Source organism: Oncorhynchus kisutch, linkage group LG26 (genome assembly GCF_002021735.2).
Source record: "Oncorhynchus kisutch isolate 150728-3 linkage group LG26, Okis_V2, whole genome shotgun sequence".
Taxonomy (NCBI): Eukaryota; Metazoa; Chordata; class Actinopteri; order Salmoniformes; family Salmonidae; genus Oncorhynchus; species Oncorhynchus kisutch.
Window position 1 is genome coordinate 16,139,896 of NC_034199.2, and position 144,179 is coordinate 16,284,074.

The 144,179-nt window shown below is 41.5% G+C and overlaps 4 protein-coding genes across 7 annotated transcripts; all 4 read left to right on the plus strand.

Moving 5' to 3' along the window:
- The first annotated feature begins 14,800 nt into the window (after positions 1–14,800).
- LOC109871359 (uncharacterized) lies at positions 14,801–50,068 on the plus strand. Its single transcript, XM_031806030.1, has 15 exons — positions 14,801–15,073; positions 15,450–15,559; positions 17,579–17,699; positions 20,162–20,319; positions 20,547–20,695; positions 20,830–20,989; positions 21,074–21,201; positions 21,506–22,405; positions 27,879–27,906; positions 44,777–44,900; positions 45,749–45,924; positions 46,183–46,346; positions 47,155–47,314; positions 47,488–47,603; positions 49,617–50,068. Exons 2-15 carry the CDS (start codon positions 15,511–15,513, stop codon positions 49,641–49,643), a joined length of 2,460 nt encoding a protein of 819 aa, XP_031661890.1. The 5' UTR covers positions 14,801–15,073; positions 15,450–15,510; the 3' UTR covers positions 49,644–50,068.
- A 121-nt stretch (positions 50,069–50,189) lies between these two features.
- LOC109871254 (interleukin-10 receptor subunit beta) lies at positions 50,190–65,399 on the plus strand. 2 transcript variants are annotated; one of them, XM_020462064.2, is made up of 7 exons: positions 50,190–50,385; positions 51,007–51,130; positions 57,134–57,303; positions 57,503–57,657; positions 63,226–63,373; positions 63,552–63,697; positions 63,835–65,399. In XM_020462064.2, exons 1-7 carry the CDS (start codon positions 50,322–50,324, stop codon positions 63,931–63,933), a joined length of 906 nt encoding a protein of 301 aa, XP_020317653.1. In that variant the 5' UTR covers positions 50,190–50,321; the 3' UTR covers positions 63,934–65,399. The 2 variants fall into 2 exon arrangements, with proteins under 2 accessions (XP_020317653.1, XP_020317654.1); XM_020462065.2 differs by having other exon boundaries at positions 50,191–50,385; positions 63,832–65,399.
- A 19,208-nt stretch (positions 65,400–84,607) lies between these two features.
- Positions 84,608–109,348, plus strand: LOC109870916 (interferon alpha/beta receptor 1a). 2 transcript variants are annotated; one of them, XM_031805707.1, is made up of 8 exons: positions 84,608–84,783; positions 94,046–94,178; positions 94,552–94,736; positions 99,868–100,028; positions 101,992–102,145; positions 102,339–102,493; positions 103,883–104,293; positions 104,380–109,348. In XM_031805707.1, the coding sequence occupies exons 1-7, from the start codon at positions 84,732–84,734 to the stop codon at positions 104,249–104,251; spliced, it is 1,209 nt and encodes a 402-aa protein (XP_031661567.1). In that variant the 5' UTR covers positions 84,608–84,731; the 3' UTR covers positions 104,252–104,293; positions 104,380–109,348. The 2 variants fall into 2 exon arrangements, with proteins under 2 accessions (XP_031661567.1, XP_020317207.1); XM_020461618.2 differs by having other exon boundaries at positions 103,883–109,348.
- A 125-nt stretch (positions 109,349–109,473) lies between these two features.
- On the plus strand, positions 109,474–115,711 carry LOC109870663 (interferon alpha/beta receptor 1a). 2 transcript variants are annotated; one of them, XM_020461256.2, is made up of 6 exons: positions 109,474–109,758; positions 110,328–110,454; positions 110,604–110,785; positions 111,206–111,363; positions 114,671–114,815; positions 114,936–115,711. In XM_020461256.2, exons 1-6 carry the CDS (start codon positions 109,710–109,712, stop codon positions 115,346–115,348), a joined length of 1,074 nt encoding a protein of 357 aa, XP_020316845.1. In that variant the 5' UTR covers positions 109,474–109,709; the 3' UTR covers positions 115,349–115,711. The 2 variants fall into 2 exon arrangements, with proteins under 2 accessions (XP_020316845.1, XP_031661568.1); XM_031805708.1 differs by lacking the exon at positions 109,474–109,758 and adding an exon at positions 109,811–110,089.
- The last annotated feature ends 28,468 nt before the right edge of the window (positions 115,712–144,179 follow it).

Below are 144,179 nucleotides of genomic sequence, written 5' to 3' on the forward strand. Positions count from 1 at the left end.
AGCTTGTAGCGTCATACCCAAGAAGACTTGAGGCTGTAATCGCTGCCAAAGGTGCTTCAACAAAGTACTTAGTAAAGGGTCTGAATACCTCTATTACCTTTTTTTTGCTATGTCATTATGGGGTATAGTGTGCAGATTGATGAGGGAAAAACGATTTAATCCATTTTAGAACAAGGCTGTAAAATAACAAAATGTGGAAAAGTCAAGGGGTTTGAATACTTGAATGCTCTGTACATGCATAGGTGTGTGCATATTATTTTCTCATCTACATATTGTAACCCTATGGGCCCTGGTCAAAAGTAGGGCACTATATAGGGAATAGGGTGCCATTTGGGACGTGGGCACTCACTAATGACTGTTGATGTTGGAATCTGTATTTCCGCTATAATCTCTCAAGCACAGGCTCACTCTGTACAGCCAGAAATCTGGCATTAGTCTTTCCCATCTGGGGAATGTATGAATAGACACCTCTGAAAACTATTACCTGTGGATTAAACATTCAGGCTAGGTCATCAAAAATGTGTTGCTCCTTGCTCTAACCCTCTGCCTCTTACGGAAAAACCACATGATTTCACATGTGCCAAACATATGGAAATGTCACATGTGAAATCATGGGATTTTCCACGTAACATTTCCATATGTTCGGCACATGTGAAATCATGTGTTTTTGGAACACTTCACGTTATGTGGATTTTCACATGTGAAATCATGTGTTTTTGGAACACTTCACGTTATGTGGATTTTCACATGTGAAATCATGTGTTTTTGGAACACTTCACGTTATGTGGATTTTCACATGTGAAACCATGTGTTTTTGGAACACTTCACGTTATGTGGATTTTCACATGTGAAACCATGTGTTTTTGGAACACTTCACATTATGTGGATTTTCACATGTGAAACCATGTGTTTTTGGAACACTTCACGTTATGTGGATTTTCACATGTGAAACCATGTGTTTTTGGAACACTTCACGTTATGTGGATTTTCACATGTGAAACCATGTGTTTTTGGAACACTTCACGTTATGTGGATTTTCACATGTGAAACCATGTGTTTTTGGAACACTTCACGTTATGTGGATTTTCACATGTGAAATCATGTGTTTTTGGAACACTTCACGTTATGTGGATTTTCACATGTGAAACCATGTGTTTTTGGAACACTTCACGTTATGTGGATTTTCACATGTGAAACCATGTGTTTTTGGAACACTTCACGTTATGTGGATTTTCACATGTGAAACCATGTGTTTTTGGAACACTTCACGTTATGTGGATTTTCACATGTGAAACCATGTGTTTTTGGAACACTTCACGTTATGTGGATTTTCACATGTGAAACCATGGGATTTATATGTGATAATTTTTCACGTTGTGGATCAACATTTTCAAATGAGATTTCATAGATGATGCCCTACAAACAAAAATAAGTTGTTATGATACACATTGTGTTTTCAACGTACATATTTCACAAACATGACTACACTAGCTAGGTTTCCATCCAATTGGCAACACATTTTAATGTGAATATTCTAAAATCCGCATGAAAACAAGATGTGTTTCCATCAAATTGACTTGATGCAGATAAAAGTGATGATGCAGTGCACATAAAAATAAATTTTGCAGTTAAATTCCCATATACCGAATAAAAAATACAAGTTAAGTGTTTCCAGGACATTTTTTCAACTGATGAAAATGTTTGCATTATATAGCGTGTTCCCACTCTGGTATTGGCACATGGAGCCAACAGCTCACAGATACAGTGCAGTATTAGCCTACACAAGTGGTTTCCAACCTTTTTCGGTTACTGTACCACCAACTAAATGTTGCTCTGCCCAGAATACCCCTGAAGTACCTCCTCGTGCATTTTACCATTTTACCTGTAGGCCTATGGTCTCATGCGTCTTCTCATGTACCCGTCAAGCTCATCACCTTGCACATTCACCACCCTGTGAAGTTCATCGTAACTTATTTCATCTGTAGACCAAAAAACTGCATCCCGACAAGTCCTAGTGGGAGGACCACACAACATGTCATTACGTGACTCCAAGTTTACTACAATATGATTATTCTTTTTATTTCCTCATATATTCCATCAACATTTCTTGTCTAATTCATTTCACAGACACAAATAGATCCCACCTTGTCTAGTGTATTTTGTTTGGTCGATATTTGGAAAGTTTACCAGCAGGTCCGTCATGGCATTTTTTTATCCGCCATGAACTTTACACACATAAAAAGGTTGGACATAAACCTGGTTTAAGAGGGTACATTTATTTATACGGTCTTTATTATTCAACATGTTCTTACCTGGGATTTGAAATCACAGCCTCTTGGTTCACGGCATTCCGATCTTCCTGCTACACCACCATGTCTGTGTCAGTAACTGATTTCACTTGTATTCCTACACTTTGGACTTCAAAGTAAATCTCAGCTTTGTTAAAAATACAACTCAAGAAAAAGTCATATATTTATATTAATGATTCAGGAGTAACATTAACTCAGAATAACATGCCCCACCAACATTAGACAACTATACAGAAAACCCTCAAATTGCTGAAATAAGTAACTGAAATCCATGATGAGAGAAGTCAGAATAACTGATAACTAAAATAGCAGTGCACTTGGCACTCTTTTGCTAAGCACTGAGATGTATTATAGGTAATGAATGTTTAGGGGAATGCTATTGACTTTGTGGCGCAGCAGAAATACAGTATCAGTGTATTCCAATTCCAGAGGTTGTGAATTCAAATCCCAGATGGTATTATAATTAAGCTGAACAGCGATAACGCATGGAATTGCACATTTGAAAATCTGATCACATGTGAAGTGTTTCAAAAACATGTTTTCACATGTGAAATGCCTAGTGCTGACATTTGTTATTTTTTGTTTTTTTAAACCACTAATTGATGTCGGTTCAATTATTTGAATTCCATTTAGTTTATTATTCTGTGAGCTCAATGCGCATATTGCTCAGTTTCTCATAAATCGGACAAAGCCCGAACTGTGCGATGTAGTAGGGAGTTGTAGTTTCCAACAGGCAAATATTCTACATAGTTTACCACAGAACATTTGGTAATTTACTACAATGCCCATAATCCATTGCGCACCTACTTGTCCAGTCGGTGTTTCTTTTACGCCTGCTATGTATAAGAGACAGAAGAATGCACAATCAAGAGAGTTATCTCTACCTGAAAATACATGCTCTAAGAAATTGATAGTTGGTATTCAGCAGTCATAAAAGTATGATGAAGGCGATTCATACTTGTCCCTTCAATAAATCTGATTTATGTAGCAACAAAGTGTTCCTTTTTCTTCATTCTCCCAGATAGTCACCAGTTGAAGTATCCTGGGGTAAGGAATGTTTTTGGAGTCATAAAAGTATGCTTTACTTACATTGAAAAACTACCAAAATTGTTTTTGTTTTTTCAGACAGCATCTGACTCTATAGAGATGAGATGATGACTAGGAATGAAATAAAGTCATCAAATAAAGCAAATGTAATATACACAACAAATATTTTATTAAAGTGAAGTAATGTGAATAAACAATGGTTCATAAGTGATGCAGTAATGGGCAGTCACTACCATCATGGGACTTGTATTAATTGTTTTATGCTGTGTAGTTACTTCATTCAAGTCACACAATGCATAATGCATTTAATGTTTAGAAATGCAGTATCAGTATTTTCCACATGTGAAAATATGAAACTACACTGTTAACCATTGCTGTTAATTTTATGGTAAATTATAGTCATTTTACAGTACATTTATACAGTAATAGGATACTGTATTAGTGTTTCACTATATTATTACTGTCAATCGCAATGCACTTGGGTGCTTTTTGGCCCGTCCTGCAAATCAACTTGGCATGCCTCACTTGCAATTTCATTTAAACTCATAGGATAGCCTTCTTTTGAAGCACTTATGGCAAGAACTGTAAAAATCAGCTACTTCAAGAGACAGAAGCAAATAAAAAGTTGGTGGTTGTATTTGATTAACATTTTATGGAAAATGTATGGATATCAGCAAACAAAGAAAGTCACGCAACTACCGAGGACAAACATAAGTACAAGGTAGGCATTTAATGATTACATTTTTTTTGGTCAAGTATTGACCTTGGACGAATCAATGTAGTGACAGCTAGATTCCACAAAGCCCGGTCTCTGCTTCACTCTGTTGGTGAAGTTCATCATCAACTTCCTTTACCATGGAGTGGAGTTTCGTTCCCTAGGTATAGGACGACAGGTAGCCTAGCAATTAGAGCATTCGGCCAGTAACCAAAAGGTTGTCTGTGCCCTTGAACAAGGCACTTCACCCTAATTTGCTCCAGGGGTGCCGTACTACTATGATTGACATTGTAAAACAACACATTTCACTGCACCTATCCGGTGTATGAGACAAATATTTTGGGGATCATTTGTGGATTTGACAGCTCTAACACAGTTCCACCTCAGACACCGCCAAAATAACTGCTATGTGGGTGTATAACAGTGTTGCTTCTGTCCCTCTCCTCGCCCCAACCTGGGCTCAAACCAAGGACCCTGTGAACACATTGACAACATACACCCCCAAAGCATTGTTACCCATCACTCCACAAAAGCCATGGCCCTTGTAGAACAATGGGAAACAACTACTTCAAGGTCTCAGAGCAAGTGACGACACCAATTGAACAACTACTAGCGCTCGCCCGCTAACTAGCTAGCCATTTCACACCAGTTACACAGGTGTCCACTCGCATGGATCTGATATAATCTAGCACTAAGTGTGCATAACTACTCTGAGGACTTGAACTTGCAATCTTATGGTCTGAGTGTATTAATGTCTCAGCAGTGCCACCAGCTGGTTATTTGTTACCAAGAACATACAGTATATGCACACACTCTCAAAAATAAGAGTATGTTTATGGTACAGTGTTGTTCCCTGGTGTACAAAAAGGCCAAAGGAAAACATAAGATGCCTTCTAAGGTACACATAGGAACTCACATGGTACTTGTTGGTACCTTTTAGGGTACATGTGCGGGCAATCTATAATAATGGTACATTTTTCTACCCAAAATATTACATTTAAAGCTGCGTTCGTACCATGTGGGAGGTGGGAATTTACTAGTTGTGAAGTTGTAAATACCAGTTGGAATCATTGATGTGCTTTCAAATTGTTGGGAAACACCAATTGGCTAATGGCCAACAAGCTGCGTCAACCATAAATGAAAAGTACAGCTATCAGGTTGGTAAGCAAATTATAGAGTTCAAAAACGATATTAACATATTGGTTTTTCTAAATTATGTTTTGTTACATTTGACTGCCGAAAATGCTGTTATCAAGGTCATTTCCTTAGTAGTAATAATAATAATAATAATTTTTTACGTGTAAAGTGCTTTTCAAGAATAATCTCAAAGTGCATAAATAGAGCATAAATAGTCTTTTTTTTTTACCAGGTAAGTTGACTGAGAACACATTCTCATTTACAGCAACGACCTGGGGAATAGTTACAGGGGATGAATGAGCCAATTGTAAGCTGGAGATGATTAGGTGACCGTGATGTTATGAGGGACAGCTTGGGAATTTAGCCAGGACACCAGGGTTAACACCCCTACTCTTACGATAACTGCCATGGGATCTTTAATGACCTCAGAGAGTCAGGACACCCATTTAACGTCCCATCCAAAAGTGAGCACCCTACACAGGTCTGTATCCACAATCACTGACCTGGGGAATTGGGATAGTTTTTAGACCAGAGGAAAGAGTGCCTCCTACTGGCCCTCAAACACCACTTCCAGCAGCATCTGGTCTCCCATCCAGGGACTGACCAGTACCAACCCTGCTTAGCTTCAGAAGCAAGCCAGCAGTGGGATGCCAGGTGATACACTACTGGCAAGGTGACATCATAGGTCAGCATGTGGGAGAAGTCAGAGCTCAGGGATGATAGATGCGTTTCCCACTAGTAATTACCAGTTGGAAGGCCGTTCATGTGGATTTTTCCCAGTCGTATGTGGTAAAATCCAACATCCCATGTGATCATGAATGCAGCCTCTATCACCAAGGTGGCATAGCAGTTCAGACGTCTTTTGTCCTCGTCTTGTCGTGTCCTGTATATATATATATATTTACAACTTTTTCACATACATTTTATTTTTATTTTCCATCAACTCATCTTCAAAACACTCTCCTGCAACCCGCCTCACCAATGTATATTTATAAAAAAGTATTATTTACCTCAGATCTGTAATCCTCCAAGAAGCTAGCCAGAAACTCCAAGAAGCTAGCCTGAAACTAGCCAGAAGCTAATCCAGAAGCTAGTTCAGAAGCTAGTTAGCTCCTTTACTGGCAAATCGTTAGTATTCAGCTAACCACGGTTTGTGGTCATCAGCTATCCTTTAGCTCGAAAATCTATCGCCAGTTCTGTACGGCGCAGCGCGGCTCGGAACGGAACATACCGGACCAATTTTTCTCTCCATGTCCCTGGATTTCGACTGCTCTCTGGACATTCATACCCGGATCTCACAGCTAGCTAGCTGCTATCCGTGTGACTATCGGCCTTCGTCGATTCCGGAGCAAACATCAATTATTCCGGAGCTAGCAAGCTCCGTCAATCACTCCTGAGTTCCATCAATCACACCTGGGCTGCAGTCACCTATCCGGACCCGTTTTACTGCCTTCGCGGAGCCCCACCGGGCCTTCACAACTGGACTGCCGACGTTATCTACCCGAAGGAGTTATTCGGCTGGCTTCTCCGTCGCGACGTTACCTGAACGCCCATCTGCGGCCTGCTAACCGTTAGCTGTCTTACCGGCTTTAAAAAAATATATATATATATATTTTTTTTAATATTATTATTATTATGTTTTCTTCTTGGGCCTCTATAACTATATCTATTGTTTTTATTTTTGTTGTTGTTGTGTGATTTGGATTAATCCCCTCTACCACACGGAACCCCACTAATCTACTGACGGAACGCAAGAGGTAGCTAACAACAGACCTCCATCCTATGCTAGCTTGCTACCGATGCCCTGGCTAGCTGTCTAAATCACCAACCAACCTCTCCACTCACCGGACCCTTTTGATCACTCGACTAAGCATGCCTCTCCTTAATGTCAATATGTCTTGTCCATTTCTGTTCTGGTTAGTGTTTATTGGCTTATTTCACTGTAGAGCCTCTAGTCCTGCTCACTATACCTTATCCAACCTATTAGTTCCACCACCCACACATGCAATGACATCTCCTGGTTTCAACGATGTTTCTAGAGACAATATCTCTCTCTTCATCACTCAATACCTAGGTTTACCTCCACTGTATTCACATCCTACCATACATTTGTCTGTACATTATACCTTGATGCTATTTTATCGCCCCCAGAAACCTCCTTTTACTCTATGTTCCAGACGTTCTAGACGACCAATTCTCATAGCTTTTAGCCGTACCCTTATTCTACTCCTCCTATGTTCCTCTGGCGATGTAGAGGTGAATCCAGGCCCTGCAGTGCCTGGCTCCACTCCTATTCCCCAGGCGCTCTCTTTTGACGACTTCTGTAACCGTAATAGCCTTGGTTTCATGCATGTTAACATTAGAAGCCTCCTCCCTAAGTTTGTTCTATTCACTGCTTTAGCACACTCTGCCAACCCGGATGTTCTAGCTGTGTCTGAATCCTGGCTTAGGAAGACCACCAAAAACTCAGACATTTTAATTCCAAACTACAACATTTTCAGACAAGATAGAACTGCCAAAGGGGGCGGTGTTGCAATCTACTGCAAAGATAGCCTGCAGAGTTCTGTCCTACTATCCAGGTCTGTACCCAAACAATTTGAACTTCTACTTTTAAAAATCCACCTCTCTAAAAACAAGTCTCTCACCGTTGCCGCCTGCTATAGACCACCCTCTGCCCCCAGCTGCGCTCTGGACACCATATGTGAACTGATTGCCCCCCATCTATCTTCAGAGTTCGTGCTGCTAGGCGACCTAAACTGGAACATGCTTAACACCCCAGCCATCCTACAATCTAAACTTGACGCCCTCAATCTCACACAAATTATCAATGAACCTACCAGGTACCTCCCCAAAACCTTAAACACGGGCACCCTCATAGATATCATCCTAACCAACTTCCCCTCTAAATACACCTCGGCTGTCTTCAACCAAGATCTCAGCGATCACTGCCTCATTGCCTGCATCCGTAATGGGTCAGCGGTCAAACGACCTCCACTCATCACTGTAAAACGCTCCCTGAAACACTTCAGCGAGCAGGCCTTTCTAATCGACCTGGCCGGGGTATCCTGGAAGGATATTGATCTCATCCCGTCAGTAGAGGATGCCTGGATATTTTTTTTAAATGCCTTCCTAACCATCCTAAATAAACATGCCCCATTCAAGAAATTTAGAACCAGGAACAGATATAGCCCTTGGTTCTCCCCAGACCTGACTGCCCTTAACCAACACAAAAACATCCTATGGCGTTCTGCATTAGCATCGAACAGCCCCCGTGATATGCAGCTGTTCAGGGAAGCTAGAAATCATTATACACAGGCAGTTAGAAAAGCCAAGGCTAGCTTTTTCAAGCAGAAATTTGCTTCCTGCAACACTAACTCAAAAAAGTTCTGGGACACTATAAAGTCCATGGAGAATAAGAACACCTCCTCCCAGCTGCCCACTGCACTGAAGATAGGAAACACTGTCACCACTGATAAATCCACCATAATTGAGAATTTCAATAAGCATTTTTCTACGGCTGGCCTTGCTTTCCACCTGGCTACTCCTACCCCGGACAACAGCACTGCACCCCCAACAGCAACTCGCCCAAGCCTTCCCCATTTCTCCTTCTCCCAAATCCATTCAGCTGATGTTCTGAAAGAGCTGCAAAATCTGGACCCCTACAAATCAGCCGGGCTAGACAATCTGGACCCTTTCTTTCTAAAATTATCTGCCGAAATTGTTGCCACCCCTATTACTAGCCTGTTCAACCTCTCTTTCGTGTCGTCTGAGATTCCCAAAGATTGGAAAGCAGCTGCGGTCATCCCCCTCTTCAAAGGGGGGGACACTCTTGACCCAAACTGCTACAGACCTATATCTATCCTACCGTGCCTTTCTAAGGTCTTCGAAAGCCAAGTCAACAAACAGATTACCGACCATTTCGAATCTCACCATACCTTCTCTGCTATGCAATCTGGTTTCAGAGCTGGTCATGGGTGCACCTCAGCCACGCTCAAGGTCCTAAACGATATCTTAACCGCCATCGATAAGAAACATTACTGTGCAGCCGTATTCATTGATCTGGCCAAGGCTTTCGACTCTGTCAATCACCATATCCTCATCGGCAGACTCGACAGCCTTGGTTTCTCAAATGATTGCCTCGCCTGGTTCACCAACTACTTCTCTGATAGAGTTCAGTGTGTCAAATCGGAGGGTCTGCTGTCCGGACCTCTGGCAGTCTCTATGGGGGTGCCACAGGGTTCAATTCTTGGACCGACTCTCTTCTCTGTATACATCAATGAGGTCGCTCTTGCTGCTGGTGAGTCCCTGATCCACCTCTACGCAGACGACACCATTCTGTATACTTCCGGCCCTTCTTTGGACACTGTGTTAACAACCCTCCAGGCAAGCTTCAATGCCATACAACTCTCCTTCCGTGGCCTCCAATTGCTCTTAAATACAAGTAAAACTAAATGCATGCTCTTCAACCGATCGCTACCTGCACCTACCCGCCTGTCCAACATCACTACTCTGGACGGCTCTGACTTAGAATACGTGGACAACTACAAATACTTAGGTGTCTGGTTAGATTGTAAACTCTCCTTCCAGACCCATATCAAACATCTCCAATCCAAAGTTAAATCTAGAATTGGCTTCCTATTTCGCAACAAAGCATCCTTCACTCATGCTGCCAAACATACCCTTGTAAAACTGACCATCCTACCAATCCTCGACTTTGGCGATGTCATTTACAAAATAGCCTCCAATACCTACTCAACAAATTGGATGCAGTCTATCACAGTGCAATCCGTTTTATCACCAAAGCCCCATATACTACCCACCATTGCGACCTGTACGCTCTCGTTGGCTGGCCCTCGCTTCATACTCGTCGCCAAACCCACTGGCTCCATGTCATCTACAAGACCCTGCTAGGTAAAGTCCCCCCTTATCTCAGCTCGCTGGTCACCATAGCATCTCCCACCTGTAGCACACGCTCCAGCAGGTATATCTCTCTAGTCACCCCCAAAACCAATTCTTTCTTTGGCCGCCTCTCCTTCCAGTTCTCTGCTGCCAATGACTGGAACGAACTACAAAAATCTCTGAAACTGGAAACACTTATCTCCCTCACTAGCTTTAAGCACCAACTGTCAGAGCAGCTCACAGATTACTGCACCTGTACATAGCCCACCTATAATTTAGCCCAAACAACTACCTCTTTCCCAACTGTATTTAATTTTAATTTATTTATTTATTTTGCTCCTTTGCACCCCATTATTTTTTATTTCTACTTTGCTCATTCTTCCATTGCTAAACTACCATTCCAGTATTTTACTTGCTATATTGTATTTACTTTGCCATCATGGCCTTTTTTGCCTTTACCTCCCTTCTCACCTCATTTGCTCACATTGTATATAGACTTGTTTATACTGCATTATTGACTGTATGTTTGTTTTTACTCCATGTGTAACTCTGTGTCGTTTTATCTGTCGAACTGCTTTGCTTTATCTTGGCCAGGTCGCAATTGTAAATGAGAACTTGTTCTCAACTTGCCTACCTGGTTAAATAAAGGTAAAATAAATAAATAAATAAAAAATTAAATACACTGATTACTGGACTTTAAAATGTAGGTGGGGCAAATGTATTCGGGAGCATCTCTTTAGCTATTGTCAGTTTTGCAATCTTTGTAAGACCTTGTGGCAATCAAGACCTGCACTGTTAAAAGGTTACTATGCGGTTTCCAGGAGCTTAACGGCAGCTGGTTCACAGCAAGTTGATGTTTAATTTTCAAATCTTACTGTCAACTAGTTACAAGTGGGTTATTGAAAATTTACTGTAACTTAGTACAGCTAATTCTTCACACCCACTGACCTGATGGTCTGGTTTAAATAATTAAAATTACTATCTATAAATTAAATATCGTATGGTACTTTAGTGTCGCTTCTTATAAGCTGCCTGTTTCCATCGATCACATTAACCTATTCTTTCCTATGCGAAGACTCAATGGCGATTTGAAGCCAAATGAAGTCAGTAATTTTAACAGGTGTCCACATACTTGTGTGTAGTGTATGACTACACAACCTGTGAGCTTACGTTAACTAGCTGCCTAGCTCACTAAAGAATAAAAAGGTCACAACAGCCATTATGCTTGCCTGTGCTGGTGTTCTTTTCACTTGTAAGGTAGGTAACGTTAACGTGCATTGTACACACAACTACAGTCGGTGGTTATCTAGCTCATTTTCATAAACACCTAGCTAACCACAGATCTTTGACCTAACCAAAATAGTTTGTCAGCAGCTAGCCTCTCGATTACAGAGGTCGGAAAACAATCAAATTCACCTATGCTTATTGGAGTAGTGGTTACAATCCAGTACATAGCACTGAACCATCCTTGCTTCTGATCGACAGAGAGACCTAAGGTTAGCTAGCTAGTTAGCTACAAAAGGCAGGGATATTCAATAATTCTAGACACAAAAAGCTAATATAGGTAATTGGAAAGATGCTATCCCACAATACACACGATAAATACACAATATCAATTATTTAAATGAGAAACTACAAAAAGGTTATAATATCTACTATTTATTCTATTTGATTTCACCTGCTAGGTTCCTTGCTGCTGAGCATTTGCGTGGAGTAATTTAGAGTTTTTCAATCGCTGCAACACTGCCTTGAGTGATGACGTCAAAGCATGTGACAGGATGTGCAATTCTGCAGTGGTGTAAAGTACTTACAGTTGAAGTCGGAAGTTTACATACGGTATACTTAGGTTGGAGTCATTAAAACTTGTTTTTCAACCACTCCACTAATGTCTTGTTAACAAACTATAATTTTGGCAAGTCAGTTAGGACATCTACTTTGTGCATGACACAAGTAATTATTCCAACAATTGTTTACAGACAGATTATTTCACTTATCACAATTCCAGTGGGTTAGAAGTTCACATACACTAAATTGACTGTGCCTTTAAACAGCTTGGAAAATTCCAGAAAATTATGTCATGGCTTTAGAAGCTTCTGATAGGCTAATTGACATCATTTGAGTCAATTGGAGGTGTACCTGTGGATGTATTTCAAGGTCTACCTTCAAACTCAGTGCCTCTTTGCTTGACATCATGGGAAAATCAAAAGAAATCAGCCATGACCTCAGAAAAAAAATTGTAGACATCCACATGTCTGGGTCATCCTTGGGAGCAATTTCCAAATACCTGACGGTACCACATGCATCTGTACAAACAATAATACGCAAGTATAAACACCATGGGACCATACAGCCATCATACCACTCAGGAAGGAGACGCATTCTGTCTCCTAGAGATGAAAGTACTTTGGTGCGAAAAGTGCAAATCAATCCCAGAACAACAGCAAAGGACCTTGTGAAGATGCTGGAGGAAACAGGTACAAAAATATCTATATCCATAGTAAAAAGAGTCCTATATCGACCTAACACTAACGCACTCTGGAAGGTAGAAGCCACTACTCCAAAATCGCCATAAAGAAGCCAGACTACGGTTTGCAACTACACATAGGGACAAAGTTCATACATTTTGGAGAAATGTCCTCTGGTCTGATGAAACAAAAATAGAACTGTTTGGCCATAATGACCATCGTTATGTTTAGAGGAAAAAGGGACGCGCTTGCAAGCCGAAGAACACCCTCCCAACCGTGAAGCAAGGGTATGGCAGCATCATGTTGTGGGGGTACTTTGCTACAGGAGGGACTGGTGCACTTCACAAAATAGATGGCATCATGAGGTAGGAAAATTACGTGGATATATTGAAGCAACATCTCAAGCCATCAGGAAGTTAAAGCTTGGTCGTAAATGGGTCTTCCAAATGGACAATCACCCCAAGCATACTTACAAAGTTGTGGCAAAATGGCTTAAGGACAACAAAGTCAAGGTATTGGACTGGCCATCCCAAAGCCCTGACCTCAATCCTATAGAAAATATGTGGGCAGAATTGAAAAAGCGTGTGCGAGCAAGGAGGCCTACAAACCTGACGCAGTTACACCAGCTCTGTTTGGAGGAATGGGACAAAATTCACCCAAATTATTATGGGAAGCTTATTATGGGAAACTTATTATGGGAAGCTTGTGGAAGGCTACCCAAAATGTTTGACCCAAGTTAAACCATTTAAAAGGCAATGCTACCAAATACTAATTGAGTGTATGCAAATGTCTGACCCACTGGGAATGTGATGAAAGAAATAGAAGCTGAAATAAATCATTCTTTCTACTATTATTCTGACATTTCACATTCTTAAAATAAAGTGGTGATCCTAACTGACCTAAGACAGGGAATTTTTACTAGGATTAAAAGTCAGGAATTGTGAAACTGACTTTAAATGTATTTGGCTATGGTGTATTCAACTGTAAGTCAAAAATACAAAAAAAGTACTAAAGTAGATTTTGGGGGTATCTGTACTTTACTTTACTATTTATATTTTTGGCAACTTTTACTTTTACTTCACCACATTCCTAAAGAAAACAATTTACTTTTTCTCCCCACATTTTCCCTGAAACCCAAAAGTACTTGTTACATCTTGAATGCTTAGCAGGACAGGAAAATGGTCTCATTCACACACTTATCAAGAAAACATTAGATGTCATCCCTACTGCCTCTGATCTGGCAGACTCACTAAACATATGCTTAATTTGTAATGATGTCTGAATATTGGAGTGTGCCCCTGACTATCCGTAAATAAATAAAAACCTAGAAAATGTAGCCATCTGCTTTGCTTAATATAAGGAACTTGAAATGATTATACTTTTACTTTTAATACTTAAGTATATTTTTGCAATTACATTTACTTTTTAAAAAGACTTTTAGACTTTAACTCAAGTAATGTTAGTATTTTACTGGTTGGCTTTTACTTTTTTCATTTTTCCATTAAGGTATCTTTACTCCTACTCTAGTATGACAATTGAGTACTTTTTCCAACACTGCAGTTCTGTATGATAGCCACATTAGCAGCTAGTTAGAATTTAATTTAGGGGGGGGGGGGGGGGGGGTAATTACAGGGAAATATATTGATAAAAGTGACCTTGTCTGAGAGTCTTTCCGGGGTATACCTACACAAAATACAGAAAATACAGACCTTATATGAAGTAGTTCTAAAATCCCTATTGAAAAATGAATGGTGGAAAAACTATTGGAACCATGTCCGGGTTTTACCGCTAGTTTATTGTGTCTTATGACTCATACTGTGGTACTCAATTGACTCCTTGAAGGACAGCTCATCTCTCCTTGTCCCAGAATCGGCCAGGATGCATCGTGCGGCCCATTAACGACACATGGGCGAAGCACACAATTGGCGTTAATACGATGCCAATGGAGTTTCCCATCAGCTCAAAATTATATCCGGGGGCGCCTCTAGGTTTAGAAACTCGGTGCTTTGGCCTGTTTCTGCGGATGAGAGTTTAATTTCCCTGCCAGAAAACAGGTGATACCGTAAAGTGTTGTGTATTCGCGCACAAATCCGGGGTGTACGGTCCAAACATGCACTCATAATTGACTGTAGCGTATATAAAGCACCCACAAGTTACCGGTGGCTGAAAACACAAATATCGCGGGATGAACGAGTGTCGAATTTCCGGTCAAGGTTGGGCCATTTAAAAATAATTCCTTCCTCACTTGCCCTGCAGGTGTATACTCGTCAGTCGTCAAGTGTCCACTTGATTTGAGGGCTGAGGGGATAGGGTGTGTTTTTGGACTGTACATCCTGAAGCGCGGATTGCTTGACTCTTTTTTTTTTGTTGCGAGTGTTGGTTCCTTCAGACCGTCTATCTATATCTAGGTTTTCACATGTATATTTTCGCTTCTGCTTTTACGAACAGGTAAACATCACTTTCATTTGAATGGAATTCCTCAAGGAACGCAAGGTCTTGAGGTACAATTATTTATTAACGTCCGCATTTGGTTCAGATCAAGAAACAGTGTAGCATGTATCATTTTATTATAGAAACACTGTGGCTTTTCATTACTACAGGTCTGTTTTTTAATATCCTAAAAATAGTTTGTTGTGTTCAATAATTTCAAGACTTGTAGAAGGCTTATAGACACCAAATACATAAATAATAGTAGCCTAGATGTAAAGTGTTGTTCTCCTGTCTCAATTTTGCAACATGCAACCTGATCTTCATGTTTGATAGGATACAAACCTCACAATAGTTATGTACAGGATCGAATCGTAGTGTCAACCTTTCCTATTGTGTGAGCAGGACACGTTTATTTTCTGTATTCGATCTTTTTTGTTTGTTTTTCAGGTCAATAACCAACCATCAGTTAGAAGACTTAGGCTATGTGATGTTTAAAAAATAAGAAGATATGAAACATTTCCTTCTGACTATTTATTTGATGGTGCAGTGTGGCTATGGTAAGTTACCAACACCAATCATTGTTAAGAACAGGTTCAACATCTGACTGTACTGTTTTTGTCACTATCATATATGTCGTTGTAGTGTGTGTTGTTATTTAAACAATAAGGCATGAGGGAGGCCAAAATACCACGGCTAAGGGCTGTTCTTAAGCACGACGCAACACAGAGTGCCTAGATACAGTCCTTAGCCATGGTATATTGTTCATATATCACAAACCCCTGAGGTGCATTATTGCTATTATGAACTGGTTGCCAACGTAATTAGAGCAGTAAAAATAAATGTTTTATCATACCCATGGTATACGGTCTGATATACCATGGCTTTCAGCCAATCAGCATTCAGAACTCAAACCACCCAGTTTATAATAAGCATTATGATCTGGGTGGTTCGATCCCTGAATGCTGATTGGCTGACAGCCATGGCATATCAGACCATATACCACGAGTATGACAAAACATTTTTACATTTTAATTTTTACTGCTCTAATTACGTTGTTGTAATAGTTTATAATAGCAATAAGGCACCTCAGGGGTTTGTGATATATGGACAATATACCATGGCTAAGGGCTGTATCCAGGCGTTGCGTCGTGCCTAAGAGCAGCCCTTAGCCATGGAATATTGGCCATATACCACACCCCCTCGGGCCTTATAGCTTAAATATTCCACCTTATATTTCTGGCAGCTGTTTTTGTACTGAACTGGAAAATAAAATATTTTAGTGGCGCAGTGGTCTAATACCCTGACTACAACGCTCGTGTCACCTGCGCAAGCGTTGAAAAATAAATGTAGGAATCTATATTATTCAATTATTGCACCCACACTGGTCTCACACGTCAATGAGCATCTGCATTGCCAAGGGCTAAAATAGAAGTCATTCCTATTTCTGACGCAGATCGCGCTGCAAGTCCTGCCTCTCCCATCTCCTCATTGGTTAATAGAAGCAGGTACCCACGTGCCATCTCCTCATTGGTTATACCCACATGGGTGATTGAAAGACGAACTGTTGCTGTTTGTTGTGGTAATACTATGAAAGTTTAGATGCCAATCACCATATAAGTTAAACATGAAAAATCCTGGAAGGAGGAGCGATGACTAGAAACGATTCGGTTGACTGTTTTTATGTGTGGATTAATTGTCGGAGTTGAGGACCTTGTGCATTTCAGGTAAAATAACAACCTAATGTTTATATCCCAGGACAAATTAGCTAGCTGCAAGCTAATGCTTTTCTGCCTTTCCCCAAATTAATGTCATTGGTTCAGAGTTTTTGATAATTCAACCTGCGTGTCAGGATCGCGTTTGGTGTAGGGGGACAAAATACATTTATGCGCGATGGCGCACGCACGCAGCTGGTTTGTGTTCCGTGTAAGGCACTGCAGTGTTTGAGGCGTCACTACAGATCCGGGTTCGATCCCGGGCTGTGTCGCAGCTGGCCGCGAGGCGGTGCACAATTGGCCCAGCGGCGCCCGGGTTAGGGAAGGGTTTGGCCGGCATGTCCTTGTCCCAGCAAGTCCTGTGGTGCGCCGGGCGCATGCACACTGACACGGTCGCCAGTTGTACTGTGTTTCCTCTGACACATTGGTGCAGCTGGCTTCCGGGTTAAACAAGCAGTGTGTCAAGAAGCAGTGCGGCTTGGCAGGGTCGTGTTTCGGAGGACGCATGGCTCTCGACCTTCGATCTGCCGAGTCCGTACGGGAGTTGCAGCGTTGGGACAAGATTGTAACTACCAATTGGATATCACGAAATTGGGGAGAAAAAGGGGTAAAAAATAATAACAAAAAGAAAACCGGTTCAATATAGCATTCCAGTTTTACTGCCAGATACCATCAGCAAGTTATGTATTTACTGCACCTGCCTACCTGGCCTCTGATAAGACACTGTGAACATTTGCTCTCACATATATATACCCACCCACAAACAGTCTGTGTCTGTGGGCAGTATAGTGGTACCATATACTGTATGTTATCTTTATGAGTATGATGGTAATGGCTCTCACTGTATTACCTTCTTCCTTTCAGCCCTGTGCTCCCTCCCTGCTCCAGTCAATGTTTCCATAGAGTCCCTCAACTTCCACCATGTTCTACGATGGAGCGCCGGTCCAGGCACACCTCCTGGGACCGTGTACAAGATCATCCGCAGGTTGTCACAATATTTTTAATGACGGTTTATTCCCACACCATTCTGTTGTTGAGGTACGCCCAAACCCAGTGCTTTTGCCTATATGCATTTAGCAGTGGTGGAAACACTGGACAGTTACTTTGAATTAAAACGGAGTATAGTGTCACCTATCGTCATGATTTTGTCTGTGTTAATCTTGTTGGATAATTCTACTACTGCATTGTGGTTACGTTATTGGACTTTAGACAAATGATGTTGATCGGATTCCCATGACACACTTGATATGACTGGGTTGTGGATTGTCTCAGAGGTTAGATGTAATAACACTATAATTACAGTAGTAAATCATTGCTTTTCAGAGTGACAGTCATTGGAAAGTTCAAACTTCAGTCAGATCATTTTGGGTTTCACTTGTGGAGAAAAGTGTTTGTTTTGGACATAAGCTATAACCTTTACCTTTAACCAACATTCGCCTATTCAGCATAATTTGCCTGTCTTACCAAGTGTGTTGTGGCTGGAAGATTTGACTGCAGTGTGAAGTGGTTTTTTTCTCAAGTATTGCTTTCACTTGACCGTAGATACAGCTTTGTGTCATCGTGGTCGTTGTTTCCACCCTCATAGTATCTGCTCTAGAGACTGTTATGCAGGTGTTTCCACTTTAAAAAGGCTGTGAATTTCAAGGAAATTCAATATAATCAACCACTTTCTCTTCTGCTGGGGGTCTGGTGAGGATGCAACAAGTCATACAGATGAGCTTACTGAAAACACAGCTTTGTTTTGTTTGAACTACAGATACAGTGGGGCAAAAAAATATTTAGTCAGCCACCAATTGTGCAAGTTCTCCCACTTAAAAAGATGAGAGAGGCCTATAATTTTCATCATAGGTACACTTCAACTATGACAGACAAAATGAGAAAAAGAATCCAGAAAATCACATTGTAGGATTTTTAATGAATTTATTTGCAAATTATGGTGGAAAATAAGTATTTGGTCACCTACAAACAAGCAAGATTTCTGGCTCTCACAGACCTGTAACTTCTTCTTTAAGAGGCTCCTCTGTCCTCCACTCGTTACCTGTATTAATGGCACCTGTTTGAACTTGTTATCAGTATAAAAGACACCTGTCGACAACCTTTAACAGTCACACTCCAAACTCCACTATGGCCAAGACCAAAGAGCTGTCAAAGGACACCAGAAACAAAATTGTAGACCTGCACCAGGCTGGGAAGGCTGAATCTGCAATAGGTGAGCAGCTTGGTTTGAAGAAATCAACTGTGGGAGCAATTATTAGGAAATGGAAGACATACAAGACCACTGATAATCTCCCTCGATCTGGGGCTCCACGCATGATCTCACCCCATGGGGTCAAAATGATCACAAGAACGGTGAGCAAAAATCCCAGAACCACACGGGGGGACCTAGTGAATGACCTGCAGAGAGCTGGGACCAAAGTAACAAAGACTACCATCAGTAACACACTACGCCGCCAGGGACTCAAATCCTGCAGTGCCAGACGTGTCCCCCTGCTTCAGCCAGTACATGTCCAGGCCCGTCTGAAGTTTGCTAGAGAGCATTTGGATGATTCAGAAGAAGATTGGAAGAATGTCATATGGTCAGATGAAACCAAAATATAACTTTTTGGTAAAAACTCGTCGTGTTTGGAGGACAAAGAATGCTGAGTTGCATCCAACTAATACCATACCTACTGTGAAGCATGGGGGTGGAAACATCATGCTTTGGGGCTGTTTTTCTGCAAAGGGACCAGGACGACTGATCCGTGTAAAGGAAAGAATGAATGGGGCCATGTATCGTGAGATATTGAGTGAAAACCTAGCCTAGCCAGTCTCCAGATCTCAACCCCATAGAAAATCTTTGGAGGGAGTTGAAAGTCCGTGTGTGCCCAGCAACAGCCCCAAAACATCACTGCTCTAGAGTGTGTGAACCTTGTGAAGACTTACAGTAAATGTTTGCCCTCTGTCATTGCCAACAAAGGGTATATAACAAAGTATTGAGATAAAATGTTGTTATTGACCAAATACTTATTTTCCAACATAATTTGCAAATAAATTCATTTAAAAAATCCTACAATGATTTTCTGATTGATTCTAATGATTATTTTTTTTCTCATTGGGTCTGTTATAGTTGAAGTGTACCTATGATGAACATTATAGGCCTCTCTCATCTTTTTAAGTGGGAGAACTTGCACAATTGGTGGCTGACTAAATACTTTTTTGCCCCACTGTAAATACTCATTATGGAACAGGGAAAATACTGAGTGATATGGGTATACAATTCTGTCTCACAACACTGCGAATGAGATATTGTTGAGGTTTGAAGACCACACAAATTAAACTTTTGAATCATTTGGAATTGAACCAAACATACTTTTTGTTAATGAAGTTATTCAACTCGCCTGCTCTTTGTTTTATTTGCTCATATTTGGCACCACACACAAATTACCCTCCTTGTTTCTGTCTCAACAGAAGAAACCACAGGCCGCAAGTTCCACATCAAACCAATGTGACAAGTCATAGGCTGGATCTAAAGTTCCCCAAAGAAGAGTATACATTCTGTGTTTCGGCCTTCCACAACCTCTCAGAGTCGCCCGTGGTCGAGACCACCTTCACCCCCTTCACACAGAGTATGTCTGCTCTCCATTTTGTCTTGCCAGTAGGAATGTTAAGATTTTTCTTTGCTAGAGATTTCGAATAGGTGTTTGTGTGAGTGCAATTATTTACATTATCCAGGTCGACATTAAATTACACAATCTAGGCATGTATTTGTGTGTGAACGTGTCTGATGTAATGTTTTTGTAATTGTTTAATCTGTGTGTGAAATGATGCTACAGTACTATTATATCTTACTTAGCTGTTATTGGCTCTCCAATATTGTCTTTGGATGGATGTGGCAACTGCCTGGAAATCAACATCACACTGCTTGAGATAGAAACTATTAAAAAGGTCTATGGGAAATCATTATCTTTTGACATCTACTGGAAGAGAGCAGGAGAGACAAAGGTAAAAAAAAACAACTAGGCCTATTCTTTCCTTGTCTTCATTGCAGTATCAAATTGTACTCTTTTTTTTATGATGTGAACTATAGAGGACCGTTTCATTGTGAATTATTACTCTTCATTCATGTTCATTTCCAGCCCCAAATGACCCAAACAACTCATTTAGCTTACATGCTGGAGAACTTGGAGGTGGGTATGGTGTACTGTGTGAGGGTCTACACAAGGATCATCACCAACCTCAACACACGGTCCTCTGGGTGGAAATGTGCTTACACCAGCATTCTGGAGCCCAACAGAGGTGAATATTGTCTATAGTTTAAGTCAATGTTTCATCCCAATTGCACAGAGCCCCAATTTGATCATGATTCTCTCTCTCTCTCAGTCCCTGCTGTTGTAGCTGGAGTGTCTGTTGTCCTCATTGTGAGTGGGGTAGGTCTGATGGTTCTCACGTTTGGCCTGTTCTACACGGGGTTCCTGTGCAAGCTGAAGACTCACCAACCCAGAGGACTGGTGAGAAATGGCTACATCTGTAACTAACTACACCTCACAATCTCACTCTTTGTCATTGTTTCAATGTTGATCTGTGGATCTGTGGATCTAGGATGTGAATTTGTGGATCTTAAGAAATGCAAAGCCAATGCAAATACAAAGCCAATGCCAATTCCTGTAGGAAAATACTGTAAGAGGAACTCTGTCACCCATGTAGTCCACATAAAGGGGTGTACACAAAACATCTATAGCCATAAGATTCAGGAATTGACGTCACTGTACCTTTCTGTGTTTAACACAGCCTCTCTCTCCTCCCCCCATGCAGACTGCCCTGGTGGAGGGCCACTTCCTCATCCCAGAGCAGACGATCCCTGACTTGGTCTCTATATCTTCTGCGACAGAGGAACAAGGGAAGGCCCGCAGATCAAAAACACACCATGACAGAGAGAACTCTAACCAAGCGGAGGAGGAGGAGGAGGAGGAGGAGGAGGATGAAGAGGAAGAGGGGGGAAACAACGGCTACATGGACCGCGCTGCGGGGCTCTCCTCTGACAGCAGCTCCAGCACCACACAGTCCCAGGATGCATCAGGGGCCAACGTAGCCCTCCTTGACACAGCAGGGCATTCTATGGGATTGAGTTCTGAGGTAGCTGCTGCTGAGGAGGAAAGGGAAGCCCCTGTGGGTGTGATGGTGCTAGGATGTCAGGCTCAGGGAGAGGTCACAGGTGAACAGGCGAGGGTCATTTCCAGCTTTGACGGAGACCGACCCAGACCTTTGGGACTTGGAGGGTTGGGTGGAGAGGAGGAGGAGGAGGAGGAGAAAGAAAGAGAGGTGGAGGAGAAGGAGACCTCTGGTAATGTCAATCTGTTCTCTGTGACTCTGGGGGCATTAAAGAGGGAAGAGGAGGGCGAGTGTGAAGAGGAGACAGACTTTCTGTTAGAATTTTTGAAACAGGAGCAGAAGCCTCAACTTCCCATCGACTCCTTACAGAGGAACTTACGACCGGGCAGCATGAGATCTCAGAGTGAGATACAGGAGGATACAGGCCTAGTACTGACACTGCCAAAGACCGTCTGCACATGGATATACTCTGAATATTCAAATAGACATGCTGACAGCAGCACAGAGACACTCTCTGGCTACCTTGTAACGCACACAGGCACTGTGCAGGCTGACAATGAGACAGAAGAGGAAGAGGAAGACTTCTCAGGGTACATGGGACATTGATTATTGTGTGTGTGGCTCTGTGTAATAGTGTTCCTTTGCTGATAACTGCACAGATATTCCACTTGGTTGGATATCCTGTCTCACATAGGCCTACATTCCTTCCCAATTATTGCCTTCTGTTGAGGATGTGAATGTGTATGTAAAATAATAATTTCCATAAAATGCCATGCACTTGTTTTTGTATGTCGGTTTTATTTATTGTAATGTAAGTGCAATTTCACGAGAGAAGAATAAGAGCTCAGATCAAATTGTTACGCCATCTTAACCGACATAATTTGGCATCAATGCGCTATTGACTCTTCCCCAATGATTGTATACACTACAAGACCAAAAGTATGTGGACACCTGCTTGTCGAACATCTCATTCCAAAATCATGTGCATTAATATGGAGTTGGTCCCCCCCTTTGCTGCTATAACAGCCTCCACTCTTCTGGGAAGGCTTTCCACTAGTTATTCAAACATTGCTGCGAGGACTTAGTGAGGTCAGGCACTGATGTTTGGTGATTAGGTCCGGCTCGCAGTCGGCATTCCAATTCCTCCAAAAGGTGTTCAATTGGGTTGAGGTCAGGGGTTCTGTGCAGGCCAGTCAAATTCATCCACACCAATCTCGACAAACGATTTCTGAATGGACCTCGTTTTGTGCACGGGGATATTGTCATGCTGAAAAGAAAAGGGCCTTCACCAAACTGTTGCCACAAATTTGGAAGCACAGAATCATCTAGAATGTCATTGTATGCTATGGCGTTAAGATATTCCCTCACTGGAACTAAGGGGCCTATCCCGAACCATTAAAAACAGCCACAGACCATTATTCCTCCTCCACTAAACTTTACAGTTTACACTATGTATTGGGCAGGTAGCGTTCTCCTGGCATCCTCCGAACCCAGATTCGTTAGTCGGAATTCCAGATGGTGAAGCGTGATTCATCACTCCAGAGAAGGCGTTTCCACTGCTCCAGAGTCCAATGACAGCGAGCTTTGCACCACTCCAGTCAACGCTTGGCATTGTACATGGTGATCTTAGGCTTGTGTGCAGCTACTCGGCAATGGAAACCCACTTCATCGTTGCTTCCAGAGGCAGTTTGGAACTCTGTAGTGAGTGTTGCAACTGAGGAAAGGCCATTTTTACACACTTCAGCACTCAGCGTTCAGTGAGCTTGTGTGGCCTACCACTTTGCGGCTGAGCTGTTGTTGTTCCTAGATGTTTGCACTTCACAATAACAGCACTTACAGTTGCCCGGGGCAGCTCTAGCAGGGCAGAAATTTGACGAACTGACTTGTTGGAAAGGTGGCATCCTATGACGGTGCCACATTGAAAGTCACTGAGCTCTTCAGTAAGGCCATTCTACTGACAATGTTTGTCTATGGAGAGTGCATGGCTGTGTGCTCAATTTTATATGCCTGTTAGCAATGGGTTTGGCTAAGAGAGCCGAATCCACTAATTTTAAAATATTTTCTTTGTAATGTCAAAATAAAACAACCCACATATCACACACTCATGAACTGTAACTATACTGTATATGTGCCTGCTCTCCAGGACATCTACAGCACCTGGTGTCACAGGAAGACCAAGAAGATAGTCAAGGACCTCATTCCTCCAAGCTACGGCCTGTTCACCCCACTACCATCTAGAAGGCGGAGACAGTACAGGTGCATTAAAGCTGCGAACGAGAGACTGAAAAACACCTTTCTCCAAGCCATCAGACTGTTAAATAGTCACCAATAGACGGCCTCCGCCCAGTACCATTCTCTGAACTTTAGTCACTGTTACTAGCCGGCAACACCTGGTACTCAACCCTGCAGCTTAGAGACTGCTGCACTATGTACATAATCACTTAAATAATATTTACATACTGTTTTACCCACTTCACATGTACACAGAACAAGAATATAAATGCAACATGCAACAATTTCAAAGATTTTACTACGTTACAATTCATAGAAGAAAAATCTGTCAATTTAAATAAATTCATTAGGCCCATATGTATTCAGACCCTTTGCTATGAGACTCGAAATTGAGGCCAGGTGCATCCTGTTTCCATTGATCAGCCTTGATTGGAGTCCACCTGTGGTAAATTCAAGTGATTGGACATGATTTGGAAAGGCACACACCTGTCTATATAAGATCCAACAGTTGACAGAGCATGTCAGAGCAAAAACCAAGCAATGGGGTCAAAGGAATTGTCCGTAGAGTTCCGAGACAGGATTGTGTCAAGGCACAGATTTGGGCAAGTGTGCTAAAATATTTCTGCAAGGTCCCCAAGAACACAGTGGCCTCCATCCTTCCTTCTTAAATATGACTTTTGGACAAGTCTCTGAACATAGCAGTGCAGCAATGCTCCCCATCCAACCTGACAGAGCTTGAGAGGATCAGCAGAGAAGAATGGGAGAAACTCCCCAAATAAAGGTGTGCCAAGCTTGTAGCGTCATACCCAAGAAGACTTGAGGTAATTGCTGCCAAAGGTGCTTCAACAAAGTACTGAGTAAAGGGTCTGAATACTTATGCAAATGTAATGTTTTTTTATTTTAATACCTTGCAAAAAAATCTACCTGTTTTTGCTTTTTTATTTTGGGATATTGTGTGTAGATTGAGAAACAACAATTTTATCAATTTTAGAAAAATACTAAAAGAGTCACATTGACTGGAGCAGGCAGTTCACACATTGCTGAGAGAGACATAATTTTATATTTGCATATTTTACCTCAGAAATACGTTAATGACTACAATGAAGCAGTAGGCCTTGTGGGAAAAGTCAAGGGGTCCGAATGCACTGTATTTTCCACAAGGCCTGCTGCTTCATTTTAGCCATTACCTTATTTCTGAGTTGAAATATACTAATATAATTATGTCTCTCAGCAATGTGTGAACTGCCTGCTCCAGTCAATGTGACTCTCTCTCCTCCAGCCATTTTGTCCATATCCTGACGTGGTATCCAGGGGTGTGTACTACCTCGTGACGGGTTGCTCTGACAGGTATGTGTTTGCTTGTGGGTGTGAGTGTTATTCTGTGATCTGTATGAGTATCTCTCTCACTCCCTAATCCCTAAATATCTAAATCAACAAGCAAAAATGGCCTTCCCTTGAGGTGTTTACTCTTTGGGAGATTCATTGCTGTAATTACACCACGTAGATGAAGAGAGACTTGTCAGAACAGGACTGGGAGTGTCTTCCTGCATTTAAGGGCAATGATACATACCCATAGTTACTACTGTAATATTTAGCCAACAAGTAAGCAGATTAAAGGTAACTGAAGTTCAAAACACTTCAGCTAGTCTTCAACTGCTCTTCCCTCTTTCTCTCTCTCTTAGTTCCTATGTTTTGTCCCTCCTGTACAGAAGGGGAAGGGTCGGACATACTTGGGAAGAGGTGGCTGATTGTGAGCATGTGCAGTCCCCTCTGGTGTGTAGCCTGACCAAAGAGTTTCTCTGCCTGAAACCCCACCTACCACAGCCAGGTGTTCGCTGTGTTGGGGAAACACATCTCACGCCCGACCCACCAAGATGGCTTTAAACTCATCAACGACAATGAGTATCAGCATTTCCTCAGGGTTAAAGTTCAAATACTTTGGAGTTGTGTTCAGTAGCACTAACAGAGCTTGCACCTATACGTTCTCCATTTTAAAAACATCTGGTCCCTTTGGAGAGACTTTCAAGATGCAGTGAGTCATGTCAGAACCTAGCATATTAATTTCTTACAAACAACAGTTACAAATTCCAATAAAACTAGGCTACATCGGTATTGAAGTTCACTTTCCTTGCTTTGTCTAACAACACTATAATGAATCTAGCAAATATGTTCTGGGTCAGAGTGCAGTATTTATTTAGTTTCATTGCAGAAATGTTTGTTAGCACGTTTCTCACACTGGCTTTATCCACAGAGGAAGCAGGCCTGCCCCAGCAAGGAGTGTTGCCTAGCAACGCGTGCCTCGGAGGGAGGAGTCTACATTGCACAACAAATGACCATGATTTAGGAATCTGTTTCGGACCCAACAGCTAGCCTGATAGCAAAAAATGGCTCTAAAAATTATATGCTTTCAGCTAATAGGGAGAAGTATCCAACAAAATAACTACACTATGGCGTTTACTAATCATAAACTATTTACATATCATATAAATGTCGGTACGTTTGTGGACAAAATTCTTACTTACTCAACCTTTAAAAGTCCAATACAGTCGTTTTTATCTTGCTATCAAATCATTTCTGAGTAACGATTAAGTACCTTTTATAGTGATTGTTTTCAATTAAAATGGTCAACAAGAAACAAAAAGCTTCCAGATCATTTTTTAAAGACTGTCTGGGAGTGTTCTGAGGGGAAACGGGAAACCAGCTGTTATTGGCAGAGGTTTGGAATGCTTTCTTACTGTTCTATTAACTAATTTACCGCCTGGTGATGTCACCAGTCAGGCCAAAACTACATCCTACCAAAACAGGCTAAAATTTCAGCCGGTCTTTTCAAACGGGTTTAACACTAAAGTGGCATTATTGTGATTTTGGCAATTTCGCAGTAATATGCCAACCTCAGTGGGCCTTTAAAAAAATAAAAGCCTGGTTGCACAGCAGTCACTAAGCTCGTTTGTCCTCGGTGTTTCCTGTAGCCCACCTGGATCTACCCTTGGTGAGTGAGAGCCTGTGACAGCACTCTGTGTGGACCTGAGGCCACATGTGGCTGGCCAACGAGATGTCTACGACAGGTTCAGCTACAAACTCCACATCAGACGCAAACCGCAACAAGGATGGCGCAACAGTAAGGACAGGAAGAGCATGATACGTACACTTAAACTTCTTTATGATGGTCCAAACCTTTGAAGACCCAAAACCTGTCCCATATGGGTCAATTTGAAATTGAGTGACACATTCAAACTCATTATAAAGCACTCACTAAATCATCAGATGTGCTTATTAATGCATTAAATGTTTTTTTTCATTGCTAAATGTCTCTTCAGTGCATTCAAGCATGATTCATGCAGGGATTTTTCTGGATCAAAATGGGACTTAGGTGGTTGGCATGGCCAATAATGTGGATGCTGATTTAAAAAATGTAGAGGCCTAGCTGTTGGTCACAGTGATACAATTTAGCTGTTTTAAAGCTAATTTGCTGCAATTCTACATGTTTTGCCACGAGGCTAAGAGAACATTTAGCAGTTTTAAAGCACATTTCCTGCAGTTCTACACATAGGGCCATGGCGTATGCTACTGTATCTGAATGTATCAAACATTATAATAAAATCAATGGGGGTCTCATGCAATAACACAAATATTCCTGAATGCATACTTTTTAAATTTTAGATTGTCCCTGACTTATTTTTGCGATTGTAATAAAGATATATACATATTCCATCCTACGTTTTTCCATCCTGAAAAATATTTACAAAATATATATTTTTTAAATTTATTTTACGGTTTTGCCCGCCCGCTACTTTTCTATGCAGAAAAAACCTGGCATGGTTTTGATGGTATGTGTTGTGTCCAGTACTTTGTGGACAAGGTGTCTCTGAAAGGTAAGACTCCCAGCAGAGAGTACTGTGTCTCCGTAAGGATCTTAGGCGGCCCAGAGAGACGCAGCAGGAACTCCTACAGCCAACCCCACTGTAGCTTCACTACTTCTAAGTACACCGCAGGCACGTGTGTGTGTGTGCGCGCATGGGTGTACACACATGAATCCATGTTAGTGGTCTTTGTGCCCTGACTCTCTATCTCTCTTCACAGACCGAGGTCTCAGTGGTTTTGTGTCTTCTTGTGATTCTGTCTGAGCTCTGTACAACCATACTGGTTCACACTGGATTCATCTGTCTGAAACGACCTCTTCCAGAAATACTGTTAAGCTATAGACTGATACAGATATTCTAGCCCTGGCTTCAATCAATCAAATGTATTTTCTAAAGCACTTTTTACATCCGCAGTTGTCACAAAGTGCTTTACAGATACCTCGCCTAAAACCCCCAAAGAGCAAGACATGCTGATGCAGAAGCGCAGTGGCTAGGCAAAACTCCCTAGATAGCAGGTTACTAAATCAGCAGGGATTTGGGACAAAGTAACACTGTCTGAAAAGTGTTGGGTAACTCATAGCATTAAGTCACATCATAAACCTTAGCTTAGGCCTTGGTAAAATGTTAACGTGAGGCTCACAGTGGAGACATAACACAGGAAAGAGCTGCAGGTGTCGCATATGCCTCCCCTCTGTTGTGTCACACACACACCACCACTGTGATACATGTGCCTGTGGTTGTGCTGTGGTCACAAAGACAGAAAGGGCAGAGTGTTTAACAGACAGCTGCATCCCCCGCCATCTGCTTCTCTCTCTTGTTTGGTTAAAGCTGTAGCTACAAAGATATTTTTTTTTTGGCTGACCTGAAAACATTCATATAGAAATGTGAGTTACAGATCTGTCATTCTCATTGAAAGCAAGTCTAAGAAGCAGTAGATCGGTTCAATGTGCGCTATGTCTATGGTTCCCGTTCTTAAGTTTAGTTTTTGCGTCTTATTATTAAAAACGTTTGGTTTTGTACACCAGTTTTAAACAGCTGAAAATACAACTTATGTTATGGAAAATATATTTCACAGCGGTTTACACTGACTGTTTTGTTTTATCACATTAACTGAAAAAAGGCGATCTTTCAAATTTTGGCAACCAGAAATGGCAAAGTGATTCCTGCATATTGCACCTTTAAAACAAACCCCTCTTCTTTGTCTCTCTAATGCAGGGGTTCCCAAACTTTTTCACTCAGGGCCCCCCCTTCCAGCATTTCTATGGGCACAAGCACTGTTCATGACAAGGGCTGCTGCAGTCACAAAATTGCGTCAGTCGGTGATTGTCAAGCAAATATCTGTCGGGCTCACGGTAATTGACCGTTAATTAACATAAGCACATTTAGCATCTCCTGGCTTCCACACAAGCCACTGATGCAGACCTTTAACATCTTCATTTGAAAAAGTCTAATAAATCCATGTAATATAGCCTACACCTTCACAGTCAATCCATTGTTTATTTTAGACAGGTGTAAAGAAACATGATATGAAGAAAATGTGGTCTATTTCAGAAGAACAGAATAGCATACACAGAGTTGTCCTTAGGACCTGATGTGGCTATGCCATATGGGTGTGGGCTACACTAGTTAATTTAGCAGACAAGATTATTATTTTATAGTATGAAAAATACAATAAAAAAAGATGAATAAAATAAAGGACATTTTCTCCAAACCATTTGAGGAAGTGCGCACATGCGGCTATTCTGTGTTGAGCGGGTAACAAAGAAATAAGTACTCCAATATGCTTAATTTAGAGTTATTAATGTAACTATATTTGTTTTACAAACATTGGACTATATGTTTAATACATTGTAAGGCTGCATGATGAGACTAATGATTTGAAAAAGTTGCTTGAAAGGCATGAGCTCTGATTTGGGGGTTTTGCGCAGACTGTACACACTTCGTCAGTCTCTCATTCACACTTTGAGAAGCACTTGATAGGCATCCCTTTGTGTGGCTATAATGCACCCTAAAAAAAAAAGCAACGCCTTTTGCAGCCCTTCTCCCTAAATACTGCCCGCTCAGAGGGCACCTCTCATCTCACTCACACCTCATCTCACTCACATTGCTCTCCATCACGTGATCTTTCTTTCTTTCGGGTCTTTCTCAGGTTACAAGTGAAGATCGACATATTGGGGACGCAACTGCGCGTGTCCTTAACCAATTCCGAGGCGCATATTGAAGATATTGGAAGAACTGTCCACGTTTACTTTTCGTCAGCCAACAAGATGAGTAAGCCTAACGAACAGCAAAAGCACTAGCCAATCTACTATATCCCATAGTACCAAAGTTGACATTCTGTGCAATAAATAAATATTCCAAACACAGTCTGGGTCATTTGTGGGATGCGATAGATCCCAAATTAAAACAACCAATAGCATCAAAAAACCTTTTGTTTGCAATGAGGCTGACACAACAGATCTGAACGTTTATCTTAAAATGTTGAGTGCAGCAATGCGCACACAGCAGTAGGTTATAAGCGTGAATGTTCCATTAGCGGGAAAACACCATTATTTCTCAAAAGTGACCGCAAATGCAATTATGCATGTAATGCTTTTATTATAAACGTGCATTTTTATGGTGAAAATTATCTTCCCCAAACTTTAACCCTGAGCTACCTTTTGAGTTTGGATCCTGCGACGCAGTTGGCAACAGTTGCTGGGACCACTGCTATAGTATCTGTCCAGGCATCCTGCTGATCAAGGGTCTGATGAGCTGCTTGGTGTAGCAGCTAGCCTAGCTCAAATCAAATCAAATTTATTTATATAGCCCTTCGTACATCAGCTGATATCTCAAAGTGCTGTACAGAAACCCAGCCTAAAACCCCAAACAGCAAGCAATGCAGGTGTAGAAGCACGGTGGCTAGGAAAAACTCCCCAGAAAGGCCAAAACCTAGGAAGAAACCTAGAGAGGAACCAGGCTATGTGGGGTGGCCAGTCCTCTTCTGGCTGTGCCGGGTGGAGATTATAACAGAACATGGCCAACATGTTCAAATGTTCATAAATGACCAGCATGGTCGAATAATAATAAGGCAGAACAGTTGAAACTGGAGCATCAGCACAGTCAGGTGGAAGTTGAAACTGGAGCAGCAGCAACTGCTGCCACTGTTAGGTGCCTATCTAGCTAGCAGGGTTTCCTTGAGGGCTTGAAGGCAGCCCGTGACGTGGTTAGCCCTAGTGGCTGGGACTGCGGATCGTTCCGGGCTTGTGACTGTATAGATCCTTGCCGTTTGTTGCTGTTTCCATCTTCCCTGCGACCTGCCCTGTCTGGAATTGCGAGGAACAACAGCATAGCCAACGTTGCTATATGACAAAGAGAAACGCCTGTGGGAGTACCATCGAGGACAGTGGTGTCTCTCCATCACAGGTGAAGGAACTTTTAAACAAACAAAACTAGTTCTACAAGCAGTTGCTACAACAATGAGAAAATAGCTTCAAGTGTTGTGTCCAAATACTGGTCGAGTCAACTCATAAAAGAATGGACAACCTGACCAAAGAGGTCCAGGACCTGAAGAAGAGTTTGTAGTTATCCCAGGGTCAGCTCAATGAGTTTAAACAGGAAAACGGTAAGATGGCAGCAGTCTTTAAGTCACTGAGGAAGGACATCAGTTCTGTATGTGAATCCATGATAACAATGACTGAGAAATCAGATTATCTCAAGGGACATTCAAGGCAGAACAACATTGTTGTGGATGGAATTGCAGAATCTCCGCATGAGATCTGGATGAAGTGATGGAAATTATCTCTGAGAAACTGAAGCTGGACCACAAGAAGAATGAGGTGGAGCGCGCACACAGGATTGAAAAACCGGCCCAGGTGACAGGCCCAGGCAGATAGTAGTGAAGTTCATGAGGTTAAAGGGCAAGGTAGCTGAACTTGAACTTGAAAGGAACGTACATCTTCCTCAACAGGGACTATCCGGAAGCTGTGTGCCACAAGAGAAAAGAACATTCCGTTCATGAAAGCTACTAGAGCGCTTGAGCCTGTAAGGGATGGGTTCGTAGCTTCAACCCTGTAGCAGACACACACAGTTGCACGTGGTTAACTGGTTAAATGGACTGCTGAATGGTTTTTTTCTCTCTTGCTTTGTTTGGTATTTTCCATATTATGTCTGTCTGAGAAGCTACCCAGGAAAGGGATGAAAATAGCCCATATTTTATAAGGTTCATGAAAACAATAACTTGCTAACATCAGATAACGTTCATATATTAGCTATTTTTGAGACTAATTTAGATGATTTCCTTGGATGATACAGTAGTAGCAATACAAGGTTTATAACATCTATAGAAGAGATAGAAATGATTATGCTGTATATATTCAGAGCCATATCCCTGTAACGCTTAGAGAAGATCTCCTGTCACGTGTTATTGAAGTGCTGTGGTTGCAGGGTCACCTGCCTCATCTAAAGCCTATTATTTTGGGGTGTTGCTGTAGGCCACCAAGTGCTAACAGTCAGTAGCTAAATAATGTGTCTGAAACACTTGGTACTGTATGTGATGTAAACCGAGAGCTCTACTTTCTTTGGGGTCCTGAATATTGACTGACTTTCATCAAGCAGTCTGCTCAAGAGGAAGCTTCTCACTGTAACCAGTGCATGGAATCTGGTTCAGGTTATTAATCAACCTACCACGGGTGTTTACAAGCACTACAGGATCAAGATAATCCACATGTTTTGATCACATTTTTTTACTAATTCTGTAGCACTTTGTTTCGAAAGCTTTGTCCAGATCCATTGATGTAGTGGTCACAATATAGAGGCTATAGCCAGGAAAACCAAAGTTTCAAAAGGTGGCCTAAAATAGTGTAGAAGAGATCATACACAATATTTTGTTGTGACTCTTATGTGAATGATGTTACAAATATTAGTTGGTCTGATGTGGTTAATGAGGAGCATCCAGCCGCTGCACTTGATGAATTTATGAAATGGCTTCTTCCAATTATTGATGAACGTGGCACCTGTTGAGAAACTGACTGTTAGAACTGTTGAAGCTCCATGGATTGATGAGGAATTGAAAAGCTGTGTGGCTGAAAGAGATGGGGCAAAAAGGAGTGGCTAATACGTTTGGTTGCACATCTGATTTACTGCAAATTGAGAAATGATGTGACTAAACTCAACAGACAGAAGAATAAAATATTATGAAGCCAAGATCAATGATACTGTATAAATAATGATGGAGTGGGAAAACACATTGGATTACTTTAAATTAAATTATGGGCAGAAAGATAAATTCATCTCCAACTTTCATCGACTCAGATGGCTTATTCATCACAACCATTTGATGTTGCCAATTATTTGAATGATTACTTCATTGGCAAAGTGGGCAAACATAGGCAGGATATGCCAACAACGAACAGTGAGCCATCATGCATAAAAAAACAGATGGTTTGTATCCCCCATATACATAACATTCTATTGGTTGCAAGAATTATGTATAATCATTTAAATTGAAAAACGTAAGTTTTGAATACAGTGTTGTTTTGTGTGTCAGTTCATAAACCATGTGCCATGGAAACATGATTGTTATTACTGTACATATGTTGTCACAAAGACGAGGTACAAGGAACCGTTAATAGCGTGGGCATGACTTATACCACATTGCTGAATTAACATAAATGTGTCAAGTAGAGGAGGGGGAGTCTAGGCTAACACGCTGCTAATAAAACCTAGGTTGTTTCCAATCTGCTCGCTATTTGATTTGTTCCATTGTGAAGCGTTGACCACAGCAATGGTTTAGTGTTGAGGGGTTTTCCCTTATGGGGGATTGTATGAGGTGACCTTAGTCACAGGCTCACACATGGTGTCAGAGGTGCAACGGTCTCTTGATTTAAGACAGTTTTTTTTATCAACATATTTCATTTTAAACACATTAACACTGTCTGACTCTTTGCAGAGATAAATACAACACCAGGAGAACCTGCTTCCGGTGTCCTATGATGAGGAACGGTTTCCCTCAGTGCATTTAGTTCCACCATCGTCACCTTCGGGAAGCAGTGGAAAGGATGGAGAGAGTATGGATGGCAGTGATCGAGACGGAGGGGAAGATAAATAGTGGTGGAGGAGGAGGGCACGAGACAAGAGGGGCCGCTGCCGATCTGTCCTCTCTCAACTCCCTCTCCTCTTCCTCCTCTTCTTTCTCTAAAACCGAGGTGCTCCTACCCCATCCAAAAACACTCTCCGGCCTATCCCACTGTCCCGTCCACAGAGCTTAAGACCACCTCTGAGACAGTGTCCAACCGCCCTCAATGTCCTCTCTTCATAACGTAAGAGCAACAACGTGAATCTCTGCTTAGACCTGACTGCCTTTCAATGTCCATATCAAACAACTGTCAACTATCTGTGACCTCACAAACCAGTCAACATCCAGAGCCAGCCATGTGTGGTTCATTGGGACAGGACTTGAGCTTCAGTCTTTTCTCAGAGAGAGAGAGACTACATGGACCATAGAGGGATTACAGCAGATGAAAGAGGAGGAGGGGAGCGGTCACGTGATGATGTGGCTTTTCATATGTCAAAATGTGTTTTTGGAACACTTTGACATTTCAAAACACTTCATATGTTCCTAAAACACGCTTTCACATGATTTCAGATGTGAAATGTCACATATTTCACATATGCTTCAACATGTGATAACATGAAACTACACTGTTAGCCATTGCTGTTTAATTTAGTGGTACATTTTATAGTCATTATACAGTAGATTTTTACAGTAATATACACTACCTGTCAAAAGTTTTAGAACACCTACTCATTCAAGTTTTTTTTATTGTTTATTACTATTTTCTACATTGTAGAGTAATAGTGAAGACATCAAAACTATGAAATAACAATTGGAATCGTGTAGTAACCAAAAAAGTGTTAAACAAATAAAAATATATTTGAGATTTGAGATTCTTCAAAGTAGCCACCCTTTGCCTTGATGACAGCTTTGCACATTGTTTCAACCAGCTTCATGAGGTAGTCACCTGCAATGCATTTTAATTAACAGGTGTGCCTTCTTAAAGTTAATTTGTGGAATTTCTTTCCTTCTTAATGCATTTGAGCCAATCAGTTGTGTTGTGACAAGGTAGGGGTGGTATACAGATAATAGCCATATTTTGTAAAAGACCGGGTCCATGTTATGGCAAGAAGAGCTCAAATAAGCAAAGTGAAAAGAAAGGCCATCATTACTTTAAGACAAGGTCAGTCAATCCGGAAAGTGCAGTCGCAAAAACCATCAAGCATTATGATTAAACTGAAGCAAGTCTCACCACAGGAAAGGAAGACTCAGAGTTACCTCTGCTACAGAGGATAAGTTCATTAGAGTTACCAGCCTCAGGAATTGCAGCCCAAATAAATGCTTCACAGAGTTCAAGTAACAAACGCATCTCACCATCAACTGTTCAGAGGAGACTGTGAATCAGGCCTTCATGGTCAAATTCCTGCAAAGAAACCACTACTAAAGGGCACCAATAAGAAGAAGAGACTTTCTTGGGCCAAGAAACACGAGCAATGTGCTTTAGACCGTTGGAAATTTGTCCTTTGGTCTGAGTCCAAATTTGGGATTTTTGGATCCAACCGCCGTGTCTTTGTGAGATGCAATGTGGGTGAACGGATGATCTCCGCATATGTATTTCCCACCGTAAAGCATGGAGGAGGAGGTGTTATGGTGTGGTAGTGTCACCAGCAAAGCACAGTCTGTGATTTTTCAGGCACACTTAACCAGCATGGCTACCAAAGCATTCTGCAGCGATACGCCATCCATCTGGTTTGTGCTTAGTGAGACTGTCCTGTTGAAAAACAATTGATAATGACCCAACACACCTCCAGGCTGTGTAAGGGCTATTTTACCAAGAATGAGAGTGATGGAGTGCTGCATCAGATGACCTGGCCTCCACAATCACCCGACCTCAACCAAATTGAGATGTTTTGGGATGAGTCTGACCGCAGAGTGAAGGGACAGCAGCCAACAAGTGCTCAGCATATGTGGGAACTCCTTCAAGACTGATGGGAAAGCATTCCAGGTGAAGCTGGTTGAGAGAATGCCAAGAGTGTGCAAAGCTGTCATCAAGGCAAAGGGTGGCTATTTGATGAAACTCAAATATAAAATATATTTTGATTTAACACTTTTTTGGTTACTACATGATTCTATGTGTTATTTCATAGTTTAGATGTCTTCACTATTATTTTACAATGTAGGGGAAAAAAAGAAAAACCGAGGTTCTGTGTTATGCACTATAGCCCGTTACCATATCATATGTGATTGAATATTATTTGCTGTTGGCTTGTGTGGGTGTATGTGTTATGCAACATAGCTGACTTGAAACATTGTTAACAGTTTCAGGGCCATGGGCCTTTCTCATGATGGAAAAATACAGAATAACATGAAGACAGGAACTGTGGGGGGGCACATTCAGAACGTAGTGTTGCGAGAACAAACCGTCTTTTGTTAGATAACAGGAGCCAGGTGCCTGATAACTGTATATTCTACACAGCTACAACGACTGACCGCTGAAGCGCTTAGGGGGCTGGGACCAGCCTCTGCGCCAACAATCAACGATAGGCTGGGTGAGTCTAAACCACGCCCAGTCTCTACTCTGACAGGCCGGCTCGGACGCAGGAACTAGCTCTGTCAGAGTATATTTATAATATCTTTGTCAGGAACAAGTCAGTTCTCTGTTTGCCCTGCGAGGTGGGACAGAGAGCCCGTATATATGAAAATTGCATTTACCACTTATTGCTTAGCTAATAAAAAATACATAGTATACAATCGGTGACTCAATGTCATATTTATCCTGATACCAGATTCGAATTGACGCAACCCTAACACTAGGTGTTCTAAAACTTTTGACCGGTAGTGTATGTATTAGTGTTCTGCTATATATTTACTGTCAAATGCAATGTGCTTGGGTACTTTTTGGCCTGTCCTGCAAAGTAACTTGGCATGCCTCACTTGCAATTGCATTTAAACCTATAGGATAGCCTTCTTTTGATGGCCTATGGCACAAACAGGATCGGTGGGTCCCCCGTCGGACTGTTGAGCTAACCTAGGCTAATGTGATTAGCATGAGGTTGTAAGTAACAATAACATTTCCCAGGACATAGACATATCTGATATTGTCAGAAAGCTTACGTTCTTGTTAATCTAACTGCACTGTCAAAATTTGAGTATCTATTACAGTGAAAGAATACAATGCTATTGTTTGAGGAGAAAGCACCGTTATGAGCTTGAAAATGTATTAATAAACCAATTAGGCACATTTGGGCAGTCTTGATACAAACATTTTTACAGAAATAGAATGGTTCATTGGATCAGTCTAAAAATTTGCACAAACACTGCTGCCAACCAGTGGCCAAAATCTAAATTGTAGCTGGGCTGGAATAATACATTATGGCCTTTCTCTTGCATTTCAAAGATGATGGTACAAATGTTTTTCTTTGTATTATCTTTTACCAGATCTATTGTGTTATATTCTCCTGCATTAGTTTAAAACTTCCACAAACTACAAAGTGTTTCCTTTGAAATGGTATCAATAATATGCATGTCCTTGCTTCAGGTCCTGAGCTACAGGCAGTTAGATTTGGGTATGTAATTTATGGCGAAAATGGAAAAAAAATGCGTATCCTTAAGTGGTTTTAAGAAAAAGTAACAGTGCTCAGGGACACTTGACATTATGTCCTAGATTAAATCAGATCAAGTGTAAACACGCAATAGCCGACACCCGCATAGCTGGTGTTTTGGCGGTGTCAGAGGTGTAGTTTCTTACTTATTAGTGACCTTAATTCATCATTCAAAGCTGCAGACACTGCCCTCCATGGAATGAGTTTGACACCTGCTGTAAAACAACACATTTCACTGAACCGATCTGGTGTATATGACAATAAAACATGGTGTATTTTTTATTCCGATAGATGCTTGTGGATTTGATAGCTCTAACTCAGTTCCACCTCCGACACCGTCATGCGGATGTTTTCTATCGTGAATCTGATGGAATCTAAGAGTGCATAAATTCTCTCGGGATTTGAACTTGCAACCTTTCGGTCTGGAGTGCATTAATGTCTCAGCAGTGCCACCAAGAACATACACTACCGTGTAGCGTTTGGGGTCACTTCGAAATGTCCTTGTTTTTGAAAGAAAAGCACATTTTTTGTCCATTGAAATAACATAAAATTGATCAGAAATACAGTGTAGACATCGTTGTGCAGTCTCGAAGGCCAGAATCCCGGAGTCGCCACTTCACTGCTGACATTGAGACTGGTGTTTTGTGGGTACAATTTAATGAAGCTGCCAGTTGAGGACTTGTGAGGTGTCTGATTTCAAACTAGAAACTCTAATGTACTTGTCCTCTTGCTCAGTTGTGCACCAGGGCCTCCCACTCCTCTTTTTATTCTGGTTAGAGACAGTTTGCGCTGTTCTGTGAAGGGAGTAGTACACAGCGTTGTACCAGATCTTCAGTTTCTTGGCAATTTCTCGCATGGAATAGCTTTAATTTCTCAGAACAAGACACGACTGACGAGTTTCAGAAGAAAGTCTTTGATTCTGGCCATTTTGAGCCTATAATTCTAAGCCACAAATGCTGATGCTCCAGATACTCAACTAGTCTAAAGAAAGCCAGTTGTAATTGCTTCTTTAATCAGAACAACAGTTTTCAGCTGTGCTAACATAATTGCAAAAGGGTTTTCTAATGATCAATTAGACTTTTTTAAATGATAAACTTGGATTAGCTAACACAACATGCCATTGTAACAGGAGTGATGGGTTGCTGATAATGGGCCTCTGTACGCCTATGTAGATATTCCATTTAAAAAATCAGCCGTTTCCAGCTAAAATAGTCATTTACAACATTAACAATGTCTACACTGTATTTCTGATGAATTTGATGTTATTTTAATGGACAACATTTTTTGCTTTTCTTTCAAAAACAGACATTTGTAAGTGACCCAAAACTTTTGAACGGTAGTGTATATTCACAAACACTAAAAAATAAGAGTACAGTTACTGTACAAGTGTTGTTACCTGGTGCACAAAAAGGTCAAAGATACATACACATAGTGTACCTTCACATAGGAACTCACATGGTAGTGGTCAGTACCTTTTTGGGTACATGTGCGGATAATAGTAGAATTGTACATTTTTCTACCCAATATATTAAATATAAAGCTGTGTTCGTAACCATGTGGGAGGTGGGAATTTTCCTGATGTGAAGTCATAAATACCATACTGGATGCCTTCACGTGCTTTGAAATGGCTGGGAATTGCCACTTGGCTAATGACCAACAAGCTGAGTCAACCATCATGCTTGTTGTGACGTGTCTGCTGGGAGTTTGGGAAACAAGTTCAGGGAGTGAATCATTTAATAAATAAATAAATGAAACATAATACAAAAAAGAAACATGAACAACACAGAGACAGGAAACTGAAACAGAAACAATAACGCCTGGGGAAGGAACCAAAGGGAGTGACATATATAGGGAAGGTAATCAGGGAGGTGATGGATTCCACGTGTGTCTGATGACGCGCTGGTGCACGTAGCGATGGTGACAGGAGTGCGCCATAACAAGCAGCCTGGTGACCTAGAGGCCAGAGAGGAAGTATACATGACAGTACCCCCTCCCTGACAAATTAATGGAAGTATGGAGGAAGTTTTGTGCCAATAAAAACAACGGGTAAAATATGTGTCCAAAAAAACAAAATTATTTTCTGAGCTTTCTTATATTCCCTACATATAGGACAGACAGTTCAAACCCCTATTCCTCATGATTTATTTACTTGATTCTGGGCAGCTTTAGCAAAATGCACAAATGCATTCATGTAGTGTTGCACCGTATACCGGTACCACGGTTATTTCACAGTACCAAAATGTCATAATACTTATGATACCAACATTTTATACAACTGTAGTACCGTTTCATATGATAATACCACATTTTTCAGCCCTGCCAATTACACTTGTTTTATAAAGTCAGTTTCCTGCGCATCTATTCCTCAATCAGTTTGAAATATAATTCAGTCATGATAGCGAGCGGGATAGTGACCCTGATGAGTCTTCTGTGTTTAGATTTTTGCATTTGATACATTAGAGCAGAGCAAGTAAAGTTAATACATTGTATAATTTCATCCCTGGTATAACCAAAAGCACAGGCCAGTCTGAGTAGGCTCTGCAAGTTTGTTGTCACGCAGCCTCTGAGTGCCAGGGAGGACAAATAAAGCACAGCTGTGCTACAGGCATGCTTGCAGCTTTACTGCAAAGGAAACATCTTGTCTTAGATCAAACGGTTAAAAAAATATGACCCAAATTAACAGAGCTGCCTTTTTTATTCCTGCGTAATTTCACACATATTTTATATAATTTCATAAACCATGTTGTGGACCATTTTAAACAAATTCCAGGTCGCTAATTATTTGTTTGATAAACAACATTTTTCAGTCATTTTACCTAGATAACAACCTGCTAACTTGAGTGTATGTCTAGGGAAATTTGATTGGTAAAGGAAATGGGTCTGCTACACTACTCATTTGTACTTATTATGGATCCCATTATTTGCTGCCTTGGCATGTGGATCCATATCAAGGCAAGTCCTACAGGTTTATAAAACTTAAGGCAGTTCTATACAATTAAAAACATTACATTGCATTTCACAACAGATTTCACAACACATTAATTGTGTGCCCTCAGGCCACTACCCTACTACCACATATCTACACACAATGTGTGTGTGTGTATGTGTGTGTGTGTGTGTGTGTGTGTGTGTGTGTGTGTGTGTGTGTGTGTTTGTCTGTGCCGGTGTGTGTGTCTCTTCACAGTCCCTGCTGTTCCATAAAGTCATGTGTACACTACACAATTTTGGCCACGGTTTAGCTATCCTAGTCAAGTTTTTGAGATTGGAGACAAAATCCCCATGTCGCTGCCTACTCGGGCGCACGGCCATCACTGACTCTCGTTTAATGTGAGCGGGTCAGAGACGCAATCTGAGGGCTACCGATCTTGTGTTTGAGTAGTCCCAGACGTCCGAACATTTTCAAAATTTTTTGATTTTATCAGCACAAATCTGCAATGCTCTTGTAGTGTGAGATGTGCAACGACACGTTTTGAGAACAGTGATCAGCAATAGCCAATGAGAGTTCGCCAGAGAAGAAGCCAGTGAGATGATGACGTTGTTTTTCATCTCCCAGAATGTGTAGACTCAACCAGGAGCTACTACTAGTATGCTTTTGTACTTGTCTTTAACCAAAGCAAAAGTGTCATTGCTACAGCTCTGAAGTTCACAAGCAATGTTATTCAATTCAAAATGTTGGCAAGATATTTCAACTCTGTATGGCAAGCGTGAATGTCTTACTGAAAACATTTGAGGCTGCTTTGAGCCACAGCTAATTATAGCTACTGTACGTTAAATCTAATCACATCATTGTTTTTGTGAGACCACATGGTATCGAGAATCATAACGACCAAGTGAAGAATCTTGCAGTGTGTGACCCCCGTCTGTGCCACATCATTTAGTGTGCGCACCACTATGTTGGCAACATAAAAATAACTACAGGAAAGAAGGTTGTTTAATGTGAGAGGCTCAGCGATGTTAGGATTTTGACAGTCGTGTAGTGTACACCTGGTTTAAGGTGTATTTTTTAATCTGTTTTCTAAATTTGATTTTACTGCTTGCATGAGTTATTTGGTGTGGAATAGAGAAGTCATGGCTCTATGTAGTATTGTACACCTCCCATAGTCTGTCCTGGACTTGGGGACTTTGAAGAGACCACTGTTGGCATGGCTAGTGGGGTATGCATGGGTGTCTGAGCTGTGTTTTTTAAAATTTTACCTTTATTTAACTAGGCAAGTCAGTTAAGAACAAATTCTTATTTTCAATGACAGCCTAGGAACAGTGGGTTAACTGCCTGTTCAGGGGCAGAACAACAGATTTTGTACCTTGTCAGCTCGGGGATTTGAACTTGCAACCTTTTGGTTACTAGTCCAATGCTCTAACCACTAGGCTACGCTGTGCTAGTAGTTTAAACAGACAGCTCGGTAGTGATGATGAAGTCAATCTCTACTTTACTTTGAGCCAGGAAGATTGACATGCGTATTATTAATGTTAGCTCTCCGTGTACATTTAAGGACCAGCCGTGCTGCCCTGTTCTGGGCCATTCATAAGTCCCTCTTTGTGGCACCTGACCACACAACTGGACAGTGGTCCATGTGCAACAAAACTAGGTCCTGTCTTGTTTATAGCGATGTTAAGAAAGTAGAGCAGTGCTTTTTTATGGACAGACCTCTCCCCATCTTAGTGACTGTTGCATGAATATGTTTTGACCATGGCAGTTTACAATCCAGGGTTACTCCAAGCAGTTTAGTCTCCTCAACTTGCTCAATTTCCACATGATTCGTTAGAAGATTTAGATGAGATTTAGGGTTTAATGAATGATTTGTCCCAAATACAGTGCTTTTAGTTATTTCTTGCCACCCATTCTGAAACTGACTGCAGCTCTTTGTGAAGTGTTGCAGTGATTTCACTTGCTATGGTAGTTGACGAGTCATCAGCATACATAGACACAGAGGCTTTATTCAGAGCCAATGGCAGGTCATTAGTAACGATTGAAGAAAGTAAGGTGCCTAGACAGCTGACCTGGGGAATGCCTGCCTCTATGTGGATTATTTTGGAAAGGCTTCCATTAAAGAGCACTCTCTGTGTTCTGTTAGACAGGTAACTCTTAATCCACAATATAGCAGGGGATGTAAAGCTATAACACATGTTTTTTCAGCAGCAGATTATGGCAAAAGCTGCACTGAAGTCTAACAAAACAGCTCCTACAATTTTGATATCAATTTCACTCAGACAATCATGAGTCATTTGTGTAAGTGCCGGACATGTTGAATAAGCTTGTTGAAAATCTGTTGTTAATTTGTTTATTGTGAAATAGCATTGTATCTGGTCAAACACAACTTTTTCCCAAAGTTTACTGAGGGCTGGTAACAGGCTGATTGGACTGCTGTTTGAGCCAGTAAAAGGTGCTTTGCTATTCTTAGGTAGCAAAATTACTTTTACTTTCCTCCAGGCCTGAGGGCACACACTTTCCTGTAGGCCTGATTGAAGAGATGGCAAATAGGAGTGGCAATATCCTTCGCTATCAAACCAGAGTCATTTACCATCCAAGTTGTCATGAGATGTGCTAAACTATATTTAAAAATATATATCTCCTTCTGGTACTCCTGAAATTCTGTTTGGTGCCTAACATTTTTAAAGTGGGGATCAGTGTGTGTACCGTATGTGTTTATGGGATGCTCATGGGCAAACGTCAAGGGAATGGTAGGTCAAGCTATATACAATACAGTATTCTGTACTTATTCACAAGTTTATGGTCAACATACTTTTCAGTGTTTATGCCAATGGGGGGAAAAAGGATACAAAATATGAATTATTAGTCATTTGACCGTTACAAATGTATAGTAGCCTTTACTTGCTTTTTGCCAAATTCTTATTTACAATGACGGCCTACTGGGGAACAGTAGGTTAACTGCCTTGTTCAGGGGCAGAACGACAGATTTTTACCTTGTCAATCCAGCAACCTTTTGATTACTGGCCCAATGCTCTAACCATTATGCTACCTACCTGCCACCCCAAACTATTCAGGAAAATATAGTCATTTTGAAGTGTGTATTATTTTATATGTATGTAATCAATGCAAAAAGAATGTTGTTTTGAGATGTAATATTTGTTAATGCCAAACTGTTAACGGTCAAATGACTATACAAACATTTTGTAATTAATCTTTTGGAGACATTTTGTATCCTTTTTTATTTGTACTTACTTAATAAAATGTCATATTTGTATATACCATCTTAACATTTGTTTTGTAGTTGTATGTTATAAACACAGTTAATAAACTGATGACAGCACTCTGTTCAGTATAACGTTATAAGCAAGCTTCATGTTCATGACAGAAATATGTATACTGTATAGCTTCCTTCAAACTTACCTCATACAGAAACACACAACGAATACAGCATAGACTTCAAACATTCACAAACACAAATATTACCATGAAATGGACAGCAAAGAAAGAGAAAATACTGTTCAATCCAGTGTTGTACGTCCCATTTTAGCATGCAGCATTCCAGTGAGTGTGGGAGTGACAGAACATGGCACATGGATATTATAAGGTGTGTGAGTGAGTTAGGGGGAACATCTCAGGGAGGGATTTCTGGGGAAATGAAACTTACACCTTTACATAATGACAGCAGCAGCTCCTTGCCTCAGCTCATTGCACTCTAACCCCGAGACACACGGCCAGGCCTGCCATCCTACACAGCTACCACTGGACTGACCTGACCCAATCTGAAAGATGGGGCCTTGGACCCTGCTGCTCCTGCACCTACCCCTGGGTAGGCTCTGTTTTTTTGAAGGGGGTCTCTGGGGGGAAATGAAGGGAAGGCAATATCTTGTCTGTTGCACAACTGAATGCATTCAACAAAATTTGGCTTCCGCATTTAACCCAGCCCCTCAATTGATTTTCGTTGATTGTTTGGGTCATGCATTTTACTTTCTGGCGAGGACTGCAGTTTTTAATGTTGGATGTTCCTCTTGCAAGTTGCAACTCTTGAAAGAGGCCTGTATAATGTATTGTATATTGACACACCGCTTCCCTTATCTACAGTATCTTATCTTCATTGTTAGAATTATTTGAGAGAGAAAAAAAAAAATTCTGTAAATGTTTGATGTGTTTTCGTTTGCATTGTCTCTGCTACTAATATTTTGCTCTGCTAAAATGTCTCTCTCTCTGGCTGTCCTGTTCTGTGTCTGTCTATCATTTTGGATGTTTTTTTTGTCTGTCTCACTCTGTCTGTCTGCCTATCTGTGTGTGTGTATCTTCCAGTGGTGTCCATGCTCCCAGCCCCTACCAACGTGTCCATTGTCTCCTTCAACCTGGAGCACACTCTGACCTGGCTGCCAGGTCCAGGGACTCCTGACAACACACATTTCACAGTTCAGAGCCTCAGGTTAGCTCACACTTACACTTCAGTCCCATGCTTTCATTTCATTTAACTTCTCCCTATACGTAGCTGCTGAATAAGCACTTTCTTTTCAGGATTGTCTTCCAGGATGATCCAATGCTTTCGTTTCGTCTGGTTAGTTGGTCAAGGCCAATACTGAATCACTGCAATTGTGCAATGTAGAGCCGTGTAGATATCTTCATCAGTGTTGCATTTCCTTAGCTTCTCCCTTCTATTTCTCTCTCTATTTCTCTCTCAAATCAATTTCAATTCATTTTCATTTGCTTTTTTTCATACATGACATAACAATGTACATATTGGCAAGGTGTACTTTGGAAATGGAATGATTCATTAATAATATCAATTAACAACATCATGAAAAATTGTCAAGATTTTCACAAACAGGACAATCAATAACAGCAATAATCTAGGGTGGGGGGGTGGGTGGAGTTGTATTAGAAATGGAAATCAGTAAGTAAATAAATGTGTGCCGGTTTGTTTGTCAGACACTGTCCCTCATTTTGGTTACATTTTAGTCATTTAGCAGATACTCTTATCCAGAGCGACTAGGATTAAATGCCTTGCGCAAGGGCACATTGACAGATTTTTCACCTAGTTGGCTCTGAGGATTCAAACCAGCAACCTTTTGATTACTGGCCTAAGGCTCTTAACTGCTCGGCTACCTGACGCCCAGCAATGGGGTCTGCTGCCAACCCACAGCTCTCTGCGTCCTCCCCCCTACAGGAAGGGTAGCCTCTTCTCATCAGAGAGGTCTTGGAAACCTTAAATTATGATTTCAGATTTGGTGAAATTAAACTCTCTAATTTCTTTACATCTCTCTCTCCCTCGTCCAGGAAGAACTCATGGCAGCTCGTGAAGGGTTGTGCTAGGTTGAAGACCCGCCAGTCATGTGACCTCACTAACACGTTCAAGGATCCCTTCTATCATTACAAAGCCCGTGTTCAAGCCATCACCACTACTCAGAGGTCCAACTGGTCCCTCTCTATGCTCTTCTACCCCTTGACTGACAGTGAGATGCTTTTACTCTACCTTTTCCCCCTCCATTTCAGTCTCCTTTTCTTTTCCTTGGAATACCGCGGCTCACTAGACAAAATGCATGTTGAGAATGGTATTTGAGTGAAACGTTAGTCTACTCTTTTTTTAAATATTAGGAAATGGACAAAATATTGTCCATTCTAGTGGTCCTCGTTACATAATTTACCTGTTTAGATGTACCTGTATATAATCATTCAGTCTTCACTGTAACCTCTGACCCCTGATGTTGCAGCATTGCTGGGCCCTCCAGTGGTGTCCGTGTCCGGCTGTGGGAACTGCCTGCTCCTGCAGGTAACTCCCCCCACATCCAGGGGCCTGCAGCGCTCCCTGTCCCCCACACAGCTCTACTACAGACAGTTCACCTGCAAGGTGCGCCGGACCAGGGATGGATCTCAGGTAGGACTTGACTTGGTCGTTCAAAATGTGACCCCCAATGGGGTAAGTTGGGGGGGGGGGACTTCTTAACATATCTCTTTAGCTGACATCTGACATCTCCTTACAGCTTTGATCTTACACTCATTCTGATACCCTGTCACGTTGGGTTTGACCTATCAGCATCATTTTGAGGTTGATGTTTTTTTTTACAGTGTAAAGATATGTGAAAGGACATATACCAAGAAAATAAAGTTGTGAGAATGTGGTCAAACCCACACACGTTATATTTGAATAGAACCTGAGAAGAACATCAGGGCATTGATGAGAAAGCAGATCAGTATCTGTTTAATATAAGAATTTAATCGTGCACATTTTTCCTCTCTAAGGGTTGTTTATCTTTCATGACTACAGATGTAGATACGTGTGGTTTTTGCCCACACCTTCCTCTCAGGAGCACACAGTCTGGTTTGTGTTCGAGGAAACTGCCTCTTGCTCTGAGAAAAAGTATGCCTACACAGATTCAGGAGGAGGGGTCTCTTCTCCTCATCTCTTTGTCAGTCATCTCATCTCCCTATCTCTAACCCACAGTTATTTGTCAATTCGGTACAGATACAGTGAATCTAATACAAGACAACAATGAATTAACAAATCATTAGTCAAGGGACTAATCTCTTAATGAGATATTGGTATTATAGCTACACACATGGCTATGAATTAGACCGTTGTGGTCAACGATCAATGTGGATTACTTATCCAAAGCATTACAGCATGGTAAACGGGTCTATAAACATTATATAAACATTGTGACAATGTCTCTGCCTTTTTGTAGTTCAGCATGTGGGTCACCTCCACTGAGAAAACTGTGATTGGCTACCTGGAGCCAGGGGCGGAGTATTGCGTGACTGTCACCCCATCTACGAGCTTTAACCCTCACTCTGTCCCCTCTGAGCCCCACTGTGCCTTCACCAGCCCTACTGCTGCCAACACAGGTACAGTACCAGGGCCTAACAGCACAGCTAAGAGACCACACAGTGTAGTACAACAAAGCAATACAGCACTGGTAAATCAGTCATACACAACAGGCACGGCCATTATTTTACATCAGTGTTTACATCTGTTAGCAATTATAGTCCGTAACCCTTGGTGTCTGTCTGTCCCCCAGTGCCTGTGGTTCTGAGTGTACTGTGTGCCTTTAGCCTCCTGGTGGTGCTCCTCTGTGGAATAGTGGTCTATAGTGGTCGCCTGCTCTGTATGCACAAACCTCTCCCCAAAACACTGGTACTATTGCCACTTCATTCAACTGCACAGCGAAATTTGATTGTTAAATTGAACACTGCAGGTGTTCAATTTCACACCTTTGAAGTGTTTAAATGAGAACCACCAGAAAGTGTTGAATTTATACATTTCAAAATTCTGCCATTTAACACTGATACTTTGCAACACCAGTGGTAAACTAACTTCGTATTAAAGTTACACTGTTATAGTGTTGACTAATATCTTGTATTTAACACTTCAGAATTCAATGTTTACACTACGTCAGTGATAAATGTATACTGTTATGGCGTTCACCTTTCCCTTTAGAGCATTTTGTTAAGTGTTAAATCAACAATTTAAAACTGTTTTGGTGTCTATATGGGTCCACACTTTTCAGTGTTAAATTAACACACTGTTTAACACACAGTCTAAAGCCTTATTTGCATATTTCCCAGAGTGCCTTGCTTTTCAAGTGAATTGTGGAGTTACGGCCCATGACTGTATTTGTTAGTGACAGAGACATTGTTGTTGCATCCATTTTCATCCATCTTCACCTAGTGAGATCCTAAGCAAATGTCTTATAATTAAAATACAATTCTTTAACACAATACAACGCATACAGTGCATTCAGACAGTATTCAGACCCCTTGACTTTTCCCACATTTTGTTACGTTACAGCCTTATTCCAAAAATTATTTAAAATATAATTATCATCAATCTACACACAATAGCCCATAATGACACAGGGAAAACAGGTTTGTAGACGTTTAGAATAATAGTGAAGACATCAAAACTATGAAATAACACATATGGAATCATGTAGTAACCAAAAAGAGTGCACAAAGCTGTCATCAAGGCAAAGGGTGGCTCCTTTGAAGAATCTCGAATATAAAATATATTTTGATTTGTTTAACACTTTTTTGGTTACTACATGATTCCATGTATTATTTAATAGTTTTGATGTCTTCACTATTATTCTACATGTAGAAAATAGTAAAAATAAAGAAAAATCCTGGAATGAGTAGGTGTGTCCAAACTTTTGACTGGTACTGTATGTAAATCATTTTCTAAACTTTTTTTTATTTCTGACACAGTTTCAAACATTTCTAAAAACCTGTTTTCCCTTTTTCATTATGGGGTATTGTGTGTAGATTGAGGATTTGTTTTATTCTATACATTTTTTAATAAGGCTGTAACGTAACAAAATGTGGAACAAGTCAAGGGGTCTGAATACTTTCCAAATGCACTGTAATTCGTAAGGCCTCATTTTGAGAGCCTAGTTTTTCCTAATACAGTTGCCTTAAAGTCATGGTTTACAGGCAAAACCAGGCCTGCAAGTCACATAATGCTGGCTGGCAAAGTGATGTAATTCCTATTGGAATCCAACCAGAGTGGGGATATCCAACATTTTGAATTTTTATTCACCCACAACCTGCATTCAGGGTTGGGAAGACTAAGATATGCGGCTACCTCAAGAATCTAAACTGGAACTTGCATTTCATCAACAGGTGCAATAAATCCATATAACGCATTGGATTACCTTAGAAAAATGCATGTTATTTATATAAGCACAAGATTAATTAATCAACACATGCAATAGGGCATGCTGGGAAATATGAAAATGATGGATGTGGTTTTGGTTATTAACACCAACATTAGGGTTATTTTACACAAATGAGTGTTAATGTAACACTTACAGAGTTAATTTAACACCTGAATCAACACTTGAAATGTTACAATGAAAAATCAACACTATGTAACACTGATTAATTTGACACCCTGCTTGAACAACAGTATTTTTTAACAGTCTGTTCATAGTAACACAAATTAACACCACATCAACACCACAACTGCTTACACCAGGATATGAACATAGATAATTTTGCTAGTGAAACTTTGCCTGACACCAATTTAAATCAATACAGATTATTATTATTGTTATTTATTCACTCAGGGGGAAAGGAAATTAAATCACCATCATTATAATGGTTTTGATATTGCCTCTTTTTGGCTCTACTCTACTCTCTCTGCCTACAGTCCTCTGTTCCTCTCTGTGGTGGTTAGATGCCCACTGATCCCTAGCCTGACCCCTTCAACCTGCTATCAGTCCTGCCAGTGGTTGGACCCCCATCACCATGACGTTGTCCCTCCCAGGCCATACACAGGGGATGATGATGCAGTTTACTCTGGGCTATGGACTGGTGGTGGTGTCCTCGAGATCAAATAAATATTTAACCCACAATTATCCAGTGATAAGATTATAACAAACCATTGTTTTATATTTATGTCTGAGTCATGACAAAGTTATATTATTATTTTCTTGTGAATAAAGCTACTTTGTGATTGATTATAACATGTAAAAAAAAGGCATAAGCAAAAACAAAATGAGAAATGTATGTAGATTTTTCTATAAATGTATTGAACTATGTCATATTCAACAAGCAGTTGAGGTTTCATTTATAGACCTGTAATAAAAGGAGGAAATTGAATACGTTTTATTGCGATTCTTTATTATTGACACTGAATAGAGCGAAGCTAGGAAAAGCCCAGGGCGTGTCATGTGTTTCGTTTGAACCGTACGTAAAGCTTCAGTATTCTTGCGCAGCGTAGTTACGCTTACCTCGCAATTCTCAGACCATTCAGAAAGTTGGCTAGACAAACTCTCATGAGCAGCCGCAAGAAAAATATAGCCAACAAAACATTTCAGTGTCGTTGGATTACATTGAAAATCTCTTGGATAATATGCTATCTACAGTTTTTACCATCTTGTTTGTCAAAGTATGTTTAACTTTACATGGAATTACAGGTCAGTATTTTGCTCTTGGTTTTACCATAGAAGGCTTAGCCAACCAACGTGCTGTCAGGCGATTGTCTATGTTTGTAGGTGAAGGTTTTAAACCTCGTTTTGTAGATATTCCTTTATAATTTCACCGTCTATTATACATTTATTTAACACTATCATACATTCCTCAATCTATTGAATTGCCAATTGTGGGAACCAATGGAAACACTTGACATTTTGTCGTCGTCATTGCTGTAAATATTAGTTTACTTCCTTCTCTGTAACGCACAGGAATGGTCTCTGTTACATTTACATACGGATGATGTAAATACACATAGGCTAAAGGTTTTATCCAGCAGCATTGCTGAATGGCAGATGTGCGCAAGAGTGTTTATCTCTATGAAGCAGGCTTAATTTCTCGAGTACCTCTTAAAATAGTCTAAGACCTGAAACAATACTATTTCCCCACACCTGCTGCATGATGTACAGCAGAGCATCCCAACCTTTTTCGGTTACTGTACCACCAACTGAATTTTGCTCTGCCTGATGTTGATGTGCCCCCTCATCTAAATTTTACTAGTAGGCCTATCACTGGTGTACAGTATATTGTCAGTATGTTCAAATGTATATCTCGGTGCTTTACAGCAGTGTTAGCCGAACTTCCAAGTCCCAGTAACATCAGGATTAACTCTGTCAACATGGGACTAGTGTTGGAGTGGGATGCACCTCAGAACCACACAGAAAACATAACCTACAGAGCAGAGTACAGGTGAGTGGAGACTGGTAATATGAAAAACAACACAATGGAGCAAAGTGAGGGTGACACATTGAAATATGAGGAACTTCCTCCTGTGGGTGCTGGGAAAGGGTAGAACTGACACACCTTCAAGTCGACTTTACCAGTAGACTCTCAATGTGTCATACATAGGCATGCTCACACTCTGGCGTGCTCTTTGTACCTACACACATTCCTACTTTTCTCATACAGTATTGCTCACACTGACACACACACAGACAGTATATTTCTAAGAAATGAGTGCAACTATTTCACTTCCACCTCAAAAAGCACATGAAAGAGGATTTTGACCCCACAATCTATTAGAAACATAATTTTGTTGATATATAATATAATCTCTGAGAAATTAAGCTAATTGGGTATTTTAATTGATAGGATTCATATTCAATACATATAGGACCTAACACCTGAGTTGGAACCCATTTTTCTAACAATGAGGATTCCAAAGAAATTGTCAAAAGCCCCCCATGGACACCAACAATGAGTATATGGTATCAGTTCTCTCTGACAAGTAGTCAGAGTATTGTTTCTTCATCCTATGCAATGCAAACCCAGTGAATTTTGGGATGTTTTTTATTCCCCTGTTCAAAGAAATGTGTCATTGAAGTTGTTAGCTTTTCATTTAATTTGTAAAACCTCAAATGTATTCAACCCCTTTGTTATGCCAAGCCTTTAATATGTTCAGGAGTAAAAATGTGCTTAACATGTCACAAAATAAGTTGCATGGATTCACTCTGGGTATGATAATAGTGTTTTCTGTACCCCACACATACAATTATCTGTAAGGTTCCTCAGTCGAGCAGTGGAGTTCAAACACAGATTCAACCACATCTACCAGTGTGGAAGGATGGGTAGATGGGTACATTTAAACAAAAAAAAAGTAGATATTTAATATCCCTTTCATCGTGGTGAAGTTATTCATTACACTTTGGATGGTGTATCCATACACCCAGTCACTACAAAGATAAAGGCATCCTTCCTAACTCGGTTGCCGGAGAAGAGTGAAACCGCTCAGGGATTTCACCAAGAAAACTGAGGATGGGTCAACAATATTGTAATTACCCTAAAATACTAACCTAAATGACAGAGTGAAAAGAAGTAAGCCTGTACAGAATACAAATGTTCCGAAACATGTATCCTGTTTGCAAAAAGGCACTAAAGTAAAACTGCTAAAAATGTGGCAAAGAAATGTACTTTATGTCCTCGGGGGCTCCCGAGTGGTGCAGCGGTCTAAGGCACTGCATCTCAGTGAAAGAGGTATCACTACAGTTCCTGGTTCAAATCCAGGCTGTATCACATCCGGCTGTGATTGAGAGTTCCATAGGATAGGACGGCTCACAATTGGCCCAGGCTTTCATTGTTCTTGACCTGTCTGGGAACCCCTCGCCAACAGCCAATGAAATTGCGGGGCACCAAATACAAATCAACAGAAATCTCATAAATCAAATTTCTCAAACATACAAGTATTAGGCAACATTTTAAAGATAAGATTATTGTTAATCCAGCCACAGTGTCTGATTTCAAAAATGCTTTACAGCATAAGCTCCACAAACGGTTATGTTAGGTCACCACCAAGCCACAGAAAAACCCAGCCATTTTTACAGCCAAAGAGAGGTGTCACAAAAAGCACAAATAGAGATAAAATTCATCACTAACCTTTGATGATCTTCATCAGATGACACTCATAGGACTTCTTTACACAATACATGTATGTTTTGTTCTATAAAGTGCATATTTATATCCAAAAATCTCATTTTACATTGGCATGTTATGTTCAGTAGTTCCAAAACATGCGGTGATATTGCAGAGAGCCACGTCAATTCACAGAAATACTCATTATAAATGTTGATGAAAATTCAAGTGTTATGCATGGAACTTTAGATAAACTTCTCCTTAATGCAACCGCTGTGTCAGATGTTTTTAAACTTCCGGAAAAAGCATAATCTGAGTACTGAGCTCAGAGCCCAAAACAGCCAAAATAAATATCCGCCATGTTGCGCAGTCAACATTAGTCAGAAATAGCATTATAAATATTCACTTACCTTTGATGATCTTCATCAGAATGCACTCCCAGGAATCCCAGTTCCACAATAAATGTTTGATTTGTTCGATGAAGTTCATCATTTATGTCCATATACCTCCTTTTTTTAGGGCATTTGATAAACAAATCGAAATGAGCGTACAACTTCCAGCAGAAAGGTCGGACGAAAATTCCAAAAAGTTATATTACTGATCGTTGAAACATATCAAACTATGTATAGAATCAATCTTTAGGATGTTTTTATCATAAATGTTCAATAATGTTCCAACCGGAGAATTCCATTGTCTGTAGAAAAGCAATGGAACAAGAGCTACCTCTCATGTAAATACGTGTGACTTTGATCGAGGCTGCTGGCAGACCTCTGACTCATTCCCCTCTCATTTGGCCCCACTTCACAGTAGAAGCCTCAAACAAGTTTCTAAAGACGGTTGACATCTAGTGGAAGCCTTAGGAAGTGCAACAACCAATATCCCACTGTAACCTCAATAGGGGCTGAGTTTAAAAACTACAAACCTCAGATTTCCCACTTCCGGTTTGGATTGTTTTCTCGGGTTTTTGCCTGCCATATGAGTTCTGTTATACTCACAGACATCATTCAAACAGTTTTAGAAACTTCGGAGTGTTTTCTATCCAATACTAACAGTAATATGCATATATTAGCATCTGGGACTGAGTAGGAGGCAGTTTACTCTGGGCATGCTTTTCATCCAAAAGTGAAAATGCTGCCCCCTATCCCAAAAAAGTTAACTGACTTGCCTAGTTAAATAAAGGTTAAATAAATAAAAATATAAAGTGTTATGTTTGGGGCAAATCAAAAACATTACTGAGTAACACTCTTCATATTTCAAGCACGGTGTTGGTTGCATCATGTTATGGGTATGCTTGTCATCTGCAAGGACTAGTGAGATTTTGGGGATAAAAATAAACATGATACAGCTATAAGCACAGGCAAAGTCCTAGAGCAGTGGTCGCCGACTGGTTGATCACAAACTGATCGGTCTTCAAGGCATTCCTAGTCGATCACCAAATATTTCTGTAGAAAAGCCAATGAACGATAAAGGCTTGCGCTCCTTTTTTAAAACTATTGAGTTGTTGCCTGTAGGTACACTTGATTCAAAAGTCCTGCGCACCGGGTAAGCAAAGTGTTCCTATGAGACAAACTCCGCCCACCCGACGGACCGGCATATCTGTGACTAAATAGAGTGCACCTACTGGGCTGCCCAATCGGATAGCTCAAATTACCGTGGCTACAGAGCTTCCATGACCCTGGCCACAGACAAGTTTAATAGGCTACTCGCCTGCTTAAGATTTAATAACTTTTAAAACCATGACCACAGAGGGACTGTTAACGAATACAGCAAAGAGCTGCTGTTTTGATGAGTGAGTTAATGTTTAAGTTTATATTTAGCACTGTCACTGTTTTTATTCCACACTATTACAAAACGCGCTTCTCCGTTCTTCCAATCGGGCTGCAGTTGCAATGAATGAATAGCCATGTATTGAAAGCCCTGCGTTTTATTATCATTATTATTAGCTGCTCATCGTGTCGATTTTAATATGAAGGAATATTTAACTTTCTCTGGTCATAGGAATAACATTAATTTGTGCATGAGGCAGATGCGGTGGGACTCGAGTTTTGCCATCAGGTGGAAGACTGTGTCCCCTCTCTCTGGTCAGTCTCAGCGGAGGAAAGGAAGGAGAGAGCAGGTGGAAGACTGTGTCCCCTCTCTCTGGTCAGTCTCAGCGGAGGAAAGGGAGGAGAGAGCAGGTGGAAGACTGTGTCCCCTCTCTCTGGTCAGTCTCAGCAGAGGAAAGGAAGGAGAGAGCAGAGAGACCGTGAGAGGCAGTTGGGAAAAATAGTTTCGAACGGTCATCAAAGTCAGAAACTCGGGGGTCTTTCTAGAGCTCCGACTTTTCGACCTGAAGATCACTGACGTCGTGATTTGATCTCGTTGAACATCAGATGCAGGTACCATCAGTTCAGTAAAATAAAAAAGCGAATTATTTCAATTCATGCTCCACAGTGGCTCACAAGTGCTAAACCAACTGCTCTATTTTGTTATCAATGCTCGAGTTAGAAATATAACATGGTCTGATTAACAATATTGGCAGGCCAATCATATAGTCAATATCCTGTGATAATCTATTAGGCCTACTGCCCAAACCTCATTCCTACAAAATTGTTTGTGTGAGGTTAATGTAAAAAAAAAAGCAGTAGATCTCAGCTTGCTTTTTGACTGTGAAAGTGATCTTGACTCAGAAAAGGTTGGTGACTGCTGCCCTAGAGGAAAACCTGGTTCAGTCTGCTTTCCAACAGACACTGGTAGGCAAGTTCACATTTCAGCGGGACAATAACCTAAAACACAAGTCCAAATATACACTGTATTTGCTTACCAAGATGTTCCTGAGTGGCCTAGTCAGAGACCTGACTAGTGGCCTAGTCCAGTCCATGGCAAGACTTGAAAATGGCTGTCTAGCAATGACCAACAACCAACTTGACAGAGCTTGAAGAATAAACAAGTAATAATAATGTGTTGTAATCGCTTCCAAAGTTTATTCTAACATGCATTGACTTAGGGGTGTGAATACTTATGTAGATGAGATATTTCCGTATTTAACTTATCAATACATTTGCACACAAAAAAATACATATTTTCACTGTGTCATTATCGGGTATTGTGTGTAGATGGGTGAGAAAAAGTAATACATTTTGAATACTCACACTGGCAAATCAGATGTTAGGTACTGTAACACAACAAAATCTGGAATAAGTCCAGGGTATGAATACTTTCTGAAGGCATTGTCGGTACCATTTACTTGCATTGGAGTTGTGCCACAAATGCTAAAATGTTAGCATTTGAAGCAGTAGCCAGGTAAAGAAACCAAAGCATGGGTTGCTGTCATACCTTCCATAAACTGCCTATTAATCATCTAGTAGCAGGAACAGCAACATCTAGTGATCAGAAGCTGGTAATATCAGGATGTAGGATAGGACATTTCTCTGAAAGAAAAACATTTAATAATAATAAATTCACTCAGAAAACATTGCATTGGATGAAGAAACAATACTCAGAGCACCTGTGTACTTGTTGTTGTGCTGGGTTTGGTTGAGGGTCCGTCGGTGGCTGTTGACCATTTCTTTGTATTCCTCATGTCTTACTCATTGTTTGAAAGAAAGTTTGGGCCAAATTGGATGTTAGCTACTGTATTTATTGGATATTGTATGAATGTTGAAAAGACGTCATTTATAGACGTCTATGTTTGGGCCAAATCAAGGCTGGGCCAGACCGGACAAAATCTGAACCAAACATAGACTTCTATGATTGGTTCAGATTTGGACCGGACCAAAAACCAATGTCTGTGGAACTCGAGGCCGATCTGGACTTCACCAAAAATAGACGTCCAAAAGGCATCTGCATCGGTCCGTGCTGACTGAGGTGTAGCCTGTTGCCTGAAATATAATTTTATGAATGGCCAATTACGTGATAAGCCTTCCGTTTGTAAAACACCAAAAAAGACATCCGGACAGGACCAAAAAAAGACGTCTGCTCGTGCTTACTGGGGTGTCGGGCAATGGAATTTTATGAATATCCATCCATGTGGTGGGCCCACCATTTGTAAAACAGGCTGTTGCCTTTATTTGTCCAACAACACACAGGAGAGGCACGCTGGGAATGGACAAGCAAAATCATTTGCGCCCCTGCCTTTGATAAAGTGGGCCCTGATTATCACAGGGCGGCATCGGCGTTCATCTAAAAAGCCCATATGCCACTGGTTGAGAGAAATGATCATTGTTTTTGGGCAGAATTTTGTGAGGTTCTATGTGTTGTTTGTTGTTGGTGCGTCTTGGTCAGTTTAGCTCCGAAAATGCCGCCCTCGTCAATCTGCCGCCACCTAATCTACTGCAATAACTATTATGCCATGTTTTGATACAGGGGCTTGGTCAGCAGCTATGAGGTTGTATGTTGGAACACAACAGCCCAAAGCTGCGACTTCACCAGTCATCTAAACAAATTTGGAGTGTACATTTTCCAAGTGAGGGCAGAACGAGAGGGGGACACATCTCGCTGGATGAAGACTGAGTGGTTTGTCATGGATGAACACAGTGAGTTTATACCCATCTCCGTAACAGCTTTGACAGATCTTCAGTGTGTCACTGTGAATAAAGCCTGGAGCCTGACAGAATTGCCTCTTTAATAGACTAGTCTATGGTTATCAGCTAGCAAGTGTGATTTCTTTAACCCTCCTCATCTGAGAGGTGTTCACTTCCTCTAGGTCACTTCCTTTCAAATGTCTCTCTACAGCCACGCTAGGCCCTCCCGGTGTGACGCTCGTCTCCAGTGGTGCTGTCATTGAAGTGAGCATCAACGACCCAGTGCTCAGGATCTCTGAGTTCAAAGACGTATACAACCACGCAAACTTTAACATCACCTACTGGAAAGAGGGTCAGGAGGAGAAGGTATGGTGACCATTTTGCTTTCCATTTTTTCATCAAGGGATCTGATCATGTTAAAACAAAGGAAAAACAGACTGTCGCCGGATCTTTCACATCTGGTGGTTAACAAGCAGTACTTCATAGTAACGGGAGCCAATAAGGAGTATGAGGTACAGGTTTAAGCAGATTGCGAATTATACCGTGGCATGTTTATGGATCTAATAGTAAAGACGTGTCATTTAACGTTCAAAATTGTTTTATTACCTTTTTAATTTGGCATGAACACAACCAGTCATGATGTTTTCGTCTTATTGTAAAAAAAAAAAGAGTAGACTGCTTGTGCATGCTCGTCCACTCCAAAATAATTCCAGCATCCGAACAGTGCACTGTGCGCTTACGCCATTTGATGAATGGAAAGAGACATCTTTTACAAAACACCTAACAGTTTAATGACAATCGGCGATTATCATTGGGTCGACGCTCTTGTAGCCTGAATACATTTTATTTTTTATTTTTTATTTCACCTTTATTTAACCAGGTAGGCAAGTTGAGAACAAGTTCTCATTTACAATTGCGACCTGGCCAAGATAAAGCAAAGCAGTTCGACACATACAACGACACAGAGTTACACATGGAGTAAAACAAACATACAGTCAATAATACAGTATAAACAAGTCTATATACGATGTGAGCAAATGAGGTGAGATAAGGGAGGTAAAGGCAAAAAAAGGCCATGGTGGCAAAGTAAATACAATATAGCAAGTAAAACACTGGAATGGTAGATTTGCAATGGAAGAATGTGCAAAGTAGAAATAAAAATAATGGGGTGCAAAGGAGCAAAATAAATAAATCAATTAAATACAGTAGGGAAAGAGGTAGTTGTTTGGGCTAAATTATAGGTGGGCTATGTACAGGTGCAGTAATCTGTGAGCTGCTCTGACAGTTGGTGCTTAAAGCTAGTGAGGGAGATAAGTGTTTCCAGTTTCAGAGATTTTTGTAGTTCGTTCCAGTCATTGGCAGCAGAGAACTGGAAGGAGAGGCGGCCAAAGAAATAATTGGTTTTGGGGGTGACTAGAGAGATATACCTGCTGGAGCGTGTGCTACAGGTGGGAGATGCTATGGTGACCAGCGAGCTGAGATAAGGGGGGACTTTACCTAGCAGGGTCTTGTAGATGACATGGAGCCAGTGGGTTTGGCGACGAGTATGAAGCGAGGGCCAGCCAACGAGAGCGTACAGGTCGCAATGGTGGGTAGTATATGGGGCTTTGGTGACAAAACGGATTGCACTGTGATAGACTGCATCCAATTTGTTGAGTAGGGTATTGGAGGCTATTTTGTAAATGACATCGCCAAAGTCGAGGATTGGTAGGATGGTCAGTTTTACAAGGGTATGTTTGGCAGCATGAGTGAAGGATGCTTTGTTGCGAAATAGGAAGCCAATTCTAGATTTAACTTTGGATTGGAGATGTTTGATATGGGTCTGGAAGGAGAGTTTACAGTCTAACCAGACACCTAAGTATTTGTAGTTGTCCACGTATTCTAAGTCAGAACTGTCCAGAGTAGTGATGTTGGACAGGCGGGTAGGTGCAGGTAGCGATCGGTTGAAGAGCATGCATTTAGAAGCTTGCCTGGAGGGTTGTTAACACAGTGTCCAAAGAAGGGCCAGAAGTATACAGAATGGTGTCGTCTGCGTAGAGGTGGGTCAGAGACTCACCAGCAGCAAGAGCGACCTCATTGATGTATACAGAGAAGAGAGTCGGTCCAAGAATTGAACCCTGTGGCACCCCCATAGAGACTGCCAGAGGTCCGGACAGCAGACCCTCCGATTTGACACACTGAACTCTATCAGAGAAGTAGTTGGTGAACCAGGCGAGGCAATCATTTGAGAAACCAAGGCTGTCGAGTCTGCCGATGAGGATGTGGTGATTGACAGAGTCGAAAGCCTTGGCCATATCAATGAATACGGCTGCACAGTAATGTTTCTTATCGATGGCGGTTAAGATATAATTTAGGACCTTGAGCGTGGCTGAGGTGCACCCATGACCAGCTCTGAAACCAGATTGCATAGCAGAGAAGGTATGGTGAGATTCGAAATGGTCGGTAATCTGTTTGTTGACTTGGCTTTCGAAGACCTTAGAAAGGCATGGTAGGATAGATATAGCTCTGTAGCAGTTTGGGTCAAGAGTGTCCCCCCCTTTGAAGAGGGGGATGACCGCAGCTCCAATCTTTGGGAATCTCAGACGACACGAAAGAGAGGTTGAACAGGCTAGTAATAGGGGTGGCAACAATTTCGGCAGATAATTTTAGAAAGAAAAGGTCCAGATTGTCTAGCCCGGCTGATTTGTAGGGGTCCAGATTTTGCAGCTCATTCAGAACATCAGCTGAACGGATTTGGGAGAAGGAGAAATGGGGAAGGCTTGGGCGAGTTGCTGTGGGGGGTGCAGTGCTGTTGACCGGGGTAGGAGTAGCCAGGTGGAAAGCATGGCCAGCCGTAGAAAAATGCTTATTGAAATTCTCAATGATGGTGGATTTATCAGTGGTGACAGTGTTTCCTATCTTCAGTGCAGTGGGCAGCTGGGAGGAGGTGTTCTTATTCTCCATGGACTTTACAGTGTCCCAGAACTTTTTTGAGTCAGTGTTGCAGGAAGCACATTTCTACTTGAAAAAGCTAGCCTTGGCTTTTCTAACTGCCTGTGTTTAATGGTTTCTAGCTTCCCTGAACAGCTGCATATCACGGGGGCTGTTCGATGCTAATGCAGAACGCCATAGGATGTTTTTGTGTTGGTTAAGGGCAGTCAGGTCTGGGGAGAATCAAGGGCTATATCTGTTCCTGGTTCTAAATTTCTTGAATGGGGCATGTTTATTTAATGGATGGTTAGGAAGGCATTTAAAAAAAATATCCAGGCATCCTCTACTGACGGGATGAGATCAATATCCTTCCAGGATACCCCGACCAGGTCGATTAGAAAGGCCTGCTCGCTGAAGTGTTTCAGGGAGCGTTTTACAGTGATGAGTGGAGGTCGTTTGACCGCTGACCCATTACGGATGCAGGCAATGAGGCAGTGATCGCTGAGATCTTGGTTGAAAACAGCAGAGGTGTATTTAGAGGGCAAGTTGGTTAGGATGATATCTATGAGGGTGCCTGTGTTTAAGGCTTTGGGGAGGTACCTGGTAGGTTCATTGATAATTTGTGTGAGGTTGAGGGCATCAAGTTTAGATTGTAGGATGGCTGGGGTGTATGTTCCAGTTTAGGTCGCCTAGCAGCACAAGCTCTGAAGATAGATGGGGGGCAATCAGTTCACATATGGTGTCCAGAGCACAGCTGGGGGCAGAGGGTGGTCTATAGCAGGCGGCAACGGTGAGAGACTTGTTTTTAGAGAGGTGGATTTTTAAAAGTAGAAGTTCAAATTGTTTGGGTACAGACCTGGATAGCCTGCAGAGTTCTGTCCTACTATCTTTGCAGTAGATTGCAACACCGCCCCCTTTTGGCAGTTCTATCTTGTCTGAAAATGTTGTAGTTTGGAATTAACATTTCAGAATTTTTGGTGGTCTTCCTAAGCCATGATTCAGACACAGCTAGAACATCCGGGTTGGCAGAGTGTGCTAAAGCAGTGAATAGAACAAACTTAGGGAGGAGGCTTCTAATGTTAACATGCATGAAACCAAGGCTATTACGGTTACAGAAGTCGTCAAAAGAGAGCGCCTGGGGAATAGGAGTGGAGCTAGGCACTGCAGGGCCTGGATTCACCTCTACATCGCCAGAGGAACAGAGTAGGAGTAGAATAAGGGTGCGGCTAAAAGCAATAAGAATTGGTCGTCTAGAACGTCTGGAACGGAGAGTAAAAGGAGGTTTCTGGGGGCGATAAAATAGCATCAAGGTATAATGTACAGACAAAGGTATGGTAGGATGTGAATACAGTGGAGGTAAACCTAGGTATTGAGTGATGAAGAGAGAGATATTGTCTCTAGAAACATAATTGAAACCAGGAGATGTCATTGCATGTGTGGGTGGTGGAACTAATAGGTTGGATAAGGTATAATGAGCAGGACTAGAGGCTCTACAGTGAAATAAGCCAATAAACACTAACCAGAACAGCAATGGACAAGGCATATTGACATTAAGGAGAGGCCTGCTTAGTCGAGTGATCAAAAGGGTCCGGTGAGTGGAGGGGTTGGTTGGGGGTCACGGCGATTTAGACAGCTAAATCGGTAGCAAGCTAGCATAGGATGAAGGTCTGTTATTAGCCACCTCTTGCGTTCCGTCAGTAGATTAGTGGGGTAGAGGGGATTAATCCAAATCACACAACAACAACAAAAATAAAAACAATAGATATAGTTATAGAGGCCCAAGAAGAAAAATAAATAAATAAAAATAAAATAAAAATTGTCCGAATGTCTATTCAGATAGCAGCCGATAAGACAGCCAACGGCTAGCAGGCCGCAGATGGGCGCCCAGGCAACGTCGCGCCGGAGGAGCCAGCCGGACAACTCCCTCGGGTAGACAACGTCGGCAGTCCAGCTGTGAAGGCCCGGTGGGGCTCCGCGTAGGCAGCAAAACGGGTCCGGATAGGTGACTGCAGCCCAGGAGTGATTGATGGAACTCTTCAGCTGGCTAGCTCCGGAACAATTGATGTTAGCTCCGGAATCTACGAAAGCCGATAGTCACACGGATAGCAGCTAGCTAGCTGTGAGATCCAGGTATGAATGTCCAGAGCCAGCGGCCGAAATCCAGGGACATGGAGAGAAAGATTGGTCCGGTATGTTCCGTTCCGAGCCGCGCTGCGCCGCGCCGTACAAAACTGGCGATAGATTATCGAGCCAAAGGACAGCTGATGACCACAAACCGTAGTTAGCTGAGTACTAACGATTTGCCAGTAAAGAAGCTAACTAGCTTCTGAACTAGCTTCTGAACTAGCTTCTGAACCAGCTTCTGGACAAGCTTCTGGCTAGCTCCGGGCTAGCTCCCGGCTAGCTTCTGGCTAGCCTCTTGGAGGATTACAGATCTGAGGTAAATAATACTTTTTTAAATAAATATTTATAAACATAAATTGGTGAGGTGGGTTGCAGGAGAGTGTTTTGAAGATGAGTTTATGGAAAATGTAAAAAAATGTATGTGAAAAAAAAAAGTTGTAAATATATATATATATACTGGACACAAACAAGACGAGGACAAAAGACGTCTGAACTGCTATGCCATCTTGGAACACCAAATTGATGCGTCTTGCTGACTGTCCCAGGATGACAAGTGCAGACACGTGGGTGTTATTTTTATTTTTTTTGCCTTGACACAGGTGGGGTTGTTCGTTTAATTTGGAATACACTTTTATTTTAATATTTACCACTGTGGCAGTATAAATAGCATTTTAAACAAAATAAAATAATGGTGAAATTAGCATTACTTAGAGCACCCCCCCCCCCCCCCCCCCCCCAAAAAAAAAGTGTAACTTTGTTGCTTTTAGGGGGAACCTTCTGCGTTTAGGGTCAGAGCACAAAAACAACTTATCCATCTGCCAATGGTAACTGTTATGACTGTGGGTGGGATAATCTGATGGCGCTGTCGATCCTCACTACTTCTCTATCACCCCCTCCCAGGACAAAAGTATGAAATGCACCCCACTTCGTAAAGTGGTCTTGGCGCTGGAGCCATGGACCAGGTACTGTGTTCAGGTCTGGGTGTACACCCAGAGGTTCTCCAAACACAGCCAGCCCAGCAATGTTACATGTGAGAGCACCACTAAGGGTGAGCCCCATGTCTCTCGCTCTCTTTCCGCCTCTCTCTCTCTCTTCCTCCCTTTCATCGGTTAAACACAAATTATGAGGATTTGATTAGATTGCTGCCTTCAGTGCTTCTCCAAGTCCCCTCTGCTCAACTAAATTCTTCCTCCCTGGTCCTTTTTCCAACCCCAACCACTCCTCAGGCAATGACAGGCCTTGGGTGGTAGCCCTGGTGACGTTTGTGGTGATGGCTGTTGCAGTGGCCCTGCTGGCCCTGGCCTTCTGGTACTGCTACAGGGTGGTCTGCTTCCTCAGACCCAAGGCCAAGCTGCCTGAACATTTCACAGAGGTCAGTAGTATGACTCATGATCATTGTGTTTTAATGAATAATAGACTGTTTCTTTGTGTGTAGCAGTGGAGGGTGATGGGTCAAAATAATGTTGTTCTCTGTAACACAATTAAGTGGTATTCTATTCTATGCAGTAGCTGTTGGATTCCCCATGCTCCTCCATCCTGGCCATACAGAGCAGCCCCCAGCCTGAGGAGGTGTACCATGAGCTCCGCGTCATGCCAGGTGGGGCATAGACAAAGGAGAGCTCTATCTGCTGGTCGGAAGAATGTAATACACACAGACTGGGAGAAAACACACAGACCGTCTGGCTGTGTTCGAGAGTATCAAAACTGTGAATTGAGACTGACTGACAGATCTACAAATAATATTGAAAAGTTATTTACGTTGCAAGGTGATTTGTTGATCAGTCATTCCCGACTCGCCTTTAAAGTCGGCTGCAATGTCGAACACGCCCAAAGTGGGTGGGGAAGATATGGGTCAAAAATAGGAAGTGAGTAGTCCGATGTGAAGTAAGAAAAGAGAACAAGGACTGAAATAGATGGCAGAAAAGAGGACGTGTATCTTATTGAGAATTGAGAAATAATATTCTGACATCTGGGATTTAGTGATTTTTATTAATGTTGATGAAATGCTAAGAGAGCTACTTACTGTGATGTGTTTATTTATGTGACCTTTGTGTATGATAATGATCAATATTGCCTATCATTCATTATGGCCATGCATGGTAAGCCTACACTGGCATTTTTTGGGGAATCATGGCTATAGGGCAACGGAATGGTTCAACCACTGTCATCAGAGAGACTTACAACAAAGTCCAAATGGCACAACACCAGGAAGGGAGTATTACATGGTCTGTGTTTATGCCTTGATGCACTCTGTGTTTGTTCCTATATGTATCTGTGTGACTGTGTTTGTGCCTATATGTCTCTGTGTGACTGTGTTTGTGCCTATATGTCTCTGTGTGACTGTGTTTGTGCCTATATATGTCTCTGTGTGACTGTGTTTGTGCCTATATGTCTCTGTGTGACTGTGTTTGTGCCTATATGTCTCTGTGTGACTCTGTGTTTGTGAAGGATATTAAAGGACCAATGCAGCCATTTTTATCTAAATATCAAATAATTTATGAGTAACAATGAAAACAGAGTAAGGTACTTCAATTAAAATAGTTAAAAGGAAACAAATAGCTTTTTTATCAAATAGCAACTTCTTAATCAAGACATTTGCAAGGACTGTCTGGGAGTGCTTTAGGCAAAAACAGAAAATTAATTGTTATTGGCAGAGAGGTTTGAAACTCTTTCTTATTGGTCTATTAACTAATTTACCACATGGTGATGTTACCATGGAAGGCCAAAACGCCATCCTACATTTAAAGGCTGAAATTTCAGACGGTCTTTTCAAACAGCTCTTATACTTAAAGGACATTATCATAATTTTCATAATTTCACAGTATTATTCCAAGCTCATAGTGTGGAAATTTAAAACACAGGTAACTCACGTTTTTGACTGCATTGGCCCTTTAACAGTTGAAGGTACTCCTATTAGCACTTGGAAGATGTCGTTTGACATTTGAAATCATGTTTTATAGACTTTTTACAATTTTATATTGTGGAGACCACACACACAAACATGTAAAAAATGTGCCCAACAGTTAAAAATGACTTGCCAAGGGAATAAATATATATTTTTAAATGCTCATAAATGTTTGGTGTTGTCACCTATCATTGGTTATTATCAATGCATGTTTACTTAAAGTTGAAATATACTGAACACAAATATAAACACAACATGCAACAATTTAAAGATTTGACTGAGTTACAGTTCATATATGGAAGTCAGTCAATTTAAATAAATTCATTACCCCTAATCTATGGATTTCACATGACTGGGCAGGGGCACAGCCATGGGTGGGGCATAGGCCCACCCACTGGGGAGCCAAGTCCAGCCAATCAGAATGAGTTTTTCACCACAAAAGGGGAAATTATTACAGACATAAATACTCATCAGTTTGATCAGCTGTCCTGGTGGCTGGTCTCCACAGGTGAAGAAGCTGGACGTAGAGGTCCTGGGCTGGCGTGGTATCATGTGGTCTGCGGTTGTGAGGCCGGTTGGACGTACTGCCAAATTCTCTAAAACGATGTTAATGGGAGAGAAATTAACATTCAATTCTCTGGCAACAGCTCTGGTGGACATTCTTGCAGTCAACATGCCAATTGCACATTCCCGCAAAACCCTGAGACATCTGTGGCATTGTGTTGTGGGACACAACTGCACATTTTACTTTTATTGTCCCTAGCACAAGGTGCACCTGTGTAATGATAATGCTGTTTAATCAGCTTCTTGATCAGGTGGATGGATTATCTTGGCAAAGGACAAATGCTCACTAACAGGGATGTAAACAAATGTGTGCACAAAATTGAGAGAAAACATATTTGTGTGTGTATGGAACATTTCTGGGATCTTTTATTTCAGCTCATGATACATGGGACCAACACTTTACATGTTGCGTTTATATTTTTTTCCAGTATCTATCTTCATGCTTACATCCTTATAATCTAATTACATAGGCCTACATGTGATCCAAATCTCTAACATAAGTAAATGAAATATATTATCTTGTGACAACATAGCTAATATATTTATCTAGATGTTACTGTAATGTTGTGTCCCATGTTATAGCCTACAATTTGTCTTGTCTGTAATATTGTTGTCACAAACAATATTGTCAAATGTCTATTAAGCGTGAGAATTGAATACATATTATAGGCTACACATGGGTTATTGTAGGGGATTTCTACACTGGATTTCTACATTGGAAGCTAAATCTGTGTCTCCTAAACCGGCCCTTAATGAGAAAGTACCCCAGATACCAGCCACGTGGGGTCAATACCAAGTGAATTTGACGGCTTGGCATATTGTTTACCCAGTAGCTTCTGTGAACTGAAAGTATTCACACCCCTTGACTTATTCCACATTTAGTTGTTTTACAGCCTGAATTCAAATGGATGAAATAAGATTATTTTCCTCACCCATTTTGTTTAAACCTTTATTTTAACAAGGCTAATCAGTTAAGAACAACCTCTAGTGACTCCCAAACCCGCATGCGGGAGCGTAATCATCGCCTGAAACTAATTAGCATAATGCAACGGACATAAATATCCCTAGAAAATATTCCTATTCATGAAAATCACAAATTAAATATATTGAGACACAGGTTAGCCTTTTGTTAATCACCCTGTCATCTCAGATTTTCAAAATATGCTTTACAGACAATGCTAGACAAGCATTTGTGTAAGTTTATCGATAGCCTAGCATAGCATTATGCCTTGCTAGCAGCAGGCAACCTTGTCACGGAAATGAGAAAAGCAATCAAATTAAATTGTTTACCTTTGATGAACTTCGGATGTTTTCACTCACGAGTCTCCCAGGTAGATAGCCAAAGTTCATTTTTTCCCAAAATATTATTTTTGTAGGGGAAATAGCTCCATTTGTTCTTCACGTTTGGCTGAGAAATCGCACGGAAATTGCGGTCACCACAACTCCGAAAGATATTCCAAATTAGCTCCATAATATCGACAGAAACATTGCAAACGTTGTTTAGAATCCATCCTCAAGGTGTTTTTCTAATATCTATTCGATAATATATCCGTCAGGACAATTCGTTTTTCTCTAAGACCGATTGGAGTAATGGCTACCTCTGTATTTTACGCGAGAATCTCTCTCAGAGCCACAATGTAACCACTTACGCAATGTGGCCGCCTACGGATATTCTTCAACAGAAATGCGTAAAACTACGTCACAATGCTGTAGACACCTTGGGGAATACATAGAAAGCGTAAGCTCGTTGATGGTACATTCACAGCCAAATAGGGAGTCATTGGAACGCAGCACTTTCAAAACCTGGGGCACTTCTGGATTGGATTTTTCTCAGGCTTTCGCCTGCAACATCAGTTCTGTTATATTGTCTGTGAGTATCTTTACAGTTTTGGAAACGTTAGAGTGTTTTCTATCGAAAGCTGTCAATTATATGCATATTCTAGCATCTTTTCCTGACCGTTTAAAACGGGATCGTTTTTTTTTCCAAAAATGAAAATACTGCCCCCTAGCACGAAGAGGATATTATTAATTAAGAACAAATTCTTATTTACAATGACAACCTTCCCCGGCAAAACCCGGACGACGCTAGGCCAATTGTGCGCCACCCTATGGTACTCCCAATCACGGCCGGATGTGATACAGCCTGGATTCGAACCAGGGACTGTAGTGATGCCTCTTGTACTGAGATGCAGTACCTTAGACCGCTGCGCCAATACTACATAATGACAAAGTGAAAACATGCTTTTAGAAATTTTGGAAAATGAAATAGAGAAATATCTCATTTACATAAGTATTCACAACCCTGTGTCAATAATTTGTAGAAGAAGCACCTTTGGCAGCTTTTACAGCTGTGAATAATTCTGGATAAGTCGCTAAGAGCTTTCCACACCTGGATTGTGCAACATTAGGCCATTTATTATTTTGTCAAATTTGTAGGTCTTGCCATAGATTTTCAAGTAAATGTATGTCTAAACTGTAACTCGGCCACTCAGGAACTTTCACTTTCTTCTTGGTAATTAACTCCAGTGTAGATTTGGCCTTGTGTTTTAGGTTATTGTCCTGCTGAAAGGTGAATTCACCTCCCCAATGTCTGGTGGAAAGCAGACTGAACCAGGTTTTCCTCCAGGATTTTGCCTGTGCTCAGCTCCATTCCTTTTTTATTCTGAAAAACCACTATGCTTGAAAATATGGGGAGTGGTACTTTATTGGATTTGCCACAAACATAACACTTTGTATTCAGGACAAAAAGTGAATTGCTTTGCCACATCTTTTGCAGTTTTACTTTAGTGCTTTATTGCAAATCCAGAGTGACTTACATGAGCAAATAGAGTTCAGTGCCTTGCTCAATGGCACATCATCAGATATTTCACCCAGTCAGCTCGGGATTCAAACCAGCGGCCTTTCGGTTACTGTCCCAATGTGCTTAACCACTAGGCTATCTTCCGCCAAAAGTGATAATATTTTCATTTGTCAGCAACCAGGCATCGATCATAATGTCACCAGAATAATCAGATTTCATAAAACGGCAACATGTGGTCTCTTGTTTCTGCATCACTAAATTTGGTCCAATTCACACACATATCAAGAGAATATCCCTGGTCATCCCTCCTTCCTCTGATCTGACGGAGTCACTAAACAACTGTGCCGGCTCAGCTATGAACCGCGTAGCGCATAAAAATTGTCTGTCCTCAGGTTGCAACACTCACTACCGAGTTCCAAACTGCATCTGGAAGCAACGTCAGCACAAGAACTGTTCGTCAGGATCTTCATAAAATGGGTTTTCGTGGCCGAGCAGCTGCACACAGGCCTAAGATCACCATGTGCAATACCAAGCGTTGGCTGGAGTGGTGTAAAGCTCACCACCAACGCCATCTCTGGAGTGATGAGTCACGCTTCACCATCTGGCAGTCCGACGGGTGGATTGTCTCATTGTCCTCTTCGGTGGGGTTTATCGGCAGTTGACATCCAAAGCTATGGTGCATTACCACCACCTACTGTACTGGAGTGTGGGCCAGAGACAGGGAGAAACTAACTATACTCTTTAAACTAATTTCCTGTATCCCCTTCTCCCTCATTAGATCTCAGCCTCTCTTATTTCCCTCTGATACTGCCCGCACTGTAACAATAAATGCTCCATAGTCTCTGTTTCCTGTCAGTAATAACAGTCTTCTGTTGGATGCTTTCCTATCACATTTAAGGACTTAAATGGCTGTGTCCCACCCTTAATCTTGTACAAATAGCTCTTCTGTCCTGCCGTTCTCTCCTCCCCGACATTCCTCTGTACTGCCTGCCTTAGTATCTCTATTCCACTGCTCCTGCCATCTCTACACCATCACTGACCATATTAGACTTTTTGCCTCTGCCTTGCTCATTGAAACTACAACATCAACATCCCCTCTACTAAGTGCTTGTTTAGCCAGTACACCCACTGCCTTGTTCCCCTTCATCCCCACATGTCCTGGGACCCAAGTAAATCTTATCTGTATAACCATCAGTCTAATCCTGCCATGGGTTTGTAGCACCTCATAAAGCAGGTCTTGTCTGCTACGTGAGCTGAAAGACTGTAGACTCATCAAAACTGCTCATGAATCTGCAAATAACTACTCTTTCTGGCTTAACTTCCTCCACCCACTGCAAGGTCAACAGTATGGCCATCAGCTCCGCCGTATATACAGCCAGATGATTAGTAATATGTTTCCTGACTTTCACCCCACATTCCTGCACTAGAAATGCTGACCCAGTACATCCTGTCCTTGGATCTTTTGAACCGTCTGTGTATATGACCAGACGACTCTTAAACCAATCAGATGGCTCAACACCCTCCCTATCTTTCTGTAGTCTCTCCAATACTTCTAGATCTACAACTGGAGGAAGGAGTAGCCATGGTGGATTTACACCCACCCAAAGCTTGTGTTCAGTCCTTTCTCATGTTTGCAGCATGCCTGTAAAATATATTTTGCAGGATGAGACACACCATGTCCCTGTAGGCTGACCCAATAATTAGTTGACAGCTGCTGTCTCCTAATCTGCAATGGCATATCCCCCATCTCCACCTGTAGTGCAGCCACTGGGGACGTCCGAAACGCCCCACTACATAATCTAGTCCTTGACCCTATATGACCCTATATGACATCTAGCCTTTCCAATGAGGTCGGGGCTGCCAAACCATATGCTATACTGCCATAGTCTATTACAGATTGGATCAATGGAACATAAATGGTCCTCAACGGGGAACGCCCAGCCCCCCAACTCCTTCCCTTCAGACAGTGCATCACACAGTATTTCAAAATATTGGAAACGTATACCTTCAATGGGCAGTTTCAAGTTCTCACTGGAAAAAATTGCTAATTAGTAGCACGTCTCAAAAGTCAGTCGTAAGATTATAATACGTGGATGAGAAGGAAATGCCCGGGATTTTGATGCCTAATGTGTATTATTTTGTGATAGTCTTGTGTGTATATATAAGACAATGAATGCTGTATATATTAGGGGTAAGTAAGACCAGGGAGATGTACCTGTCCAGAGTTGTTTATTAGGAAATGGAACTGTACTAATTATCTCATTTTATGAAATAAACAACTATTGTGTCTGTCATTGGTTGTTGCCACTGCAGTTGCCGCCTAACCTTGCTCCACCCCCTTCCCCCTCCGAAAGGACCACAATGAAAATAAGCTTTATTGTGTTAAAATATTACATTTAATCAATCAATCAATTTAGCACCTTCTTACACTTTCCCACCTGTCAATGTGTTCTGCCCAGGTCAGCCTAGTGTCAAAGTATACCCCAAGGAACCTGAACACCCCCACCCTCTCCAAGTTTCTCCCATATAACCTCAAGCGTACCTCATCTCCCACCTTCCTCCTGGTAAAGAACAGTCTGAGTTTTCTCCACAGAGAACCTGAATGCCCACATTAATGCCCACCGTTCTACCCCATCAATTGCTTCCTGTACCTTCCTGACTATGTATGGCACATTTCTTCCCCTCTTCCATAAGGCCCCATCATCTGAAAATAATGACCTCCCAATATTCCGTCCATACCTGAGAGTAAACATCATTGATCATGATTGAGAACAACCGAGGACGAATCACGCTCCCCTGCGGTATACCGTTATCCACCAGGTAGCTGCCCACCCTCACTTGGATAGACCTTCCAAACAAGAAATCCTTTATCCAGTTGTACGTTCTTCCTCCTACCTCCATAATATCAAGCTTGATTAACTCCTCCTTCCACATCATATCATATGCCTTCTCCACATCAAAAAAGACTGCTACAACCGTTCACAACCGGCCCCCTACTAGCCCCCTGCTCTCCAGGAAGTAAATTAGCCTCTCCGTAATCATACCTTCCTTAATCTTACATACTGTTGATATTAAAGCTATTGGCCGATAGCTTGTTGGCCTCGTTGGGTCCTTTCCTGGCTTCCGGATTGGTACCACTTCTGCATCCGTCCAGCCGCTGGGTAGTTTCCCCTCTTCCCACACTCTGTTGTACAACACCAATACCTTATCCAGTGCCTCATCACTAAGATGGGCTAACATAACATAGCACACCTCATCTTTCCCAGGTGAAGTTAACCCAGGCTTACCTATTGCCCTTTTTATTTTTGCCATGGTAAATGGTGCATTCAACGCATCATTTACATCCTCCCTCCGATCCAGAACTCCAGGGTCCTCCTCTCTCCCCTTCTGCCCCTCCTCTGACAAATGTGCAGAGCTATGCATCTCTGCCTTCTCATCTGTTACTGCCACATTCTTACCACTTGTCAACACTGGATAATCCCACTCCCTTCTGACCCCACTCATCCTCTTAATCATCCCCCACACTACTCCCACGGGTGTCACACTTCCAATGGTGTCACAGAACCGACACCAACATGACCTCTTTGCCTGATGGATAGTTCTCACCAGGGTCTGGGCCTGCTTATACTGAATCAGATGTTGGAAGTTGTGTTTCCTTTTCAGTACTCTAAATGCCCTGTTACTACTCCTCACCATTGCCCCACACTCCTCCATCCACCATGAGACTGCTTTCCTCCTCCTCCTCTTCCTTCTCCCTGAACTCTTAGGTATAGCCTCAGTAGCTGCCCCCGCTAAAGCTGTTCTCACCCAGTTATTGGTACTATCCACATCCCCTCTCATATCCACCCGAGCCATCACCTGCTGCTCACTCAACTCTTGAAACTGATCCCACTTTGCCCTTCCAAACACCCACCTGCCTACTCCATCCCGACACCTCCTCCCTCCGGCTTACTGTGCATACTATGGGGTAATGATCACTCCCTACTACCGACTCAACTCACAGATTTCTGCCATCGCACTAGATTTATTTTTATTTTTATTTCACCTTTATTTAACCAGGTAGGCTAGTTGAGAACAAGTTCTCATTTACAACTGCGACCTGGCCAAGATAAAGCAAAGCAGTGTGACACAGACAACAACACATAGTTACACATGGAATAAACAATAAACAAGCCAATAACACAATAAACAAGTCAATGACACAGTAGAAAAAAAGAAAGTCAATAAACAGTGTGTGCAAAAGGTATGAGAAGGTAGGCAATAAATAGGCCATAGTAGTGAAGAATGACAATTTAGCAGATTAACACTGGAGTGATAAATGAGCAGCTGCAGCGATCGGTTAGCTGCTCAGATAGCTGATGTTTAAAGTTGGTGAGGGAAATAAAAGTCTCCAGATTTGGCGATTTTTGCAATTCTTTCCAGTCACTGGCAGCAGAGAACTGGAAGGAAAGGAGGCCAAATGAGGTGTTGGCTTTGGGGATGATCAGTGAGATATTCCTGCTGGAATGTGTCCTACGGTTGGGTGTTGTTATCGTGACCAGTGAACTGAGATAAGGCAGAGCTTTACCTAGCATAGACTTATAGATGATCTGGAGCCAGTGGGTCTGGCAATGAATATGTAGCGAGGGCCAGCCGACTAGAGCATACAGGTCGCAGTGGTGGGTGGTATAAGGTGATTTGGTAACAAAACGGATGGCACTGGGATAGACTGCATCCAGTTTGCTGAGTAGAGTATTGGAAGCTATTTTGTAGATGACATCGCCGAAGTCGAGGATCGGTAGGATAGTCAGTTTTACAGGGTAAGTTTGGCGGCGTGAGTGAAGGAGGCTTTGTTGCAAAATAGAAAGCTGATTCTAGATTTGATTTTGGATTGGAGATGTTTAATATGAGTCTAGAAGGAGAGGTTACAGTCTAGCCAGACACCTAGGTATTTATAGTTGTCCACATTTTCTAGGTCAGAATCGTCCAGGGTGGTGATGCTAGTCGGGTGAGTGGGTGCGGGCAGGGAACGGTTGAAAAGCATGCATTTGGTTTTACTAGCGTTTAAGAGCAGTTGGAGGCCACGGAAGGTGTGTTGTATGGCATTGAAGCTTGTTTGGAGGTTAGTTAGCACAGTGTCCAAGGAAGGGCCAGAAGTATACAGAATGGTGTCGTCTGCGTAGAGTTGGATCAGGAAATCGCCCGCAGTAAGAGCGACATCATTGATATATACAGAGAAAAGAGTCGGCCCGAGAATTGAACCCTGTGGTACCCCCATAGAGACTGCCAGAGGTCCGGACAACATGCCCTCCGATTTGACACACTGAACTCTGTCTGCAAAGTAGTTTGTGAAACAGCTGAGGCAGTCATTAGAGAAAACAAGGCTGTTGAGTCTGCCGATAAAAATATGGCGATTGACAGAGTCGAAAGCCTTGGCCAGGTCGATGAAGACGGCTGCACAGTACTGTCTTTTATCGATGGCGGTTATGATATCGTTAAGGACCTTGATCGAGGCGGAGGTGCACCAGTGACCGGCTCGGAAACCGGATTGCACAGCGGAGAAGGTACGGTGGTATTCGAAATGGTCAGTGATCTGTTTATTAACTTGTCTTTCGAAGACTTTAGATAGGCAGGGCAGGACGGATATAGGTCTGTAACAGTTTGGGTCTAGAGTGTCACCACCTTTGAAGAAGGGAGGCGGAGCTGTTGGACGGGGTTAGAGTAGCCAAGAGGAAGGCATGGCCAGCCATAGAGAAATGCTTATTGAAATTTTCGATTATCATGGATACCAGAGTGAGATCCAAGGCAGACTATTCCCTTGTCTAAATCAATCCTGGTCTCTCTGCCATCATTCAGGCACACCAGATCGTTAATTTCTATCAGATTTTCCACCATTTGCCAATTTTCATCCATTAATCCCCCCATTTTCTATCTAGGCATTCCTAACTGGTATTCTGCCCGCAGCACAAACAATGACATCAAGTTCATATGGTAATGCCGAAACCTTTGTAATAAAAGCCAGCATTTCAAAACATTACAATGTGGATAACTCATTCAAATGATATTGAATTTTAATCAATGGCCACTTTTATTGTGCCAACAAGAAAATGCAATAAGTCATTTATGAAAACAAATAAAAAATATGTTACAAAAAATACAATGTTGACACTGGTATGTTGAGAATATTGGGTTGTAAAAGAGAACCTTTGTACCCGTCTCAGCTAAAGTGGGGTGGAAATACTTAGTAGGGTCTCTACTTACCAAATGTGGTTAGTTTTGGAAAGGCACTGTGTTATATACATATGCATTTAGTCCTGCATTGTTACATTAATGTACTGTTGTTGTGGTGAATATCAGTTATTAAGACAAAACACAAACTTTATTTGTTTGTCCAAGCGATTGACCTGATGCATTTTTTTGGCACATGTCAAGGCTGGCTTTGAACTGATTTTAAATGTGTTAAGGTACAGCCATTACCAGTAGGTTAATCTAGATCGTTAACAGGTATGCCAGTCCATCATTGTTTACATAGTCTTTGTTTGTATTCTATTTCACACAAACATCTGAGGTAATATCCCTTTCCTGTTTTCACATTTCTGAAGAAAACATCCTCTTTCAAAGAATTGTAGAAAGAGGATGTTTTCTCGTAGAAGATTACTCAAAGCTGCCATATGTAACTATTGCAAGTCCTGACCAAATTCACATAGAAATGTGACCGATCTGTCTTTCTCATTGAAAGCAAGTCTAACACGCTGACCACACTGCTCACATGTTGCAAAATAAATGTACACATACATGTTATTCAATTATTCCACCCACACTGCTCGCATGTGTCAACGAGCATCTGCATAGCCAGGCGCTAAAATAGAACTTAGTTCTATTTGTGATTTTTGACATGCAGCAAGTCCCGCCTCTCCCATCTCCTCATTGGTTTTTAGGTGCATAAACCCACGAGCGGTGTGGTCAGCTTGTAAGCGGTAAATCTGCTCCATGTATGCTATTTCTATGCTTCCTTTTCTAAAATGTTGTTTTTGCAACTTTTACTTTTGGTTTTGTGCACCAGCTTCAAACACAACATTTTTGGGTTATGGAAAATATTTTTCACACCGGTTTCAATGGTACAACGATTCTCTTCACTATACTTGCTTGTTTTGTCACAAACTGAAATTAGGTGAACTATTAGAATTATAGCAACCAGGAAATGGCGGAGACATTTCTGCATGGTGCAGCTTTAAAGCAAACCAAGTCCAAATCAGCAAAGTAATTTCACAGTTGGATGCAGTGAAAACAGGACAGACTTCACAACCATTGCTTCAGAGACTTCAAAATGGCAATGTGTGATATTATAGAATCATTTGTGAGGGAAATGCTACCTGTAAATGTATTAGCCAATGATCTCCTCCACATTTACAGTTTATGCTCTCAAAATTGCAGTCAGTGCAAGAAAGTCATCTATAGCCAGGGTTAAAAAACAAATAGTTGAACCAAGTCATATTTCTGAAAGAGCATCCCGCATACTGCTAAACTTGATTGGAAAGCAACACATAGAGGCTTAATACTTATGATTAATGTCCTCCATTCTTGTTCTGAAAATTTGATTAAACAGTGTAATGTTAGACTTGTAGCCTTGTTTTCTCTTGTAATACATTTTAAACTCTACAAAAAAGTGCCTTTGCTCACCTTGATCGATAATCATGACAATATAGCTTGCAAATAATCTTGTCTCTGTTATTATTTATTTGAACTTGGTAATAGGCCTTTACTGTATACTGCAAACCTTTGTAGATTAGAATCACATACAGTATCAGCCTCCAACTTGTAAGTCATTTTCTCCATTACTGTTCAGAAATGTGATTATACTGTGTCCTAATAGCCTGGCTAATATTCATTACATTTAAGTTGTAAATAAATTAGATTTTGTTTTAATAAAAATGTGTGGCTTTTGTTTCTTTTTTGTTGTTGTTGAGCAGTGGCAATCCTTCATTCAGGGCAGGCAGAGCCCCACCTGTTTAGGTTAAAAAAATATATATATATACAGGCTGTATCACAACCGACCGTGATTGGGAGTCCCATAGGGCGGTGCACAATTGACCCAGCGTCGTCCGGGTTTGGCAAGTGTAGGCCGTCATTGTAAATAAGAATTTGTTCTTCACTGACTTGCCTAGTTAAATAAAGGTTAAATAAAAAATGTGTCACCTCAAAACCTGCAGGGTGAGCTCAAAAATTAAAGCCCCTTGTGTGCTGCCATAGAGTTATATTAGAAGTGCCCATCCAAGAAGGCTCAAGGTTATTGGCCACAGATAAAATGTGTCAAATCACTTTTTATCTACCGTAGCTTTGATTGGACAAGTCAACATCATATTTCAAAATCTTAGCTAGCAAGCTAGCAGTCCTCATTATGGATGAAGCTGACAATCTACTGGCAAGTTCTTTTCAAACTTTGTCATATGAAAATAAATTATAGATTCATATAATTATAGAGAAATGATAGATAAAATGTATCGGTGCTCATCGGCCATTGGACATAAACTTTACACAAGTTGGAAATCACAAATTCAACAATGAGTAGTTTGGAAGGAATCCTTTGCTAACTGCAAGTGTTGCAAAGCAATCAGTAGCCTGCTATTCAGTGGAGTGGGTGTGTGTTCCAAGTCTGGGTTTAAGGGTCACTTTTCCAAGCTTAAAAGGATAAACATTCAACATTGGCCATGCTGTCAATCCACCATGACTTCTGCCGCTTTCAAAACAACTGGAAACTCGGAACTGGGAAATCTCAGACTTCAGTGAGTTCAAGACAACTGGGAACTTGTTGACAAGTTGGCAGACTTGTTTTCAAGTTGCTGTGCGTTTTGTTGCCAACCTATTTTGCTACCTGACAACTTTACGTTTTTTACTTTTTAATTACCGTTTATATTTTTGTTTTTTTTCCTCAACTTTTTCACTCCGGACGCTTTATCTGGACACGATTTGTCAGGACCTCCAACAGCCGAAGCTAAGTAGTAACATTAACATGATGCCTTCTCATTGCAGTCGCTGTACTCGCCTTACGGCGAGGATAGCTGTGCTACAAGCCCAGCTTCAGACGCAATCGTTAGGCAAGGGTAATTTCAGTGTAGGAAAGGATGAAACAGCGTCTGTGCCACCAGTAAGTACAGATAGTAGTATAAATCCCCTGGCACAGTCCCCGCAGCCGGACAACTTTCTCACGGTTTCTGGAAGGAAATGCTGTAGGAACGCTCAACCGGTGTCGCTCATTCAGCCGACAGAAACTTTCAACCGGTTTTCCCCATTAAGCAGCGAGTCGGGGTCAAAGGCCGAGTCTTCTCTGGTCTCTACTCCTCCCATTATGGGGTCTGAGACGCCGAAGCTTCCCACCATTAGCTCTGACAAATTGAAAACTCTAGTCATTGGCGACTCCATTACCCGCAGTATTAGACTTAAAACGAATCATCCAGCGATCATACACTGTTTACCAGGGGGCAGGGCTACCGACGTTAAGGCTAATCTGAAGATGGTGCTGGCTAAAGCTAAAACTGGCGAGTGTAGAGAGTATAGAGATATTGTTATCCACGTCGGCACCAACGATGTTAGGATGAAACAGTCAGAGATCACCAAGCGCAACATAGCTTCTGCGTGCAAATCAGCTAGAAAGATGTGTCGGCATCGAGTAATTGTCTATGGCCCCCTCCCAGTTAGGGGGAGTGATGAGCTCTACAGCAGAGTCTCACAACTCAATCGCTGGTTGAAAACTGTTTTCTGCCCCTCCCAAAAGATAGAATTTGTAGATAATTGGCCCTCTTTCTGGGATTCACCCACAAACAGGACCAAGCCTGACCTGCTGAGGAGTGACGGGCTCCATCCTAGCTGGAGGGGTGCTCTCATCTTATCTACCAACATAGACAGGGCTCTAACTCCTCTAGCTCCACAATGAAATAGGGTGCAGGCCAGGCAGCAGGCTGTTAGCCAGCCTGCCAGCATAGTGGAGTCTGCCACAGTCAGTGTAGTCAGCTCAGCTATCACCATTGAGACCGTGTCTGTGCCTCGACCTAGGTTGGGCAAAACTAAACATGGCGGTGTTCGCCTTAGCAATCTAATTAGGATAAAGACCACCTCCATTCCTGTCATTATTGAAAGAGATCATGATACCTCACATCTCAAAATAGGGCTACTTAATGTTAGATCCCTTACTTCAAAGGCAATTATAGTCAATGAACTAATCACTGATCATAATCTTGATGTGATTGGCCTGACTGAAACATGGCTTAAGCCTGATGAATTTACTGTGTTAAATGAGGCCTCGCCTCCTGGCTACACTAGTGACCATATCCCCCGTGCATCCCGCAAAGGCGGGGGTGTTGCTAACATTTACGATAGCAAATTTCAATTTACAAAAAAAAAGACGTTTTCGTCTTTTGAGCTTCTAGTCATGAAATCTATGCAGCCTACTCAATCACTTTTTATAGCTACTGTTTACAGGCCTCCTGGGCCATATACAGCGTTCCTCACTGAGTTCCCTGAATTCCTATCGGACCTTGTAGTCATAGCAGATAATATTCTAATCTTTGGTGACTTTAATATTCACATGGAAAAGTCCACAGACCCACTCCAAAAGGATTTCGGAGCCATCATCGACTCAGTGGGTTTTGTCGAACATGTCTCTGGACCCACTCACTGTCACAGTCATACTCTTGACCTAGTTTTGTCCCATGGAATAAATGTTGTGGATCTTAATGTTTTTCCTCATAATCCTGGACTATCGGACCACCATTTTATTACGTTTGCAATTGCAACAAATAATCTGCTCAGACCCCAACCAAGGAACATCAAAAGTCATGCTATAAATTCACAGACAACACAAAGATTCCTTGATGTCCTTCCAGATTCCCTCTGTCTACCCAAGGACGCCAGAGGACAAAAATCAGTTAACCACCTAACTGAGGAACTCAATTTAACCTTGCGCAATACCCTAGATGCAGTTGCACCCCTAAAAACTAAAAACATTTCTCATAAGAAACTAGCTCCCTGGTACACAGAAAATACCCGAGCTCTGAAGCAAGCTTCTAGAAAATTGGAACGGAAATGGCGCCACACCAAACTGGAAGTCTTCCGACTAGCTTGGAAAGACAGTACCGTGCAGTACCGAAGAGCCCTTACTGCTGCTCGATCATCCTATTTTTCTAACTTAATTGAGGAAAATAAGAACAATCCGAAATTCCTTTTTGATACTGTCGCAAAGCTAACTAAAAAGCAGCATTCCCCAAGAGAGGATGACTTTCACTTTAGCAGTGATAAATTCATGAACTTCTTTGAGGAAAATATTATGATTATTAGAAAGCAAATTACGGACTCTTTAAATCTGCGTATTCCTTCAAAGCTCAGTTGTCCTGAGTCTGCACAACTCTGCCAGGACCTAGGATCAAGAGAGACGCTCAAGTGTTTTAGTACTATATCTCTTGACACAATGATGAAAATAATCATGGCCTCTAAACCTTCAACCTGCATACTGGACCCTATTCCAACTAAACTACTGAAAGAGCTGCTTCCTGTGCTCTCTATCCACCGGATGTGTACCAAACTCACTAAAAGTGGCAGTAATAAAGCCTCTCTTGAAAAAGCCAAACCTTGACCCAGAAAATATAAAAAACTAATCGGCCTATATCGAATCTTCCATTCCTCTCAATTTTTTTGGAAAAGGCTGTTGCGCAGCAACTCACTGCCTTCCTGAAGACAAACAATGTATACAAAATGCTTCAGTCTGGTTTTAGACCCCCATCATAGCACTGAGACGGCACTTGTGAAGGTGGTAAATGACATTTTAATGGCATCGGACCGAGGCTCTGCATCTGTCCTCATGCTCCTAGACCTTAGTGCTGCTTTTGATACCATCGTTCACCACATTCTTTTGGAGAGATTGGAAACCCAAATTGGTCTACACGGACAAGTTCTGGCCTGGTTTAGATCTTATCTGTCGGAAAGATATCAGTTTGTCTCTGTGAATGGTTTGTCCTCTGACAAATCAACTGTAAATTTCGGTGTTCCTCAAGGTTCCGTTTTAGGACCACTATTGTTTTCCCTATATATTTTACCTCTTGGGGATGTTATTCGAAAACATAATGTTAACTTTCACTGCTATGCGGATGACACACAGCTGTACATTTCAATGAAACATGGTGAAGCCCCAAAATTGCCCTTGCTAGAAGCATGTGTTTCAGACATAAGGAAGTGGATGGCTGCAAACTTTCTACTTTTAAACTCGGACAAAACAGAGATGCTTGTTCTAGGTCCCAAGAAACAAAGAGATCTTCTGTTGAATCTGACAATTAATCTTAATGGTTGTACAGTTGTCTCAAATAAAACTGTGAAGGACCTCGGCATTACTCTGGACCGTGATCTCTCTTTTGAAGAACATATCAAGACCATTTCAAGGACAGCTTTTTTCCATCTACGTAACATTGCAAAAATCAGAAACTTTCTGTCCAAAAATGATGCAGAAAAATTTATCCATGCTTTTGTCACTTCTAGGATAGACTACTGCAATGCTCTACTTTCCGGCTACCCGGATAAATCACTAAATAAACTTCAGTTAGTGCTAAATATGGCTGCTAGAATCCTGACTAGAACCAAAAAATGTGATCATATTACTCCAGTGCTAGCCTCTCTACACTGGCTTGGGTTGGCGCCCCCCCTTGGGTTGTGCCATGGCGGAGATCTTTGTGGGCTATACTCAGCCTTGTCTCAGGATGGTAAGTTGGTGGTTGAAGATATCCCTCTAGTGGTGTGGGGACTGTGCTTTGGCAAAGTGGGTGGGGTTATATCCTTCCTGTTTGGCCCTGTCCGGGGGTGTCCTCGGATGGGGCCACAGTGTCTCCTGACCCCTCCTGTCACAGCCTCCAGTATTTATGCTGCAGTAGTTTATGTGTCGGGGGGCTAGGGTCAGTTTGTTATATCTGGAGTACTTCTCCTGTCCTATTCGGTGTCCTGTGTGAATCTAAGTGTGCGTTCTCTAATTCGCTCCTTCTCTCTTTCTTTCTCTCTCTCTCTCGGAGGACATGAGCCCTAGGACCATGCCCCAGGACTACCTGACATGATGACTCCTTGCTGTCCCCAGTCCACCTGGCCATGCTGCTGCTCCAGTTTCAACTGTTCTGCCTTATTATTATTCAACCATGCTGGTCATTTATGAACATTTGAACATCTTGGCCATGTTCTGTTATAATCTCCACCCAGCACAGCCAGAAGAGGACTGGCCACCCCACATAGCCTGGTTCCTCTCGGTTTCTTCCTAGGTTTTGGCCTTTCTAGGGAGTTTTTCCTAGCCACCATGCTTCTACACCTGCATTGCTTGCTGTTTGGGGTTTTAGGCTGGGTTTCTGTACAGCACTTTGAGATATCAGCTGATGTACAAAGGGCTATATAAATACATTTGATTTGATTTGATTTGACCTCAGGAAAAAACGAGCTTCCGAACGGTCATCCGACTCAGAATTCCAAGTCGGGAACTCGGGCCTCTTTCTAGAGCTCCAACCTGAAGATCACTGACTTCATGATTCAACCTTGTTTTTTTCTGAGTTCCCAGTTCTCTTGAAAGCATCATAAATCCAGAGAATGACAGACTTTGATGACAAAATATGATGACAAAGTTTGCCCACGAAGGACCGCCGCACCATCTTCCTGTTCATGTGAGCGCAGCACAACAAGGTGAGTCCAAAAATGTCTTGTATGCTGCTGCATAAATTATGTAATATGCCAGAGATAATGTATACTGTAGCTAAGAAAGTAATACAAAGTGTATGTTGTGTAGTAAGCTGTTAGCTGTTGGTGGTGCACATGTAGCCTATAGCCTGTTTTAGAGAAATGTCATCATTGAATATTGTAAGAGGTTTCATTGTCTGCTTATGCCCCCTTTATTTATCCTATGGTTCTGACTTGGTGTACAGGAGAATACTGTAAGAACGGCCCATGTTCTGAATTCTGTCGCTGTACATTTGAAAAGTGCTGAACAAATAGTTATTGACTATGTCCTAATTAAAATAGTCTTAATCGAAATTACGGATGGCCTCTTATCCGCTTGTCGTCCCCTTATGCCATAGTTTGTACATCTCAATTGTCAGTAGAAACCACATTTGTTTAAGCAAGTCAGCCATATCACCTATGGTTTTAAAAAAGACAGTAAATGAGGCTGAATGAACTGTTTTGCTGCCAAGGTTCACAAGGTTATGCTGATAGCCAGATGTAGCAGTGGTAAGGATTCACTCCATGGTGAAAATAAATATCTGCTGTTGGGACAGCTTTATGAAGGCCCTAAAATATTGGGGTCACCGTTTGTCACCGTTATCGTGGAATTAATGTACTGTTTAGTGTTGTGGTTTTGCTGGCATGCATCCCATTTTTTTATTTTTTAGACTAGATTTACATGCTAAAATCTCCTTTTGTTGTTGAGTGTGTATCGATTTCAGGCCCAGGTCATTTAAAGCTGTGTTGCTGAAAATGTACGAACCAGTCTCTCTCCAAAACTAACCACGTTTTGTTAGAAGAGACCCTACTGAGTATTTCCCACCCCAATTTAGCTGAGACAGATAGAAAAGTTCTCTCTACAAGCCAATATGTATCCCATGCACAGTCTATAACAGTGTATTGCATTGGGCACTATAAAGAGGGCAGAGTGAAAAGCCATCAGCAGGCCGTGTGACACAGTCCCCCTCCAAAGCTACACATATTTGGTTAGTAGAGAACCTACTGAGTATTTCCCACCCCACTATCTGAGACGGGTAGAATAGTTCTCTCTACAAACCAACTTCAATTTGCTTACCGCCCCAATAGATCCACAGATAATGCAATCGCCATCGCACTGCCCTATCCCATCTGGACTACCTACGTACCTACAGTATGCAAGAATGCTGTTCATTGACTATAGCTCAGCATTCAACACCATAGTACCCTCCAAGCTCAGGAGGCTGAAGAAATGTGTCTTGACCCCTAAGACCCTCACAAACTTTTACAGATGCACAATTGAGAGCATCCTTTCGGGCTGTATCACCGGCAACTGCACTACCTACAATCGGAGGGCTTTCTAGAGGGTGGTGCGGTCTGCCCAACGCATCATTGGGGGCAAACTACCTGCCCTCCAGGACACCTACAGCACCCAATGTCACAGAAGAGCCAAAAAGATCATCAAGGACAACAACCATCCGAGCTACTGCCTGTTCACCCCTCTATCATCCAGAAGACGAGGTCAGTACAGTTGCATCAAAGCTGGGACCGAGAGACTGAAAAACAGTTTCTATCTCAAGGCCATCAGACTGTTAAGTTAACATCACTAGGTGGCTTCCATCTGGTTACGTAACCCTGTACCTTGGAGGCTGCTGCCCCATATACATAGACTTGAAATCACTGGCAATTTTAATAAAGGAACAATAGTCACTTTAATAATGTTTACATATTTTGCTTTACTCATCTCATATGTATATACTGTATTCTATTCTACTGTATTTTAGTCTATGCCACTCTGACATTGCTCATCCTAATATCATCCTAATATTTATATATTCCATATTCCAACCTGTTGCCCAGCACAAGAGACTCATTTAGGTCTTGCAGTAAGTATTGAGTAATTCCAATAACATATATTAGTATTGTGGTTAGAGCATTGGACTAGTAACCGAAAGGTTGCAAGTTCAAATCCCGAGCTGACAAGGTACAAATCTGTTGTTCTGCCCCTGAACAAGGCAGTTAACCCACTGTTCCTAGGCCATCATTGAAAATAAGAATTAGTTCTTAACTGACTTGCCTAGTTAAATAAAGGTTAAAAAAAAACATTTCAACGTGTATTAACTTAAATATAGCCTACAAAATAGCTTTCAACATACCAGTATTTGTGTGAACTTGGTGGTCGCAATGCTGTGAAACAGTTGTACTACATTAGTGTAAAAAAAAAGATATTCCCAAAGTTTAGCGTGTTTTTTCAATGAGACTCTTATTTTGAAGAAAACAAATCCGCCATGTGATGCCAGCATAATATCCTGCTGCTAGAAGAACGGTAATGTAGACCTAGGCAGCAATCACAACAACTGTCCGCAGCAACTGGTGAAATTAACGATTTGTGAAGGCAGCTTGAGCAAACGTACGGTTGGATTCCTTGCTAAATAATAATTATTCATCATGAACGTGGGCTTTGCTCTCGTTCTTCTCTGGTCTCTCCCAGTAACCAATGGTAAGTAGCTAGCTAATGCTAGCTCTATATTGTCGTGTCTTGCTTTCTAATATAGGTAACGTTAGCTAGCTATAGAAGCTAAATATTCAGTTTTGGTGATGGCATGTACTATTATGTAGTGGAAATCAAGACTGGTTTTAGCGCAGTTATGGACAATTTTAGCTAACCCTTTAACTAACTTTAACCTAATTGTCGTAACCTTCCACGTTAATTGTGTTAACCTGCCACGAAAAGTCACTTCTGCTAGTCAAAACCGACAAACCTGCCCTGAGAGCAGTGTAAGTATCCACTAATGTGATACAGCATTAGCTAGGCCTTTTCATTTAAAAAAAAGAAAAATCAGTATACATACAATAAGTATACAAACAGACAATGATAACGTATACTAGGGGGTACACCAAATTACAGATTATACAAAGACCTTAAAAGATGCACACATATGGATTGTTTTAACAGCTTTCTTATTAGAAGAATGTAGAATGGTCTTAATGTACTGCTCGAATTCCTTCTAGAAAACGCAGAAGAGTGTTTTTTTTTTTATTAGTGAACTTACATTTATGAATATGAAATTTTTCCATTAGCACAATTAGATTTATGGAGGTTAAATGGTTTTTTCTTTATTATGGTTAAGGAAACCGAGCAGCACATTCTCACATAAAAAATAAAAAAAAGTCATCATATTAACAATTATAAAACTGTGAATATCTTTCCATAATTGTTTAACATGTAGACAATGCCAAAATAAATGTGAAACGGTTTCTGGATGCTCAACACAAAAAGTACAATCAATGTTAATGTATTTTTTTGAGTTTCTTCAGGTAATGATTCGCAGGGTAATGCTTATGGATCATTCTGAAAGAGACCTCTTTGACCTTGTTAACAAGCAAGTATTTGTGTGGTAATAACCAGACTTTTCTCCAACAGATATTAGTGAACAATGTATTCCAGTAACTTGTAACATAAGGAATGGATACAATATCCCTTTGAAATAAAGCACGTATAGATCTGTTGTTCTGAGGGAGCAAGGAGAAACATATTTTCCCTATTGGAGAGTCAACTGGATTAAGAGAGGGTAGGTCAGGAAGGTGAGGTCTGGCTACACCTATAAATAACAGGAGAGTTCCAGATGGAATAGCATCAAAGACTATGGCGAACTCTCTAGGTGTTATAGGGATATTGTAATTAGATCAAAAATTCCTCATCATTGAGTGATAATCCTTCTGCATTAAAATGTTAACTCACCAGCAGGATATGATTATTGAACCAGTTCTTAAAAAATAAATGCATGATTCAATACAAAACGTCCTTATTGTTCCAAATGAAATACCTATGCAGGGAATTAAAAAAATATATATTAACAACCACGCTAAGAATACTTATTTTGCAGGAATCTTATCAATGTCGTAGTTACAAAGTAACATACAATTGAGGCCACCAAAACAGGAGAAGATATGAGGGATGAAATTCCAAATTGAAGTAGGATTCTTAAAAAAATGTTTAGCCCAATTTATCTTAAGTATTTTTCAAAGTAGGAAAATCAACAACAAAAGAATTGAGACCACCATATTCATATGAGTTCATAATGACAGATTTCCTAATATAATGTGTATGATTTTTCCAGATGAATTTGAAAAGCACCTGGTCAACAGCTTTACCTATTTTGTTGTCAAGATATAGGGACTGGGCTGCATAAGTATGTCTGGAGATACCTTCAGCTTTAGAAAGCCATACTCTACCTTTCAAGGATAAATCCCTCTGCAACCAATGGTTCAACTTCTTTTTGGTTTTTTCAATAATAGGTATAACATTTAATGAGCATCTTTCCTGTTGATCCGTAGATATGGTAATCCCAAGGTATATTACTTTTTCCTTGACTGAAATATTGCATATAGAGGGTATTACACAGTCTTTAACAGCAAACAATTCACACTTAAGGTTCAGGCAAAAACCAGATGCTTTGGAAAGTATTATTTATCACAGCGACTGCTCTAAGGAATCTGGTCAGCATCTTTCAACAAGAGGGTTGTGTCATCTGCAAGCTGACTTATGATAATAAGAGATATAGAGATCCCTTTTATATAATTAGATTTAACAGAACTTGTATGAAGTTGGGTTGCAAGTAGGAAGAGGTAAGGCGAAATTGGGCAACCTTGCCTAATTCCTCTTTTCAAATTAAATCTATTTGAAGTGCCATGCTTTAATTTAATAGTACTACAAAATAATTCCTCAAAACCAAATTTCTCAAGGGAGAGAAATAGAAGCTCATGTTCCACTGTATCGAAGGCTTTATAAAAGTCTAAGAAGATCTTCTATCTTCGAAGATTAAATCAGAATAGTCAATAAGGTCTAACATCAGTCGGATATTATTAGATATATGTCTATTCCTCATGAAGCCAGATTGGGTTTCTTCTATAATTGAGTCCAATATTGCCTTCATTCTTTTTGCAAATATAGAGGCTAATATTTTGTGGTCATTACAGACAGATTGGACGTCAATTATCGAGTAGAAGCAAGTCTTTCTTGGGTTTAGGGATTAATGTAATCAGACCTTGAGCCAAACTGGGAGGGAGAGCATTATTTACAATGCTTTCAGAAAAGACCTCCAACAGAAAAAGTTTTGTAAAACTCAGCAGATATACCATCAGTCCCAGGAGGTGTATTCTTTTTGAGGTGTTCAATAGCATAAATTCTCTTCAACTATAATAGGGTCATCACGCTGTTCCCTCACAGCCTCCCCAATTGACTTCACATCCCCCAGAGAGTCAAAGAAAAGAGTTGAGGAAACCTCAGAATACTTAGAACTATATAAAGTCCTGTGGAAGTTGCAACTAAAGTTAGAGATTAATTTGGGATCATCTGTGATGAGATCATTAATATTTAATTTGTATTATTTTTAGTGGTATTTTTCTAACCTGAAAAATATGAACTCTAGCCACTTCTTCCTAGATCTGACAAAGGCTCCCTCTGCTTTCAGTTTATACATATCATCTAACTTGTTTTGTAGCTCAAACAGAACAGATTTGTTCTCCTCTGAGAGACTTTCAACAGGCTTTTGAACAATCTTTGTAATTACACCTTCTTCATCTCTCTTTGTCTTGGCAAGAATACTTCCATATTTTCTTAAATATTTTCCAACCTCATATTTAAAAAGCTCCCAGTTATTACTGTATGAATTGTCATTTATAGCTTTGTTCCAAAAGTGTGTAATTTAAATAGTTTATCTCCATCTTGACCAACTCATGTTTTAATAGAGCTATTAAGCTTCCAGTAGGATGCTCTGTCAAGGCCAGTATCAGAGAGAAAAGTTTCATGTCTATATAAATAGCTCTATGCTCAGTAAGGGGAGTGGCCAGGATGTTAACAGAAATACCCTGTTTATCAAAACATTTAGACACCAGACAAAAATCTATGAATGATTGTCTGGAGCATGCCTCATTACTCCATGTGAAAGACTTGTCATTAGGAAACTTTACTCTCCAAATATATATAATTTCAAACCTTTCCATAAACTGCCTCAAACTTGTATTCATAGAAGTGGACTGTCCCGGAGGCCATCTATCAATTACATTATTCGGAGAAATATTAAAATCCCTACCTACAAAAAGTAAAGCATTCGGGAACTTGGTTAGCCAATGGAGAATACGCTTTTCTAAAGATTCAAGTAAGTGATCATTTTCAAGTTTGGAATTGAAACCATAATTGTTGGTAATAATAAAGATGATGTTGTTACAGTTTATAACAAGACAAAGAAAGTGACCAAAAGGGTCGCAGTCAGAGTGCAAAATACTTCCATTGAAATGATTCTTTAGAGTGATAACTCCAGCAGAGAGTTCAGAGCTATGAGAGAGCCATACATCATTACCCCACTGAGATCTCCAGAAGTTGACGTCGGTAGCAACTGAATGAGACGCTTGAAAACAAACAATCTGTTTTAAGCTGTTCGGCAAATAAAATGTTTTGCCCTTGACGTTATTTCTTAACTCCCTAGCATTGAGTGACACAATAGACAATGACAAAGTGGAATATAGAACAAAGTACTATGAGCTAAACAACAATCGCAAATTGAAAAAGATTGAAAAGAAACCCGCATTGTATTCCATATAGATATAAATGATTGAGTGTGAATGGCTGTTCTTGTCTATTGATGTTCTGTATTATGTTTTGTGTGGACCCCAATAAGAGTAGCTGCTGCTTTTGCAACAGCCAATGGGGATCCTAATAAATTGCCAATCTAGCTGGGCCCCAAGCTCTTTAGTGATGTTCCTGGTGGACCTCTTCTCCACCGCAGCACAGGACCACTGGCACCCAGGGGTCAGTTTGGCATGCTGTACTAACCATTCTTTCATTTTGGTAGATGCCTTAATTGTTTTCTATCAGGCTATAGTTATATTCAAGAATAACTGCATATACTTGAAATAAACAATAGCCTTAAAAATAACATGGATTAGCATGTACCTCCTCTGCCTCCTGCACAGTCTCCTCTAGGATAAACATTTTCAGGGAAGATGTCTAGTTAAGACATCCTAGTTAAGACAACTGAACCCAAATGTATATCAGTTGGAATTAACAAGCTTCCTGTCTTGTATGCTTTGTCAAGACACAAACACACAGCAAATACAGGGACATTTACTTTTCAGCAAACATTAACTTTGGGGCGGCAGGTAGCCTAGTGGTTAGAGCGTTTGGGCCATCGAATCCCCAAGCTGACAAGGTAAAAATCTGTCGTTCTGCCCCTGAACAAGGCAGTTAACCCACTGTTCACTGGTAGGCCGTCATTGTAAATATGAATTTGTTATTTTCTTGTGACTCCCCATCCCGGATCCGGGCGCGTAATAATCGCATGACAACAATTAGCATAAAGCAACGGATATAAATATCCCTAGAAAATATTCCTATTCATGAAAACCACAAATGAAATATATTGAGACACAGCTTAGCCTTTTGTTAATCACCCTGTCATCTCAGATTTTCAAAATATGCTTTACAGCCAAAGCTAGACAAGCATTTGTGTAAGTTTATCGATAGCCTAGCATAGCATTATGCCTTGCTAGCAGCATACAACCTTGTCACAAATCAGAAAAGCAATCAATTAAATCGTTTACCTTTGATGAACTTCGGATGTTTTCACTCACGAGACTCCCAGGTAGATAGCCAAAGGCCATTTTTTCCCCAAAATATTATTTTTGTAGGCGAAATAGCTCCGTTCTTCACATTTGGCTGAGAAATCGCCCGGAAATTGCAGTCACAAAAACGGCGAACAATATTCCAAATGAGCTCCATAATATCGACAAACATGGCAAACGTTTTTTATAATCAATCCTCAAGGTGTTTTTCTAATATTTATTCGATAATATATCCGTCGGGACAATTAGTTTTTCAGTAGGACCGATTGGAGTAATGGCTACCTCTTTATTTTACGCGAGAGTCACCCTGGGAGCCATCATGTGACCACTTACGCAATGTAGCCACCTATGGCTATTCTTCAACATAAATGCGTAAAACTACGTCACAATGCTGTAGACACCTTGGGGAATACGTAGAAAGCGTAAGCTCGTTGATAGGACATTCACAGCTCAATAGGGACTCATTGGAACGCAGCGCTTTCAAAATATGGGGCACTTCCGGATTGGATTTTTCTCAGGCTTTTGCCTGCAGCATCAGTTCTGTTATACTCACAGACAATATCTTTACAGTTTTGGAAACGTTAGTGTTTTCCAGCCAAAGCTGTCAATTATATGCATATTCTAGCATCTTGTCCTGACAAAATATCCGTTTTTTTTTCAAAAAATGAAAATACTGCCCCTAGAGTCGCAACTGACTTGCCTAGTTAAATAAAATAAAAAAAGCTGTGTCCACTTCAGTCTAGTTAAATGAGGTGGAGCTAACGTTACAAAAACAAATCTGTCAACAAAATGTATTCCAGTACTTGACTATCTGAGGTGGAAGCTAGCTACAGTAACTACCTAATAACAGGGGTACACAGAGAAACTGTTGTAGTTGAGTTGCTTACTGATGTTATTTGCTGGAGGTGTTACACAATTAGCTAGTTACCTTGAACTAGATTTGCAACAAAGTTGTTCAGTGTCTAACGCTAGACTAGTCAACAACAGTCATGACCGGTTAACGTTACCCCATTGCATTGACTCGCGTTGCCTCCTCAGTTCAGTCGTTTTTGAGATGTTGATGATGGTCGGTCGGTAACCACTATACCATAACCCTCAATGTCAAATGGAGGCGCAAGAAGAGGGCTTCAACATAGGCCTATGACTCCTTTCCATTCGGAAACTCCCGGTTGACGCATCGAAAATGCCCTTCATCGCGAAGTCTGCCTCCGCGAAGTGCTGTCTGCAGATCCTGCTAGCTCAAACTAAAGGATGTGGAGCCACTTCTTCGAAAGTTGTGCGTCCTTGGGATTCCGATGGATTTTTTTGAACCAATTCATACAGCCTGGCGCTATACAGTTCGTGTTTGAATTACTACTTGTTGCCATTTTCATTGTCCACACTTGACTCCACTCTCTTCGATTCACTCTCTGCGCGAAAACTCAGTACCACAGACAATTTGCTGATTCCTGCCAGTGGCGCACTGGCGTCAGTCGTTACTATGGCAATTTAAAATGTTGCTGACCATGCCTCCAAATAAACCTTGTGTGCGATCAAAATACAAAATATAGATGTTGTTAAATACACATGTATTCAATCCACTAATACTAAACATCTCTTTGCTTAGCTTTACTTCCAAAAGTGTTTCCCTTTTTAAGCCCTGAAGTTTACGCTTATACAGTAATAGCCTAAAATAATGAAAGTAAAACCTCAATGTAGCCTAAATTGCACAATGATCCATTTCTTTTAAAGGTATTATTTATCATTATTTTACAATGTAATAACCCTGAACCCGTCCACCATGTGGTTATCCGCAGAGGCTGCGGGTTATGGGTCAACCCGCATATCACTAGTGTGTGTGCCTACCACCATCAGGAGGTTGGGGTAATTGTGTTCATCTCGATCAAGGCCCTCCAAATCTAGAAAGAGGGCTAGACATTCTGAGTCGCAACTGAGAGAGTGGAAAAAGAGCGAGACGTACAGATTTAGTCATAGGGAAATATTATGTAATGACCCTTTTTAAATCGCAGCCCCATGGGTGCACTGAAGTTTAGCAGGCCCGCACGCACACACACACACACACACACACACACACACAGCTGTTAAGGGAACCATTCTCTACTCTACATTTTTATTTATTTATTCCAGCCCATATGATAGTTCCTGTTGTGGTATTGCAAGTTCTGAGTCACACGGCAGGCTGAAACCTCTTTTGTCTAGGATTAGCTCTACAGGGTTTTTCCTATTCAAAATGTCTGTGTACAATTGGTATAAAAGCACTTGCTAGCTAGTGAGGTCAATGTCATCGTGGCTAGCCTATTCTTTTTTTCACCACTGATGTTTTTGCTTCTTTGGTCTAGAGTTATTTGTGTAGATTGCGCTTAAAAAAATTTAAATCCATTTTACAATAAGGCTATAACGTAACAAAATATGTAAAAGTCAAGGGGTCTGAATACTTTGAAGGCACTGTATGTTTCTCAATTTAAAATGATACCAGTAGATAATGTATATGCGGCTAACCCATAAAGCAGAAAGATTTCCTACATTATTTTTATGACATGAAATTGTTTAGTGCAAATTAAACCCTTGTATTCTAGGTACAGCAATGTTAATCAAAATAAGTAGCTGGCAATTATTAGGCTAATAAAATATGTCAAATAGGAAAATAGGTTTGGGGAGTGTTGTAATTCTACCTTTTTATTTGTGTGAACATGATTTTACAATACAGAGACAACCAAGAAGGTCAATGTCATAGAGGATTGCAGACATTGTTGGTGATGGGTGAAAAGAGATCTGCACAACCAATGTTTGCAAGTCAAAGCCACTATTGCCATTACCCAAAGTACCCATTCATGTGCATTTTAGCCCTATGTGTTTTACAGGAAGTGAGCTATACTCATAAATGTCATGAAACAGCCATAATATGAGAATCATAAGGGCAATAAACTGTTCCTTTTCTCTTAATGACCTCTACCCCACTCCTCACTAATCCACAGCTCTCTACCCATATCAGTGCCTGCCAACGTGATCGTCTTCCCTGCACTCAGCACATTCCAAGCTTCATTTTTATTTTATTTTATCTTTATTTAACTAGGCAAGTCAGTTATGAACAAATTATTATTTTCAATGATGTCTTTGTCTCATCGCGCACCAGCGACTCCTGTGGCGGGCCGGGCATACTGCGCGCTAACCAAGGTTGCCAGGTGCACTGTGTTTCCTCCGACACATTGGTGCGGCTGGCTTCCGGGTTGGATGCGCGCTGTGTTAAGAAGCAGTGCGGCTAGGTTGGGTTGTGTATCGGAGGACGCATGACTTTCAACCTTCGTCTCTCCCGAGCCCATACGGGAGTTGTAGCGATGAGACAAGATAGTAGCTACTACAACAATTGGACACCACGAAATTGGGGAGAAAAAGGGGTAAAAATTAAAAATAAAGATCTTTGTCGGAATGCACTCCCAGGACTCCCACTTCCACAAATGTTAGTTTTGTTCGATTACGTCTATATTTATGTCTAAATACCTCCGTTTTGTTCACACGTTTAGTTCACTGTTCCAAAGGCACAATGCGCGAGCGCAAAATCCAGACGAAAAGTCAAGAGTTCCATTAGTTTGTAGAAACATGTCAAATGATGTTCAATAATATTCCAACCGGACAATAGCGTATTCATTACAGAGGAAAAAGAAGGAATGGCGCGCCTGTTTGACTGCGAAGTGAACAACTGATTGGCCTCAGCCTAGTCCACATGTTGAAACAGCTCTTATTCGACCCCCTTCCACAATAGAAGCGCCCCAAACAATTTTCTAAAGGATGTTGACATCTGCTGGAAGCCTTGGGAAGTCCAATCTGGCCCCATAGACACAGCATATTGGATAGGCAATCAATTAAATGAAACTACAAACCTCAGATTTCCTACTTCCTGGTTGGATTTGTCTCAGGTTTTCGCCTGCCATATGAGTTCTGTTGTACTCACAGACATCATTCAAACAGTTTTAGAAACTTCAGAGTGTTTTCTATCCAATACTAATAATAATATGCATATATTAGCATCTGGAACAGAGTAGCAGGCAGTTGACTCTGTGCACCTTATTCAACCCAGCTACTCAATACTGCCCCCCTGTCACCAAGAAGTTAATAAACCTGTCTTCCTTTGTGTGTTTCAGTGCTTGCAGAGCTGCCTGTACCTCAGAACCTGACTCTGCTCACCCTGAACACAGAGTACCTACTAACATGGGACTGGGACCGGGACCAGATGACCACAGGCAACACTGTTACCTTCACTGCAGAGTACATGGGGTAAATCACCACACACACAGTATCACACACTTGGACACATCCTCCACCCCTCCCCATGTCACATTATAATATATCTCGCATGCTACAGTACAACCAAACTGTGGCTGGTCTAATTCTTCTTGCGCTACATACAATATGAGTTTCATGATCTGGTATTTGGCCAAGACTGCGTCTCATCAGTAGCAGATAGCCTAGTAGTTGAGCACATTGGGCCAGTAACCAAAAGGTTGCTGGTTCGAATACCAGAGTCGACTAGGTGAAAAATCTGTCGATGTGCCCTTGAGCTAGGCGGTTAACCCTAGTTACTCTTATCCAGAGCGATGTCAGCTAAAGGACTAAAATGTAAATCAGTGACCCTCTCTCTCCCCAATAGGAAGTATAAGATGCAGAGAAAGAAGAAGAACTGGAGCCGTGTGTGTGAGAGGACCATACATACCCACTGTAACTTCACAGGCTCTGATCTGCACTACCTGGGCATGTATGTGCTCAGGGTCCGAGCCAGTGCAGACGGACTGAACTCAGACTGGGTCCTTAAAGACTTCTGCCCCGATAAAGACGGTGAGAGAGAGGAAATGGGGAAGACTGACTTTGGCACCGATTTAAAAACACAAACTAAAGAGAGATAAAATGTGAGAACATAACAAAATAATAAACACAGTTGCAAAGAGGCAGTCACATCTAAGCACAACCACACACCAACATACATTATCAGTCAAAAGTTTGGACACCTACTCATTCTAGGGTTTTTCTTTTCTTTTTACTATTTTCTACATTGTAGAATAATAGTGAAGACATCAAAACTATGAAAAAACACATGGTATCATGTAGTAACCAAAAAAGTGTTCAAATCTAAATATATTTGATATTCTTCAAAGTAGCCACCCTTTGCCTTGATGACAGCCCTGCACACTCTTGGCATTCTCTCAACCAGCTTCATCTGGAATGATTTTCCAACAATCTTGAAGGAGTTCCCACATACACTACCATTCAAAAGTTTGGGGTCACTTAGAAATGTCCTTGTTTTTGAAAGAAAAGCAACATTTGTTGTCCATTAAAATAACATAAAATTGATCAGAAATACAGTGTAGACATTACATTTTTGTAATGACTTTTGAAGCTGGAAACAGCTGATTTTTAATGGAATATCTACATAGGCATACAGAGGCCCATTATCGGCAACCATCACTCCTGTGTTCCAATGGCACGTTGTGTTAGCTAATCCAAGTTTATCATTTTAAAAGGCTAATTGATCATTAGAAAACCATTTTTCAATTGTTAGCAAAGCTGAAAACTGTTCTGATTTTAAAGAAGCAATAAAACTGTCCTTTAGACTAGTTGAGTATCTGGAGCGTCAGCATTTGTGGATTTGATTTACAGGCTCAAAGTGGCCAGAAACAAATAACTTTCTTCTGAAACTCGTCAGTCTATTCTTGTTCTGAGAAATGAAGGCTATTTCATGCGAGAAATTTTCAAGAAACTGTAGATCCCGTGCAATGTTGTGTACTACTCTCTTCACAGAACAGTGCAAACTGACACTAACCAGAATAGAAAGAGGGGTGGGAGGCCACAGTGCACAACTGAGCAAGAGGACAAGTACATTAGTGTCTAGTTTGAGAAACAGACCCCTCACAAGTCCTTAACTGGCTGCTTCATTAAATAGTACGCGCAAAACACCAGTCTCAACGTCAACAGTGAAGAGGTGACTCCGGGATGCTGGCCTTCTAGGCAGAGTTGCAAAGAAAACGCCTTATCTCAGACTGGCCGATTAAAAATAAAAGATTAAGATGGGCAAAATAACACTGGACAGAGGAACTCTGCCTAGAAGGCCAGCATCCCGGGGTTGCCTCTTCACTGTTGACATTGAGACTGGTATTTTGCAGGTACTATTTAATGAAGCTGCCAGTGAAACATATGTTTCCCAATTGTCTGTAATATGTTCCGGGATTCATCCAATGGCTTTGAGGAGTATACCACCTCAGTCATCAGCTTCATCAATAAGTGCATTGACGACGTCATCCCCACAGTGACCGTACATACATATCTCAACCAGAAGCCATGCACTACAGGCAACATCCGCATCGAGCTAAAGGCTAGAGCTGCCGCTTAAAAGGAGTGCGACACTAATCTGGACACTTATAAGAAATCCCGCTACACCCTCAGTCAAACCATTTAAACAGGCAAAGCGTCAATACAGGATTAAGATTGAATCCTACTACACCGGCTTTGACGCTCATCGGATGTGGCAGGGTTTGAAAACGATTACAGAGTACAAAGGGAATTCCAGCCACGAGCTGCCCAGTGACGTGAGCCTACCAGATGAGCTAAATGCCTTTCATGCTCGCTACGAGGCAAGCAACACTGAAGCATGCTCTCGGTAGCCGATGTGCAAGACCTTTAAGCAGGTCAACATTCACAAAGCCACGGGCCGGACGGATTACCAGGACGTGTACTCAAATCATGTGCGGACCAACTTGCAAGTGTCTTCACTGACATTTTCAACCTCTCCCTGACTGAGTCTGTAATACCTACATGTTTCAAGCAGACCGCCATAGTCCCTGTGCCCAAGGAAGCGAAGGTAACCTGCCTAGAATGATTACCGCCCCGTAGCACTCACGTCAGTAGCCATGAAGTGCTTTGAAAGACTGGTAATGGCTCACATCAGCAGCATCATCCCGGATACACTAGACCAGGTATTCTCAAACTGGGGTACGCGAAATGCCGTCGGGAGTACGCCAAATAAAACTGATTCACGTTTAAAAAATAGTGTATAGATTTTTTTTTTTTCATTATTCACATTTTCAAACAGTCCATTTATAGTTTCCAACGGGGCTATACATTTGGGTTAGAGTTTTTTTTTTTCGCCTGAGTAGGCTCATTTCACTGCCAAAAATAAAATTAAACCATCTAGTGTTCAGCGAAATAACAACAATGTCAAATAAGGGTAGCCTAGTCAAATAATTAACATCCAATCACATTAACCGTTACTCTCTCGCGGAAATTCCACTAACGGTCCATATGTAGCCAAACTTAGCTGCTGTTCGTGTTGATATCTGTACTTGTGGTGCAAAAGCCATGACAGGGAGACGTAGTGGAGTGGTAACACCCATGCAAGCAGTTGGTCCCAACGTCACTTGGGTACACTGCAGCATCCACCGAGAGGTTCTTGCTGCCAAGGGAATGCCTGACAGCTTGAAAGACGTTTTGGACACTACAGTGTAAAATGGTTAACTTTGTTACAGCAAGGTTCCTGAACTATTTTCTGCACTATGCAATGATATGGGAAGCGACCATGTAACGCTTTTACAACATACAGAAGTGCTCTGGTTATCAAGGGGCAAAGTATTGACACATTTTTTTAAATTGAGAGACGAGCTTAAAGTTTTATTTGCTGACCATAATTTCCACTTGGCTGGCCACTTGCATGAGTTTCTGACACGACTGGCCTATCTGGGTGATGTTTTTTCTCGTCTGAATGATCTGAATCTAGGATTACTGTGACTCTCCGCAACTTTATTCAATGTGCGGGACAAAATTGAGCCTATGATTAAGAAGTTGGAGCTCTTCTCTGTTTGCATTAACAAGGACAACACACAGGTCTTTCCATCATTGTATGATTTTTTTTTTTTGTGGTCAAATGAACTCAAGCTTACATACAATGTCAAATGTGATATAGCGAAGCACCTGAGTGAGTTTGTTGCACAATTACGCAGGTACTTTCCCGAAACAGATGACTGTGTGTAAAATGATTTAAAACAATACAACTCAACATTGCAGAGTTATGTGCATCCTTTCAAGCATACCCTTCTCATTAACCTGTGGTGAGTATATTCACAAAAAAAAAAAAATTCTATGAACAAATAAGGTTTTATATGTAAGATGGTTAAATAAAGAGGAAAATTATTGATTATTATATGTGCCCTGGTCCTATAAGAGCTCTTTGTCCCACGAGCCAGGTTGTGACACAAATTCTCACTCATTCTTATGTTTAATAAATGTATCGTATAGTGTGTGTGGGAGGCTTACAATAATGGCAAAAAAACATTTGAGAGTGCGCTGACCCTGGTGCTAGAGGAGGTTGAATATTTGAAGGGGTACAGGACTATAAAAAGTTTGGAAACCGCTGCCCTAGACCAACTCCAATTCGCATACGGCCCCAACAGAACCACAGATGACGCAATGTCAATCGCACTCTACAATGCCCTTTCTCACCTGGACAAAAGGAACACCTATGTGAGAATGACTACAGCTCAGCGTTCAACACCATAGTGCCCACAAAGCTCATCACTAAGCTAAGGATCCTGGAACTAAACACCTACCTCTGCAACTGGACTTCCTGATGGGCCACCCCCAGGTGGTAAGGGTAGGCAACAACATATCTGCCACGCTGATCCTCAACACTGGGGCCTCTCAGGGGTGCGTGCTTAGTCCCCTCCTGTACTCCGTTCACCCACGACTCCCAACACCACCATTACATTTGCTGACGACACTACAGTGGTAGGTCTGATTACCGATAACGATGAGGGCCTATAGGGAGGAGGTCAGAGACCTGGCAGTGTGGTGCCAGGATAACAACCTCTCCCTCAATGTGAGCAAGACAAAGGAGCTGATCGTCAACTACAAGAAAAAGCGGGCCGAACAGGCCCCTATTAACATCGACAGGGCTGTAGTGGAGCGGGTCGAGAGTTTCAAGTTCCTTGGAGTCCACATCAGCAACATGTTGATCATGGTCCAAAAACACCAAGACAATCGTGAGGAGTCCACATCAGCAACATGTTGATCATGGTCCAAAAACACCAAGACAATCGTGAAGAGTGCACGACAACAACTTTTCCCCCTTAGGAGACTGAAAAGATTTGGCATGGGTCCGCAGATCCTCAAAGTTCTACAGCTGCACCATCGAGAGCATCCTGACTGGTTGCATCACCACCTGGTATGGCAACTGTTCGGCATCTGACCGTAAGGCGCTACAGAAGGTAGTACATATGGCCCAGTACGTCACTGGGGCCGAGCTTCCTGCCATCCAGGACCTATATACTAGGCAGTGTCAGAGGAAAGCCCCAAAATTGTCAGACTCCAGGCACCCAAGTCAGACAGTTTTCTCTGCTACAACACGGCAAGCGGTACTGGAGCCTGGACTAATTAACAGCTTCTACTTCCAAGCCATAAGACTGCTGAACAATTAATCAAATGGCCACCCGGACTATTTACACCCCCCCACCACCATTTTGTTTTTTACACTATTGCTACTCGCTGTTTAATCTATGCATAGTCACTTTACCCCTACCTACATGTACAAATTACCTCTACTAATCTGTATCCCCGCTCATTGACTCGGTACTGGTACCCTCTGTGTATAGCCTCGTTATTTTGTTACTTTTTTATAATTTTTTACTTTAGTTTATTTGGTATTTTCTTAACCAACAATGCAGTTCAAGAAAGAGTTAAGGGCTTGTAAGTAAGCGTTTCACAGTAAGGTTATATTCGGCGCATGTGACAAAGTTTGATTTGAATGAGTAGGTGTGTCCAAACATTTGACTGGTACTGTACGTAGACACCCTAACACACAACTAGCACAGGAAGATCGCTATCGATCACCAATAATCGTTCTCTGGAGTTGGCTCGGCTGGATTCTTACTTGATGATTACTGAAAGTTTATTTACGCTTATTTTTCTGTTCTTCCCCGTCTAGCTGCTTTGGGCCCACCGTCCAGGGTTGAGCTGGCTCCTGTGGGGAACCTGCTGGACGTGACCATCTCTGACCCCCTGACCAGCACCCAGGGCTCCATGAAGGAACACGTCCTCTCCCTGTACTACCACATCCTGTACTGGAGCCTGTCTGATGACCCTCGGGTACTGTCTTTTCTTATTAGCACTGACTTTTCTGATAGCTACTTTATTGTTGGAAAATGTACTGTTGTTGATATGTGGTGGCTCACCTAGCTACCTTAAAATGGATGCACTAAGTAACTACTAAATGACAAAAATGTGAATGTTACTTTTTTTGGTTTCTAGCTGAAACTAGGACAGATTCATTATTTTTTTGGAATAACTAGAAATCCTCAGTTTTTAAAATACCTTTTGTTTCTCCAGCTCACACTTCCCTTTTCTATGTTTTCTTAAGGCACCTGGGCCTCCCCTCAGTAACCCTGTGACTGCTATAAAACCCCACACACCAGAAGCCACAACATGTAACACTCTAAACCGCAACCTTAAAAAGAACACACCTCTGTTCCTACTCTGGTTTTCTATGCAGGGTTTCTATGTAGGTTTTCTATGTAACGCAACACAATAATAGACCTTTCAGACTTATGGAATGTGGCGCCTTGAAAGCGCTACGGCATGTGTGTTTGTCTGAAAGGGTACACTACGGCTTTTTAAATGCCGCAACGAAACCTTTTCTGGAGGTAGTTTCGAAGCGCCATTGAAAACAGGAATTTAACTTGTCTGTTAAGGAATGATGGGACTAACATCAATTTCTAGGCAACCAGAACTGTCAATCAAATGAGCATCAGCATCATCTGGGTATGTGTGCAACAAAAGTTCAACGTTCACCTTCCGCTACCATTTCCGTCAAGCCGTCGATAAACCCAATGTATGCATTACACAGAACGTACTGCAACTGCCTCTGCAACGCAATGCTGTGAGGCAAGCGCAGTGTTCCATTGGAAATGAATGTACTTCTGGTGAACAAAAATTCAACGAGGCGTAAGAAAAGTTATTTTGAAGTTCATAAAATATGACTTACCAATACATTTTGTAGGGAGAAAAAAACTACATTTCTACCCTACCATAAAAACAACAGCACATCAATGAGCAACATTTATTGTTTTCAGGGAAACAATACCAAACATTCTATGCTGGAGCAGAATTCTGTCTGAAAAGGTACATCAGGTTATCAATTGTTGCTATCGACCTGTTACTGTAGTGGCATCCTATGTAAGGGACTGTGCACTTGAGGTATGTGGCCACTTGGAAACACCAGTTAGACCTCTCACTCAAACCCATGTAATTTGTTATGTTGCACCTACCTCACATTTTCCAGGAATATTGGCTCAACGTGGTCCGGGTTAGGGAAGGGTTTGGCCGGGGGGGCTTTACTTGGCTCCTTGATGCTATAGCGACTCCTTGTGGCGGGCTGGGCACTTGCAGGCTGACTTCAGTCGTCAGTTGAACGGTGTGTCCTCCGACACATTGGTGCAGTGGGTGTTTAGAAGCGCGGTTTTGGCGGGTCATGTTTCGGAGGACGCATGACTCAACCTTCGCCTCTCCCGAGCCTGTTGGGAAGTTGCAGCGATGAAACAAGATCGTAATTGGATGAGTTGTGTACTCATGGTTATGCATATACTTTTCATATTTCTTCTGTACGATTTCAATTTAGCCCTATCCATATAGGACAATCCCCACGAGTGCGAAGGGTTGAATATTTAAAAAAGTGTATTTATTCTAAAAGTAAAGCCAACACGTTTCAAGGTTTTTATTCTGTTCAATATCAGACAGGGCATTCAAATGCGCATCAGATTGAATGCAAAGCTCTTATTACGTATTCTCTGTAACTCCCCCAGGGCTTCAACATCAATTGTATCTGCTCTTCTGCAGCCATTCCACTTACTTGATTTAATCTAGTACTAGCATAGATGGTTCATGTGAAGAAGGGCTTGGTGATTAGTTCACCAGTGGAATCAACTGTGCTAGTACTGCATTACATCAAGTAAGTGGAATGGCTGGAGATACTCCAGAGAGGTTTGGGAAACACAGCCCTATCTTATTTCACTCTGCAAAAACCTATTTTAACATGTTTTTATTGTTTGAACAGGGTCTAAAGCCTAATGTGGTGAACTCTAACAACAACCTGGTGACGCTGCCTGAGCTGGAGGCCTGGACGTGGTACTGTGTCATGGTTCAGTCTCGCTACGACTACTACAACAAGACAAGCGGCTACACAGCACCCCAGTGCATGCAGACAGAAGGTAAAGACTTTGAGATTGGTTTTGAAATAGCATGACGTGTTTGTGTGTGTAACCTACCTGTATCCGTGTGAGTAAGTATACTGTATGAGTGTATTTTTTTTGTATATATATATATTTTTTTTACAGGAGTATTTACACATTAATGAGGGCACTGTAATCTGAAGGACACTTGTGTGATTGTCTTCATCCACAGGTGACACTCAGTGGAGGCAGATCTTCCTGTACTTCCTGGTCTCCCTGGTAGTATGTTTCCTGCTGGTGCTGCTGCCCTACACCTTCTTTAGGTTCTACAGAGTCCTCAAACACACCTTCTACCCCACCATCCAGCTGCCTGCATACATCCAGGAGGTAGGCTGTACATGGGCTAACAAGCACACACATCCTATCAAATTTTATTTGTCACATGCGCCAAATACTACCGGTGTAGACCTTACCGTGAAATGCTTACTTACAAGCCCTTAACTTCTTATGGTATAGGGGAAGCTTGCATCCCACTTGGCCAAAAACCAGGGAAAATGCAGCACCGCAAATTCAAATAAATTGATATAAAAATCTAACATTCATTAAATCACACATGTAAGATACTCAATTAAAGCTACACTCGTTGTGAATCCAGCCAACATGTCAGATTTCTAAAAGGCTTTTCGACGAAAGCATAAGAAGCTATTATCTGTTGATAGCACAACAGTAAACAAGGAGGGTAGCATTTTTCAACCCTGCAGGCGCTCCACAAAACGCAGAAATAAAATATAAAACATGCCTTAGCTTTGACGAGTTTCTTTTGTTGGCACTCCAATATGTCCCGTAAACATCACAATTGGTCCTTTTGTTTGATTAATTCCGTCCATATATATCCAAAATGTCAATTTATTTGGCGCATTTGATCCAGAAAAAAACAGCTTCCAAAATGCGCAATGTCACTACAAAATATTTCAAAAGTTGTCTATAAACTTTTCCAAAATATTTCAAACTACTTTTGCAATACACCTTTAGGTATTTTTAAACGTTAATAATCGATCAAATTGAAGACGAGTCTAACGCTACTTTTCAAGTCTTGGCCAAATCTCAACAGCGTTACCCTTTTCCAGGATGGCCCTACTTCTTCATTGCACAAATTAATAACCTCAACCAACAACAAGTTCCTAAGAAATATCGTTTGCCAATGAGAACTCAGTGAAGACAGACCTAAAAAAAAAAAGAAGGAATTCTCTGGGTTTTGCCTATTATACTCACAGACATGATTAAAACAGTTTTAGAAAATTCAGAGTGTTTTCTATCCAAATCTACTAATAATATGCATGTCTTATATTCTTGGCATGAGTAGCAGGAAGTTGAAATTGGGCACGCTATTTATCCAAAAGTGAAAATGCTGCCTCCTATACCTTAACTGCATTTTTGGTTAACTTCTTAAGAAAATAGAGTAAAACAAAATTGACTAAATAAACCAAAGTTTAAAAACACAATAACGAAGCTATATACAGGGGGTACCGAGTCAATGTGCGGGGATACAGGTCAGTCAAGGTAAATTGTACATGTAGGTAGGGTTAAAGTGACTATGTATGTATATGACTATGTATGTATAATAAACAGAGAGTAGCAGCAGGCCTCACAGTGGCTAGCATGTAAACAACAGTAATATCTAGGTATCTGTGGTTGGGTGTGTGTCTCGGGGGTGTTGGGATAAATTGAGTAATCGTATGCTGCTCCCTCTCCCCCCCCCCCCCCCCCCCCCCCCAGTACCTCTGTGACTCCTCCCTCGGCTCTGAAATGCCCATGCTCCTCACTCCTGAGTCGGAGCTGTGCTGTGATAATCTGAGCGTGTACGCCGAGGTGGTGCTGCTGGAGATCCACATAGCTCCTCCCTTCACAGCTCCCCCCTCAGGGCTGCAGCATGACAGCAGCAGGCATAGCCGCCAGGGCAGTGAAGGCAGTGGAGACTCTGGGGTCTACTCCACAGAGGGAGGCTCCGGCCAGCAGGGTTCTAGTGGTGGGGGTGAGCCAATCGGGAGAGACAAGGAAGTGGAGAAGGTCAAGCTGGAGGAGATGGGGGAAGAGCCTGGAGACGAAGGAGTTCCGGATGAGGGAGTTGTGGATGTGTGCATCTGAGGAGAGAAGGAGAGAGCGAGAGGAGCGCTGGGTGGAAAGACTGTAGGTGATGGTTGAAGAATTGTAATAGGGAAAGGAGGAGGGTCATACAGAATGTTCTCTGAAGTCTGTCTTTCTACCCCTCAAAGGACACTTTGAAGTTGATGACATCTCGCTTAAAAGACATCACACAGATTAAAAGACACATCTCAAAAGTAAGGGTGTAACGGTAAACGTATTCATACCGACTCGTTCGGTATGGGGGACCTCTGTTCAGTCTGCACTGTGAACCCAGATTAAAACAAACAATTTTACTGTACCAGTCAAACGTTTGGCCACCCACTCATTCCAGGGTTTATCTTTATTCTTACTATTTTCTAAATTGTATAATAATACTGAAGACATCCAAACTATGAAATAACATACATGGGATCATTAGTATTCAAAAATGTGTTAAACAAATCGAAGTATATATTTTAGATTCTTCAAAGTAGCCACTCTTTGCCTTTGACAGCTTTGCACACCCTTGGCATCCCTCTCAACCAGATTCATGAGGTTGTCACCTGGAATGCATTTCAATTAACAGGTGTGTCTTGTTAAGTTAATTTGTGGAATTCCTTTCCTTAATGTGTTTGAGCCAATCAGTTGTGTTGTGCCAAGGTAAGGGTGGTATACAGAAGATAGCCCTATTTGGTAAAAGACCAAGTCCATATTATGGCAAGAACAGCTCAAATAAGCGAAGACAAACGACAGTCCATCATTACTTTAAGACATGAAGGTCAGTCAATCTGGAAAATGGAAAGAACTTTGAAAGTTTCTTCAAGTGAAGTCGCAAAAACCAAGCGCTATGATGAAACCGGCTCATGAGAACCGCCACAGGAAAGGAAGACCCAGAGTTACCTCTACTGCAGAGGATAAGTTCATTAGAGTTAGCAGCCTCAGAAATTGCTACCCAAATAAATGCTTCAGAGTTCAAGTAACAGACACATCTCAACATCAACTGTTCAGAGGAGACTGCGTGAATCAGGCCTTCGTGGTTGAATTGCTGCAAAGAAACCACTACTGAAGGACACCATTAAGAAGAAGACTTGCTTGGGCCAAGAAACACGAGCATTGCACATTAAACTGGTGGAAATCTGTCCTTTGGTCTGATTAGTCCAAATTTGAGATTTTTGGTTCCAAACGATGTGTCTTTGAGACGGAGAGTAGGTCAATGGATGATCGCATGTGTAGTTCCCACCGTAAAGCATGGAGGTGTGATGGTGTGAGGGTGCTTTGCTGGTGACTTTGCTGGTGACAATTCAAGGCACACTTAACCAGAATGGCTACCACAGCATTCTGCAGCGATACACCATCCCATCGGTTTGCACTTAGTGGGACTATCATTAATTTTTTAACATGACAATGACCCAGAACACACCTCCAGGCTGTGTAAGGGCTATTTTACCAAGAAGGAGAGTGATGGAATGCTGCATCAGATGACCTGGCCTCCACAATCACCCGACCTAAACCCAATTGAGATGGTTTGAGATTAGTTGGACCGCAGAGTGAAGGAAAAGCAGCCAACAAGTGCTCAGCATATGTGAGAACTCCTGCAAGACTGTTGGAAAAGCATTTCTCATGAAGCTGGTTGAGAATGCCAAGAATGTGCAAAGCTGTCATCAAGGCAAAGGGTGGCTACTTAAATCAAAATATTTTATATTCTAACACTTGTTTGGTTACTACTTGATTCCATATCTGTTATTTCATAGTTTTTATTCTACAATGTAGAAAATAGTCAAAATCAAGAAACCCTGGAATGAGTAGGTGTCCAAACTTTTGACTGGTACTGTACATGGATATTTCACTAGGCCTATAGGCTGCATTGTATGCCTCTTGGGTAAATCTGAGCAACAACAAAAACATTTCAGGCTATCCCGTTAAAACAACTAGAGACTACAGAATGTGCACGTTGTAATTACAATTTGAATCTTAATTGATGGATTTCTAACTGTCCTTTTTGTGAGGCGCAGCCAGGAAATAGTTCTGTCCAATGGCGAGTGGTGGGGTCGATTTAACCAGGAGGATTCTCCATCACCAGTTTGGGAACATTTTGGCTTCCCAGTAAGATTATTGCGGGGATGGACACAGAGTATGTTGCCAGTGCAGCTGCCAACACCTCAACATGTTGACACAGTTACGCTGACATCACGCCAGTATTCCTACCACCAGAACAAGACTGCAACTCAAAAAAACAACGCAACGTCGTCTCCCCGCTGCATTCAAGCAGCCCTTCGCAGCTGATTCTGACCGGGCCAAAATAAACAAATGACAAGAGCGATAGGTATGTTTATTGCCATGGAAATGCGCCCATTCTCGGTGGTTGAGAAGAATAAGGCGTTTCAGCACTTCTTGAAAGTGCTCGAGCCACGTTACGAACTTCATTTCAGCAGATGGGTAGTACCCACTCTATATAAGCAAGCTGAAACAGAAGTTGTCAATAAATAGGCCAATGCACCCTGTGTTGTGCTTACTACAGATGGATGGACCTCCCAGGGCTACGGAGAGCTACTTAAGTGACAGCCCTTCACATTTCCCTCAACTGGGAAATGAAAAGTACCGCGCTATAGACATGCCCCCTTTATGAGAGTCACACAAGTGCACATATTTTTCTCTTTGTAAGAAAACCTTATAGCATAGGCTTCTACAATGTCTGAGCCATGTTTACATGTTGATTTCACACACATATTGCACTTTATTTTAGTGTTGTTGAGTAATCATGTGTTTTCATTTCAGAAAATATAAACAAAAATTAACTACAGTAACTGACATTTTCCCGCTGTACCAAATCCGAACCGTAGCGCGACCCCTAAACCAGGTTCTGTGAACTTTTACACCCCTACTCAAGGTACCATCCATAGCCACCTTGTGACAGGATGGCATGTTATTAATGTGATTCCTGTTTGTCTTTATTCTACCTGTTCACTGCGACAGTTGTGAATTTGTGCCTGGGTTGTTCTGGGAATCCCATGTTGCTCTGTGTTTTAAGGGCATAGAAACAATATTAAAGCTGGGAGAGGAAGGAGCATCTATCAGATTAAGAATATCAACAAGACCCCAGCCCACCTTTCTTTTCTATGGCCATGCTGGAAGAGTGTAGTGGCATGGTGTCGTGAGATGGGTGTGCTCCAAACTACATGTCAGACAGTACTGGTCACTGCCAATGGCATGCCTTCTTTTTCCAGCTAATTCTGTGACCGTTGGTCCATTGGCATGTATGAAGACTGACTGCTGCAAGATGTTGTGTGTTCCCCTATACTGTAACTAAAGCGGTAAACCCCATTCAAAATAAATGAAGGAATTCATGGGGAAACAGGGTAGCTCATCAGTTAAACGGTTAAATTTGAACATTTTCAATCACAAGTATGGTGCAGATAATCAACCTCAAGTTTGTCCAGTCAAGACATCTTCAAAACGAAGCCCATCATGCATGTTGGTTTTTATGTAAATGTTAAATGTATTAGTTTGTCCTTTTTATGATTCTTATAGAATCTGAAATCAAGAATAGTGTCATGTTTTCTCTCTGAGACCTTCTCATTATTTGACTTCCTCTTTGTCATGAAAGGTGCTTTGCTCCAACTGTTGCTGATTGGACCCCTGAGTCTTAAAGAAGAACTGAATCTCGTGTGTGATTTATTTGATGCATTTGTTCTCTGAGCTGAAAACTCCCCTGTCGAACAAATACCTCCTAGAGGTTTTTCATTGTAAATACAACATTTTGTCAAAGTAAAAAAAGTGGAAATTATCAGCGTCACTTAAGTTGATAAAAGTGACAAAATATATTCAGCAAATAACCATAATGTATATTAGCTAAAGCCTCAAAACCGAAGCCAATACAAATGTGAATTTCCTATGCTTTATTATTATAACCAGCTACAAACAGCTCTTTGTATTACATGCCTGTACAGTTGAAGTCAGAAGTTTATGTACACCTTAGCCAAATACATTTAAACTCAATTGAGATGTACAAACTATGGCCACGCTGTCAATGAAGCATGCCAATGTTGAATGTTTTATAATTTTAAGCTTGGAAAAGACACCCTTAATCCCAGACTTGGGACCAGATAGCCACTCCACTGAATAGCAGGCTAGTGATTGCTTTGCAAAGCTTGCCGTTAGGATTTGCCAGTAGATTGTCGACTTGATTCATAATGATGACTGCTAGCTAAGATTTTGAAAGTATGTTGATGACATGATCCGTCCAATCAAAGCTACTTTAGATGAAATTACGTCAGATCACATATCTGTGGCCAATGACCTCGAACCTTCTTGGATGGGCACTTCAAATGTAACTCTATGGCAGCACCCAAGGGGCTTGAATTTTAGAGTTTTACCCTACCCTGACTACACAGCTTGCAAAAATACATTTAGAAATCGTATTAATTTATTGCACCCACACTGCTCGTGCGCGTCAACGTTGCCAAGGGCTAAAATAGAAGTCCTTTCTATTTATTTTTTATTTTTTTACCCAATCCAATTGGTAGTTACAGTCTTGTCTCATCGCTGCAACTCCCGTACGGACTCAGGAGAGACGAAGGTCGAGAGCTATGCATCCTCCTGGAAGGAGGAGAGATCACTAGAAATGATTCGGTTGACCGTTATATGTGTGGATTCATTGTCAGAGTAGGGGACGTTGTGCATTTCGGGTAAAATAACAACTCAATGTTTATATCCCAGGACAAATTTGCTAGCAACAGCAAGCTAGCTAAATAGGACAAATGAGCTAGCAAGCTAACTAGCGAAATTGCCAGACATGTTTAATGCTTTTCGACCTGTCCCCAAATTAATGTAATTGGTTCAGAGTTTGTTTTGATATTTTAACCTGCGTGTCGTGATCACGTTTGGTGTAGTGTTGTACATTTCATGTATTGTTTAGAGTTTTGTCGTGCCTTCGCTGGCATGCATATAAAATAACATGTTTGCCTCACCAAGATTGACATGCTAAAATTGCCACTGAAAGTAGTCCTGGTGAATAGTATGCACAAAACAATGGTTGTCTTCATGTATATCTCTGGTCATGCTGTATTATTGCATCCAAATTGAGTTTCATTCATATTAAAGTATTTAACTCACCTCATACGTCTTGACTAAGTGTTTGATTGCATACTGATTAATTGATGTTGTAACATGCTGTGAACTTGACCTCTGTTACATTTGTGATTTCACTTTTTTGTTCTTTAAAAAAAATGAGTATCGGTCACGTGTGGCATTGAGAGTGCGTGCTGCTTCTTCCAGACAGTGACTAACTTTTAGCACTGTAATTTTGATTTCCTGTGTGTATGGTTGGTTTCTACATTGAATTGTACTGGGGCGGAAAGGTACGATCGTGAATGAGAACAACGCAATGCCGCGCATCCTTGAGAGGTCTTGTCGCCGTGACTGAAGAAGGGTCGACGTGGAAATAGAGGGGAGGGAAGCGATCAAGACCAGGGATTAAGATATGAAATTACGCCTATTTGCATGGCCAGTTTTTCTCCTTGCATACACTGGTAAATATTTTGATTCAAAATGAAAGCGAAACGACAGACCGCTCCACTCGGCTTATTTTTGCAATGATTGAGCGGTGAATAGACAATTTGATTCAAATAAATCCCACCTAAACAAGTGTTACAAATTAATCTAAAAGCTTGCAATATTAATCGTGTATAGTCATTGTGTATTCTCTGAACTGTACCAATCTTTGCAGATTTAGGATGAGCTGCCACACGGGTTTAAAAATTATGTACATAACATAATATAACAGGCTGAAGATGTCTTGGTTTCCTTTTCTTTCTCAACATCCTGTGCTACATGTCAGTAAACTGTCTCGTCTAGGCAAAGGTGTGTTATGAGTGGTTCATATCTTAACCACATTAATTCGAATTCTATTCATTTCACACTCCTTCCACAACAGCTTTATCATGTCTTAGAGTGATACTGCTCCAGCAGACTAAAAAGTCTCAGTAGGCCTAGATGTTGGTGTAATGTCGTCATTGTCCTCCACCTCTGCTATAACGTTACCATAACATCAACACTGCTGTGATACTAAAGAACATCTGAATTCTGGCGTTTCCCTCAGTGTTTGCTGCGCTGCCTAGACCTTATAATGTGAGGATGGATGCAGTGAACACTCGATACATCATGAAATGGGACTGGAATCACTCCATGGCCAATCACAACATCACGTTCACCGCTCAATACACATTGTGAGTACCAAGAGCCTTTCTTAATCCAGGACAATAAAAGGTACATATTCAGTAAAAAAATATGTTTACTCTGTTTTAAGCATGCTGTCTGGTACTTGAATGAACCTCACCAACAAGCTAGCCATTTTTCCTCTCTTGTCTCCTCATAGTTCTCATAAACAGTCGGACGGGAGGTCCTACACAGGGATGTGTATCAGGATAACTGAGGCGAGGTGTGACTTCTCTAGGGAGCTGAACTTCTACATGGGGTCATACATACTGAGAGTGAGGGCCGAGGGCAGGGGTCAGATGTCAGACTGGTACATGCTGAAGTTCGTTCCTGATGAACATGGTGAGGCCAACAACATCTGTAACTGGACATGCACACTTTGTGGCTGTGTGCAAGCTTTTGTTTCAGCCCAACTCCAACACATTTTTTGTCATTTAGCAGAGGCTCTTAACCAGGCAAACTTAGTGGTAGGTGCATACATTTTCATAAATTTTTCATACTCGTCCACTGTGGGAATCGAACCTACAGCCATGGCGTTGCAAGTGCCATGCTCTAACAACTGACCTACACAGGATTCATAAAACACACCTGATTCAAATAACTGTGGTCTAAAATTTGAGTTTGTTGATCATTTGAATCATGTCTAAAGTGGAACAATGCTAGCCTACAGACTTAAAAACAGCATGTGCTCAAGTGCCATAGGTTATTGCAGTTGAGGCTGTGATGTAGCCATTGACAACACTGTTTGTTCCTGTGTTACAGCGGACCTAGGCCCCCCATCCCATGTGGCGTTCGATCCAGGGGACACCATGTTAACAGTGAGCTTCAGGGAGCCAATGACGGAGCAGAACACCCCCATGAGATCTGTGTTAGACATGTCCTTCAGTCTGCAGTATTGGGAGAAGCATTCACCCAGCAAGGTCAGGACTCACTTCAACAGCTAGGCTTTTATGGTTAAATAGTAGTGATGATTCACAAGTAGAGTGGTGGTAGGAGTTTTGTTAAGATGGGAATAAACGGCAAACCGCCGTGAACAGCTCTTTCGGAAGCACAAGCAAATCGCGCCACTCCACTGCCCTTTCTCGTAACATAATATCCTCCAAACCAATTATAAAACAAACTGTGCTGTCCTTTCTTTGAAGTCTAGCAGCTGGATATGCTGTGATAAGAGACCGGGGGGTGGGGTGTAACATGTCCTCTGTCTAAAAGGGACACGCTGCATTGCCTTTTCAAATGTTGCCAGATCAAACAAGTTTTTGGTGTATTTGAAGCCTGCAAAGATGAAGAAAAGGTTTCCATTTCTTCTTTGTTCACTCTTCAATGCCTATCCTCAAGTGACTCACTTGTGTTATTGTCCCCTGTTGTGTGGTTGGGCCATGTGACATAGAAAAGAAGGGCAGGAAACAGGACGTGAAAGAGCTTTGGTGGTTTTCTCTCATAATCCATCTGTTACTTACATACTGTCGTGTCTTTACTATGGATTACATTATATTTGACATGCTATTTTATCAAATCAATTATCTAATTAATATTGCCTGAATAAACATATCATTTAATGTAATTAACTAGGAAGTCGGGGCACCACGGAAGAATGTTTATAGAGCTGTAATCTTTCGAATAAACTCTTAAAGACCTGTTAATCTTTCATATCAATAGCAGTCAATTATTAATCGTCACCTTATTCAGTCTCATCTGAACGTCGTAAAATTCTTGGTTATCTTCACGAACCCTGGCTAACAAGTTGAATCAGCAATACAAAATTTGGTTGAATTGTTTATTTACTAAATACCTAAATAATCACACAGGATGGATCATACATTGATTACTAATTATATCATAAAAGAAAATGTCCCTAGCGGACAAAACTGATATGACGGCTGGTTACACAAAGAAAGGGGTTTGGGTTTGAATGAAAGCGCGGGAAGACTGAGGAACAAAAGGATTGTGTCTCTATCGGACCTTATGAAGCTATGCTATCGTAAATACAGAATCTTATGCATTCTAAATAACCTCCCATTTGAAAAAGGAAAATGCAAGAAATATATTTACTCTGAGCTGCGCTTCGAAAGATTGTTCGAAGATGGAAGCCTGAGTTGCCCAGCAGAGATGTCCCATCTCCTTTGAAGAATACTTCTGGTTGTAGGGCGGATACGTTGTCGTCTGTCGTCGTGTGGTTGAACAGTTACATTGTAGTACCCTGTCTTTCTGAAGAGATTGTCTGTCCTTTCCTAGGCCACGCACGTTTACAGCTGCTGCTGCTAACTCAACTTCTAGGATGTATAATTTCTTTAGTGAATAAGAGTTCAAAGTTGATACCAAGTTGCCATACTCAGCTCGTGTTGTATTGTGGCTGGTATAGTTAAAATGTATCCTTCCAGCGTGGCGAATGTCACTTCCACATTGAAATTAGCCCTTTTGAATGTATGGACACCAGTCCTCACTTCATCGGGAACTAAAGTTAATTTCATTAGGTTGTAGTCGTTCAACCATTTGCAACCACAGCTCCCGCTGGGGTTTGCTTAGTCTGCCATGAATTGGGTCACGGGGCCTCTTATAGGAATGTAGAAAAGGTGTTGGTTCATAATTTCCAACCAATGCCTATTCACTTGGGCGTGGCCACTGAGTGAGCATATTTTACTGATGAAAACAATTAATTTTAAAAAGGTTAACATCACATTACATCATTTCACAAATAGTTACATCTTTACTCATTCATTTTATACAAGAATTAGATGCACACCCTATAATTGAGAAATGTACACATTCAGAGATATAGTTGTGTTTTTCCTGTCCTTCATGAGGTCCCCAAATGAAACACACTCGTCATAACTGTCCCTTAAGTGTCCACGGACCCTTCCCACATTCTCAAAAGTGGACATATTGTTTAATTCTCCCATTTTGGAGATTTAGGTGTTTGGCCAAGTCTCTGTTCTGGGAGACTCTCTCCCTCGATTATGGCATGGTAGTTTCTACCCGGTATTTATGACCTGAGGTAATAAACCTGGGTTAGGAGAGCGAGTGAGAGGGGGGGGCTATGATCTACTCCCAGAAAGGTCCACGTCATGACTGTTGGAATTGGCTAAACTTTGAACATTGAGATATTAAATGAATGATAAATCAGAAGCATAGAATATAAGGAGTGAAAGAGACTGGGTTTTATGTTATGTTTATAATCAATCTTCAGGTTGTTTTTAGTCATAATAATCAATAATACGTCAACCGGACAAAAGCGTTGTCAATATAAAAGGAAAACAAGAAAGGCGCACTCTTGGTTGCACACATGAAAAACCTCTGGGACACTGCAGTGTCCACTCATTCAGAGTGGTCTTACTCCCTCATTTTTCAGAATACAAGCCTGAAACCATTTCTAAAGACTGGAAGCCACATCTATTGGAAGCCATAGGAAGTGCAATTTGAGTCCTAAATCAATGGAATCTGTATAGACAGTCAATGGAAAACTACAAACATAAAAAAAATCCACTTCCTGGGTGGATCTTTCTCAGGTTTTTGCCTGCCATATCAGTTATGTTATACTCAGACATCATTTTAACAGTTTTGGAAACTTTAGAGTGTTTTCTATCCAAATGTACCATATATGCATATCCTAGCTTCTGGGCCTGAGTAACAGGCAGTTTACTTTGGGCACGCTTTTCATCCGGATGTCAAAATACTGCCCCCTACCATAGAGAAGTTCAACAATTGGAGGTGTACCTGTGGATGTATTTCAAGGCCTACCTTCAAATTCAGTGCCTCTTTGCTTCACATCATGGGAAAATCAAAATAAATCAGCCATAGAACTGTTTGGCCATAATGACCCTCGTTATATTTGGAGGAAAAAGGGGGAGTCTTGCAAGCCGAAGAACACCATCCGAACCATGAAGCACGGGGGTGGCAGCATCATGTTGTGGGGGTGCTTTGCTGCAGGAGGGACTGGTGCACTTCACAAAATAGATGGCATCCTTAGAGAGGAAAATTATGTGGATATATTGAAGCAACATCTCTAGACATCAGTCAGGAAGTTAAAGACCCAAGCATACTTCCAAAGTTGTGTCAAAATGGCTTAAGGACAACAAAGTCATTTTTGACATTTTTGTTGTTGTTGAGATATCTGAAAAAAGTAGAGCTCACTGCTTTATCAATCAATGTCACACCTTTTTGTTTTTTCAAAATGCTCAACTCAAGTACTATTTATATGTCTTACTGTGTGCTTTTGTCTACATCATACAGAAACAAGAGAAAGTTTTTGACTCCACAGAGGGAACATTGTTCCCGCTGAAGCCCTGGACAGAGTACTGCCTGCAGGTCAATGCATTCAACAAATTGTACAATAAGACCAGCCCATACACACAGCAACAGTGTGTGAGGACCCTGGGTAAAATTGAGAACCATTTTACACACCATTACATTTAAATCCACATTGTCCCTGAAAAAGGGATCTTTCAGATTTGAGCTTAACATCTATATTGACACCTGCTCTGTTTGTCCCTCTAAGGATATCCTCCGGTGTGGAAGGTGTTGCTGCCTCTGCTGGGCTGTGTAGCTCTGATGACGACAGTGCCTGTCTACAGATGCCACAAAAAGAGAAAAAGTATTGTCTCAAAGCACACATTTCCCAGCAGTATACTGCATAACACACAGGATACAATATCCCTTCTCCTCCTGCCTCGGGAGGAGAGCTGTGTGGCCACAGTTGTGGTGGCTGTACAGGTAGAGCAGACAAGCCAGGGTCAACAGCAACAGGTCAAGGGTCAGGGAGATGTTGAGGCGGAGCAGGACAGTGGCTCCTCCTCCATCCAGAGAGGACAAGGCAGCTCCAGTCAGGACTCTGGGATCTACTCAGGAGAAGACAGTGGAAAGAAGAGCGCAGGATCAACAACAACAAGTCAACCTAAAGAGACCCACTGAGAAGAAAAAAAATGGATCCCCATAGCAAACTGCTGTAGAGCAATTAGTGGAATTTTGGGAAGCAGCTTGGATTCACTGTCAAGAGGAGAGCTCTTGGGGAAATTCTCTTTTAGTCAAATGACTTTTTAAGACATTTTTAGACTAGCTATAAGACCCGATGCATTTCTCTAGTTGAGTTTATTGAGTTGCCTGGGAATAATGGCCAATAATGCAGGTTATGGAATGTACTGTATATGTTATTATTTTATGTTATTCCCATGCAATAGGAGATATGAAATATATTTTGCTCAGATAATTCACAGGCCATTTAGAGTTCCTCTGTGCAGTGTTCTTTTGCCCATCTTAAACTTTTCTTTTTATTGACCTGTCTGAGATATGGCTTTTTCTTTGCAACTCTGTCTAGATGGCCAGCAGCCCGGAGTCGCCTCTTCACTGTTGACATTGAGACTGAAGTTTTGCGAGTACTATTTAATGAAGCTGCCAGTTGAGGACTTGTGAGGCGTCTGTTTCTCAAACTAGATACTCTAATGTACTTGTCCTCTTGCTCAGTTGTGCACCGGGGCCTCCCACTCCTCTTTCTATTCTGGTTAGAGCCAGTTTGCACTGTTCTGTGAATGGAGTCGTACACAGCACGTACAAATATTCAGTTTCTTGGCAATTTCTCGCATGGAATAGCTTTCATTTCTCAGAACAAGAATAGACTGACGAGTTTCAGAAGAAAGTACTTTGTTTCTGGCCATTTTGAGCCTGTAATCGATCCCACAAATGCTGATGCTCCAGATACTCAACTATTCTAAAGAAGGCACATTTTATTGCTTCTTTAAGCAGGACTACATTTTTCAGCTATTCTAACATAATTGCAAAAGGGTTTTCTAATGATCAATTAGCATTTCAAAATGATAAACTTGGATTAGCTAACACATGCCATTGGAACACAGGAGTGATGGTTGCTGATAATGGGCCTCTGTACGCCTACGTAGATATTCCATTCAAAATCAGTTTCTATATACAATAGTAATTTACAACTTTAACAATGTCTACACTGTATTTCGGATCGATTTTATGTTATTTGAACCCCTCTGGGATATGTGGGATGATAGCGTCCCACCTCGCCAACAGCCAGTGAAAGTGCAGGGCCTCAAATTCAAAACAACAAAAATCTCATAATTAAAATTCCTCAAGCATACAAGTATTTTACACAATTTTAAAGATAAAATTCGCGTTAATCCAGCCACAGTGTCTTATTTCAAAAAGGCTTTTCACAAAAAGCACAAATAGAGATAAAATGAATCACTAACCGTTGATTATCCTCATCAGATGACACTCATAGGACTTCATGTTACACAATACATGTGTGTTTTGTTTGCTAAAGTGCATATTATATCAAAAAATCTCATTTTACATTGGCGCGTTACGTTCAGTAGTTCTAAAATCAAATCAAATGTATTTATATAGCCCTTCGTACATCAGCTGATATCTCAAAGTGCTGTACAGAAACCCAGCCTAAAACCCCAAACAGCAAGCAATGCAGGTGTAGAAGCACGGTGGCTAGGAAAAACTTCCTAGAAAGGCCAAAACCTAGGAAGAAACCTAGAGAGGAACCAGGCTATGTGGGGTGGCCAGTCCTCTTCTGGCTGTGCCGGGTGGAGATTATAACAGAACATGGCCAAGATGTTCAAATGTTCATAAATGACCAGCATGTTCGATTAATAAGAAGGCAGAACAGTTGAAACTGGAGCAGCAGCACGGCCAGGTGGACTGGGGACAGCAAGGAGTCATCATGTTAGGTAATCCTGGGGCATGGTCCTAGGGCTCAGGTCCTCCGAGAGAGAGAAAGAAAGAGAGAAGGAGAGAATTAGAGAACGCACACTTAGATTCACACAGGACACCGAATAGGACAGGAGAAGTACTCCAGATATAACAAACTGACCCTAGCCCCCCGACACATAAACTACTGCAGCATAAATACTGGAGGCTGAGACAGGAGGGGTCAGGAGACACTGTGGACCCATCCGAGGACACCCCCGGACAGGGCCAAACAGGAAGGATATAACCCCACCCACTTTGCCAAAGCACAGCCCCCACACCACTAGAGGGATATCTTCAACCACCAACTTACCATCCTGAGACAAGGCTGAGTATAGCCCACAAAGATCTCCGCCACGGCACAACCCAAGGGGGGGGCGCCAACCCAGACAGGATGACCACAACAGTGAATCAACCCACTCAGGTGACGCACCCCCTCCAGGGACGGCATGAGAGAGCCCCAGCAAGCCAGTGACTCAGCCCCTGTAATAGGGTTAGAGGCAGAGAATCCCAGTGGAAAGAGGGGACCCGGCCAGGCAGAGACAGCAAGGGCGGTTCGTTGCTCCAGAGCCTTTCCGTTCACCTTCCCACTCCTGGGCCAGACTACACTCAATCATATGACCCACTGAAGAGATGAGTCTTCAGTAAAGACTTAAAGGTTGAGACCGAGTTTGCGTCTCTGACATGGGTAGGCAGACCATTCCATAAAAATTGAGCTCTATAGGAGAAAGCCCTGCCTCCAGCTGTTTGCTTAGAAATTCTAAAATTCTAAAACATGCGGTGATTGTGCAGAGAGCCACATCAATTTACAGAAATACTCATCATTAATATTGATGAAAATACAAGTGTTATACATGGAATTAGAGCTATACTTCTCCTTAATGCAACCGCCGTGTCAGATTTCTTTTTAAACGTTACGGAAAAAGCAAACCATGCAATAATCTGAGTACAGCGTTCAGACAACAAAGCAGCCAAAAAGATATCCGCCATATTGTGTAGTCAACATTAGTCAGAAATAGCATTAAATATTCACTTACCTTTGATGATCTTCATCAGAATGCACTCACAGGAATCCCAGTTCCACAATAAATGTTTGATTTGTTTGATAAAGTTCATCATTTAGCGTAGCCTAGTGGTTAGAGCGTTGGACTAGTAACCGGAAGGTTGCGAGTTCAAACCCCCGAGCTGACAAGGTACAAATCTGTCGTTCTGCCCCTGAACAGGCAGTTGACCCACTGTTCCTAGGCCGTCATTGAAAATAAGAATATGTTCTTAACTGACTTGCCTGGTTAAATAAAGGTAAAAAAAATAAAAATATCCAAATAGCTTTTTTTATTAGGGCGTTTGGTAAACAAATCCAAACGCGCATTCAGGTCCACCTGAACATCGGACGAAAAGTTCAAAAAGTTATATTACAGGTCATAGAAACTTGTCAAACTAAGTATAGAATCAATCTTTAGGATGTTTTTATCATAAATCTTCAATAATGTTCCAACCGGAGAATTCCATTGTCTGTAGAAAAGCAATAGCTGTGGCACTCTGCCAGATACTGGGCTCAATCCCCTCTCATTCGCCCCCACTTCACAGTAGAAGCCTCAAACAAAGTTCTAAAGACTGTTGACATCTAGTGGAAGCCTTAGGAAGTGCAATATGACCCCATTTACACTGTGTATTGGAATGGCAAAGAGTTGAAAAACTACAAACCTCAGATTTCCCACTTCCTGGTTGGATTTGTCTCAGGTTTTCGCCTGTCATATGAGTTCTGTTATACTCACAGACATCATTCAAACAGTTTTAGAAACGTCAGAGTGTTTTCTATCTAATACTACTAATACTATGCATATATTAGCATCTGGGACAGAGTAGCAGGCAGTTTACTCTGGGCACCTTATTCATCCAAGCTACTCAATACTGCCCCCCTGTCACCAAGAAGTTAATGGACAAGTGCTTTTCTTTCAAAAACAAGGACATTTCTAAGTGACCCCAATCTTTTGAACGGAGTTTGTGTTATTGAAGAATAACATAAATTACTAACAGTAGTGTACCTAAAAAATCTATAATAAAAAAAATTTAATTAATGAATGAAGAGATCCCAGTAGAGGGAGACTGGCTCAATTCCAACATCCATATTAGCATACCACTGGTGTGCATACCACTACTTGAACAATTCAAATGTTTACTGTCACGTGTCCTTGGGTATCTTGAACAATGCTTCAAGTTGTTATTATGTAAGTGATTTGCTACTGTACTGTAAATAAGAATAATTTAGGCTCATTTTTTTATGCTGGTCAAGATATTAATAAACCACTCAAATAAAATACAGACTCGAGATTTCATCTTTACCCACAGTGGCCGTCTAACAGTGGGCATGTGGGGCAGAGCTTGTTTTGAATGTTCTTTTGGTGTTAATGCTTGTCACATATCAGTTTGCAAACAATTGCAAAAAAATATTTTAAAAACTTACATTTTTATAATTGAGTTAATAAAGCTGCGTATGAACAAGGTCTCTTTTTTTGCTATCTTTAGAAAGGCAGCACCAAAATACAGGTGTTTCAGCCTAGCTCAGTGCTTTCTGTGGTAGTGAGGCATCCAGCGGACAATACAGAGCGTAGGGGTTGGTAATGTTCTCTAGTTGCGCCGTGATTGGCTCAGTGTTCTGTCACTCATGGGGACACAAAGTCACCGCAAAATCTACAGGGAGAGCTCGAAAAGTCAAGCCCCTTGGGTGCTGCCATAGAGTTACATTTGAAGTGCCCATCCAAGAAGGCTCAAGGTCATTGACCATAGCTAAAATGACATCAAATCACGTTATATCGACATTAGCTTTGATTGGACTGATCATGTTAACATCATACTTTCAAAATCTTAGCTAGCAGTCATCATCATGAATAAAGTCGACAATCTACTGGCAGTCCAGCATGACTTCTGCTGCGCTGAAAACAACTTGAAACTCAGAACTGGGAAATCTCAGACTTCAGTGAGTTCAAGACAACTGGGAACTCTGAAAAAAACAAGCTCCAACTTGGAAAATACATTTTGAACGGTCATCCAACTCTGAATTGCAAGTCGGGAACTCTAGCCTCTTTCTAGAGCTCCGACCTGAATATCTGGTCAATTTTCCACTCAGAATTTAGCCTACTGTTCTGACTTGGTGGTACATATGTAGCCTATAACCTGTTTTAGAGAAATGTAATTATCAAATATTGTAAGAGCTTTCATTGTCTGCTTATATGCTCTTTATTTATCCTACGGTTCTAATTTGGTGTACAGGGAGAGCACTGTAAGAAAGGCCCATGTACTGAATTCTGTTGCTGTACATTTAAGAAGTGCTGAACAAATAGTTATATTGACTACGTCCAGACTAGCTCGCTCATTAATGTCTTAATCAAAATGACGGATTGCCTCCTATCCTCTCGTCATCACCGATGCCATGTTGTCAGTAGATTGTCAGTAGAAACAACATTTGTTTAAGCAAGTCAGCCATATCAGCAAAGGCAAAAAATGAGGCTGAATGAACTGTTTCGCTGCCAGACAAGGCTCCGCTGATAGCCAGGTCTAACAGTGGTAAGGTGTTGGGACTGCTGTTGGTACAGCTTTATGTAGACCCCAACAGTTTGTGGCCACCCTTTGTCACCATTTAATGTATTGTTGGGGAGTGGCTTTGCTGGCATGCATCAAAATATATTTTTTTGATTTTGCCCCACCAAGATTTCACCTAGACGATGAAAACCAGATGTTTATGTAACTGCAGTTTGTTTGCCACACATCTGTGCTCTATTAGCTAAGAAGCCTCTTTGTACCTGGCCAACTACCTGCTTGATTGCCTGTTGTCCATCTGAATCTTGACCCTGAATAGTGGGTAAGAGCTGCTTAATATGTACGATGCCACACACAGACAGCTTTGGCTTCCACAGGGTTATGTGCTGTTGTCTTCTAGTAATTATCCTTTCGGATCAGATATGCTGTTTCAATTGGCATTGTTTTTCTGTTGACAGGTGGAAGAATTTCAGCATTAGTAAACGGGGACTACAGATGTAGATGAGCTGTTAACATACAGTATGTTTTTGCTGTACTGTACATTTTCCCTATCCAAATAAACGTATAAATAAAAATGGATGCTCTATGCAGATATTCCCAAACTGGGGTACGCACAATGCTGTCGGGGGTCCGCCAAATAAAAATGTGATTCACATTTTAAATAAAAAATCAAATCTTCACATTTTCATACAGTCATTTATATTTGGTTGAAGTTTCTTTCTCGCCCTAAGTAGCCTCGTTTCACTGCCAAAAATAAAACTCAACCATCTAGTGTTCAGCGAAATAACAACACAATATCAAATACAGGTAGCCTAGTCAAATAATTAACATCCAATCACATGAACCGTTACTCTCTCACAGGAATTCCACTAACGGTCTGTATATAGCCAAACCTGGCTGCTGCTCATTCCGTTTGCTCGAAAATTGATAAATGTTTTTTTCTAAGGAATCCCGGTCCATAGAGACACATACCAGCTCTACTAGTAGTACTGCTACAACCAGCAGTACTACACCTGCACCTGTCGACAATACAAGTTGTTCTACTTCCATGAGCACATCCAATGCTAGCATCAGTAATTCTACATTTGTGGTTAGCCCCGCTAGCATGGACACTGACAGTTGTGAATCTGATGCAGCCAAAGAGCTACTGCCCCCTTAGACGGGAAAGCACCGAACAACAGACAGGGACGTTGGACCATCGAAGAGGCGCAAATATGATGAGAACTACATTGATTTGGGGTTCACTTATATTGGGAGTAGTGCCTTACCACAGACAGTGTGTTATAAGTGCAAAAGTACTATCTCACAACTCAATGAAACCTTCACTCTTGCGCAGACATTTAGAAACAAAACATGGCAATTTGAAAAATAAGCCACAGGAGTTTTTTGCAAGAATTAAGATGACCTTTGGGTAGTAAGACTTGTATAAAAGCAACAGATAATATTAATAAGAAGGGGCTAGAAGCATCTTATAAGGTAAGTGGCAAGGACAGGCAAGCCCCATGCTATTGTGGAAGGCTTCATTCTTCCTGCTGCTGTGGATATGGCTGGGACAATGCTGGTGGAAAGGCCAAAAAAACTATACAGACAATGCCTTCATCAAACAACAGTTTCATGACAGATCAGTGACATGGCAGGAGATGTTTTTAAACAATTACTGCTTTGCATACCAGCCAGTGAATTCTATGCATTTACCACTGCATGAGTCAACAGACTTGGCGGGCCTGGCACAGCTCCTGGTATATGTTACGTTTATGGGGGGTCAATTAAGGAAGATATCCTCTTGTGGAAACCAGGACAACAGGAAATGATATTTTTAAAGAACTGGACAGCTTTGGACAGCATCAAATGGACTTTGGTGGTCAAGATGTGTTGGTATCTGTACTGATGGCGCAAAAACCATGACAGGGAGACATAGTGTTGTAACACGCGTGCAAGCAGTTGTAACACGCGTGCAAGCAGTTGCTCCCGACGCCACTTGGGTACACTGCAGCATCCACCGAGAGGCTCTTGCTGCCAAGGGAATGACTAACAGCTTGAAAGATGTTTTGGACACTACACTGAAAATGGTTAACTTTGTTAAAGCAAGGCCCCTGAACTCTCGTGTATTTTCTGCACTATGCATTGATATGGGCAAAGACCATGTAACGCTTTTACAACATACAGAAGTGCGCTGGTTATCAAGGGGCAAAGTATTGACACATTTTTTAAAATTGAGAGAAGGGCTTAAAGATTTCTTTACTGACCATAATTTTCACTCGTCTGACCACTTGCATGATGACGAGTTTCTGACACGACTGGCCTATCTGGGTGATGTTTTTTCTCACCTGAATGATCTGAATCTAGGATTACAGGGAGTAATATGTCAAGCCACTGCCTGTACTGTACATGTCAATGTTGTTCATCTCAATGACCAAGACATTACAATTCTGCATTGAAACATTGTAAAGAGCATTGCATCTTACTTATTGTGAACTTGATGCCACGGCCTGCCTCCAAAATGCTAGATAGTCCGTCCATGCCAGTGAGAGGGCTTTTTTAACTCTATATCCCACCTGGCATACCCCAAGTGTACAGATTATTCTAAGCTTCTACCAGTGATCTAGAAATCTGCTTTCTTGAATATCAACAATGTAAACAAGGCACAGCTATAAGCAGGAGCAGGACCGTTATTTAATTGTTGAATCACAGATATACAGTACATTTTAATAGTTACCTAAAAATAAAATTATATATACTATACTTCTGGTTGAATAAGGCTTGTACTCCTTGCACCATAGCCTTGTCAAACCCTTAAACTGACTGTGAAGCTGCAGGTTTGCCTAACAATAAAAGAGGCCCAGTGCTGTATGAGTGTGTTTAAAGGCATTATAAATGTACAGATGTAGGAGTCAGTTTGCTACAACAGCATATTTATAGGAAAAGACTGCAAAGCATAAGAAAAATGCCTGTTCTTTGTATCTTAAATCTGTATCTCAAATCTAACTCCAACTATCAAATCCAAATCCATTATTTTTTTGAGGTAAAAGTTTCAAAATGTCATGACTTACTATTGTGACCCTATATATTGCCACCGTTGATTTCAACCTTCTTCAGTAAACTTAGACTTTTAATGCCTTCAGGTTCTCTTTCAACTCCTGATCTCCTGACAGTAGTTTGCCTGCCTCCTCACTGTAATGGGGTTTTGTGTCAGGTGGTAATGCCTGCCATTTGTCCTGTGTACCTTCCATAACTCCTGACATACAACAGAAAACATGACAATAACAGTGACATTGTTTTATCTATCTATTGTTTAATCTATCTATTCTATCAGGGCATTACAACAACATAACATTTACTTGTTGAAACAATGTAAAAAAATATGTGTCAGATGGAGACAGTAGACTTGAGAATTTGTTGTTACACCCCAAAAGTTCTGAAGGGAAACCCTGTGATAATTAATCTAGATATAATAATTAACCTACATCAAAGACACACTGACTGAGAAATGCATATAGTCCACAATACTTGAATGCCCGCCTTGCTTTTGCAATTTAACAGGTAAATAAAGCCACACCTGACCTCCCGGGTGGCGCCGCACTGCTAGAGGTGTCACTACAGACCTAGGTTCGGTCCCAGGCTGTATCACAACCGGCTGTGATCTGGAGGCCCATAGGGCGGCGCACAATTGGCCCAGTGTCGTCCGGGTTAGGGGAGGGTTTAGCCGGGGGGGGGGGCTTTACTCCTTTACTCCTTGTGGTGGGCCGGGCTTTTGCAGGTTGACCTCGGTCGTCAGTTGAAGGGTGTTTCCTCCGACACATTGGTGCGGCTGGCTTACGGGTTAAGCAGGCGGGTGTTAAAAAGCGCTGTTTGGCGGGTCATGTTTTGGAGGATGCATGACTTGACATTCACCTCCCGAGCCCGTTGGGGAGTTGTAGCGATGAGACAAGATTGAAAAAGGGGGTAAAATACCAAAAAAGTGCCAAACCTGCACAAACCTTTTGCTTTATGGTGGTCTCTCATAAACAGTTTGTAAGCTGGCACATTACGTTTGTAGAGCTTCGTTTTATGAGGGACAGCTTGACCCTGGGACAATTTTCTTCTTTCATTCCCTAACCAATTCTAGAGGAAACATTAGGAAGACAACACAATAGTAAAGAATACTGCATCACATTGTAATTGTACGTAATACTTTATTAAAAGGTTAGACAAAAATATTGCTCCACCAACTCAGCTTTTTATCTTGCAGATGATTGAAAAAGGAGCCCTTCTATACAACGAATGATCTATATTGAATCCAATAGCCCGACAACAATGGATGAAGGAATACTTCACACGTAACACAGGACATTCAACACTTCACTTAAATACAACATAACTATCACAGAAAGTATACTGTAAGTGGTGGGTTCCGGTTTAGTCATCCTGGATTTAGGAACCTGATGCTGGTTGATATGAATGACTTGTGCCCTGTTTGTTCTACAGAGTAGGGTTTTGAACCTTCGACCTGACAGCAGCCGTTAGTACTGGTCATACAGTGGGTGTGTCTTAGTAAAATTGTTTGGATTTATGGATGGTTCTTCATTTGTAGAGTGATGGGATGCTTTGAGACTTGACCCTGCTGAACCATATCACTCAATGAAGCAGGTGTAACGGCGTTCTTCGTTTGTTGAAAGAGAGTCGGACCGAAATGCAGCGTGGTGGTTACTCATGTCTTTAATGAATGAAAAGTGACGATACATGAAATAACTATACAAAATACGAAAACAACAAACGGAACGTGAAACTTATTACAGCCTATCTGGTGAACACTACACAGAGACAGGAACAATCACCCACGAAAGACAAAGCGAACTCAGGCTACCTAAATACGGTTCCCAATCAGAGGCAACGAGAAGCACAAGAAAGCAAAATATTTTTTTTATAGGATGTTCTCTGTGATTCTTAATGTAAACGTTTAGGGCAGTAGTGTATCTGTACAGGCACTCCAGTTATCAGTTCCTTCATAACACTGCAGCAGTGTGATGGCTCTCCAGTCCCGCTACTGCTATGCAAACCCAATCAAGAACCGCCTCAGGCAGCCAAGCCTAACTAGACACACCCCTAAACCTAGCAATCCCAAATCCTATAAAACCCCAATACGAAACACAACACGTAAACCCATGTCACACCCTGGCCTGACCAAAATATATAACGAAAACACAAAACACTAAGACCAAGGCGTGACAGCAGGTTAGGATGCTTTCAATGAATGTCTTATATAAAAGGGGAATCCTCAGTAAGGCCACAGGAAGTAGTCCTAAACCAAATGTTTTGCCCAGAACCCAGGTAGATATTACAGAAACACAGAACCATTTCTTATGTTCACAGAATATAAAACAGAACATTAATGACCCTCACCTCCACCACACTCTCTGACAGTCCAGTTCAGGTGTCTGCCTCAGCCAGCAGAGGCGAACCTCTCCTGGTCATTCCCTGGTCAAATAAGGCTTTCAAAACCTCTCTTTGATCAGGAAAAATTTACGATCTTCTTTGTCCTAAGAACAGAAGGACACTTGTTAACACATATCCTAATCCAATGTCATATATGGATCAGTATACTTACCACAGACTTCATATGAGAAGTGGGCCATAATCAGCTAAGAAATCACTAAGGCATAATACGAGATGACGCGCAAGGTAAACCCCATAGTAGATGATACTGACTTCACATTATTCACATCCAGGATGCAATAAGGCATGTTACGGTATAAGCTTTGTGCCTTTAGCCATTAACACACTAAGAACCTACTCCACTGATTATTGCTAGGACTTACTAGTGAGGCTGTTTCCATGATATGTCGGCTGATGCGGTACACTATTGTCATGTTACTGTGTGGTAATTGTAATGTTGATTTTGCTTCTGTTTCCAAATCATTGTCTAACAATGGGCTGTAAAATCAGAACAAGCTTAACCAAGAACATATACATGTACCAGGAATTTGACCTGGTGACATGGTGCTGATATACATTATATGGAGTATAAGAATATTATAACAATATTACAAAGGCTCATGTATCCAAGTATGCTGTGCTGGAGTATGGTGATGTTCAGCTTGTCAGTTGCACCAAAGAGTTGGAGAAAGAGCTTGAGCGAGTAATTTTCCCCCCCTGCTCCCCAGCTCTACTCTCACGTCGTTTGGCCGTGGATGGTGACATTAATGCCATGTAGATAGGAAGCCATCATTTTACTCCTCAAAGACATGAGTGATCCATCGCACCCCTTTCACGACCTCCCTCCACTCAGCGTCACGCCCTGGCCATAGAGGTCATTTCCTTCCAACAGCCGTTACACTCAGAGAGCACTGACAGTTGACATCTTCTCAGTTCTACCTGCTGGGACAAAGCCATTCCCACTATTTCCTACATTATGCTATCAGACTTTGCACATCATCATCTGCTCATCTATCACTCCAGTGTTAATTTGCTAAATTGTAATGACTTTGCTACTATGGCCTATTTATTGCCTTACCTCCTAACGCCATTTGCCCACATTGTATATAGACTTTTTTCTATTGTGTTATTGACTGTACGCTTGTTTATTCCATGTGTAACTCTGTTGTTGTTTGTGTCGCACTGCTTTTGCTTTATCTTGACCAGGTCGCAGTTGTAAATGAGAACTTGGTGAAATAAAAAATAAAAAGACTCTATACTGGTAGAGATACATGTAACGTCTACATGATTCTATGATATATTCAAATCAATTTGTATTGGTTGCATACACATATTTAGCAGATGTTATTGCGAGTGTAGCGAAATGTTTGTTTGTTTCGCAACAGTGCTATAGCAGCTAACAATACACACAAATCTAGAAGCAAAAGAATGGAATTAAGAAATCTATAAATATTAGGATGCGCATTGTCGGAGTGGCATTGACTAGAATACAGTGTATACATATTAAATGAGTAAAACAGTATGTAAACATTAAAGTGACCAGTGATTCCATGATATGTACATAGGGCAGCAGCCTCTAAGGTGCAGGGTTGAGTAACCGGGTAGTAGTCGACTAGTGAAAGTCACTAAGTTCAGAGTACTGGGTAGTGATATTTAACAGTCTGATGGCCTTGAGATAGAAGCTGTTTTCCAGTCTCTAGGTCCCAGTTTTGATGCACCTGTACTGACCTCGCCTTCTGGATGATAGCGGAGTGAACAGGCCGTGGCTCTGGTGGTTGATGATCTTTTTGGCTTTCCTGTGACATTGGGTGCTGAAGGTGGAATGGAGGGCAGGCAGTGTGTCCCCGGTGATGCGTTTGGCAGACCGCACCATCCTCTGGAGAGCCCTGCGGTTGTGGGCGGTGCAGTTGCCGTACCAGGCGGTGATACAGCCCGACAGGATGTTCTCAATTGTGCATCTGTAAAAGTTTGTGAGGGTCTTAGGGGCAAAGACAAATTTCTTCAGCCTCCTGAGGTTGAAGAGGCGCTGTTGCGCCTTCTTCACCACACTGTCTATGAGGGTGGACCATTTTAGATTGTCAGTGATGTGTACGCAGAGGAACTTGAAGCTTTTCACTTCTCCACTGCGGTCTCGTCGATGTGGATGGAGGCGTGCTCCCTCTGCTGTCTCCTGAAGTCCACTATCAGCTCTTTTGTTTTGTTGACATTGAGGGAGAGGTTATTTTCCTGGCACAGCTGTATAATGTCCGTTTTTTTATGTATTTTTACTGTTCTATATTATATTGTCTCTTGTAATTCAAGAGTCAATGCAATTCACACTGTGCCCTAAAATGTTCTACTTGTCTACTAATATATTCAAACTCAACCCTTGTGAGAGTTTTTTTCAATCATGCTGTACCAAAAGCAATTGCCACCAACTCTGATTGTGTGGCAGTAAAGAGTCTTGCTGCGACCAGCGTAACAGACCAATCTAAAGACACTACACACAGATGAAATGGGAGACCACGACCAGTACATTATTGCTTTTGATCTTTCCTTTGAGCAGTGGCAGTCTTTCTGAATTCATAAAGTAGAATCTTGGTCGGCCATTGGTCAACGCCCAATTAGTGAGACTGCTCTCTACACAAAAACAAAACTGAAACTATAGAAGTGTAAATGAGCCGTTGTGGGGCAGTGAGCCCACAAAAGCCTGGGACTTGGTTGGAGGCAGTACAGGGTCGTATTCAATAGGCACCAAACAGAATGAAAATGAACTGAAACTGCAAGGGACTACCTGAACTTGTCCTATAAGAAACGCTTGTTTTTAGTTTTACATTGAAAAAGGAAATTCTGCTACGGTCCGCACCAATAAACCCCACCTTGTACTTACATAGATGTCAACAGATCTACCTAACTCTCTTCCTGGAGATCTACCATCCTGTTGGTATTCAGTCCAACCTTAACCTAACATATCTGATTCAACTAGTTGAGGGTCATGTTCCAGGCCCTGACCAAATTGTCAGATAATGCATTGTATCAACCAACAGTTGCATCGCACGTCATGTGCATGCCACGCCATTGGCAGTCGGGCATTAGATTGCTACACCGCTCCACTATATCACATGGGTGCCATTCCTGCCTGACTACATTGCAGACAGCTGCCAGATCTCACAAAGCTTGGATAGGTGTTTAACATTTCAGCTAACCACGTCATATGATATAGGAATGTAATGCCCGACAGTCGATGACGTGGCGCACAACCATTGGTTGGTGCAATGCAACGTCTTCAATGTCATCAGGCAGGAACACCACCAGTAGAGCAACTGGAACACCCCCGTGAAGATCTGCGATTCGCCCACAGGCTAGCAACGCAACCGCAGCCTAGCAATGTCAGTAAAGCTGTGTCAGTGTCAGAAAAGCCAGCTGGGCCACGAGTTGCCGGAGCTCGTTCAGAGATCACGTTTAAAACTACCCTTTAAATGTTTTTATTAATGTAGGAGCTGCAAATGCAATGCTCACTTATTATTTATGAATTACCATTTAACTTCCTATAGCGGGCAAGGGAGTTGTGGTTGTCGGCCATGCTGGAATTGTGATCTTGCGTTATTGTGTCATTGTCTGTACAGTACAGCTACACCACGATATGAAACGAAGATTTGAACTTTCTGACCAACTAGTGGGTCAGGGGCGCCCCATTTTCTGATTGATATTGCTTGATTTCTGATGATTGCTATTGTATGGGCTGGTTCTGAACACTTCCAAAACAAAGGTCATGTGGTTTGGTAAGAAGAATGCCCCTCTCCTCTCCGGTGTGATTACTACCTCCTGAGGGTTTAGTGCTTGAGGTAGTCACCTCATACAAGTACTTGGGAGTGTGGCTAGACGGTACACTGTCCTTCTCTCAGCACATATCAAAGCTGCAGGCTAAAGTTAAATCTAGATTTGGTTTCCTCTATCGTAATCGCTCCTCTTTCACCCCAGCTGCCAAACTAACCCTGATTCAGATGACCATCCTATCCATGCTAGATTACGGAGACGTCATTTATGGACCGGCAGGTAAGGTTGCTCTCGAACGGCTAGATGTTCTTCACCATTCGGCCATCAGATTTGCCACCAATGCTCCTTATAGGACACATCACTGCATTCTATACTATACTCTGTAAACTGGTCATCTCTGTATACCCGTCACAAGACCCACTGTTGATGTTTATTTATAAAACCCTCTTAGACCTCAGTCCCCCCTATCTGAGATACCTACTGCAGCCCTCATCCTCTACATACAACACCCTTTCTGCCAGTCACATTCTGTTAAAGGTCCAAAAAGCACACACATCCCTGGGTCACTCCTCTTTTCAGTTCGCTGCAGCTAGCGACAGGAACAAGCTGCAAAAAACACTCAAACTGGACAGTTTTATCTCCAGCTCTTCATTCAAAGACTCAATCATATACACTCTTACTGACAGTTGTGGCTGCTTCACTTGATGCATTGTTGTCTCTACCTTGACCTTTGTGCTGTTGTCTTGTTTGTGTTGTTGTCTTAGGTATATCTTTATGTAGTGTTGTGGTGTCTCTCTTGTCATGATGTCTGTTTTGTCCTATATTTTTTTTTCTTCTATTTTTGGTGGTAGAAAAAAACGGTGGTTATTTTCTTTGTATTTTCTTATACCAGATCTATTGTGTTATATTCTCCTACATTCAATTCACATTTCCACAAACTTCAAAGTGTTTTCTTTCAAATGGTACCAAGAATATGCATATCCTTGGTTCAGGGCCTGAGATACAGGCAGTTAGATTTGGGTATGTCATTTAGGTGGAATTTTTTTTTTTAAAGGGGGCTATCCCTTCAACACACTTGGCAGAGAAATCATGTAAAAGTCATTAAGTTTATTTGCCATCGTCTGTTGTTGTTTTCTGGTGGGAGTCCTATTAGTGATGGATTTTATTGTCAGTCCTTAAATACTATCCATTCTTAGCTGGTTTGCTGTTCAATTCTACAAGAGTAATTATATTGAGCCAAACACAAGTTTCTTGTCATCATCAGATGATCGTCAAATAGGTGCCATGAGTTATAATAATCAAACATAGATTTATTGGTAAATGAAAAATCGGTAGGGTGTTTGCTGCCCAATTATACAACAGTAATCATCATTATTTGTAATGACGGGTAGACTTAACTAATGTCAAAATTACCTTTATTTTAATATTTCGGCTATGTGCCTCACACACACACACACACACACACACACACACACACACACACACACACACACACACACACACACACACACACACACACACACACACACACACACACACACACACACACACACACACACACACACACACACACACACACACACACACACACACACACAACAACAACGACGCCCGTCTTTTACAGCAGTTGCTTCTAAAAATGTGTACGTGGGAATAAAGTTTGACAAACCAGAAAAAAAGGGGGGGGGGGGGGAGTCAAGACATTCTTCTAAGAATCACCAGGGACCTCACAATAACATGTCACAATATTTAGGTACCGATACGATATGTATTGCGATTCGATACAGGGATTCGATGTTCGAAACATTTTTCTCACTTTATGTCTGCCACATAGAGACAAGAGAGACCCATGAGAAAACAAGTTTTGATCAGTCATGGTAATGCAAGAAACATCGCACAGAAGGCCTCTTTCATGATTTCTTTCTGGCTTTCATTATTGTCATGATGCCATGCCAAGCAAGAATTTGTACATTGTATTGGCAGAAATGTCAAGTGTACAAAAATAGGTCTGTGAAGAGCGGTGGGTTCCTTTAGGATTCAGATTAGGCGTAGATGCTTGTAATGTGCAACTGGTTTAGTCAGGATGATAACACTGACATAACATCATGACACCCCTCCAAGTCAACATCTACAGTACCTCCTCATGTATACTCCAAATGCCATTCTGTTTGGGGTGTACCTTGTTAGATGAATATCTCATATTAAAATGCCCTCTTTCATAATTTCATTCTGTCTTTCATTATTGTCCTACATGACAAGTTTGAATGCTTTTCACATTGGAAACCATCTAACCAGGCTAAACATTTATGAGTGATTTTGAGAGTCCATCTATCATTACTTGTGCCGTTCGTTTTCATGAGAATACCGATTAAATTATATTATATTGAGCCAAACACAAGTTTATTGTCATCATCTGATGATCGTCAAATAGATGCTATGATAATATAAAATAGATGCTATAATAATCAAAGATAGATTTATTGGTAAATGTTTGCTGCCCAATTACACAACAGTAATTATAATTATTATTATTTGTAATAAATGAAAAATGTGATGGTGATGGGATGATGGGATGCTTTGAGACGCTTTGAGACTGCTTTGAGACTTGACCCTGCCGAACCATATCACTCAATGAAGCAGGTGTAACGGCGTTCTTCGTTTGTTGAAAGAGAGTCGGACCGAAATGCAGCGTGGTGGTTACTCATGTCTTTAATGAATGAAAAGTGACGATACATGAAATAACTATACAAAATACGAAAACAACAAACGGAACGTGAAACTTATTACAGCCTATCTGGTGAACACTACACAGAGACAGGAACAATCACCCACGAAAGACAAAGCGAACTCAGGCTACCTAAATACGGTTCCCAATCAGAGGCAACGAGAAGCACAAGAAAGCAAAATATTTTTTTTATAGGATGTTCTCTGTGATTCTTAATGTAAACGTTTAGGGCAGTAGTGTATCTGTACAGGCACTCCAGTTATCAGTTCCTTCATAACACTGCAGCAGTGTGATGGCTCTCCAGTCCCGCTACTGCTATGCAAACCCAATCAAGAACCGCCTCAGGCAGCCAAGCCTAACTAGACACACCCCTAAACCTAGCAATCCCAAATCCTATAAAACCCCAATACGAAACACAACACGTAAACCCATGTCACACCCTGGCCTGACCAAAATATATAACGAAAACACAAAACACTAAGACCAAGGCGTGACAGCAGGTTAGGATGCTTTCAATGAATGTCTTATATAAAAGGGGAATCCTCAGTAAGGCCACAGGAAGTAGTCCTAAACCAAATGTTTTGCCCAGAACCCAGGTAGATATTACAGAAACACAGAACCATTTCTTATGTTCACAGAATATAAAACAGAACATTAATGACCCTCACCTCCACCACACTCTCTGACAGTCCAGTTCAGGTGTCTGCCTCAGCCAGCAGAGGCGAACCTCTCCTGGTCATTCCCTGGTCAAATAAGGCTTTCAAAACCTCTCTTTGATCAGGAAAAATTTACGATCTTCTTTGTCCTAAGAACAGAAGGACACTTGTTAACACATATCCTAATCCAATGTCATATATGGATCAGTATACTTACCACAGACTTCATATGAGAAGTGGGCCATAATCAGCTAAGAAATCACTAAGGCATAATACGAGATGACGCGCAAGGTAAACCCCATAGTAGATGATACTGACTTCACATTATTCACATCCAGGATGCAATAAGGCATGTTACGGTATAAGCTTTGTGCCTTTAGCCATTAACACACTAAGAACCTACTCCACTGATTATTGCTAGGACTTACTAGTGAGGCTGTTTCCATGATATGTCGGCTGATGCGGTACACTATTGTCATGTTACTGTGTGGTAATTGTAATGTTGATTTTGCTTCTGTTTCCAAATCATTGTCTAACAATGGGCTGTAAAATCAGAACAAGCTTAACCAAGAACATATACATGTACCAGGAATTTGACCTGGTGACATGGTGCTGATATACATTATATGGAGTATAAGAATATTATAACAATATTACAAAGGCTCATGTATCCAAGTATGCTGTGCTGGAGTATGGTGATGTTCAGCTTGTCAGTTGCACCAAAGAGTTGGAGAAAGAGCTTGAGCGAGTAATTTTCCCCCCCTGCTCCCCAGCTCTACTCTCACGTCGTTTGGCCGTGGATGGTGACATTAATGCCATGTAGATAGGAAGCCATCATTTTACTCCTCAAAGACATGAGTGATCCATCGCACCCCTTTCACGACCTCCCTCCACTCAGCGTCACGCCCTGGCCATAGAGGTCATTTCCTTCCAACAGCCGTTACACTCAGAGAGCACTGACAGTTGACATCTTCTCAGTTCTACCTGCTGGGACAAAGCCATTCCCACTATTTCCTACATTATGCTATCAGACTTTGCACATCATCATCTGCTCATCTATCACTCCAGTGTTAATTTGCTAAATTGTAATGACTTTGCTACTATGGCCTATTTATTGCCTTACCTCCTAACGCCATTTGCCCACATTGTATATAGACTTTTTTCTATTGTGTTATTGACTGTACGCTTGTTTATTCCATGTGTAACTCTGTTGTTGTTTGTGTCGCACTGCTTTTGCTTTATCTTGACCAGGTCGCAGTTGTAAATGAGAACTTGGTGAAATAAAAAATAAAAAGACTCTATACTGGTAGAGATACATGTAACGTCTACATGATTCTATGATATATTCAAATCAATTTGTATTGGTTGCATACACATATTTAGCAGATGTTATTGCGAGTGTAGCGAAATGTTTGTTTGTTTCGCAACAGTGCTATAGCAGCTAACAATACACACAAATCTAGAAGCAAAAGAATGGAATTAAGAAATCTATAAATATTAGGATGCGCATTGTCGGAGTGGCATTGACTAGAATACAGTGTATACATATGAAATGAGTAAAACAGTATGTAAACATTAAAGTGACCAGTGATTCCATGATATGTACATAGGGCAGCAGCCTCTAAGGTGCAGGGTTGAGTAACCGGGTAGTAGTCGACTAGTGAAAGTCACTAAGTTCAGAGTACTGGGTAGTGATATTTAACAGTCTGATGGCCTTGAGATAGAAGCTGTTTTCCAGTCTCTAGGTCCCAGTTTTGATGCACCTGTACTGACCTCGCCTTCTGGATGATAGCGGAGTGAACAGGCCGTGGCTCTGGTGGTTGATGATCTTTTTGGCTTTCCTGTGACATTGGGTGCTGAAGGTGGAATGGAGGGCAGGCAGTGTGTCCCCGGTGATGCGTTTGGCAGACCGCACCATCCTCTGGAGAGCCCTGCGGTTGTGGGCGGTGCAGTTGCCGTACCAGGCGGTGATACAGCCCGACAGGATGTTCTCAATTGTGCATCTGTAAAAGTTTGTGAGGGTCTTAGGGGCCAAGACAAATTTCTTCAGCCTCCTGAGGTTGAAGAGGCGCTGTTGCGCCTTCTTCACCACACTGTCTATGAGGGTGGACCATTTTAGATTGTCAGTGATGTGTACGCAGAGGAACTTGAAGCTTTTCACTTCTCCACTGCGGTCTCGTCGATGTGGATGGAGGCGTGCTCCCTCTGCTGTCTCCTGAAGTCCACTATCAGCTCTTTTGTTTTGTTGACATTGAGGGAGAGGTTATTTTCCTGGCACAGCTGTATAATGTCCGTTTTTTTATGTATTTTTACTGTTCTATATTATATTGTCTCTTGTAATTCAAGAGTCAATGCAATTCACACTGTGCCCTAAAATGTTCTACTTGTCTACTAATATATTCAAACTCAACCCTTGTGAGAGTTTTTTTCAATCATGCTGTACCAAAAGCAATTGCCACCAACTCTGATTGTGTGGCAGTAAAGAGTCTTGCTGCGACCAGCGTAACAGACCAATCTAAAGACACTACACACAGATGAAATGGGAGACCACGACCAGTACATTATTGCTTTTGATCTTTCCTTTGAGCAGTGGCAGTCTTTCTGAATTCATAAAGTAGAATCTTGGTCGGCCATTGGTCAACGCCCAATTAGTGAGACTGCTCTCTACACAAAAACAAAACTGAAACTATAGAAGTGTAAATGAGCCGTTGTGGGGCAGTGAGCCCACAAAAGCCTGGGACTTGGTTGGAGGCAGTACAGGGTCGTATTCAATAGGCACCAAACAGAATGAAAATGAACTGAAACTGCAAGGGACTACCTGAACTTGTCCTATAAGAAACGCTTGTTTTTAGTTTTACATTGAAAAAGGAAATTCTGCTACGGTCCGCACCAATAAACCCCACCTTGTACTTACATAGATGTCAACAGATCTACCTAACTCTCTTCCTGGAGATCTACCATCCTGTTGGTATTCAGTCCAACCTTAACCTAACATATCTGATTCAACTAGTTGAGGGTCATGTTCCAGGCCCTGACCAAATTGTCAGATAATGCATTGTATCAACCAACAGTTGCATCGCACGTCATGTGCATGCCACGCCATTGGCAGTCGGGCATTAGATTGCTACACCGCTCCACTATATCACATGGGTGCCATTCCTGCCTGACTACATTGCAGACAGCTGCCAGATCTCACAAAGCTTGGATAGGTGTTTAACATTTCAGCTAACCACGTCATATGATATAGGAATGTAATGCCCGACAGTCGATGACGTGGCGCACAACCATTGGTTGGTGCAATGCAACGTCTTCAATGTCATCAGGCAGGAACACCACCAGTAGAGCAACTGGAACACCCCCGTGAAGATCTGCGATTCGCCCACAGGCTAGCAACGCAACCGCAGCCTAGCAATGTCAGTAAAGCTGTGTCAGTGTCAGAAAAGCCAGCTGGGCCACGAGTTGCCGGAGCTCGTTCAGAGATCACGTTTAAAACTACCCTTTAAATGTTTTTATTAATGTAGGAGCTGCAAATGCAATGCTCACTTATTATTTATGAATTACCATTTAACTTCCTATAGCGGGCAAGGGAGTTGTGGTTGTCGGCCATGCTGGAATTGTGATCTTGCGTTATTGTGTCATTGTCTGTACAGTACAGCTACACCACGATATGAAACGAAGATTTGAACTTTCTGACCAACTAGTGGGTCAGGGGCGCCCCATTTTCTGATTGATATTGCTTGATTTCTGATGATTGCTATTGTATGGGCTGGTTCTGAACACTTCCAAAACAAAGGTCATGTGGTTTGGTAAGAAGAATGCCCCTCTCCTCTCCGGTGTGATTACTACCTCCTGAGGGTTTAGTGCTTGAGGTAGTCACCTCATACAAGTACTTGGGAGTGTGGCTAGACGGTACACTGTCCTTCTCTCAGCACATATCAAAGCTGCAGGCTAAAGTTAAATCTAGATTTGGTTTCCTCTATCGTAATCACTCCTCTTTCACCCCAGCTGCCAAACTAACCCTGATTCAGATGACCATCCTATCCATGCTAGATTACGGAGACGTCATTTATGGACCGGCAGGTAAGGTTGCTCTCGAACGGCTAGATGTTCTTCACCATTCGGCCATCAGATTTGCCACCAATGCTCCTTATAGGACACATCACTGCATTCTATACTATACTCTGTAAACTGGTCATCTCTGTATACCCGTCACAAGACCCACTGTTGATGTTTATTTATAAAACCCTCTTAGACCTCAGTCCCCCCTATCTGAGATACCTACTGCAGCCCTCATCCTCTACATACAACACCCTTTCTGCCAGTCACATTCTGTTAAAGGTCCAAAAAGCACACACATCCCTGGGTCACTCCTCTTTTCAGTTCGCTGCAGCTAGCGACAGGAACAAGCTGCAAAAAACACTCAAACTGGACAGTTTTATCTCCAGCTCTTCATTCAAAGACTCAATCATATACACTCTTACTGACAGTTGTGGCTGCTTCACTTGATGCATTGTTGTCTCTACCTTGACCTTTGTGCTGTTGTCTTGTTTGTGTTGTTGTCTTAGGTATATCTTTATGTAGTGTTGTGGTGTCTCTCTTGTCATGATGTCTGTTTTGTCCTATATTTTTTTTTCTTCTATTTTTGGTGGTAGAAAAAAACGGTGGTTATTTTCTTTGTATTTTCTTATACCAGATCTATTGTGTTATATTCTCCTACATTCAATTCACATTTCCACAAACTTCAAAGTGTTTTCTTTCAAATGGTACCAAGAATATGCATATCCTTGGTTCAGGGCCTGAGATACAGGCAGTTAGATTTGGGTATGTCATTTAGGTGGAATTTTTTTTTTTAAAGGGGGCTATCCCTTCAACACACTTGGCAGAGAAATCATGTAAAAGTCATTAAGTTTATTTGCCATCGTCTGTTGTTGTTTTCTGGTGGGAGTCCTATTAGTGATGGATTTTATTGTCAGTCCTTAAATACTATCCATTCTTAGCTGGTTTGCTGTTCAATTCTACAAGAGTAATTATATTGAGCCAAACACAAGTTTCTTGTCATCATCAGATGATCGTCAAATAGGTGCCATGAGTTATAATAATCAAACATAGATTTATTGGTAAATGAAAAATCGGTAGGGTGTTTGCTGCCCAATTATACAACAGTAATCATCATTATTTGTAATGACGGGTAGACTTAACTAATGTCAAAATTACCTTTATTTTAATATTTCGGCTATGTGCCTCACACACACACACACACACACACACACACACACACACACACACACACACACACACACACACACACACACACACACACACACACACACACACACACACACACACACACACACACACACACACACACACACACACACACACACACACACAACAACAACGACGCCCGTCTTTTACAGCAGTTGCTTCTAAAAATGTGTACGTGGGAATAAAGTTTGACAAACCAGAAAAAAAGGGGGGGGGGGGGGGAGTCAAGACATTCTTCTAAGAATCACCAGGGACCTCACAATAACATGTCACAATATTTAGGTACCGATACGATATGTATTGCGATTCGATACAGGGATTCGATGTTCGAAACATTTTTCTCACTTTATGTCTGCCACATAGAGACAAGAGAGACCCATGAGAAAACAAGTTTTGATCAGTCATGGTAATGCAAGAAACATCGCACAGAAGGCCTCTTTCATGATTTCTTTCTGGCTTTCATTATTGTCATGATGCCATGCCAAGCAAGAATTTGTACATTGTATTGGCAGAAATGTCAAGTGTACAAAAATAGGTCTGTGAAGAGCGGTGGGTTCCTTTAGGATTCAGATTAGGCGTAGATGCTTGTAATGTGCAACTGGTTTAGTCAGGATGATAACACTGACATAACATCATGACACCCCTCCAAGTCAACATCTACAGTACCTCCTCATGTATACTCCAAATGCCATTCTGTTTGGGGTGTACCTTGTTAGATGAATATCTCATATTAAAATGCCCTCTTTCATAATTTCATTCTGTCTTTCATTATTGTCCTACATGACAAGTTTGAATGCTTTTCACATTGGAAACCATCTAACCAGGCTAAACATTTATGAGTGATTTTGAGAGTCCATCTATCATTACTTGTGCCGTTCGTTTTCATGAGAATACCGATTAAATTATATTATATTGAGCCAAACACAAGTTTATTGTCATCATCTGATGATCGTCAAATAGATGCTATGATAATATAAAATAGATGCTATAATAATCAAAGATAGATTTATTGGTAAATGTTTGCTGCCCAATTACACAACAGTAATTATAATAATTATTATTTGTAATAAATGAAAAATGTGATGGTGATGGGATGATGGGATGATGGGATGCTTTGAGACGCTTTGAGACTGCTTTGAGACTTGACCCTGCCGAACCATATCACTCAATGAAGCAGGTGTAACGGCGTTCTTCGTTTGTTGAAAGAGAGTCGGACCGAAATGCAGCGTGGTGGTTACTCATGTCTTTAATGAATGAAAAGTGACGATACATGAAATAACTATACAAAATACGAAAACAACAAACGGAACGTGAAACTTATTACAGCCTATCTGGTGAACACTACACAGAGACAGGAACAATCACCCACGAAAGACAAAGCGAACTCAGGCTACCTAAATACGGTTCCCAATCAGAGGCAACGAGAAGCACAAGAAAGCAAAATATTTTTTTTATAGGATGTTCTCTGTGATTCTTAATGTAAACGTTTAGGGCAGTAGTGTATCTGTACAGGCACTCCAGTTATCAGTTCCTTCATAACACTGCAGCAGTGTGATGGCTCTCCAGTCCCGCTACTGCTATGCAAACCCAATCAAGAACCGCCTCAGGCAGCCAAGCCTAACTAGACACACCCCTAAACCTAGCAATCCCAAATCCTATAAAACCCCAATACGAAACACAACACGTAAACCCATGTCACACCCTGGCCTGACCAAAATATATAACGAAAACACAAAACACTAAGACCAAGGCGTGACAGCAGGTTAGGATGCTTTCAATGAATGTCTTATATAAAAGGGGAATCCTCAGTAAGGCCACAGGAAGTAGTCCTAAACCAAATGTTTTGCCCAGAACCCAGGTAGATATTACAGAAACACAGAACCATTTCTTATGTTCACAGAATATAAAACAGAACATTAATGACCCTCACCTCCACCACACTCTCTGACAGTCCAGTTCAGGTGTCTGCCTCAGCCAGCAGAGGCGAACCTCTCCTGGTCATTCCCTGGTCAAATAAGGCTTTCAAAACCTCTCTTTGATCAGGAAAAATTTACGATCTTCTTTGTCCTAAGAACAGAAGGACACTTGTTAACACATATCCTAATCCAATGTCATATATGGATCAGTATACTTACCACAGACTTCATATGAGAAGTGGGCCATAATCAGCTAAGAAATCACTAAGGCATAATACGAGATGACGCGCAAGGTAAACCCCATAGTAGATGATACTGACTTCACATTATTCACATCCAGGATGCAATAAGGCATGTTACGGTATAAGCTTTGTGCCTTTAGCCATTAACACACTAAGAACCTACTCCACTGATTATTGCTAGGACTTACTAGTGAGGCTGTTTCCATGATATGTCGGCTGATGCGGTACACTATTGTCATGTTACTGTGTGGTAATTGTAATGTTGATTTTGCTTCTGTTTCCAAATCATTGTCTAACAATGGGCTGTAAAATCAGAACAAGCTTAACCAAGAACATATACATGTACCAGGAATTTGACCTGGTGACATGGTGCTGATATACATTATATGGAGTATAAGAATATTATAACAATATTACAAAGGCTCATGTATCCAAGTATGCTGTGCTGGAGTATGGTGATGTTCAGCTTGTCAGTTGCACCAAAGAGTTGGAGAAAGAGCTTGAGCGAGTAATTTTCCCCCCCTGCTCCCCAGCTCTACTCTCACGTCGTTTGGCCGTGGATGGTGACATTAATGCCATGTAGATAGGAAGCCATCATTTTACTCCTCAAAGACATGAGTGATCCATCGCACCCCTTTCACGACCTCCCTCCACTCAGCGTCACGCCCTGGCCATAGAGGTCATTTCCTTCCAACAGCCGTTACACTCAGAGAGCACTGACAGTTGACATCTTCTCAGTTCTACCTGCTGGGACAAAGCCATTCCCACTATTTCCTACATTATGCTATCAGACTTTGCACATCATCATCTGCTCATCTATCACTCCAGTGTTAATTTGCTAAATTGTAATGACTTTGCTACTATGGCCTATTTATTGCCTTACCTCCTAACGCCATTTGCCCACATTGTATATAGACTTTTTTCTATTGTGTTATTGACTGTACGCTTGTTTATTCCATGTGTAACTCTGTTGTTGTTTGTGTCGCACTGCTTTTGCTTTATCTTGACCAGGTCGCAGTTGTAAATGAGAACTTGGTGAAATAAAAAATAAAAAGACTCTATACTGGTAGAGATACATGTAACGTCTACATGATTCTATGATATATTCAAATCAATTTGTATTGGTTGCATACACATATTTAGCAGATGTTATTGCGAGTGTAGCGAAATGTTTGTTTGTTTCGCAACAGTGCTATAGCAGCTAACAATACACACAAATCTAGAAGCAAAAGAATGGAATTAAGAAATCTATAAATATTAGGATGCGCATTGTCGGAGTGGCATTGACTAGAATACAGTGTATACATATGAAATGAGTAAAACAGTATGTAAACATTAAAGTGACCAGTGATTCCATGATATGTACATAGGGCAGCAGCCTCTAAGGTGCAGGGTTGAGTAACCGGGTAGTAGTCGACTAGTGAAAGTCACTAAGTTCAGAGTACTGGGTAGTGATATTTAACAGTCTGATGGCCTTGAGATAGAAGCTGTTTTCCAGTCTCTAGGTCCCAGTTTTGATGCACCTGTACTGACCTCGCCTTCTGGATGATAGCGGAGTGAACAGGCCGTGGCTCTGGTGGTTGATGATCTTTTTGGCTTTCCTGTGACATTGGGTGCTGAAGGTGGAATGGAGGGCAGGCAGTGTGTCCCCGGTGATGCGTTTGGCAGACCGCACCATCCTCTGGAGAGCCCTGCGGTTGTGGGCGGTGCAGTTGCCGTACCAGGCGGTGATACAGCCCGACAGGATGTTCTCAATTGTGCATCTGTAAAAGTTTGTGAGGGTCTTAGGGGCCAAGACAAATTTCTTCAGCCTCCTGAGGTTGAAGAGGCGCTGTTGCGCCTTCTTCACCACACTGTCTATGAGGGTGGACCATTTTAGATTGTCAGTGATGTGTACGCAGAGGAACTTGAAGCTTTTCACTTCTCCACTGCGGTCTCGTCGATGTGGATGGAGGCGTGCTCCCTCTGCTGTCTCCTGAAGTCCACTATCAGCTCTTTTGTTTTGTTGACATTGAGGGAGAGGTTATTTTCCTGGCACAGCTGTATAATGTCCGTTTTTTTATGTATTTTTACTGTTCTATATTATATTGTCTCTTGTAATTCAAGAGTCAATGCAATTCACACTGTGCCCTAAAATGTTCTACTTGTCTACTAATATATTCAAACTCAACCCTTGTGAGAGTTTTTTTCAATCATGCTGTACCAAAAGCAATTGCCACCAACTCTGATTGTGTGGCAGTAAAGAGTCTTGCTGCGACCAGCGTAACAGACCAATCTAAAGACACTACACACAGATGAAATGGGAGACCACGACCAGTACATTATTGCTTTTGATCTTTCCTTTGAGCAGTGGCAGTCTTTCTGAATTCATAAAGTAGAATCTTGGTCGGCCATTGGTCAACGCCCAATTAGTGAGACTGCTCTCTACACAAAAACAAAACTGAAACTATAGAAGTGTAAATGAGCCGTTGTGGGGCAGTGAGCCCACAAAAGCCTGGGACTTGGTTGGAGGCAGTACAGGGTCGTATTCAATAGGCACCAAACAGAATGAAAATGAACTGAAACTGCAAGGGACTACCTGAACTTGTCCTATAAGAAACGCTTGTTTTTAGTTTTACATTGAAAAAGGAAATTCTGCTACGGTCCGCACCAATAAACCCCACCTTGTACTTACATAGATGTCAACAGATCTACCTAACTCTCTTCCTGGAGATCTACCATCCTGTTGGTATTCAGTCCAACCTTAACCTAACATATCTGATTCAACTAGTTGAGGGTCATGTTCCAGGCCCTGACCAAATTGTCAGATAATGCATTGTATCAACCAACAGTTGCATCGCACGTCATGTGCATGCCACGCCATTGGCAGTCGGGCATTAGATTGCTACACCGCTCCACTATATCATATGGGTGCCATTCCTGCCTGACTACATTGCAGACAGCTGCCAGATCTCACAAAGCTTGGATAGGTGTTTAACATTTCAGCTAACCACGTCATATGATATAGGAATGTAATGCCCGACAGTCGATGACGTGGCGCACAACCATTGGTTGGTGCAATGCAACGTCTTCAATGTCATCAGGCAGGAACACCACCAGTAGAGCAACTGGAACACCCCCGTGAAGATCTGCGATTCGCCCACAGGCTAGCAACGCAACCGCAGCCTAGCAATGTCAGTAAAGCTGTGTCAGTGTCAGAAAAGCCAGCTGGGCCACGAGTTGCCGGAGCTCGTTCAGAGATCACGTTTAAAACTACCCTTTAAATGTTTTTATTAATGTAGGAGCTGCAAATGCAATGCTCACTTATTATTTATGAATTACCATTTAACTTCCTATAGCGGGCAAGGGAGTTGTGGTTGTCGGCCATGCTGGAATTGTGATCTTGCGTTATTGTGTCATTGTCTGTACAGTACAGCTACACCACGATATGAAACAAAGATTTGAACTTTCTGACCAACTAGTGGGTCAGGGGCGCCCCATTTTCTGATTGATATTGCTTGATTTCTGATGATAGTT

Excerpts from the sequence above, each read along its gene's own strand:
- LOC109870663 (XM_031805708.1), top strand. The coding sequence starts at position 110,020 with ATGTCTTGGTTTCCTTTTCTTTCTCAACATCCTGTGCTACATGTCAGT. Across the intron at positions 110,786-111,205 it reads GTTCGTTCCTGATGAACATG|CGGACCTAGGCCCCCCATCC; the intron begins GTGAGGCCAACA and ends CCTGTGTTACAG. Across the intron at positions 114,816-114,935 it reads ACAGTGTGTGAGGACCCTGG|GATATCCTCCGGTGTGGAAG; the intron begins GTAAAATTGAGA and ends TGTCCCTCTAAG.
- LOC109871359 (XM_031806030.1), top strand. The coding sequence starts at position 15,511 with ATGAAACATTTCCTTCTGACTATTTATTTGATGGTGCAGTGTGGCTAT. Across the intron at positions 27,907-44,776 it reads GGACAAGGTGTCTCTGAAAG|TGGTGTCCATGCTCCCAGCC; the intron begins GTAAGACTCCCA and ends TGTATCTTCCAG. Across the intron at positions 45,925-46,182 it reads CTTCTACCCCTTGACTGACA|CATTGCTGGGCCCTCCAGTG; the intron begins GTGAGATGCTTT and ends CTGATGTTGCAG.
- LOC109870916 (XM_020461618.2), top strand. The coding sequence starts at position 84,732 with ATGAACGTGGGCTTTGCTCTCGTTCTTCTCTGGTCTCTCCCAGTAACC. Across the intron at positions 94,179-94,551 it reads TTCACTGCAGAGTACATGGG|GAAGTATAAGATGCAGAGAA; the intron begins GTAAATCACCAC and ends TCTCCCCAATAG. Across the intron at positions 100,029-101,991 it reads GCCTGTCTGATGACCCTCGG|GGTCTAAAGCCTAATGTGGT; the intron begins GTACTGTCTTTT and ends TTGTTTGAACAG.
- LOC109871254 (XM_020462064.2), top strand. The coding sequence starts at position 50,322 with ATGCTATCTACAGTTTTTACCATCTTGTTTGTCAAAGTATGTTTAACT. Across the intron at positions 57,658-63,225 it reads AAGAGGGTCAGGAGGAGAAG|GACAAAAGTATGAAATGCAC; the intron begins GTATGGTGACCA and ends ACCCCCTCCCAG. Across the intron at positions 63,698-63,834 it reads TGCCTGAACATTTCACAGAG|CTGTTGGATTCCCCATGCTC; the intron begins GTCAGTAGTATG and ends TCTATGCAGTAG.